The 144,179-nt window shown below is 41.4% G+C and overlaps 1 non-coding gene across 1 annotated transcript; it reads right to left on the bottom strand.

Moving 5' to 3' along the window:
* Positions 1-93,291: 93,291 nt before the first annotated feature.
* Positions 93,292-93,393, bottom strand: LOC135875329 (U6 spliceosomal RNA). Its single transcript, XR_010561208.1, has one exon. It is a non-coding gene; the product is annotated as a U6 spliceosomal RNA (small nuclear RNA).
* Positions 93,394-144,179: the final 50,786 nt, after the last annotated feature.

The following is a 144,179-nucleotide window of genomic DNA, read 5'->3' as shown; positions in this document are numbered from 1 at the left end:
AAATATATGAAAATTTGGAACTCTGAAGTGCTGTCTCAGCACTCCAGGGATTAAGATTTTTAGTAAATTTCACTTTGCTGCTTGGAGAGGACAGGTAGTAAGCTCCCAAATCCATGGGATTTATGGAAAGTCTGTGGCCACTAAATGTATTTATTGTCTCTTTCCTTGATATTGCTGTGCTCTTGACATTTCGGGGCTGAGAACTGCTATAGAGTCAGCAAATATTATTTTTTTAAATTGTTGTTGCAATAGGTTAGAATTACTTGGATCTGGCAGTGTACTGCCATCTGTTTTGTTTTAGTCCTACTTCAGTATTTTCAACACACAAATCTGGAGTCCCCAGATTTCTTTAACCCCTCTCAATCTGATTTTAGGCCTGGGTATGGTGGAGACTGCAAGCATAGGCGCTGACTCCATGGGTGCGCTGGAGCACCCACGGGGAAAATACGGTGGGTGCTGAGCACCCACCAGCAGCCCCTCAGCCCCCCCTTCCTCATTGCTTCCCGCCTGCCACGATCAGCGAGAGTGCGGTGCGGTCAGGGGAGAGAGGTATGGGGGTGGGAAGAGGCGGGGTGGGGACTTGGGGGAAGGAGTAGAGGCGGGCGGGGCCAGGAGTCGAGCACCCCCTGGTACATTGGAAAGTCGGCGCCTATGTGTGCAAATTTTGTTAGCTGAGTAATTGCTTCTAGCACTGGCCAACAATCAAGTGTTGACCATAGCAGAAAGGCTGACGTTATGTTTGATCCCGAGGGGAGAACTAACTTTAAAGGTCTTTTGTTTGCAGTATTGCAGGGCTCTATTCTGCCATCCTTCCTGCTCAATTTCATTTATTTTAATTTAAATTTGTTTTTTGGATCCATAAAGTACCTATCACTTATTCTAGGTGCTGTGCAATACAGTAAACAAAACTAAGAATAATTCCAAGCTGCCATTAAACACAAACATAGACAAATTGTGCATCTAGAATTTCCAAATAACAATTGCACAAGAAAAGAATAATAAATATAATCCCATTATCTTTCAATCAGAGCTCCAATCAAAAACCTGGGAATAAAGATAAGACAAGATGTGCTTGGAAGGTTAACACATCCAGGCTCTAATGGACGGAGGCAGGAAACAGCTTCAGAATCAAATGCCCCTCATATGGAAAAGGCTCTACCGGCACCCCTTCCACACATCAGCCATCTACTCTGAGGCTGTTCCAGCTTGATCACTTCTGCTAATTGTGATACTGGCAATATAACATGGTGTATTCTAGGGGGAATTCTTCACACAATATTTTAAAATCTTCATATTTTATTTGTCAAAATAACACTATATATAATCATGCCAGTTTCAATTATTTTAGTAATTTATTTCAAAATACCTTGTCGGCAAGTATGTCTGTAAAAATACAGACACCAAAAAAAATTCCCTCAGGAGTAGAGAGTTAAAGAAATCCCTATGACAACCCATTTCCGGTTCTCTGACCCCCTTCCTCCCCAGAGCCCAGGGATCCAGAGGGAGAAACAGCCTGATGCTGGATCCCGCGGGGGCTTGGATGGAGTTTCTTGAATGCCACCTCCTTCCTTCAGGGCATGCTGAGAACTGCCGCTGCCAAGAACCTTCTAGCTCCCTACCCTTGCTCCCTGCAGTGTCTTCTATTTGGGAGATGGACTCTGCCGGGTCCAGCGGCCCACAGTGGCAGCCAGCAGCTCTGCAGTCCTTTTCGGGGGGAGGGGAAATTAAGGAAATTCTGCACACACAACATTAATTTCTGCACAAATTCTGCATTGCGCAGTGGTGCAGAGTTTCCTCAGGAGTAATGGTGATAAGAGGTGGTCTCCTAGAGCAGTGGTCTCCAAAGTGGGGTGCACGCAAGAGGATCCTTGGGGGTGCGTGGCAGGAGCAGCGCTTTTTTTTTTCTTCGTCAGGCAGGAGTCCGAGCAGTCTTTTTTTTTTTTTTTTTTTTTTTTTGCTTTGGCAAAAATGGTAGAGCCGGCGCGGCAAGGGGTGCGTGCTCAAAATTTTTTTACTGATAGAGGTGCGCGATCAAAAAAGTTTGGCGACCCCTGTCCTAGAGAACAAGGTCCCAAGGCATGTAGAACTTTATTGATCAAAACCTACACTTTTTAACTTCCAAGTGGTGTTCAGTAGACAACCAGTATAAGTCAATGTGTATGTGAAACTGGTAGGGGTACTAGCACTGCATCTTAAATTGCCTCAACATAACTATGTTGGTGATGCAGCTGTTCAACTTTCCTGCTGCCTGGATGAGACTGGGGTTGGATTAGAGTCAGCTGGCTGAATCTCTTTCTGGATCAGATCAAAGGTGATGCTGGTTGTCTGATGGGGAATAACCCAAGGAGATGGCTGTGGTGATAGCTGTCACTGACCAGGAGGGAATGCCTATTTCTTCTTCACTGCCTATTGAAGTTTGCAATCTAGGAATCCTAGTAGTTCCTTTGCCACATCTTGATAATCTGGTGGCTGAGAATGCTTTTTTCAAATGTTGCGTGACAAGGAGGTTGCAACCTTTTTGCTTATATGCTTTTTTCCCTCTATTTCAATGCACTGGGGCTACCTGTGAAGATCCTTCATCCTTCAAACTTCAGCTAGTGCAGAATTTTCTGTCTGCTTACAGGTGTTTCATAGATGGAATATATTTGTTTTTCTTCCCAGACTCCCGTTTTTTTTCTGGGGTGCAATTAAAGATATTTTTTAAATCTGTAGAAGTCATTAGAAGCTTGGGCTCTGTGTACCTCAGACCACTTTTTTTTTTTGTACTCTAGCCTCTCATTTGGGACATGGTAGGGAAAAGAACGTTCTCCGTGCAGAAACTCCTATTCTGGAATTCTTTCTCCTCTGTTGGAGACAGCCTAAAATAGTTGACTTCCATTGCATGTTGCAAAGCCCATTTCCTGTGCAGGGAGCTTTGAGGGGTGGGAATGTGTCTGTGGTTTTGCATGGCTGGGAATGTTAGTTACATTGATTCAACTGATGTATAGATGTGTTTTTTTTGAAGTAATTTTTATGCATGTGCCTTAAGGCCACAGGAGGCACATTTTTGTACATTGAAGTAATATAGCAGTGTAAATGAATATTCTCAAATGTCTTTGATTAACTGATTATCGAATAGTGTAGTATTTTAGAAAATTTCAAATCCCAATTGGAATCCCTAAAATGAGGTATACTTTGCAGGACTGTATAACCCACTAACCCACAGCAATGTTAGACTCTAATTAATCCCACTTTTGTATACTGTTAATTTAAAGCATTACAAAAAATCCATTAACCAGACAGATGAGACAGGAACTTGCAACAGTCTTGTATTATTTCTACTTTGAGCCAGGGTATTACATATCTGTTGGGTGGGCCTGATTGAGACAGATCTATATTAGAAATGTTTCAAGTAGCTCTGCATTAATGATGGGCAAATCTGTCCTTTTATTTGAGGGCCTGTCAAACTGATCAAATAAGGACACCTACATGTATTTGTTTATTGATAGAGGCAAGTTGTTATCCCTTCCAAAACTGGGGTATCCTATACTAACTCCCACCAGTTAGAATTCAGACTTTTGTCACACTATCTGCATCAGGTTGCCTTGAATAAAGATTAGATGAGTGGTTTGATGTTCTTCCTAAACTTTCAGACTTGTATGCCAGTTCAACAGAAGGTTGGGCAATTAAAATTACTCAAATATCCCATTTCATTCCTACATCATGAGACTAAACCTTTTTTAAAGCATGAAGCAGGCAAATCACCATGCTGTCATCTTTAGTCAGGGCTGGCCCACAACATTTTGGCACCTGAGGCGGGGAGCTCAAATGACGCCCCCATGCCTGCTCGCTTGGGCCAAAACTTTGAAAGGTCTAAATTCTGTCTTCTTCCTGTTCTACTCCTCTCATGGTACTGCTCTGCTACCTACCCCAATAAAGGAGAACTAACAACTTAAAATGCCTTGTTCAAAAATTTTAAGTAACACTTAACTTTCAAACGCCTGAACAGCAAATGTAACTTTTCTTGTCTGCATCGTAAACACTGGCATTTTTATCTGTTTGAATAATCAAAGTGGTGCTTTCCGTGCCTCCTTGGTTGCAAAGATTTGAACTGCTTCCTGCTGAAGGTCCACAGTCTGGGCCAGCTATTGAGATGGTTGCAAGGCCGACCAGCCTCTCCTGTGTCATTGTGGAGCGTAGATGTGTTTTTATTAACTTCAGCTTGGAGAAGCTGCGTTCTCCATTGGCAACTGTTACAGGAAGTGTTAGAAGTATGTGCAGAGCAACCAAAGCATTTGGAAAGAGGGTGGTCATCTTATTTGTGCACATATATTCCAGAACAGCCTTTGGAGTTGATCCTGCTGAAATCCATCTTGAAAGGGCTTTCAGTTCATCACCTAAATCACTTGCATCAAGATCGCGCATGTCATCATGTGTCAACACTGTCTCTAGTGCCCTACATTGCTGGTGTAGGTTGTCTTCAGGTATAGTGAGGAGTTTTGGAATATCATACAACATCCCAGATATACTGCTGTATTCCTTGAGCTGCATGAAACGTTCTTCAACTGACTGTATTGCACAATCTAGTACCTGGTTAAAGAATTCAACTTTGAATTGTTGTTTGGGATCTCTTATGGGATTATCCCGTGCCTCATAATCAAAATATCGTCTTCTTCGGTGACTCTTGTATCTTGAATGGGTGGGAAAATAGCTTCAGTGTGAAGTTCCTATGCCAACTTCTGTGCACTCTTCAGAACATTTTGAAATCCCTCATCTGACCGGTAAGACTGTAGGTATGACTTTGTTTTGTCCAGTTGTTCCATTGCTCCAGATATATCAAGGTCAACACCTTGGAGTCTCTTGCTTACAACATTTATTTCAAACAATATGTCATGCCACAACACTAAGCCACACAGAAATTTGAAGTTATGTATGTTTCTGGTGAGTCCATTTCCCTCTGGCACTGTTTTCCCACAAACAGTTCCTGTCATAGCATTATCCTCCATAATGGCAACTATGGAATCCTCTATCTTCCCAATTTGGTGTTTGATAGGCTTTATCGCCTCCACTTGACTTTCCCATCGTGTGGCACTCAGTGATTTCAGTGTCAGAGAGGATGTTCCCAGATGTTGCTTCAAAATTTGCCATCAATGAGTTGATGCAGAGAAAAATACATACATGCTTTGAATTACATTAAAAAATTCAGCAGCCTCACTAGAAGCTGATGCTGCATCACTGACCACCAAATTCTGACAAAAAAAGCTCGAGGGTTTAACTCTTGGATACGTGTCTGCACTCCTCTGTTCTTTCCTCTCATGTTGGCACCATTATTGTAGCCCCGACCTCTCATATCAGCTATCGCAATTCCCGTATCTTCCAGTTTTTTAAGAAGCACATTTGTCATACCAGCTCCTGTAGTATCATCAATGTCAATAAATTCTAGAAAATATTTGGACAGTCACCATTGCAGGGACATTTTCACTAGGTTCTGTTGTTACAAAACGCACCATTAAAGTTATTTGTTCCGTATGGCTGATGTCAGGTGTGCAGTCCAGAATAACAGAGTAATACCTTGCTGACTTCAGATCTGCCACAATCTTCTGTTTGACTTTTGTTGCCAGTAACTGTATGATTTTATTTTGAATTGTTTTTCCAAGGTAGTGGTGTGTGTACATTTCTTGGGTGGTGACTCTTCTTAGATGCTCTTGGAGTACAGCATCAAACTCAGCCATCAGCTCCACAATGTTAAGGAAGTTTCCATTGTTTGGCACATACAGCTGATCTGAAGTGCCATGCAGTGCTAGGTTTTGGGTAGCAAGCATTCTCACAATGGCAATGAGCCTTTTCAGAACATTTTGCCAGTAAAGAGACTCTGATGCAATCTTCTCTTGATGCTGATCATCTCTGGTGGCCTTTAACCTTAGTCTCATCTCAAGCTCTTTCCACCTATGGAATGCTCTCTGGTGATTTGCTGCCTTCTCATGGCATGCCAGGTTTCTAGAAAGATTTTTCCAGTCCTCTGTTCCTGTAGAACCCAATGTGGCTGGAACATTAGACTGGAAGAGTTTGCGAGAAAAACAGTATGCAGCATTCTGGGTTTTTGAGTACATAAGCCATGGCCTCTCCACTTTGTCACCATTGGGGATTTCACGCCAATAATGTGTTGGATGGAAACTTCTATTTTCATTGTCTTTGGGGAACATGAAGTTTTTCACTTGCTGTGGCCCATGCAGTACAAGGAAGTCCCTCAGGCTACTGCTCAAGTGGGTCCACAGTCCTGGATCATCTAGACTTAAGGAACTAAACTCAGCAGCAGCTGTTTCTCGTGCCTCCACCACACTCTTCTCTGATCTACACTTTTCTTCAGGAATGTGCATGGTTACATCCATTTGAGATGGAGATATGGATGCTGCAGTAGCTGCTAGGTCACCTGCACTCTGACTAACTGGAAGATCAGGCATCTCCTCAGCACTCACATCCTCACTGGGGCCAGAAGGCTCACCGTGAACATTTGCGTCTATGTATCTCAGGAGAGCTCTTTCCTGCTTAGATAGAAAAGCTTCCTTTGCTTTCTTTCTTTTTCTGAATGCTTCCCCAGAGGGGCGTTTTCTTCTTTCACTCATGACTGCTGTTCTGTGCCAGCTATAGTGGCTCTCAACACTCAATTGAAGGGGACAAATAAGCAGGCTGGTAGCAGGGCCTGAGTGAGAGAAGATATCAGCGTCTTAAGGGCCTAACTGGCTCCTACTACTTCAGTTGACTGCCTGTTCTCCTCCAAGTGGGTTCAGGGAAGTAGCAGGAAACAGGAAGCTCCCTGAGAAGCTGATGTTAATCAGTCCAGGCTCCTGGGGGTGCTAGAGAGGTTCCTCCTCCTTTCTCTCCCAGCAGGTCCTGCTGCTTTCTGTTATTCCCTCTCACCTTTTCTCCTGTCTGCCTGTTATGTCTCTTGTGCCCTCCTTCCTCCAGCACAGCACTCCACCATCTGTATGCATCTAGAGCAGAAAGAATACATGTGCACCAGCAGCAGACACAATTTTCTACACTCTGGCTCCCCCGCCACCCCCCCACAGTCTGGCACCTGAGGCGGCTGCCTCAGTTCGCCTCATGGTAAGGCCAGCCCTGTGCTTTGTTGTTTCAGAATCAACAGACTAACATGACGAAGCAACCATTTCTTCCCACCAAAAACTGAACTGACGTACTAAATAAAATAATGTATGGAAAAACTGGATTTTCTTAAGGTGGGGGAAAAAATGAAATGAATATGCTACCAAACTAGAACTTGCTTTATTTAAACAAACAAATCAAAACCATCAATTTTGTTTGTGGTGCGCAGAACAATAGAAGAAGTGAAGTACAGAGTAATACCTTCGGATATTGCAGTAATAATCAAATTCACTAGATCAGTAGAAGAAACAATTGGCCAAAAGAGACTGCTAGCACATTTTTGTTTCTATTGTTTCATAGCATTTTGAGAAGAATAAGGTTAGGATTTGCATTTATGGACACATTTTCCTCCAGCTCAGTGGAGGCGGCAGGTGGATCAGAAATCAGAATCCCCATGCCATTTCCCCATGCCCCTCCCTCCCCCCGGCCTTCCCCAACATGAGGGAAAACAAGGGCTGAGGATTCATTCTGTGCTGCTCTGTGGCTATGGAGTAGCTCCATTCCCTTTCTGCAGTCCTAAGTGTGGGGAAGAGGGGAGGTGGAAAGTGAGGGAGGGGAAAGATTATTCTGTCCTCAATTTGCCTGACTATTTGCAGTTGGTGTGGAAGGTGAGAAAAGAAGGATTTGCTCCACTATCACTGCACTTTGTGTATATCTTCCCTGTAGGCCCATCTTTTTGTTTGAGCAGATTGAGCTTCACTAACTTCTATCAATAGTGTTTTTTTCCAAACATTAGCTTTTTCTGATGAGTAATTGATATTTTTATTTTTCTGTATATTTTTATGGCTAAGCTCTGCTCACTGAAACCAGTGGAAATCAGGCATATGTCTGACAAAGAATTCAGCTCTTGGTCTCCCATAGTAGGTTGCTAATCATAAAATAATATGCCGGGGAAACTTATACCTATAAGGCCAAATTTTCAAAAGCAGTGTCTATTCTTATGTGCTCAAATTTGCTTCATGTTCTTGTGTGAGTAGTCTTTGCTTGCCGAGAATGTGGATTTGTAGATGCAAATTGTGTAGTCACATAAGTGCCCAAAATCAAGCATTCAAATATCTGTAGGAGCAGTAACTTGGGGGTACAAATTTGGATGCACAAATCTGGGTAGCTTGAAGGCATTTTGAAAATTTGGCTCAAATATGTATCCTAAATGTCTCCATAATTTTCTCTTTCCCAAGAGATGTGTATGTGAACTTTCCCTTCCCTCCTCGCATTTCATTTTTTCAGTAACTGAAAGAAATCCAAGTTCTCATAGCTTTAAAATGGACTGAGTCCAGGGGGATCAGTGCTCTCTTCTCATTATTAATCTAAAGGGCTACATACTTTACAACATATAACTCTGCTGTTAAGAGGAAAGAGGGGGCGGGGGTGCCCACTTTAGAAAAAGAGGCCCTTTCCTGCTGAGATGCCTGTGATGCTAAGCATCTCTTTAACAATGATTTCATGGCGAATTGGGAGTGGGATAGTGTAAAGTCAGGCAAGCCCACACTGTTCTCACGGACCAAGTGACTAAATGTGGGAGGAAAAAGAGGAGGCTGGCTGCATCCCCAGTTATGATCTGGCTCTGTAGTAGAATCAGTCTGCTAAACTCATTGCATTTTTATGCAATTTAGTCTGAGAGAAAGGAGAAGATCACTGAACCCTGACCCAACTGTGAGATTGGAATAATAACTAGAGAGACTTAGAGCTACTAACATTTGAGTCATACAGCATTTAAATTAAAATAAATATTTAGTGTGTGTTTTTTCTTTAGGATCATCTCATGCAAGATTTATTAAATGCCAGTGTTTAACTCAAGCGCAAATGTAGCTTTAATTAGAAAGGATATTTTTACTTAATGCTGCACAGCATCATTAAATGGTGTTTGTAACTGAGAGTTATGAGCAGCTATGTCTAATGATCTGGATCAGACATTCCCAAACTGTGATCCATGGATCACTTGTGGTCTGTGGTGTGTTGGCTGGCCACATAGTGGTGGCTACCATTCTTGTTTCCAGCCAATAAATTGCATTAAAAGAAGCTAAAACACCATTACTTTTCTAATGTTACTCTTCCAAGTAAGCCAGTGCTATATTTGTCAGCGCTATTATGTATTTGTGAATGGGAGCAGGGAGTGATCCAGGCAATCATGTTGGGGTGGACTGGTGGTCCACACGACATTGTATTAAAGATGAGGGCCCTCACTATGAAAAGTTTAAGAACCTCTGACCCAGAAAAGTGAAATGACGACCTATTTTTTAAATTTGTATTACAAATTGACCAGTTTGAAAATATTTTATTATTTGTCCTACGCTAATACATGTATGTTAATGTAATCATTCCTACAGCAGGTCTTGTCTCTTGATTAGGTTCACATCATCTTTAGGCCCTATCCCAACAGAAGTACCTCTGTGATTTGTTTTAGAAATAATATTTATGGTGACTTTTCTAAGGGTCCAGCAGATATCTGGGATATTCTGGTTATTATTGTCTTTTAAAAAAAATCAATGTGCGGAGAGGGGAAAATGGGTGGATAGACTACTTATTTGTGGATCCAAGATGGGATGATTTTGTTTTCTTTCAGTCTCACAAGCTAATGAAATAGAAAGCAGTCCACAAAACACAAAGGTCCAGCCAACTTCTGTTTTCATGTAGGTTTCTTTAGAAATTCCAAAGACACAGCACTCACCTTTTAAAGAGCTGTGTGCATTTCATCCATATTCATTTTGTTTGGTGTTTTCTGAATTCTTTGTATTATGTTGTCAGTCTCTAAAACTGGAGGATTTTTTCTCCTGCAATAGAATCCTAGAAATGTAGGGCTCGAAGGGACCTCGAAAGGTCGTCAAGTCCAGCTACCTGCACTGTGGCAGGACCAAGTAAACCTAGGCTATCCCTGAGACGTGTTTGTCCAGCTCATTTCTAAAAGCTTCAATGATGGGGACTTCATGACCTCCTATTCCAAAGCTTAGAAATATCTAACCTAAATCTCCTTTGCTGCAGATTAAGCCCATTACTTCTTGTCCTACCTTCAGTGGACACGGAGAACAATTGATCATCAGCCTCTTTATAACAGCCTATCAGGTTTCCCTATCAGTCTTCTTTTCTCTAGACTAAACATGCCCAGTTTTTAAAAACTTTTTATCATTTTTGTTGCTCTCCTCGGACTCTTTCCAATTTGTCCACATCTTTCCTAAAGTGTGGTGCCCAGAATTGTACACCATTCTCCAGCTGGAGCCTCCCCAGTGCTGAACAGAGCAGGACCATTACCTCCCATGTCTTACATACAACACTCCTACTAATACACCCCAGAATCTTATTAGCCTTTTTTGGAGTTGCAGCACATTGACAACTCATATCCCATTTGTGGTGCCCTATAACTCCCAGATCCTTTTCAGCAGTACTACCACCTAGACAGTTATTCCCCACTTTGTAGTTGTGCATTTTATTTTTCTTTCCTTAGTGAAGTACTTGTCTTCACTGAATTTCATCTTGTTGACTTCAGACCAAGTCTCCAATTCATCAAGATCATTTTGAATTCTAATCCTGCCCTCCAAAGTGCTTGAAACTCCTCTCAACTTGGTGTCCTCTGCAAACTTTATAAGCACACTTTCTACTCTATTATCCAAGTATTAATGAAAATATTGAATAGTATTGGACTTAGGACTGACCCCTGCACAATCCCACTAGATACGCCCTCCCAATTTGACAGCAAACCATTGATAACTTATATTTTGAGTATGATCTTTCATCCAGTTGTGCACCCACTTAATAGTAAGTTCATATAGACCACATTTCCCTAGTTTGCTTATGAAAATGTGATGTGGAACTGCATCAGAAGCCTTACTAAAACCAAGGTACATCATGTCTACTGCTTCCCCTTTATCCACTAGATCACTAATCCTATCAAAGAAGGAAATTAAGTTGGTTTGGCATGATTTTTTTTCTTGATAAATCTATGCTGGCTATTCCTTATAACCCTGTTGTTTTCCAGATGCTTGCAGATTGTTTAATAAATTGCTCCAGTATCTTTCCAAAGGTATGCAAGTTATGCTGACTGGTCTATAATTCCCCAGGTCCTCTTTGTTCCCCTTTTTAGAGATAGGTACTATGTTTGCCCTTCTCCAGTCTTCTGGGACCTCTCCTGTCCTCCAGAAGTTCTCAAAGATAATTGCTAACAGCTCAGAGATTGCTTTGGCTGGTTCCTTAAGTACCCTAGGATGAATTTCATCAGGCACTGCTGACTTGAATATCTCTAATTTATCTGAATATTCTTTAACCTGTTCTTTTCCTATTTTGCCTAGTGTTTCTTCCCCCTGGTTGTTAATATTGTGTTGAGTATCTGGTTCTACTTTTTAGTGTAGACAAGCAAAATAGGAATTAAGCATCTCAGCTTTCTTGATGTCATCAATTATTAGCTCTCGTTCCTTGCTAAGTAGAGGACCTACACTAGGAGCAAGAGAAAGGAAAGTGTATTTAAAGAACATCTTCTTACTGCCTTTTGTCTCTTGCAAGGTGTAACTCGTTTTGTGCCTTCGCCTTTCTGATTTTGCCCCTACATACATGTGCTGTTTTGTACTCCTCCTTATCCATTTGACAATGTTTTTACTTTTTGTAGCATTCCCTTTTGATTTTCACGTTATTAAAGAGTTCCCGATGGAGCCATATTGGCCTCTTACTATTCTTTCTCTTTCCTTTGTATCAGAATAGTTGGCGGTTGTGCCTTTAATATTGTCTCCTTGAGGAACTGCCAGCTCCCCTGAACTCCTTTTCCCCTTGGGTTTTCTTCCAATGGGACCTTACCTACCAGTTCTGTTTGTTAAAGCCTTTTTTTCGAAGTCCATTATCCTTATTCTGCTGCTCTCACTCCTTCCTTTCCTTAGAATCATGAAATCTATCATTGCATGACTGCTATCACCCAAATTGCCTGGAGTGTGAAAGGTTAACTCGCTTCTGTTAGCTGAGAAGAATGAAGACTCTTTCAAATTGTGAAGATGCTTATTTTTATTCTGATCTACAAGGATGTTTTATGAAACAAATGTATTTTCTAGGATAACAGCTGGTTTCAGCCTTCAGGTTCTGTCTAAGTGTTTTCACTCTCATCTGCTTACAAGCAGCTGGAAGGGTGTGTAACCTGGGTGCTTATTTAAGATGCTGATGTGCCTTCTATGGAGCACACAGAACTGGCTTCACTGAAAGGAATACATTAAGATTGTCAGTGATTCTTTTCAGTAGGTTGAGCCTACACCAATTCCTTTTGTTGAGAAAATGCTTTATTCTGAAAGTCTCTCTGCTCTTCCGTACAACAGAAAATACTGTGTTCTGTCATTACCAGAATGGCTCTGTAAATGGGGGTTTGGTGTGGGTTTTTTTTTTTCCTGGACTACATTAATTCCAGGTGTATGTCCTGACAAAAAGAAAAACATTTATTGAAGAATTATTTTTGTTACACTAATTTATAAATAGAGGAATCCCTTTGAGTTGCCAAAGCCTTACTGGAGTCGTTGTCCCCCTTTAGTGATGTGCATAATATAATTTTTCCACCTGGGTAGACAGGAGCTAGCTACTGAATGCGACAATAACAGGAGAAACAAAATTCAATTTCAAGCAACACCATAAAATATTTTCAGTAACATGAGACTTTATAAGGAAAGGTGTAACATTCAGTTGACTTATTATTTAAAGGACTATATATAATTGGGTAAGACTGTCTATTTTCTCTTAGCTGCCCACACTGAGGAGGAGAGATGCAGAATTGGTGGGGCTGAGGTTAGAACTTCTAGGCCTAGGGTTTGACTTTGCACAGGCAAGCAAACCTGAGGTTCAGCTGTGAAAAATGGACCTTTTCGGCCTTCAGTTTCCCCACTACTGTGCATTTCATCAGTTTCTGGTTATAACAAGGAGAAACTCTGTCTCTAGGATAGGTATCTCTTTTAAATGTTGGCACTTTCCTTCATGGTTAAATATATTTATTCAAGATATTTCCTTTAGGAATAATTCCGAATGGAAAGAAGGCAGAGAGTGGGAAATTGTGTGTCTAACATTGGTTTTAGTGAGAGCCATTCTCAAGGTGGTAAGAACAGCAACAGAGGGGAAAAAATGGTAGCATTCACCTGATGTTTTGTGGATGCACATTACATTATGTGATACTGGAGAAAAAAATGCAAATGATAACAAATGTAGTATGCAACAATGTTTTTTGTTTATAAAAATGTATTAATTCCCTTTTTCACAAATGAGGCTAAAATGCATGGAAATATAAATATGTAAAGGTATGATTATGCTTACAATTTGTTTGCAATAATTAGCATGCCTGCAGCCATTTTGCATATTTATAATTTTAAAAATATTTTCTGAATAATCCTTGTGTGTGTGTGTGTGTGTGTGTGTGTTTTTTTTTTTTTTTTTTTTTTTAAATTCATTCCTATGGATAACTGATGTGGAGCTGCCTGCTGAGCGAAGCGTTAATTCAGAATGCAAAAATCCTTAACTGTGTATCTTGAATTTTGCCAGAGGTTTAAATGTACCCTACAGAGGTTTGCTCACATGGACAATATATATTGAAGCCTCAACGACATGATCTCTCATGTTTTATTAGAGGTCAGTTAACACCACACTATTGTGTGCTAGCCCTTTGAGGCAATGTTCTGTTAACTATCATCAGTGGGTTTTCAGGTGTGGATTGTGATGGTATTGACTGCTAGAGTCGAGATGCTGTGATACACACCCCTTATTTGCAATTTTATATATTCAGCCTATTTCATTTCAGTAATCACAGTGCAACAACCAATTTTTTGTCACTTCTGTTCTGGAATAACAGTGGTCCTGGAGCATATTTTTGTTCTTGCTTGCTAAGTGGGTTTACACACAGTACAATTCCTCCTTTTTGGCTGTATTCTGCCATTATATCTTCTAGACACTAGACATGGATCTGCTCAGGCTCCTCACAGCAACAGACACCTGCTGCTTTTAAATTTGTGTGTGAATTTATTGCAAGATGTAGTGCTGGCAAGTGGCCTTTCTCAACAGGGCTGCTATTCTTGTGACACGTAGAGGACAAACACAGCACATGCCTGTAGTATATAAAATCCTTTAATAATCTAGGACCTGGGTGCCTTAAAGGAATTTTTGCATGTGTCCCAGGAGCAGAATTTCTCATTATCTTGAGATTTAATCTGGATCCAGATGAGGGTCAGAAGAGGAGAGCCTCCTAAGAAGGCCTGAAGCTATGGTGCTCTTCACCTAAGATCATCCATCTTTTGCTATCTTGAAACTTTTAAGTCCTCCTTATTTGGGTCATTTTATCAATGATGGTTTAGCTTCCTATTTTTGTTTATATTCGTGTCACAGATTGCAGGCTACAGTTGGAACATTTGACCCTGTATATGATTACTTATTGAAGTTTCTATTTTATGTATAGTGCCAGACACTTTTAGGCACCTTACATAAATAAATAAAGTAAAAGTTGCCATCAGCTATGAGATGGTGGGTAGTTCAATTAAGATCTTGGCTTTGAGTGCAGGTCAGTGCACAACCTCCACTTTTTCCTGTTCCTAGTTTGTAGGAATTCCATGCCCTAGTCTGAGCATTATCTCAGCAGCACCATGTCTGCTCTGCAAACACTCTGATTCTTATTTTCAAGAATGCCAAATTAACTTAAAAAATTGTATTTAATAATTTAAAAACATTCTAAAAGTTTATGGCATTTTTATCATGTTAGCATGTCTTTGAATTTCTTTTATTTATTTTTAAAATTTTCTCTTAAATGCTCCCTAAAATGATTACAATAAAAACATCTTATAATAAATTATAAGTAGGGGGCAACTAAGTCTGAACACTTTTTTGAATTTCTTACAAGCTTCAAGTTGCGTTTAATAAAATACTTATTTGTCAATAAAATGGAATTAAACAGCCTTCCAACTATCAATACAAAACAAATTATATCTATGTGAGACCTTTCATCCTGAAGGATCCCAAAGTACTTTGCAAACTAGATAGTACCACTGAAACATTGTCACTGCCAGGATCGAAGATGTGTATAGTTGAAGGGGAGGATATTTTTGGTGAAGGATGAAGAAGCAAACACCTGATAAGTAAAGTACAGGTCTGTCTCATCTTATGCTGGGGTTACGTTCTGCGGTCAGCGCGTAAAGCGAAAACCGCGTATAGTCAAAATTACATTGAGTGTAATGGCGGGCGGAATCGCCTGCACTACAGGAACAGTATTTAAATTGTTATTTTTCTCTTTTTTTTGTTTTTGTTTTGTTTTTGCCGACCGCGTAAAGCTGAATTCGCGCATTGCGCGTAAGATGCGACAGACCTGTACTTTAGGGATCTCTAACATTGTTACAGGCGAAGTTTCACGCATGGCCTCACAAGAATGACCAGTTGAATTGATCATGCCAAGATTTGAATCTGTGGTTCCAGGAATTCTAGGGGCAGGTCTACACTACAGCCAGGATCGAAGCTCTGAGATCGATCCACCGGCGGTCGATTTAGTGAGTCTAGTAAAGACCCGCCAAATCGACTGCAGATCACTCTCCAGTCGACCCCTGTAATCTACCCCCGATGAGAAGAGCAAGGTAAGTCGATGGGAGATTTCCCCCCATCGACCTCCCGCAGTGTAGACCCCGCAGTAACTTGACCTAAGGTACATCGACTCCAGCTACGTTATTCACATAGCTGGAGTTGCGTAGCGTAGGTCGATTTATCGCGGTAGTGTAGACATAGCCTCAGTATTTTGCACCCTAATGCTTAGTCCATTCAGTCAGTATACCTTGGGCATAAACCTATCTCTCCCCTGTATACACCACACTGTTTGGGTTGATTTGATTATGTAATTCCTGGAAGTTGTTGGCTGGAAAGCTGCTACATCAGCCAGTAGTCACTGTCTCTTTCTAGGAAGTACTGTTTTTGGAATTGGCATCAAAAACAGGGTAATGCCTCCTGCTCTTCTGAAAAATGACGCTAACAAAATTTCTGCCTGTCTCTGAAAAGGGGTCTTCTACATGGCCCTGCAATAAATCTTGTTCTTATCCTGTTCAATCAATGAACATTACCAGACCCTTCAAAACTTATTAATGAAAATCTTAGCATACTGTTTAGATTATGGCAATGTTATATTTCACTAGACAAATATTATATAATGGTTACATTTGGACTTTTTCATCTTTCCTTTCCCTAGTAGCATCCTGGGGTGGCCTTTAAAGGTATCCTGTTAGATTCTCTGTGGGTGGTCAGAAAGCAGAAGACTTTGAGTTACAAAGGCTCTTGTTTGTTTTGGGTGAAGGCTTCAAAGGCTCACAGACTTCCTTACATGATGATGCAGTCAGGAAATACAATAGGGGGTGAGAGGGAAAGAATTTGCTGAAGCTGTTTTATATAAAATGGAACTTACAGATGCTATCCTTCTTGTGTTTGAGCTGCAAGCTAATATGGTCACGGATTTTTCTTTGGTCTAGGTGTCTTTGATGTTTGCATCAATTGCCCTCAATAAAGATTCCAGGGTTTTTGTACACATTCACTTTGGAAATGTAAAATACAATGATGCATTCATAAGTCAAACTGTAAATAGTGTATTACAGCTGAGTGATTTAATGTACATATTTGAGGTGCTTGATGCTGGGACACATTCCAGTCCATATGTTCTGCAGATTCTGATTAGTAAAACTCTCCAGCTGCAGTTTGTGACAAAAGTGTGGGTTAGGGCTTAAAGCTATACTTTTTTTTGTACATTCAAGGAATTACCTCATCAGCTCCTTCCAGTTCTCGGGATTACTCACTCATGCAGCTTGCCCAGGATGGTCTGTGTCTGTAGAGCTTGTGATTTTGGTGTACATCACCTGTTAGTCATTTTATTACATAAAGTTAAGATACATTTCATAGAAATTCAGGGTTGGAGGGGACCTCAGGAGGTCATCTAATCTAACCCCCTGCTCAAAGCAGGACCAATCCCCAGACAGTTTTTTACCTCCTCAAGGATTGAACTCGTAATGCTGGGTTTAGCAGGCCAATGCTCAAACCACTGAGCTATCCCTCCCCCCAGTTAATAATCATTTTCATTTGATACTGCACTTCTACAGACAACTTTAGGAACATAGGTGTTCATATAAAAACTATTCGGAAAGGAATAGCAAATATCATAATGCCATTATATAAATGCGTGGTGCACCCACACCTCGAATACTGTGTCTAGGTCTGATAGCCCCATCTCAACAAGAATATAGTGGAACTGGAACAGGGTCAGAGGAGGGCAACAAAGATGATCAAGTGTATGGATTGGCTTCCATACGAGAAGAGACTAAAAGGATTAGGGCTGTTCAGTTTAGAAAAGAGACTATTAAGGGGGAATATGACAGAGGTCTATAAATTCTTGAATGGTGTAGAGCAAGTGAATAGAGAAGCGTTTGTTTACTCTTTCACACAACACAAAACCGAGGGGTCACCCAATGAAAATAATAGGCAGAGGTTTAGAGCAGGTTTCACACAATTACCCTATGGAACTCATTGCCATAGGATGTTGTGATTGCCAAAAGAATAACTGGGTTCAAAAAAACTAGATACTTTCTTGGAGGACAGGACTATCACTGGATATAATCCAAGATGGCCAGGGATGTAACCCCATGCTTGGGGGTGATCCTAAACCTCTGACTGCCAGAAGCCGGGAGGGCAAGATGGGTAGATCTCTCCAAATGGCTCCATTCTGTACACTTCCCCGTGAAGCTCTGGTACTGGGCACTGTTGGAAGACAGGGTACTGGGCTAGATGGACCATTGGTCTGACCCACTATCTCATAGTTTTATATTCAAAACATGTTTTGATAAGCTAACTTATTTATTAAACAATTTAGTGAATCGAACTGATAATTTCTAGGTCACCATGTCCTTTAAATTTTTAAGAACTAATACCTCTCATCCTTTAACGCATCATTTTTATTCATAGACTGGAAGAGGTAAACAAGCTCTTTTTCAACTCCAAAGTGGTTTCTTAACTTTGAATAAACTAATCATTGAACTAAACTAGTTAAATAAACTGAAATGAATATATTTTCTCTGTATCTGCAGAAGAGGCTACGGCTATCGAAAGCTGGTTTAGCACTTCAACAAACTCTAGTTCCAGGTGCTTAGCCAGTGACTTCTACCAGTTTAGTGGTTTCACTTTCTTTAAAACTTGACAGCAAACCTGTACTGTTTACATTTTTATTTTAATTTAAATGATTTTAATAGATTATAGTAGGTTTAGGGCTTAATATAGGTTGTTACAATTTCAAATTTGATTTTTAAATAGGTTTATTTTTAAAAATAAAAAATCCAGTTTAAAGCAAAAAGCTGTTTTTTTGTTTTTGTTTTTTTTTTTTAATCTATTTTTATCCACACTGTGATCCTGAGTCTCAGTCCTGTCCTTGGCCAAAGCAGATTCTGATGGAAGCAGACCATTCTAGGAAACATATTTTAAATGTATTAGACAAAGTTGTTGTCACTTTGCTACTTAATTTCCCAAAATTTTACTGCAAGTCAGGCTAAGTTGGTTGGTTTGCGTTTGAGTACTCTAATTATATAGGAAAAATCAAGTACAGTTAATTTTTTTGGGAATAGTTACCCATTTTCCATTTCAAGAGGACCTGGGGTTCTCCTAAATGTAACTGGAGAATGTTTTACATGTCCTCACATCAGCTTCGCAAAGCTCAGCATGATGCAGAACTGACTCTTATGTCAGCTCTCCAAAAATTCTGTAACTTACTAAAAGTAACATGGTCTTTGATCAAAGAAATAATATGAAAGATCAGACAGAGGTAAATTACAGTTGCATTTGGGAAGGTCTGATTGTTATATTCTCTATGAGGGTTTTTTTAAATTTTCTTTTTTTTTTCTGGAATACTGCACTTGAAAACAGATTTGATTTTAAAGACAATAATATGTAAGCTTTCTGCTAAAGGCAGGGGAAAATACTTCACACTAGCAATTCTTTTGTTGCAGAACTTCTGCTCTGATAGCGGATGTCACGGCAGAAATAAAACCCAACTTGATTGTCCATTATGTAGAAAACAGGATCAAATCAGTGCAGGAGATCAAATGCCTTTAATTTCTGTCAGGCTTTCAGACTTGGGTCATTCTGCCAGTTATTAAATGAACTTTGTTGGTGTAACACATTCATAAATAAGAACGTTACAAATAGCTGATATCCATTATACTAGCAGAAATCAGCGACACTCTAGAATGTGGTGGTTTAAGGTGCATAATATCCTATTACTTTTTTTTTTTTTTTTTTTAAGACCCCACAATATGTCTCTAAAGAATATAAGGCATGAGTCTCATTTGCATCAAACTCACTTTATGCTGCTCTGGCAATTTAAAGGCCTTTAATGTACTGAGAATAAAAGTTCCACATCAGCTTATGGTTATATACAGTATATTGTTGCATTTCTAAAATTTTAGAAAAAGCATTCCTGAAACAAATGTATTCATGAAATACATGTTTCTGATGAACATCTAAGCTAGGCCTTTTAAAATGCAAAAATAAATTAATCATTTATCAGTAAGATGCATCCTACAAAAAACTACATTTTAGACCATAGTTAAATTCTTGTATGTAATCTTAGGCCCATATTCAAGTTTATCATGATTTTAGCATCAAATATACTTACAATTAATTACCTACAGTCTATGAATCTACTTATGTTCTTACAATTCGTCACTTGCTTTATATTAAACACACTTAAAGTGCATTTAATCTTAATGATAACATAGACTATAAAAACGGATTTTTCTAATTGAAATATTTATTTCTGTATTCTGTACTGATACTTGAAGCCTTATTTTTGTGAGTGGTAGGTCAAAAGGACACATGCATCTGTTGTTTAAAAAATTAGTATTTGACATCTTGTTTATTTTCACTTGTTTGCAGTACTTGTTTGGAAGCTTGCAAATAATATTTCTTTTCCTATCTGTTGTTTTCCATTTGTAGCTGTATCAACGTGGATTCTTTTAAAAATGATAGTAAAAATGTGAAGGTCATTCTCAATGAGGTTAATAACTCCTGTGATTTGTCATGTAGGTGGTAAGACTTGGTTGCATCTGACATTTTGTGGAATTCAGGCACATCAGGAATTGCAGTCCATGGTATTGGGACTGAAGGTCAAATTTTTGCCAATGTTCCTTTAAAAAAATATTGGCAGGATAAAATATTTAAAAGGTTTTTAGAATTTAAATAGAAGAAAGGATATAGAAGGAAATACCTACATTGTAAGTAGCCCATATCCAAGACAAATTTGTCTTAATACTAGTTGTTACAGTCATGCTGGGACAGATTCTGCTCCATGTCCATACACAACTTCTTAATTTGTGAGATGCTGGCTAGGCTTGTTTCAGGGTTAATCTCAACATAGCTTCAGTTGAGTCAGTCTCCATTGTGTTGCTGCCATTGCGGATGAAAGTCACTAGTCTATTAACACATGACCATTTGCCCTGCCTCCTAAATGCAATCCCATAGTGATTTAAACTCAAGTGTCGTAAACTTAGCCTGGCCAAAACCCACCTACCTGCACAAATAGCCCAGCATGGGTATATGGGCCTTAATTGTGAGGTGTTTTCAAAGTGATCAGCTTCTTTTGGCCACGGATCTGCTATATACACCTCTACCCCGATATAACGCTGTCCTCGGGAGCCAAAAAATCTTACCGCGTTATAGGTGAAACCACGTTATATCGAACTTGCTTTGATCAGCCGGATTGCGCAGCCCAGCCCCCCCAGAGCACTGCTTTACCGCGTTATATTTGAATTCGTGTTCTATCGGGTAGCGTTATATCGGGGTAGAGGTGTATACCATTCCTGATATGTTCCATATAAAGTCTTATCAAAAAATGTGAACACAGCCAGCATCTCAAAGCTCATGGCCTTCAATGCTGAGAGTCTGCAGGACCATGGATACCATGGGAGAAGCCAGACAACATATGATGTCATTTCCTGGCATCTTGTAGAGGGAGGTGTACATCAAAATGGGGAAAAAATGTAAAAGCCCTAAAGTAAGCTTATTAGAAGGCCAAAGACAGTAACAGCAAGTCTGGGTGACTGTTCTGTGATAAGATGGACGGGATAATGAAAAAAATGCCCAGTCACTCAGCTGGATGCTCTCGTGGACAGATACTGTGGAAGTGATTGTCTTCATGACAGCGAGGGGAAGAAGTGGAGATGACCGTTGTGACCTTTCAGAATTGGGAATACAGTGTCAGGGATCTGAAGAATTTGGTGAGGGACTTGCTCGAGTTTCAGGTCCTTTTTTGCCAAGCCAGAAATGGCTGTAGCCTTGGCTCCAGAGAAAATTTAGTAATTTTCACATTTGATCAGTTCTGCACAAAATATTTTTGTTAGATTTGTGCAGATAAAATCTGTCGTCATAAAGTGCTTTGTTCCAAAGGGTGCCACGATTGAAAATGGGCTAGTGAACTCTAACCGTCAACTCTAATGAAGTCCATTTATTTTTCCTCTTTTAAAACTGACCATTTTTTAACATGCAAAGTGCCCATCTCTAGAAAATAGCTATGGAGAAAAGGGAACATTTTACTAGTTTTATAATAGTCTTTGAAGACTAAGTACCCGTGTTGGTTTATTGTTGGGTCCCCGTTTTGGGTATTTGTTCACTCTGAGGGAATTAGGTTTGTTGGAAAAACTTCATGTAAATTTATTTTGCACAAGAGAAATATTGAAGCAGATATACTGCACAATTTGTCTTTTTCTGGTGATAATGGAGATGCATGTAAAAATGCCCATCTAATGTGTACAATACTACTTTTCTTTCAGCTTTAAAAAAAGATATTTATAAAATAGCCCTTACAAGCAACTTAGTGGTAGGGGTGAATGAAAATATCTCTGTAGCTACAGAACCCCTGTCCCTGCGCACCCTGTCCACGGCAACAAAGGAGGTATGTAACCGTTGGCCTTCTCTATGAAAACCTCCCCCTACTCATACAGCAGAATAGCAATAGGGGAACCCACAGAGACAGAACAGGATTTTCCCCACATTGCATATGGATTCCTTTTGTGTGAGGGAGTGATATTAACCAGCTGAGTTCCAGTCCAGTGCTCTATCCGCTATGCCTCTCTGCCTCTTCAGTCAGGTTTAGCTGTGACACTGACCAGAATCTCTCAAAGTTGAGTCTTTCTTTGGGAACACAGTGCTGACAGCAACTATGCAGAAATGATTATCCTCATTTAGGGCAACATGTCCTTTATAGGTATGTGGGGAGAGGGAGAGGGAGTTGGCAACAGAAGTAACCATCCCAGTCAAATTACCTCCCCCATATTCTGGTTGAGCTAAAAGGGCTCAATAAATGAGTACTGAAATGGCAGAGGGAGAATGCGTATCATTGTTATGATTGAATTAAATGTATTTTCATTTCAGAAGGATAACAATGTTAGATCTAAATAGAATTAGTTTAATTGAAATTTGTGGCATCATTTTGACACTAAAGATCATGGATTACCCAAATCCCTCTATTTTGAGACTGGTACGGATTCTACAATTTTAGTAGTGCCCTGTTCATGCTGGTACAGCTAAAGGTTTGTCAGAGTTTCCATTAGGAAACTTTTTTTCTCCAAAGGGGCTCTAATTTAGCTGTAATGTGCTCTAATGTGAAACTTACAATTGTGTAGTGAACCTCATTCCTTTTCTTAACATTTAAGTAGGTTTCAGCATTTTAAAAGTTGTTAGAAGGGCAGGAACTAGAAGTTCCATGACTTCAGAAGTTCTCTGTGCTCAAATCCCCCTCTTTTAACACACTCCCTTGAATTTTTGCATTTAATTAGGATCTGTCCTTTTGATTCTTAAGTTAGAGAAACAATGAGTTGAAAAGACACTAATGTCTGAAAAGTGGCAATGATGCTCAGTGATGAGAGAAATAGAACTACACATTTCAATATAATCTAAAAATAAGTGGGTGTACATTTATGTGGGTGTGCATTTTTATATTACTAATCAGATTGATGGGTCAAATACATACTTTATTGAAAAGCCCCTGAATACATACAGATGTGATCTGGTTAATAATGCAAGCTTTAAAAGTCTCTACATACTTTGCCAAAAGACATTAATCTGAATCATCAAGTAAATATTTATCTAAGGAGTTTTTAAGAGGCTAGCTATGTTGGAGCACTGTTTGAGGAATTTTCTTTTTTAATACTAATGAAAAATACCTATGGAAATTAATCTATAAAAATGCAAAAATAGTTTTTGAAGTCTTTGACTTAAATCCATAAAAACTAGAAGAGCCACAGTTTAGACTGAGTATCATTAGTGACTCATGCTTTAACTTGCTCTCTTATAAGTTCTTCATGTGATTCAGGCTATTGAGTGATCTTTCATACATACAGCATGTGATTCACCACTGCTTTGTTTCAGATTTACCATTTTTAAATGTACCTTTTCAGTGTACCTTTTTAAAAACAAATTGTGCAAAACTCAAGTATGGCACTTCAGTAGTCCTGATTCTCTGCTCCCTTATACCTTGTGTAGTTATTTACACATGTGAAAAGTGAGTATAAAATTCTATCACAGGTTTAAATGAATGGGGAATTCTGATTTAATAGTGAGTTACTGCTAGCGACTTTGTACTAACTTTGCAAATGTGTAAATGACTACGCAAGGTACAGGGCAGGAGAGAACTGGATTGCATTAAGCAGAAAACCCCAAATTAATTCCTATCTTAACTCCTGTCTTTAATAGGCTTATATCAGGGATGAATTTGACCCAGAGCTTGAGTCCAGATTTTCAACTTTAGCTCTGAATTCTTTGCTTTGTGGGTTTGACAGATGCGTAATAAAGTTATAATTATTTTAAATGAGCTTAATATGCCATGGAAACTTTCTTCATATAAGGCTTTGCCATTTTCTTTTCTTTTGATGAGGGCTTGGTTATATGTTTTGGTTTCATGCCATTCTACATATAAACTGGTGCGATTCAGGTGCTTTTGTAGCTCTAGCTCAGACCGTTCACCTCTAGGAAAACCTCATGCAAATAAGGTCCCAAGAGAAATATATTAGATGATTTCAAGTTGTTCCTTTTGTTATTTCATAAACTGAGCCCAGCAGCTAGATCTTGGCTTTATTTGCAATGTTTGCTTAGCAGGGGTCCAGGAATGAACTAAGAAATTCCAGGGATTTGGAGCAATCAAATTTTTGAATTGCTCCGCTACGGCTCCACTCCAGCTCCGGGCAAAAACCTACTGCTCTGCGCTCCAGCTCCGGGCTCTGCTCCAAAGCCCTGAAAATTCAGTGACTGATTTTGTCTGTTCTCTCTCCATGAGAGGTGGTCTCTTCATCTCACAGCTGATGTTGCTCTTGAGGCATACAGGAAAAATAACTTTACAGTGGTTGGCTTCTATTTTGTAAAATGAATTCTTTGAACCTGAGTCTGGAGATCTTGCTGTGTTATATTAGTGGGTCATATAGTATAGCTTTGAATCCAGACATAAGAGGGTTAAAAAAATAATCATTTGCAGGCAGTGTCCTTCATTTCATTATTACAAGCACAAGTATATATCAGAAAATCTTATGGTTTAAATAATTTCATAAAGACTCTTTCTTCACTTTGAAAATACAATCGGACTGAATAGGGACAATTCACAGCAGCTGGGTAAGACTACTTTTCCTGCAGGATGCCATCTTGTGCTCCTCAAACTAAGCTTTCATATCATCATCATTATTTTTTTAAAATTTTCTAGCATACATGGTGATGAAGTTAATCCTTGTGATGAGACTAGGAGAACTAAGTGTCTCCAGACAGCCTGAAACAATGAGGCAGATTCTCTCCCGCACCAGAACTCTGCTTAGGGCAGAGAAGATTGGGGTGGAGGGGGGGGGGGGGGGAGAAGGGACATCAGGGTGTGGGCTATAGTGGAGCTGGGCCTGAGAACCAGGGATCCATAGTGTTGCTTAGGGCTTATAGACTTTAAGGCCAGACGGGACCATCGTGATCATCTAGTCTGACCTGCACATTGCAGGCCACAGAACCTTACCCACCCACTCCTGTAATAGATCCATAACATCTGACTGAGTTACTGAAGTCCTCAAATCATAATTTAAAGAGTTCAAGTTACAGAGAATCCATCATTTACTCTAGTGTAAACCTGCAAGTGACCCATTCCTCATGATGCAGAAGGTGAAACTCTCCCAAGGTCTCTGCCAATCTGACCCATGGGAAAATTCCTTCCCAACCCCTAATATGGTGGTCAGTCAGACCCTGAGCATACTGGTAAAACTCACCAGCCAGACACCTGGGAAAGAATGCTCTATAGTAACTCAGAGCCCTCCCCATCTGGTGTTCCCATCACTGGGGATGTTTGCTACTAGTAGTTGCAGATGGGCCACATGCCATTGTAGGCAGTCTCTTCCATAAACTTATCAAGCTCAGTCTTGAAGCCAGTTAGGTTTTTTGCCCCTCACTGCACCCTTGGAAGGCTGTTCCAGAGCTACACTCCTCTGATTGTGAGAAACCTTTGTCTAATTTCAAGCCTAAACTTGTTGATGGCCAGTTTATATCCATTTGTTCTTGTGTCCTCATTGGCGCTTAACTTAAATAACTCTTCTCCCTCCCTGGTATGTATCCCTCTGATGTATTTATACAGAGCAATCCTATCTCTCATCAGTTGTCTTTTGGTTAGGCTAAACAAGCCAAGCTCCTTAAATTTCCTCTTATAAGGTAGGATTTCCATTTCTCTGATCATTCTAGTAGCCCTTCCCTGCACCTGTTCCAATTTGAATTAATCTTTCTTAAACATGGGAGACCAAAATTGGACACAGTATTCCAGATGAGATCTCACCAGTGCCTTGTATAATGATATTAGCACTTCTGACTCTACTGAAAATACCTTGCCTGATGCATCCTAGGATTGCATTAGCCTTTTTCACAGCTGCATCACATTGGCGGTTCATAGTCCTCCTGTGATCAACCAATACACCCAGGTCTTTCTCCTCCTCCTCTGTCAGTTCCAACTTGTTGTTAGTCCCTAAATGCATGAGTTTGCACTATTAAATTTCATCCTATTTCTATTAACTGCAGTTTTCAAGATAATTTAAATCTTGTATAATACTCCGATCTTCCTCTGTGGCTATACTTCCCCAACTTTGTGTCATCTGCAAATTTTATTAGCACACTCCCACTTTTTGTGCCAAGGTCATAAATGACAATGTTAAATAAGATTGGTCCCAAGGCCGATCTCTGAGGAGCTTCACTAGTAACCTACCTCCAGCCTGACAGTTCAGCTTTCAGTATTATCTGCTATAGTCTCCCCTTAACTAGTTCCTTATTCACCTTACAATTCTCATATTAATCCCCATCTTTTCCAATTTTATTAATTTCCCATGTGGAACTGTACTTACTGAAATCCAGATAGATTAGATCTACTGCATTTCCTTTGTCTAAAACATCCGTTTTCTTCTGAAAGAAAGAGACCAGGGTGGTCTGTCAAGGTCTACCTTTTGTAAAAACATGCTGTATTTTATCCCAATTATCATTTCCCTCTATGTCCTTAACTATTTTCTTTTTCAAAATTTGTTCCAAAGCCTTCCATACAATTTAAGTCAAACTAACAGGCCTGTAGTTTCCTGGGTAACTTTTTTGCCCCTTTCTTAAAAATAGTTACTATATTAGCAATTCTGCAGTCATAGGGTACGACCTCTGAGTTTAGCCAGGATTTTTAATGAATCTGTATTGGTCTTGCAATTTCATGTGCCAGTTCCTTTAATATTCTTGGATGGAGATTATTTGGCCCCCCCAGTTGGGTCCCATTAAGCTGTTTGAGTTTGACTTCCACCTTTGATGAGGTAATTTTGGTTTCCATATCCTCATTTCACTTAACTATCCTGCCACTACCTCTAAGCTCCTCATTACTCTTATTAAAAACTGAGGCAAAGTAGTTGTTTAGGTGTTGGGCCAGGCCTAGATTATCTTTAATCTCCACCCCATCCTCAGTTCTTAGCGGTTCCACTTCTTGCCTTGTTTTCATTTTGTTTATATTGCTATAGAACCTTTTACTATTGATTTTACTTTCCTTTGCAAGGTCCAACTCTGCTTGGCATTTGGCAGTTTACTTTTTCCCTACACTTTTTGACCTCCAAGAAGTAGCTTTCCTTGCTGATCCATCCCGTATTCCATTCTTGTAGATATTCTGCTTTCTCCTAATCACCTGTTGAGATGCTTGCTTATCCAGTTTGGTCTGCAACCCTTCCCTATGAATTTTTCCCCCTTGCTTGAGATGCAGGCTTCAGATTGTTTCTGCAACTTTGACTTAAAGTAACTCCAAGCCTCCTCCACATTCAGATCCTTGAGTTTTTCAGTCCAGTCCACTTCGCTAATTAATTCGCTTAATTTTCTAAGCTTGCATTTTTGAAATCAAGGACCTTAGTTGCAGACCTATTTTTGTTTATCCTTTCATTTAGCTTAAACTGAATTAGCTCACTATCACTGGAACCAAGCTTGTCCTCTACAACCAGCTCTTCTATGAGGTCCTCACTACTTACCAATACTAAATTGAAAATGGGCATCTCCTCTTGTTGGTTTCGTGACTATTTAGTGAAGAAATCTGTCAGCTATCACATCCAGGAAAATCTGGGCCCTACCATTATTAGTAACTCTTGTCCTCCAATCTATATCTGGGAAATTCAAGTCTCCCGTAATCAGAGAATTGCCAGTGTTTATTTCATTAAAAATATCCATTCTCTAACCATATCCAAATTGGATCTTGGGATCTGTAGCATACTCCAAGCACTATCCCAGAGGAGCGCTTGGTAGCTTTCTTTCCCAAAGTGATTTTGACCCAAACAAACTCTGTTTTATCCATTCCCTCACTTCTAATTTCTTTTCAGATTACCTTATTAACATATAATGCTTTACCTTTATTTGTCTTTCCTGAACAGCACACGCCTTTCAATACCTGTACTAGTCTACCCTGTTTCTGTTAGTCCTATAATATCTGGTTTCACTTCCTGAACCAGTAGTTCTAGTTCCTCCATTTTGTTACCCAAGCTCCTTGGATTGGTGTACACACATCTTAGTTGTTTCTGCTTGGCTTCGCCGAGATTCTCATCCGGTAGGTACAGTCATTCTACTGCCAGTGTCACCTACCTCTCTGTTAGCGTCACTGGTATTGGCGTCAAGTATCAGAGGGGTTTCAGGGTTGTAGATCACTGATGATGCGTGGGAGGTTTAAGCTGAGGACTGTAGGTGATGGCCAGTGGAGTTCTGTTGGTTTCTTTTTTGGGCCTGTCTTGTAGCAGGAGGCTTCTGAGTACACGTCTGGCTCTGTTGATTTGTTTCTTTATTTCCTTGTGTGTGGGTATCGTAGTTTTGAGAATGCTTGGTGAAGATCTTGTAGGTGTTGGTCTCTGTCTGAGGGGTTGGAGCAGATGCGGTTGTACCTCAGCGCTTGGCTGTAGATGATGGATCGTGTGGTGTGTCCGGGGTGGAAGCTGGAGGCATGAAGGTAGGCGTAGCGGTCGGTGGGTTTTCGGTATAGGGTGGTGTTAACGTGACCATTGCTTATTTGTACTGTGGTGTCTAGGAAGTGGACCTCCCGTGTAGATTGGTCCAGGCTGAGGTTGATGGTGGGGTGGAAGCTGTTGAAATCATGGTGGAATTCTTCCAGGGTCTCCAGGGTCCAGATGATGAAGATGTCATCAATGTAGCGTAGGTAGAGAAGGGGTGTGATCATCAGTGATCTACAACCCATCCTGGACAATGATCCCTCACTTTCACAGACCTTAGGAGGCAGGCCAGTCCTCGCCCACAGACAACCCGCCAACCTTAAGCATATTCTCACCAGCAACCACGCACCGCACCATAACAACTCTAACTCAGGAACCAACCCATGCAACAAACCTCGATGCCAACTCTGCCCACATATCTACACCAGCAACACCATCACAGGACCTAACCAGATCAGCTACAACATCACTGGCTCATTCACCTGCACGTCCACCAATGTTATATATGCCATCATGTGCCAGCAATGCCCCTCTGCTATGTACATTGGCCAAACTGGACAGTCACTACGCAAGAGGATAAATGGACACAAGTCAGATATCAGGAATGGCAATATACAAAAACCTGTAGGAGAACACTTCAACCTCCCTGGCCACACAATAGCAGATGTAAAGGTAGCCATCTTATAACAAAGAAACTTCAGGACCAGACTCCAAAGAGAAACTGCTGAGCTCCAGTTCATTTGCAAATTTGACACCATCAGATCAGGATTAAACAAAGACTGTGAATGGCTATCCAACTACAGAAGCAGTTTCTCCTCCCTTGGTGTTCACACCTCAACTGCTAGCAGAGCACCTCACCCTCCCTGATTGAACTAACCTCGTTATCTCCATACTGATTTATACCTGCCTCTGGAAATTTCCATTACTTGCGTCTGATGAAGTGGGCATTCACCCACGAAAGCTTATGCTCCAATACTTCTGTTAGTCTTAAAGGTGCCACAGGACCCTCTTTTGCTTTTCACTGGTATTGGCGTTATATTTCCTCTTGATGTCCATTCTCCTATTCACTGCTGTTCCTTTCTTCATTGCTGTATCCTCTCTTTTTTGATTTTCTTCCTGGTCAATATTAGAATCAGCAGTGGAGATTACAAGATCATCTTCTAACCGTCTTCAACTGCCTTCTCTGAATTCCTAGTTTTGAAGCTCTTTTAATCAGTGGTGCCAACCTCCATCCCAGAAGTCTGTTTTCCTCTCATCTCATGAGAACAGTCCTCTGTCCATGAATGTGACTCCCAGTTGTTGAACATCCCAAAGCTTTCCGTATAGCACCACTGCCTGAGCCATCTGTTGATAATCATCTTGTCTTGCCTTTATTCTCCTTCTCTAGGGATAGATAGAATCCCACTGAAGATCACCTGAGCCTCCGTTTCCTTAATGTCTTCCCCAGCCTGGCATAATCTCCCTTGACGCATTTCAGCCAGAATCTAGCAATATCATTTGTTCCCACGTGAAGGACAATCAGTGGATTCTTTCCTGCATCCATCAGGATTGTCTTTGGCCTCAGGTCCACATCCTGTATCTTTGCTCCCAGAAGATAGTGCACCGTTCTGTTCTCTGGATCAGCTCTGTGACAGGCCTGTCCATTTTTCTTTGTAGGGAATCAGCATTTACGTTGACTTGCCTCTTCCTGGTGTTGCAGCAAGTCCTCTTGTCTTTTGTTCTCCCTTGCAATCTTATGAGAGTCATCCTCTGTCTTGGGGCTTCAAACTCTGGCTATTTCCATTGATATCTCTTCCCTTCTTGTAGGACTAGTGACCCTCCTTGCCCTCCCACCTTCTGTTACTGGTTGCTATGCCCCTTCTTCATTTTCAAACTCAGCAAATCTGTTCCTGAGCTCTATTTCTCCTTCACAAGCTGGTCTTTTTCCTCTGTCTGGTTCTTGTAGTCACATGCCTCCACTGGCCACTTTCCTTACCCAGCAGTCTACCCTCCAATGTTCTCCAGTCCAGCTTGCATCTGTGAGACTTGAGTTTTCCTTTTAGTCTTCTCTTGCCTTCCCTCCATCTGCTTGAGTCCCCTTCGAAACTCAATCACAGAGTCTACCTGCATCTCCAAACCTTGGATCTTCTCTTCCATCAGCTCTGTCAGAGCTACTCCAGAGTACTTGTAAATTCTGCAAGTGTCAGAGCGTCCTTAATGGACCCTGCAAAAGTGGAGGATTGACTTGGCAGAGTTCTTCTCTGAAGCTTCTAAAACCAAACAAATGGGAAAAAAAATCACCCCAAAACACTCTGCCCCTTCTCCAACTCACTTCTTTTGCCCAGAGCGGGAAGCAGAGGAAGTAGCAATAGGGAGTTCCCTTCAACGGGGCATTCTCTGCTGGTCATTTGCATCTGGGTTATGGTTCTTCTATACCACCTAAGTCGTGCAAATATGCTATAAAGAAGATTGAGAAAATGGTCCTTCAGGATTTTCCTTTCTGGGATTAAGATATGTGGACGGTGATGAAAAATGTACAATCATAGTGATCTTGCAGTGAACGTTCAGCCTTGGCCTGTGTTCAGTTAACAACTACTGAGCTAAGGAGGCCTCACTTAAGTCCTTCTGGATATAGGACTGCTTGGTTAAGGTACAGTTGAGGTAAAGTCAGGAGGCAGTGCATATACTAATACTTCTTCCCCTTATTCTGAGAAAAAACAAAGCAGGAAGTTAAATGCCTAAAACTACTGTGAATGCATTGTTTGGTATGAGTAACCAAGCAGTCAAAAGATAGAAAATTCCTATAGCACAACCCTGGCTGTGGGTCAGCGCAGCTCACAGCCCGAGTTGCAGGGATGAGCAGAGCTGGGGGGGCACCCACAGCCCTGGCTGCAGCCATAGCTGAAGCCAAAGAAGTCACAGAGGTCTGGTAAAGTAACGGAGTGTGTGTGTGTGTGTGTGTGTGTGTGTGTAAATATAAATATAAACAAGCATGACCTGGAATGCAAAGGCTGAAGCCTGTAAAATTTTTACTTTAGCCAGACTAGGCCATAGGCTTTAAAATGCTTGACATGAGTGGGTGACCTAGGAATAACCCTATGGCAGTAAGGTCACAAGGTTGCCTGTTGGCACATTACTGTAAAACAATGTTATGGAAACATAACATAATAAACTGCAATTTATTGTCCAAGATCACAAGACACCTGATTGTGACACCATGGAATGTCGTTCCTGACCGCAGAGTACATGTTGTGCATAGATGCTAATGAGAACACAAGGAACTAAGAAACAACCTATGAAAAAGGGGGCAACCCAATATTCATGGACTGTGGAAGTACAAATAAGGAAAAGAGGGTTGAAACCCCTCATGCATATGTGTTAGGTGAGGTGAGAAGAACAATATAAAAGAGGTTCCCTGGTTGGGTAAAAGTCAAGACCCCACAGGAAACCCCAGCAGGAACCATCCCTCTACTGATGATCATCTGAGAGATCCATCAGAACCTAGAATATCTTCTGAGGATGTGAATGAGGCTAGGTCCACACTACCCGCCTGATTCGGCGGGTAGAGATCGATCTTCTGGGATCGATTTATCGCGTCTCATCTGGACGCGATAAATCGATCCCAGAAGCGCTCCCCCGTCGACTGCGGAACTCCTGCTCGCCGAGAGGAGGAAGCGCTGTCGACGAGGGAGCTTGCCTGCGCCGCGTGGACCCTCAGTAAGTAAACTTAGTTCGATCTAGGAAACGTCGACTTCAGCTACGCTATTCTTGTAGCTGAAGTTGCGTTTCCTACATCGATCCCCCGCCCCAGTGTGGACCAAGCCTAAGTCTACAGTATTAGTCATTGCATGGGTTTTTGTAGGATTTCTGTATGAATGGGTAATTGTAATATTACTTATTGCTTTAATAAAACTTGTAGTACAGAAAAAGAGTTTGTACTTGGGATTGTGTCTGTGGTCACTATCCTTGGACTTCATGTGTTCCTGGAGTCTCCAAGTTTGGGAAGAGCACCAGAGGTGATTTTTCACGCTGTTGAGCTTGAAACTGTAGCAAGGTAACGAGCTGCTGGCTGCCAGTGCCTGGACGAGCCGCCGGCCCCCCAAGCGCCAGGCTGGCCCCTCGAGCTGCCAGCCCCTCCTGGCCCTGAAGGCCGCCCCCGCCAAGCCGCTGCCCCCCCGCCAGGCCTGAGCCGCTAGCGCCCCAAGTGCCAGCTTCTTCCGCCCCTGAAGGTCCCCGAGGTGTTCGGCGGCGGGTTGGCAGCATATTATACCCGCTGCCCGTGATGTCTGTTAAGAATAGTTACAACTCTAAACGTTCTTGCTTTGGTCAGAGGGAGTTAAAACCTCAACCTTAAATGAAAATATTCTTAAGTGTGCTGGTATCAGAGGTGGTGTTGTAAGCTTTATAAAAGAGAGCCAAATATTTGTGAGTGGATTTCATATGTTTCATTTCTTACTAACACAGAAATAAAATTGAGAGCAATGCAGCCACATCCCTTAGATTGTACAGGGAATGATGCTTTGCTATCTCTATTTAGGGTGAGACTGACAACTAAGGTAGCTGTATCACAGTGACAGAACACTCCTCCATGTGTTACAGATTGCTAGGAAATTGGATAGGACCTCCTGTGAGAAATTGTCTCTCACCTTAGTCCACGATAATTCTGTGATATACATAAGGGGGGGAAATGTGTGATATGGGTTTTATTTAAAATAAAATGTGCACTGGTGTTCATAAAATCAGCCTCCCAAGTATATTATGCAGTAGTACCTTTTCGGTGCCCTAGAAAGCATGATTTGCCCACGAGGTTTAAGGAGACATGCTAGCAAATATGGAAGAGGTTTGCATTGCATTGAATCTGCAAGGTTAATTTAATAGCTTACTGCATGGTTACTCTCTAGTAATCAAGGAGATGTATCTAACATTAACACAGTAGAGAATCTGAGTAGTTTTACCAATTTAATACTTGGTTAGAAAAATAACTTCTGCTGTGTTGTCACTTTTCTGAGTTGCAGAAGCTTGTCTTATTTGTGTGATAATATTATATCCAGAACATAAATCTGGAGAACGTTGTGTCCAAAATTCAAAAATATTTTTTATACGAAGACAGTTTAGGAAGATAGAGCTTTCCAACTGAAATTAAAAATAGAACAAAGCTTTGGGAAAAACCATATGTTTCACATTTAGAATAAACAAGTCATTCTCTCTCTCTCTCTATAACCATTTGCAAACCATTTTCCTTTTCCTATGAGAACTGTAAAGCTGATTTTTCTGCTTTCTGTGTAAATGAACAAGAACAAGCATCTCTCTGGACACAGCATAGGCAGGGCCGGCTCTAGGATTTTTGCCGCCCAAGGCAAAAACAATTTTGGCCGCCCCACCCCCGGCCCCGCCTCAACTCCGCCCCTTCCCCAAATCCCCAGCCCTGCCTCCTCCCCCCAGGCTCTCAAGCCTAGGAGGGAGGGGGAGAAGCGGCGCCCGCGCCGCGGCCGCTCGGGATCTCCCCCTCCCTCCCAGGTTTGAGAGTCTGGGAGCAAGGGGGAGACCCCGAGCGGCCGCAGCGCGCGAAACAGCTGATTCGCGCGCCGCGGCCACTCGGAGTCTCCCCCTCCCTCCCAGGCTCTCAAACCTGGGAGGGAGGGAGCGGGAGATCCCGAGCGGCCGCGGCGTCAGAAACAGCTGATTCGCGCGCCGCTGCTCCCCCTCTCTCCCAGGCTCTCAAACCTGAGAGGGAGGGCGAGTAGCGGCGCGCGAATCAGCTGTTTCGCGCGCCGTGGCAGCAGCAGCGGAGGTGAGATAGGGCGGCCAGGGCACATTTTTAGGTGCGGCATTCTGGCGCCGGCCATGCCGCCCCTAAAAATGTGCCGCCCCAAGCACCAGCTTGTTTTGCTGGTGCCTAGAGCCGGCCCTGAGCATAGGAGACAGATCTTTAAACTTAGATGGCTTTTATTTTTATTCCATTTCATAGCAGATATATCTGGTGAATTCATTGCTGGTTTCTGCTTTAATTATTATTTATCATTATGATTTGTTTTTCATTTGTTTTGCCCTGAGCTTTCTATCCAAAATGAAGTCATCCTGATCTCATTAATACACCACAATTCTGTCTGAATTTGTGGAATAAAATACTTAATTAGCTATACAACACAGAGCCATCCCAAAAGAATAATTTCAATGGAAACATATGAACCAGTTTTGGCAAGTCTTTATTTTTCTGTATCAGTTTATTGGTGTCCTATTGAAAGTTAGTTTTGTGGTTTTGCATAGTATGACATGTCTATGTTTCTCTTTTAAATGTACAGGGAATTGGCCATATCTCTTTCTTTCGCCTGGTTGCTGAAGCATTGTCACAGGACAGCAAGGATTGATGAATATTCTTCAGGTAGGAAACTGGCAATATGCTTTTTAATGTGGTGGTTCATTAATTTTCCCCACAACTTTGCCTTCCATTTTTTTCTGGATATATTCCAATAGTAGTAGTATTTATGTTACAGCAACAAAATGCCAGTGAAAATATCAAAAAGTTCCATCTCTTGCTCTTTACATATGTCTCTATTTAAATCAGTGAGAATTTTTTTTTAAAAATGTGGTGACTCTGACAACATATGATACAGCAAATTAACAACTGAAGGATTTACCAGTTAGTCTGTTTTATCTTCTTTCTTTTGTCAGCCCACCTGCCCAAATTGAATCTAGTTGCTTCAGCCAGATCTGCTGCAGAAAGCTCTGCTTTGCCGACCCTGTCTGGGTGTGCACAGAAATGTAGTGGAATTTGTCCCTTTACTGAATATTTTCCCAGTTCTTTCATATAGGTAGTTGGGGTCATAAACACCAGTCCTTCAGTTGAAAGACCAGATAAGTGGCTGTATTTTTTGAAAATGCTAGTGCAGCTGCATGGATGAACTGACTGGGGGAACTACAGCATATTTAGTGCCTCCCTCTCTGCAGGGCCGGCTCCGGGCACCAGCGAAGGAAGCAGGTGCTTGGGGTGGCCAATGGAAAGGGGCGGCATGTCTGGGTCTTCGGCGGCAAGTCCCTCAGTCCCTCTCTTCCTCTTTGAGGTGCCACCGAAGAGGAAGAGAGGGAGCGAAGGACCCACCGCTGAATTGCCGCAGAAGAAAGAAGCGGCACGATTGAGCTGCCGCTGATGGGCTTTATCTCTCTCCCTCTTCCCCTCCCCGCCCGCTTCGCTGCTTGGGGCGGCAAAAAAGCTGGAGTCAGCCCTGCCTCTCTGGACACACAATCCTATCACCTCAGTAAGAAACTTTATGGTTTGGGTCTCTAGAAGGTATTACACTGTTGCCATGTGTGGATTTCTGAAGGTTTTGAACAATTCACTGTCATCTGAGATCTCTTATGTGTGACTAATGTTCACATACAAGAAACTTATTCTTGTAAAGACATTTATTTCTATAAAAGGTTTGCTTAAGAGTATTCCTACATATCCGTGATGTTTCTTTGTGCAGAATAGCAAAAGGCAGATATGCCTTTGAAACCCTAAAGCTGAACTGGAGAAGCAGAAACCTGGCCTTCCAAACTCAACTTTGAATATTTAGCACCATTGTAAAATCTGTCTTACTATATGGTGCTGAATTTGGAGACTTATCAAGACCAGACTATCTAAAGTTCAAGGTTTTATAAACAAATGCCTTAGACAAATTCTGAACATTAGATAGCCAGAAAAAAATCTGAAATGAATTGCTCTGGAGGAGGATGAAACAAACTGATAGGACAGGAAATTATGGGAAAAAGTGGGTGGGTAGGACGCACATGGAAGAAATAACCAAACAACCTAACAAGACACACATTGGACTGGAATCCCCAGACCAAGAGGTGACAGGATAGACCAAGGACAACTTGGAAATACACAGCAGAAGCAGAACTGAAAGCTATCAAATTGACATGGGAAGAAGCCAAGACTGCAGCAAGAGACTGCCAAAGATAGAACGCAGTGGTGAAAGCCCTATATTTTGTATGGAAGAAAGAGGCTAAATTAGCCTCTCTGCATGAATAAATTTATTTAAACCCCAATTCTGTCACATGCACAAATGCTCTTATGTTGTTAAATCATAAGATTATCAGTAATACATGTTTGTCTAGAATGCTGGACGCAAATGGAGCTTTGTGATTGGTTGTCATACCTGTGCAATAGTGCCTATTCAATGTATAAAGGGGACAATTTCCCTCCTATTTATTGCTGAACTATATTTCAGATTAGCCATGAGAAACTCGAGACCTTGAACTGCAATGTGATTTTTGGTGCTGCTTGGGTGGTTAAAGTAACTCAGCTTTTGGCCTTGTGGCTATAAATACCTCTCAAGGATATAATTGCCAAAACATGCACTGCCTGTTGGGTCTCATTGCTTATGAGCATGATCCAGCACAAACCCCAGAAGGCCACAGAAGCTGGCACCTTAGAAGGCCAACCTACTCAGCAGAAAGGATAACTTGTCACTCATATTCCAAAACAAACGTTTTAAAACCCAGCTCTGTGGTAGCAGGGAGTTGCAGAGCTACCCTAGGGCAAGGAGACTAAGCATTCAAACGAATGAGTTTCCTTGCTCCCGCACTTCATAACTCCCAGCAGTCTCACAGCCTGCCGGAATTACTTCCAGCTCAGACAAGAGTAGGGTGTTGGACAGGCATTGGGCTTGGCCTACCAGACAGGTTTAAAATAAACAAAACTTTCTAGAAGTGAAGTGGGGGTCATGGGCTTCCTTGACTCACTGACTGCTAGAATTCAGCAGAGAGGATGAGCCAGTCTAATCTTCTCCTGATTATCCCTTTCTTATTTTTTTTTCCATGTACAGGGATACTTTTGGGGCTGCATGGCCCTTTCCTATTCTGTTTAACACAGCTCCTTTCTGGAGCTCATTCAGAGAGAGCGTGATACTATTGGGCTGCAATGCAGCTCTTTTAAAATTCTTCCCTGGCTGACAGACTCCTAGTCCGAAGGGGGAAGAGCTCATCCCCAGTGAAGAGATCAGAGGACTCCCTGCACAATCCAAGGTGCAGAGGGATCCTGAAAGATGCTAAGAGTCCTCAACTCCCAGCCAGCACATTGTAGCCTAGGCCTCATTGCTGGCAAAAGGGCCTAACTATGTGTAGTACTAAAGCCCTATTTTTTCTCTTTAGCTTTATTTTTTTTTTTCTTCTAATGCATAACGTTGAGGTTCACAGAAATTTTGGGTAGGTGAAAGATTTAAAAAAAAAAAAAACTTGTTACAAATCCAATCCACTAAGTGACGTGAGTACACATGGGACATGTTGAAGGTACAGCAGGCAGTGGGAACCCTTCACATGTCTAGTATACTAGATTGGCTGCTGCATCAGAAGAGTAGACTGATTAAGGGTAAATTAATATTAATCCTAATCCTTGTGCCAGAAATAGCCAAGAGGAAAAAGGTTATTGTCATTCTTGTGGATGAGCCTCTTTAACATTGGAAGATTTGACTCAGAGAAATGAGGTGTTAACTGTTTGGAAAGATTCTCTAACTAGAATAGGGAGCCAAATTTGCCAAAAAGCAGAGCTAGCTGGTGGCAGAGGGCAGTAATTCCGTGTCGTGTTGATCCTACAAGGTTGGCAGAGACCATCTGGGCAACGGAGTTGAGATAGCTGGATAATGGAGGTGTTGGGCCTATAATCTGATCCTGAACACAGGGCCAAGTTATTGCTGTGTAGCATTTCATTTTGAGCACATCTATCCTTGTTTGCCGTTGTCCCTGCCTACACGCTGAACAGAAAACTTTAAGGCAGTTCTTATTCTTATTCAGCTCTTCAAAGCTCTGGGCCTTCTCTAGGTTAAGCTGGTGAAGTGAGTCATCATAGGTGGGTTGAGAGTGGGATGTGACATTCACGTAAGTCCTTCCTCTTTGAAAAAATGATTTGAAGTTTATTGACTGTTCTGATGGCTCATATGGGAGCTCATAGTACATTGCAGGACTCTCAATTAGAGAAGTTTTGGGTCACTTGCTCCTTAAATGTGCTGAGGCTAGGTAGAAGGCAGAGGGACAAGCTGTTTCTTTGGAAACGAGGACATTGCTGTTAAAATATGTCTGCACTAGAATGAGGGGATGGGACTAGAACTTTAGTAGCGTGCAAGAGGGTGAAAAGCCTCAATAAAAAGTCCTTGACCCTACTAGGACCGTGCATGTGTGGTTTGTTTGTGTTTTTTTTTTTTTGAGTGAGTCAGTCACTAGAGGAGGAGGAAAAGTTCTGCTGTTACATTCTGCTGTGCAGGAATGGATGATCGAGAGATGGTATATGTTGTGCAGGGGCATGCACATGAATTAAAATTTCACTGCTTTTGGAGGGGCATATTCTGTGCCCCCGCCATGACCCCAGGGCCCGAGGAGCTCGTTCTCCCCACTGCAGCCCTGGGGCTGGAGGAACTGTCAGCTCCCACCATGGCCGGAGGAGTTTTGTGCCCCTGTCGATGATTGGGGGGGTTGGGCCCGTGCCCCTGCTTGCTCCCCCTTGTGCACACCCCCGATGATGCAAATGTTTGGGAGTAGAGAAAGTGAGTTGGCCAGTTTGATTAGGCTACAGTGAAATAAGACTAATCATGTATGTATGTATATGAATGTAAGGAGCTGGGTTGTTTCTTGCCAGAGACTTCATAAAATTGAAAAACAGAACAAATTTTCTGTGGCAGGATATAACTAGGCTGTAAACTTTGGCAGGATTTTAACATTTTAATACTGTTTGAAACTCTGACAATATTTATATTCAACTGTGAATCTGAAGTTGGAATAAATGAGAAGTAAAATTTTTTATATTCTTCCCGATGCTAATGTGAGGTAACATTAAGTTTTTTGTTTGTCCAGTATAGCTTCAAAGCAAGAAATTTGAGAATCTAGAGGAGCCAAACAAAGATAAATAGTGAGCCAATTTTCCAAACTGGCAGTGACATACTAGGGTTTGGAAGAAGTACGCTTGTAAGCTTCCTTTATTATTATAACCTCTTGAACAGAATAATTCAGTCCAAATAGCTATAAATGCTTTCCAATGGAGAAGTTTATGACCCTAGTTTCTGACTGAAATGCTCACAATGTAATAAAAGTGTGTGAAGGAGCTAACTGGAGAAGACGCTGGTGGGCTAAAGCTTGGTGTAGATCAGGAACCTTGAGTTAGAAATGTTGTATGTTCGGGAGCTTCTGTCCTTTGCAAATACTTACTAGTGGATTCAAGTGGCTAAATTCACTTTGGAAACTGGTTTTCAAGTAGGACTTTAACAGAAGCCTCTCAGATCTTTAATAGAGGGCTGCTAAGGAAAAATAAAATTCTAGTAGATCCCTAACAGTTACATGATGCCTTTCTATAGAGACCATACTCTTCTGAAGCTAATAGAGCAGCACAGTAAAATACTTGTCTATAGTGTATGCTGAAGCTGTTTATAATAAGATATCTGTTCTAGGGAAAGATGAACAAGATCAGAGTATAGAAGAACTGGCCCAAATGCCTCAACTGCAGCTCATATAAAGATCCCCTTCTTCCTCAGTATGATCCTGCAGTAGGTGCCTGGTAATCTCCCATAGCGTTAGAGCAAACAGTTGTTATTCATTGGCAGCTGGGCAACACACAAGGATTTTTTTAATGAAGGGGGCAGGTATCATGTGGATCTGGCTAGGGGGCCTGTCTGAGGGCTGAGAGTTCAGAGAAATGGAGCCACCATTTTCTCTCTCTGTATGCACCTCAACTGCCTATCCACATCTCGTTTCTCAGTCCAGAGCTTCAGCCTGTGCCAATCAATGTACACCAGGTCTGGCTCCTGCTTTTGCTTTCTACTCCTGCAAGTAAAAAGTGATCTTATTTTACTATTCATGTTTCATGTGATGATGGATTTTGAATTATGTTGAGGTAAACTAAATTATAGCTAGAATATGTAACAATAGCTATAGTTAAGGTTTCTTAAGTGTTTGCATTTTAATTTTTTTCCATTTGCTTGTAACTTTTTGAAACTTTTATCATTTAAGTTTTTCAGGCCTGGCCTCTGCTGAGAGTGATTTTTTGGAAAGTATTGAGTGAATAGGGTTTAGGCTTTATTTTATTTTATTTTTTTAATAAGAGAAGAGGGGGAATATACTTCTCTAATTATTTTTTTTTGTAAAAATCTTCTGACATTTGAACCACCCAGGTGCTATATTGGCTGAGGGAATAAAGGTGAAATTTGGCAGAAGTGTCTTTTGGTGTCTTAATGAAAAATTGGGACAGAACATTCTAGTGCTATTGTCTTAATAAATCTCAACCTTAACTCTGGCCCCCTGTTCATATGTATTATGATACAGTGCATTTATCCTATCACATACTATTATTTTTCCATGATCCACGAATCATTCAGTACATGTATTGGATGGTGTGCAGTGACTGAGGCAGGGCTATTGGGGATCCATTTTTCATTGGCTGCTTCTACCATAGCAAAATTTGAACTTACAGAAATTCTGTATTGGAGCAGCTCCACTGGTGTAATATGTAATGTAAACAGAGTGCAGACATTTTTACCTGAAGCCCACAGCACAGCAGAGCCCAAAGGCAAGAAATAAGATCTACTAACAGAGATGATTGTTTTTCCTAAAATGTTTTAAATGATTTCCCCCAATTCCATTGTAAAGTCCCATCCTTCCAGCTTGAGGAGGATTGAAGGAATTTCCTTTAGAACCTGCCATAATCCTTCTTTTGATCAATTTGAAGTACTGCCCCTTCCTCCAGGGCCTGAGAGCATTGTGTCAACAGCACTCCAACCCCCGAGAGCCTGGGAGAATGAGACAGAGGCTGAGAATTGAACCCAGGCCTGTATATCAGTGCAGAATACTTGCCTCTAAGCAAATGGCACAGCATTCTTTATTTTTAATTTCCCTTTAGCCTTATTTTTGCTTTCTCCTTGTGTATCTCCTTCTTGCACATCTTTGTCATACCCTGTCATTATTTGTTTGATCCTCTTTTCTCTTTCCACCTTCAATGAGATGACCTTTGAATTACTTTGAGGATGACTCATCATGTGCCAGGAACGGAGAATTGCCATTAAAGTTAATAGTGCTTCCTGGGGACCACATTTGTAGTAATAAGACTTGCAACAAGGCATAAGCAATTTTAATTTGCAATACAATATTTTAATTGTCTGAAGAGATGACTGTTAAAATATAGTATGGCAAATTAAATTCACTTGTGAACTGTTGCAGATTTTCTTTCCCAAAAAAATGGCTCTTGGGAAGGCCTATTTTCTTTAATGCTGAATCACTGCTACTGGCTCAGTCAGTTTTGTCAGAAGAATTGTTTTTGGCAGTGCTGAAGGTGGCTCTGAGTTACATGTCTTCTAGATAGTCCAAGTAGTCCTCTGTCTGCTTTGGCAGGTTATTGTCTGAAGCACAGACAGATGAATGTGTTGAACCCTGCAGCAGTTGGTTCCTGAAATTCTTGTTTGCAGCTTATACCGAAGTACCTAAAGAAAGGGATCTTTCTGGCCTGAAAGCCTGTATTATAAATTGCTGCTTGTCCCAGTTGAAGGTATTTCATTATCTATCTTGTGTAGAGTTTCCTGGGGATTAATTATGGTACAAAGACTCTTGCAGCCCGACCTCAGATGATCGGTGATGTGGAAGGGCTGGCTGCATTGTTAAGTAGTCACAAAGAGCCTTGAGCTTCAGGAACCCATTCTAGGAGAGCAGGAAGGGGAAGGGTCCTTCATTTCGTGTCTCGCCCAGAAGACCTCACACTACCAGTGCTTAATACACAAAATGGTGGCATGTGATTCCCCCCCCCCCCCCCCGGTTTGGACGTGTGTGTGTGTGTGGGGGGGGAGACTTGCCATCTAAACCACTTCACCTGGCAAATTTATCCATGCATGTCTAATGCGCCTCAACTGAAACAGCAGGAAAAATTCACCACTGTTAAAGGCACGTAGTCGGTTTGAAAATCACACTTCTCTGAAATTTGTTACCTACTATTGTTACAAGAAACACTTAGGATCATGGGCAGCTGGTGACCCGGCCATTGCTGGAGGCTAGACCCCGGCCCCTCCCCCTTGTGCCCACAGCCCTGCCCCTTCCCATCTGCCCCCCTTCTGCACCTCCCCCCCGCAGGAGACCAGAGCACCTCCACCGCGGCCCCCGGCCCCAGCGCCGGGTGGCCAGCCATGCAGAATGCTCTGAGAACCACAGGAGGGGGCCTGGCCTGGGAGCGGAGTGTGGGCGGGACCACGCTAGGCTGTTTGGGAAGGCAAAGCCTACCCTTGCCTAAGATACCTGCCACTAGGGTGACCCGACAGCAAGTGTGAAAAATCAGGACAGGGGGTGTGTGTGTGGGGGTAATAGGAGCCTATATAAGAAAAAGACCCCAAAAATGGGACTGTCCCTATAAAATCGGGACATCTGGTCACCCTACCTGCCACCCATGTTTAGGATGCTATAACTGAAAGAGATTAGGAATTTTTTCTCTATTGTTTGTTCTGTGAATTTGATAGCACTCTGTGGGTAAAATCAATTAAACCTTGTTCCTACAAACACTTACACATGTGCTGAACTTTAAGCACATGACTAGTCCCATTGAAGCCAAAACTATAAAACAAAGTTACAGAAACTAATAGCACTGCTGTTGTGTTTAAAGTTCAAGGTGTGCATGTTTGTAGGACTGGGGCCCTAGTCATTTTCCCCTGTCCTCTGTGTGTTTTTCACTCAGCATCAGGATAGAGACACTCATTTTGAAAATAGGAAAATGTGATTGGAAATCCACAAAAATGGGTGGGGTGGGGTAGGAATAGTGATCAGGGGCAGGTTTAGTACCTGAAATTACTTTCAACTTTTTTCAGTTGTCAAGATTTCAGGTTGACTGCCCCATTAATAGGTATAGTTCTCATGAAAATATCCCGGTTAGTGGCATATAGTCACTGAACCCATTCTGGATCAGAAAAGTCACAAATATACCATTAAAATAGAGCTTTTGGTCCAAATGGTTCTAAGGTAACACTTCAGTAATTACAGTACAGGACCATAGTAGTCTTGCTGATTTGAGACTGTACAAAACTTCTGATCTCTAACCACTCCATTGGCTATACAATACAGTTTGATGCAGTTTTTTAAATCTAGGACAAAAATAATTAACAAATTATTTTTCTGAATGTTTAAATTTTTCCAGGGCTAGTGTAGATCCCGTTACCCTTGTATGGATCCCTCTAATAATACGGACTAGTGTGCTTTGAAGGCAGAGTCACATTCTACTGTGTTCCCTCTCCTTTTGGTATATGGTAGCTTGGAGAAATCAGTCAAGGAAATGCTAACTGAACTGCATTTGTAGGTATAAAAAAGAAATTACTGAAACATATTCAGGAATGCCAAACTACAATTATGTTGAACTGTAACCAATAAACATCTCTCTAACTAAAACCATAAGCTAGGTTTCTCTATGCTCTGTGTCTGTCTTGAGAATTGAACAAGTTGTTCCTTTGAAGTCTCTGCAATCAGCCTTGCAGCCTGACTTGCTACCACTCCCTTAGAGCAGTGGTCCCCAACGTGGTGCCCGCAGGTGCCATGGCGCCCGCCAGGGCATTTATGTGCACCTGCCTAGTGCCTAGCAGGGGAGAGAAGCCGCGGCACTGCGCCTGACAGGGACAGAGAACTCAGGCTGCGGGCGCGGTGTTCTCTGTCCCTGGCAGGCACGGGGCCCGCCTAGTGCCCTGCAGGGGAGAGAAGCCGCGGCCCCACGCCTGCCGGGGACAGAGAACTCTGGGGCTGCAGGCGCTGCTGTTCTCTGTCCCTGGCAGGCACGGGGCCCGCCTAGTGCCCAGCAGGGGAGAGAAGCCGGGGCCCCGCACCTGCTGGGGACAGAGTACTCCGGGGCTTCTCTCTGGCTTCTCTCTTCTCTCTGCATGCATATATTATGTAATATTAAATATGATGTTTTTCGTATTATTTAATGTACAAATACAAAATAAGCCTTGAAAAATTGTTGGCGCCCGCCACACTCTTCTGAAAACATGAATGTGCTACTGGCCACAAAAAGGTTGGGGACCACTGCCTTAGAGGAACAACTGAGCCAAGTTGTTAAGCTAAACTTGGAACCTTTCTGTGCACTCATTGGTTGAGCATCTAACTTCAGGTCTACCCCAAGCAAGCTTGCCACCCAGAATTTATTAGTTGACTCCCCTTCTCAGGGAAAATTCTAGAATCTGCATTCTGTGAGCTTCCTTGACAACTGGCATGTGAGCCACATAAAATTGCCTGGCACGGGCCTAATATACCTCAGACTTGCACCAGTATTTTTATTAGGCCTGTCAATTAATCACAGTTAACGCCTGCAATTAACAAGAGCAAAATTAATGCATTTAACATGTTAATCCCATACCTCTGGGTGGGGAGGGAGACTGAACCTGCAGCTCCACAGGCAGCCAGGAGATGGGGGGTGGGGTGGGGGGCACTGAAGCCTGGAGCCCAGAGCTCCGTGGGCGACAGGTAGGGTTGCCAACCCTCCAGGATTGGGCTGGACTCTCTAGGAATTAAAAATTAATGTTTAATTAAAGATTTTGTCACCTGAAGAAACCTCCAGGAATACATCCAACCAAAATTGGCAACCCTAGTGGCTGGAGGAGCCGGGGCGGAGGGGACTGGAGCCCTGAGCCTCCTACGGCTGAAGATAGGGGGTCACAATTTTTTTAAGTCCGAATGGGATCACCAGCACAAAAAGCTTGAGAAACACGACCACAGAGAACAGGGGCCTGGCAAGATCAGCCTCCCTGCACCAGTCTCTCCTCCCCTGCTGCATCCTCCCTTGCAAACAAAGGCTCACTCAACTGAAGGGGGTTACGTAAAAATAATAATTCTACTTTTGTAAGTTCAACTTTCATGATATAGATTGCACTACAGTACTTCTATGAGATACATTGAAAAATACTATTTCTTCTGTTTATCTTTACAGTGCAAATATTTGTTATAAAAATAATATAAAGTGAGCACTGTGTATTTTGTGGTGTAATTGAAATAAATATATTTGAAAATATAGAAAACATCCAAAATATTTAAATAAATGGTATTCTGTTTAACAGTGTGATTAAAATGACAATTAATCACAATTAATTTTTTAAAACTCTTGACAGCCTTAATTTTTATTTCTACTCTTACAGCAGGGCTTGCTTGTCCTAATACATACAAATGATTCACAATAAGATCAGCTTTTGTTAGTTCCTGTTGCAATGCTTGCTATTGTAAATGCTGTGAGAACATGAGAATCAAGGCTAGGGTTGCCAGTGCTGTATTTCAAAAATAAGGGACTGTTTTCTTAGTACCCTCTCCCCACTCCTCCTCCTGATATTTATTTATTTTATTAATAAGCGGTACTCGTCTACATTCAGCAGGGGTATTACTTCCTGCTTTTTGCAGCACTAAGCAACTCCCAATCTTGTTGTACAGAGATTAAAAAAATAAGGACATCCCTTGTAATAAGGGACTTCTGGCAACTGTACAATCAACATATTGGTAGTTTCGTGTAAATCAAAGTTGGCAGACTCTCTTTGGAGACGCCAAATTCTCCTTTTTTGTAGTATCCATCTTGAGTTTTTAGTGTGTCACTAGAGTCCGTGTTTGAACTGAGAATCATATCTCTGCCTTTCAGTATCTGAGTGCACAATTCTTAAAATATAACATAGGTCAAGATTTTCAAAGGTAGGCCCCTAAGTCCATCTTAGGCACCAAACTAGGTGGCCTGATTTTCAGAAGTGCTGAGCACCCAGCAGCTCCCACTGGAATTTTGAAAATCTTCACCTCATCGTCTAAATTTTGCTCTCGGAGCGCGTGTGCATGCATGCACTTGTGCACTCAAACAGCATTAAAGTTTAAACCTAGTCATTTTGTTAGCTGTAAAATGACCTTCCATTTATTAAGATACCTTAGCAATAGGCACTCAGAGCAAATAATCACCGTAGTTTTATTATTGTAGATACGCATAATTATTGCAGGTCTATATGTAGCAATTTTTACATTACTTGTCACAGAACTAGTCAAGCGATCCCTCTTGGCCACTCCCCAAACCAATGGATCCTATGTGGTTTAAGCCTCTGGGGTCTGAACAGAGTCCAGGCATGGCAGCACACACTCAGGGAGCAGACCCTCTGTCCAGCAGCACTCCCTCAGAGCTGAGACCATGTGGTCAAACTGCACAGCACTTGAGACCAGTGCTGGCCCCTCAAACTTCTCCCATATCTTAAACACACCCTCTCCCAGAACTCCAGCCGTGTGGGTGCTCTGGGTCCACAGGTTAATCGTTCAAGAGCATGAGATAGGTGTAGCATGTAAAATACAGGCAGACTTGGCACAGGATTCTAAATCACCGTTGTTCTTTACTCAATAGATAAAGCACAGAGTGCAGCTCAGGTAGAAAACAACCTCCCTTCTCAAGGCTGTGCCCCTCACTCTAGCTCTCTCTTCCCTTGGTAGTCCTTGGGGGGACAGTCGGAGTTCAAGTGTGGAGGATTCCCTCTGCCTCATCAGATTCCTACCACATCTACCCTCTGCTTGAGCTCGTAGAAGTGGCTGAAGATCCCAAACAGAGTAGCTCCTGCCCTTTTTATAACCTTCCAATCTCCTTTGCCAGGAGACTCTCTGTTAAACCTCCTCAAGAGATCAGACCCCTACTAGGTAACTTCATGGGGAGACGACCTCTCCCCCGACAAACCAGTTTTCCTAAGCGGGAGCTGGCATATTGTATAGGATTTTTTGTATTTGTAAAGAGGACTGTCCTGATTTAATGATATTGTTTTCAGCCCTTTATCACTACTGCTTGAAATCTCAGTCCAACATGGAGGTAAAGAGACAACAGAGAAGGCAACTAGCTCTCACATTCAAATTGGAGTTTGCAGTCTGATAAAGATACATACAGAGTTCATGATCTTAAACAGCATTCATAAGTTGTATAGAGTCTCTTTTTTTTCTTTTTTTTGTTATCCAAAACTTAACTATAAGAACAAGTATTCTGCCATTCAGAATGGACCTTTATGCTAGGACAATTCAATAAACAAAGATCTTTCTGTCTTGGTATATTTCAGAACTGGAGTCACCCTTTAGCTTTGTAGGTCAAGTTTAAATTGAGATTGCTGTTCTCCACTCGGATCCTAGTAGACTTCTCCTAGTTGTTTTTATTATTGGAAGTCTCGGATTTTAGGTTTTGTGATGATGACTGCATTAGAAATGCATAGATAGATAGATAGATTAAACCCATGAAATACACATTACAAAATCTATTTAAACTCCCTCTCCATTTTTGCATCCATCACCCCTATCTTACCTGTATGTTATATTTGTCAATAAAAGCAACACCAAACAGAAAACTGATCTAAAACCAAACTCCCACAGACTAAACTTATCGCTGACTGAAAGCCACTGCTGTTCTGTTCAGGAAAAAATTAGAATGCCACATTTTGTGTGTCCAGATAATTATGTGAACCCATCATGGAGCCAAGTGACCTTTCCCCCCTAGATAAGTAAGTATAGTCATAGTCATCCCATTTTCTCCGCAACAAAAACACATCAGCTTTTAACCCACCCAAATGTCACCTCTTACCGATGAGCATTACTAAGAAAATGGTGACCCAAAAATGGCATGTTAATTGGGTCAATTACCAAACCCTAATTATTGCTGAAAAGGCTTGGAAATTAGTTAGCATTATTGCATTATATTACTATGCCAGTAAGGGTGGCCCTTTCCTTTAGTGTTGGAATCAAGGCAGGGGAAACCAGCATTGCAGGTGCCGGTGTGATATTTCTGGACTTCAGTTACAGTTGCTGACAGATCTTTGTGGTTTATAGAATGACTCCCTACCCCAATCCAAAATTAAACATTAAAGGGTAATTATGCTGGTTTAGATCCCTATAGCTGACACAATTTCAAATCCTTTTTTGTGAATTACTATGTATTTTTTTGCAAACAGAAACATCTGCATACTGTGAAGAAGCAGAAGAAGATTAGTTTATTTGAGAAGATCCAGCAAGGCACTATTACAAAAACGAAAAAGGAAAAAATATACTGTTACATATGACTGCCCTGATATGGACTGATAAGGAAAGCAGAGGCCACAGTGCGTGCACCAGTACTGATTAGTGTTGTGCTTCACTGATATGGGGAGTGACCTGAATTGGAAAACATTTGGATTTTCCATGAAAAATAATATCCAGTTTTTTAAAACGAATAGAAAGAGTCTGTACTTTATAGACTGGAATCTAATGCAGAGGTGAGCTAGCTACAAGGCAGAACCAGGAAAATCTATAGTCACGGGCAGGCTCGTATTTGCTTTCCAAATAAAGCAAAGCCAAGTGGGAGTGTTTGTTTTGTCTCTGGGGGTTTGCACTGCCATTGTTGGATGGAAGGGATGCCTACTCACCTCACAGTGGTAGTTCTGCATAATGGCAGTCCCACATTTCCATTGCATTCAGTGCAAAGAGAACAAATGTGATAGTTCTGTCATGAGAAGGTATCCGTGAGTAAGAAATTTCAGTGTGGGATAGGATGTGGAATTCAATCTTGCTGGATGGACCACCCTGGGATAGACAGATTGCAGTCAGTTGAAACAATGTTGGTGGCAATGCTGACTCTCCGCTCTGTTTGTAAATTCAGATATGCCTGAGATTAGGCCTGTTTCAAGCTGTCTCTTTCATGGCCATACCCATTCCTCTGATCCCAATCATTAAGAGATTAGGTTTCTTGAAATATCAGCATTGTCGGCCCCCGGGCTGAAGCAAACCACTTAGCCTACAGATACAGGAATGCTTGAATAGCTTTTCAGTGCTAAAAAAATGCTGTTTCTAAGATGTACAATTTATACTGCAGAACAGCCTTTCACCTGCAGAGTGCTGGTAAATGCTTTTTTGTACTGTGGTCAAGGGCATGCACCGATAAGTTGGTAAAAAAGGAACCTTGACAGTAGGTGTCTCCCCCCCCCCCCCGTCCAGTCAGTGAATACAATACAATTAGGAATATGCATCACAGAATTATAGTGCAGATTTCTCAGGCTTTCAGTAATGAACTGGTTTGTTCGTTCTTTTGGCAGGACTGAAGATTGAGACATTTCTATTTTTTCATCTAGGCTTTTGTTGTAGTTTATGGCTTCACTTTTTGCAGTAAGAATACTGTTGTGTTTCCCATTTCTAAGGTTGCTGTCACTCACCAGGCAAGACAAGGAGCAGATAGGTGATTTTCTAGATCCTGAAGAAACCTGAATGTGATTTGAATACAAAGAACACTTGTCCAATACTTACTACGCCATGATACATTAAAAATACCTGATGCATGGGGGGGGAGGAAGAGGGAAAGGGAGATCTCTTGTAGGGTGTGATTTGATGATGTTGACACTGCACCTTTCTGAAAGGAGTACTTGTGTAAATAACACACACACTGGCACCCACGAGGTGAGATTAGTGATGTTGTAGTAAATGGGGTTGGGCCAATGGTCTGGGTAGAAATGGAAACAAGCTGGGCCATCTGCTTTTGTTTGCTGGACCCAAAGATTGCTAATTTGGATTTGCAAGCTTTGAGGCCCAATTCCTGGACCGTGGGAGAGGATTGGCATGCCAGATGTCTCTTCATGCAGCTGGTCTAGGGCTCCTTGCTAATGAAGCTTGGGTTTAGGTTCACCACCTTTTATGGCCAAAAAAGAATCTAGATCCAAACATTTTTGCATCCAAGTGACAAATATTCATAACTAATCCTTCCTGTGGGCCAACAAAATTTGTGCAACTGATTTCTGTTGCATAGAAACAACGTCTAGTAGGTTTTTTTTCAAATTGTACAGTCTATTTGCTAATGTATGTCTGGTTACACTTGTGTGTGGGGGGTTGTAATATCTTGCTGGTTTTTAATGAAGAACAGTAATATGAACAAATGCTTGTCTTTTTTGTAGATCTAGCTCATGAGCAAAATTCTAACGTACTCTGAATGTGAATACACACACATACTTGTTTTATCTTCAGGATCTATACTAATCTAAAAGAGAGCATAAGAATATTCTCTGCTCTGAGGAAATTATAACCTAAGCCAGTGTATACCTGTCTCTTTTGAATCTCGTTTGAATGCTTCTGAGGGTTCCTATGTAAATAAAGGTAGAAAGTGTATAAAGATAATTATCCTTTTTTCCCCCCCCCCGGTGTTTTTATTTTCACCTTTTTATTTTACTTTTTCTGGGACTGGTCAGTAAAAATTGTAGGCCTGAGCTCTTCTCCTTTTACACCCATTTGCATTTGAAGCAACTCTATTAGCTTCATTGTAATTACCCCAGATTTGAACAGTTTGCAACTGATGGCATGTCTACATACATGAGCACCTACTCCACTGCAAACTGGTGCGTAACTCTGCAGCGTGGACCCTGTTGCTGCAAACTAAAAGTTCGCTAGTGCACTTTAATGTACTGCGATTTCAAACAGCTGAATGTCAAAGCTTGCTGTAGAACGTTAAGTGTACATCAGCAGGATCCACACAGACAGATAGCGTGTGGCGTGCTGTAGATTTATTTACATGCCAGCTTGCTGCTCAGTAAGTGCTCATGTAAACTGCGGCCCATAGTCATGCAAAATTATGGTGAAGATTAAAGAGAAAAGGATTAGATAAATTTACCTGCTGCTAAAATATCTCAAACTTTCAATACATGAGAATTTACTGTTGAAAAAATTTCCTTTTCAGCTGTAGATTCTCCGGCATAATTTAGTTTAATAAGTTTTAAGGCAGCTGTGATTGCCTTCCTTTCCCTGCAGCTGTTCACTTTTTCTTTACAGGAGAGTTATAATTGGACTGGCTGAAGCAGTTGGTCTAGACATTGTTAGTTTAATTCAAGGGAAATCTGAACACTGATCTTTCAGTTTAACCATAGACATATGCATGTATGTATTTGATAGAAGCATTTATAAGGTGCTCTCATGTGGTATCCTGTATATAACCAAATAAGAAAACAAGATTGGTTTTGCAGAGAGATTGCTCCAAACACAATTATCTAAAATTCCAGCTCCATAAATAGTTTGCTTCCTGCTGTTCTTGGAGGCCACTCAGCAGCTGAACCAAGCACTGTATGAACCAGATCAAAGCAGTTTACATTTTTGCACTTTAAAAAACACTATTTAATTTTACAAGTAGACTGAAAGTTAAGCAGGCACTAGAACTAATTATTTCCAAACCTTATAGTCTAATCTGAATCCTTAAATCAAGGAATAATTTTTATCAGTTCTCTGAACCATCTCATAAATTAGGAGGATATGCCTTTGCACATTATTGTTAGGGGCCACTGATGTGAGTTGTCTCTGGGCTTGATTATAATAAGGATTTTGTCAGTCTTCAAATGTTTACTTTGCATGTGTGTGCATGCACATGGAAAAAAAAAAATCACAAAACAACCAAGCTAACTCAGGGGAAAAATGAGGATAAAATTTAGTAAATGTGGTTTTAACACTATTGCCATGCTTACTTAAGATTATGTATTGGTGTATGTGTATAATACAATGGCCTGAATATCATGACAATGTAAGTTAATAATCAGCAGGAGAGTTACTCCTAATTTGCAGTGCTGTAATTGAGATCTGACTCTGTGTGTGTGTGTGTGTGTGTGTGTGTGTGTGTGTGTGTGTGTGTGTATATGTGTGTTAGGGTTGCCAACTTTATAATTGTACAAAACTGAACACCCTTGCCCCGCCTCTTGTTCAAGGCCCTACTCCCTCCATCCCCCCTCCCTCTGTTGTTTGCTCTCCCCCACTCTCACTCGCTTTAACTGGGCTGGGACAGAGGGTTGGGGTGCGGGAGAGGGTGAAGGCTCTGGCTTGGGGTGCGGGCTCCAGGGTGGGGCCAGAAATGAGGGGTTCAGGGTGCGGGAGGGGGCTCTGAGCTGGAAGCGAGGGGTTTGGAGTGCGGGAGCAGAATCAGGGCTGGGGCAGGGGGTTGGGGTGTGGGCAGGGGTGCGGGCTCTGGGGTGGGGCAGATGAGGGGTTTGGAGTGTGGGAGGGGGCTGTGGGAGGGAGTTAGGGTGTGGGAGGGGGTTGCGACCTGGGACAGGGGGTTCAGGTGTGGGAGGGGATGAGGGGTGTGCGGGCTTACCTCAGCCCTGCTGCACTGCCGACCGGGAGCTGCCTAAGGCAGGCTCCCTGTGGCTCCCAGAAGCAGCCGACTTGTCCGGCTCCCAGGTGCAAGGGCGGCCAGATGGTTCTGCATGGTGGGTGCCCACAGGCGCTGCCCCCGCAGCTCCCATTGTCCGCGGTTCCTGGCCAATGAGAGCTGTGGAGCCGGCGCTCGGGGCGGGGGCAGTGCGTGCAGCTTCCCTGACTGCCCCTATGCCTACGGGCCGCAGAGACTTGCCAGCTGCTTCCAGGAGCCGGGGCAGGCCTTAACCACGCTGTACCGCTGACCGGACTTGTACCAGCCTGGTCAGCTCTGTGTGTGTGTGTGTGTGTATTGACAATATATAAAATAATGCACTTCAGAAGAATTTGTATGCCTCTGGCACTTTGCCAGTAACACCCAAATAATTTGAAACTACATTGGCCTTAAAAACTTCTCCATAGAGTATTGATTGTTCAAGTGTATAATGGATACTTTCAACTGGAACATGAAAGTATATATCATGATTAAAACACAGACCAGTAGATGAGCCAAATTTGGCAGAAGTGCCTGAGATAAATGGCTGCTATAGCTATTGGTATAAACTTAGCACTAGCCAAAATTATTTTCAAGGGCCCTAATTACATCTCTTTTAATTTAGGATGTAAAATGCAGGATACTTTTTTATATATACATTTAATTTATGGTTAATCTACTGATTGCAATATCTTTCCAGTAGGAACAATGTAGTTAGGGCAGGATAATTGGAAACTTCCTCTTAGATTTTGCAGCCATGCTGTCCACAATTATATGTTTAAATATACATGCTGCACTACAAATATACATATAAGTGTTAGTGGTTGTACATAAAAAGTCTGATTTAGAAGCTATTTTATAGAATCTACATTAACACTCTATACAGTGCAACAGAGGGTCCTGCGTCTGACGAAGTGGGCATTCACCCACGAAAGCTTATGCTCCAATACATCTGTTAGTCTTAAAGGTGCCACAGGATCCTCTGTTGCTTTTTACAGATCCAGACTAACACGGCTACCCCTCTGATACTTGACTCTGTACAATAACTCACTCATTTTAGATGTGTAAACGAGCAATCAAGGCTTAATATTTTTCCACACAAATTTTTCAATATTTTTTCTGAAACACACAGAAAATATTTAAGTAGCTTGTTACTAGAAATGCGATATAGTAGGGTCAGCAATACGTAAGGAGGGAGATTTGAGCTACTCAAATGCTTTTGAAGGTAGTCTGCAACAAGCAAAATAAGGAAAAGAAACTTTGTGAACAATGCACACCTTGGGTCTGATTCTCCATTGTCTTGCATCTTACACAGTAAGTTATACCTGTGCAAAGTGAACGCAGAGCAGGTATAAAATTCTACCAAATCAAAATGCAAGGTGCAGTAGAGGATATAGCTGTTTATAAAAAGCACACAAGAGTAGAGTTTGGAAAATTAAAGACACTATATAAATCAGCAGGTTCAAATTATATGGATCCCAGAGTTTTTAGAAAATTTAGCTAATGATTTTACCATACCACTGACCACTATATCGAAAAAGTTGTGGAATACTGGGCACTACTAAAGGATTGTGAGGGGAAAAAAGCAAATCTGGTCCTAATCTTAACAAAAATCTGACAATTTTCTGTTTCTCAATTTGAATCACTAATATTAAAAGACAAAAAATCTTGTCTGAATATAGATAACAGAATGATGAGCAATAAACAACATAGATGTTATAAGGACCACATCATGCCAGACAAACTGGTTTGCCATTTTGATGGAATTACAAAATAGCTGAATGGAATTCAGTCAATGTAATAACTTGGTTTTTGTAAAGTATTTGATATTTTGTCTCATGAAATCTTATTCATATTGATTTGTATATGAGAACTGGCACATTGATTTAAATTTGAAAACTGGCAGTGGGAGCAGCAACAAAAGTAATAGATAAGAGCAGCATATTGAGCTAGGGAAAAATGTCCAGGTGGGTACTACAAGGATTATTGTTAAGCTTGGTCTTATTTATGATTTATTCATGTAGAAAAGAGATTACCCATTTTTTGTGCCCAACTAAATATTTTCCATGTAATTATCTGTTTTCATGTGTACACTGTAGTAAATACATCAGATTGACAATATCAGAAGTTTAAATCTGCTGAGAATGAACATGAGATTTTTCATAAAAGTAGAGATTTTTTTCTCATCTTCTAGATCAAACCAGACGAGCATTGGAAAGAAATTGTTTCCACACTGAATTTCATGCATTCCAGTTGCAAAGTCTGGCAAACTATTGAAAGATTGAGCAGAGAATCTAGTCTGAGCAAAAGGAAATACATAGTCACAGTAAATTCCATTGCATCCCAGCTGGTGGCCAATGGCAGAGCTCCTAATGGAGACAAAGTTTTCAGACATGCAGTTAAAAGGGTGGATGCTGAGAGATAGCAGGGTCTGAGTGTAGACACGAACCTGATGGCTACTTTCGCTGATCAAGAGCTCAACCTGGCTATGTATCAACTGCAGCTCCGTGTTTAGATAACATGGCTATACATCAGCAAGGCTCCTGGTCTGGATAACATCCACAATGAGTTTCTCTCTCACTTCAGACACATCACCAAAAGCTGGCTGCTTTGATTTCTGAATTGTTCTATCCAGGACTGCAACATCCCAAAAGCTTGATGCAGAGAAAATGTGGTAGCTTTTGATAGACCCAAACAGCTACCAAATGATTGCTCTGCTCTATTACCAATAAGTAAGGCTGCGAGTCTGTCATGGAGGTCATGGATTCCGTGACTTTCTGGGACCTCCATGTCTTCTGCAGCGGCCGGTGTCTTGGGCCTCCACCCCCTCCTCCCCCAGCAGCAGCAGTGGTCTTGGGCTGCCGCCTCCCCCCCACCGCCTCCCCTAGCAGCATCGGGGTTCTCTGGCCGCTATGTTTCCCCCGCCCCCACCGCAGGATCGGGGGTCCTGGGTTGCACACCACTGCCTGCCACCACCACCCCCAGCAGCAGAGGGCCCGGGCCGCACGCCACCATGCCCCGCCACCCCCCGAGCACCTGTGGTGCCTCCCGGGCTGCCCCATCCCAGAGCACCCAAAATTTAGTTAGGGGTATATAGTACAAGTTATGGACAGGTCACAGGCCATGAGTTTTTGTTTACTGACCGTGACCTGTCCATGACTTTTACTAAAAATACCCATAACTAAAATGTAAACTTACCGATAAGCTATGCAAAGACTAATCCTGATGGGGATTAATGATGTTGTTGAAACCTCCGCTGCCTCATGTTCAGGCTGGATTCAGGGGACAATGCACCCAAAATCAACTACATCCTCTGACTCAGGGCATAGAAGATGCATTTGAGTCAGGAAAGAAAGTTGGTGCAGTTCTTATTGACCTGATGGCAGCCTACAACACTGCCAACATGCTGCAAGTTATTCCTTGTAGGCCGATGTTGCAGTTCATCCAAGTGGGGTCCCCCAGTGCTGTTCAACATATTCATAAATGATCTGGAAAAAGGGGTAAATAGGGAGGTGTCAAAGTTTGCAGACAATACAAAATTGTTCAAGATTGTTAAGTCCACAGCAAATTACGAAGCATTACAAAAGGATCTCACAAAATTGTGTGACTGGCCACTACAATGGCAGATGAAATTCAATGTTGATAAATGCAAGTAATGCACATTGGAAAACATAATCCCAACTGTACATACAAAATGATTAGGTAAATTCTTGGAGGATAGGTCCATCAATGGCTATTAGACCAGATGGTCAGGGACACAACACTGTGCACTGGGTGTCCCTAAACCTCTGAGTGTCAGAAGCTGGGACTGGGTGACAGGGGATGGATCACTCGATGTTGCCCTGTTCTGTTAATTCCCTCTGAAGCATCTGGCACTAGCCATTGTCGGAAGACAGGATACTGGGCTAGATGGACCGTTGGTCTGATCCAATATGGCCATTCTTATGTTCTTAAGAAATTATTAGCAACCAAAGCTTCATTCTTCAAAGATAGAAAATCAATCATTTTAAACATCTCCATAATGGCCTTCCCAAGGGTCAATGTTGCTCCCCTTTAGTTCACTATATGCGCATATGACAGTCCTGAAATGCGGGCTGGGAAGTCTGCATATGCTGATAATTTCTGTGTTGCTGACACTGAAATTGACTAACTTCCACAGGATCTAAAGGAATCTTAGACAAGACGCAGATATTTTGACACAGATACTTCCAGGAATGGAGATGAATTCTCATACCAAGACAATGGCACCTACTTTCCATCTAAACAATTGTCTTGCCATCTCGATACAGGTCCAAGGATGGCTATTGCTATTCCATCCAGCTGTCACATACTTGGGGTAAAATTCAACCATAATCTGACATAGTGGCCTCGCGTGGAACACCGGAAAATGAAAGTTTCTACCTGGACTCCCTTGATATGAAAACTGTTGGGAACCCCTGAGAGGCAGACTCTTCAGGCCTTCATACATCTGTATTGGCCCTGGTGTATTGCTTCAGCTGAATACTGCTCTCGGGGTGCAGCCATCCTACTCAGCCTGTTGATACAGAGCTGAATTTGGCCATTCGTAATATTAGTGGCGGCTTGAGCTATACTCCAACCTACGGTCTGTATGTGCTAGCGTGCGTAGCTCCGCCAGACCTTTCACGAGATGCCATTGCTGTTAAGTCTGCCTGGAGAACTGTGATAGATGAAAGCAACCTGTTACATCTCCAGTTGACTTATGCCCCCTTCTCAGACAGAGAACAATATACTGTGCCAACTTGAAGGCTTGCTTGTATTCAGGGAAGAATTAGGGTGACGGGCAGGGGGGTGGTGCCTGCAGGCGAGAGCGGTGTGTGGAGCCTCCTCTCCCTCCCCTTCCCCCCACCTAGGACCAGGACCTGCTGGTTGCTTTCGGGGTGCGCACAGCGCGGTGCCAGGACATGCAAGCAGCCTGCCTTAGCTCCGCTGCGCTGCTCACCAGGAGCCGCCCAAGGTAAGCCCATGCCCCAACCCCCTTCCCTAGCCCTGAGCCCCCCACAAATCTGGAGCAACCTTCTCCACCCCAAACCCCTCATCCTCGGCCATGCACCCCAACTCCCTGCCCCGGCCCGGAGCCCTCTCCCACACCTGAACCCCTCATTTCTGGTCCCATCCTGGAGCCCACACCCCCAGTTAGAGTCCGCACCCCTGCCCCAGCCCAGTGAAAGGGAGTGAGGGTCAGGGAGAGCGAGCCACAAAGGGAGGGGGGAATGTAGTGGACTGGGGGCGGGGCCTCGGGGGAAGAGGCGGGTCTGGGTGTTCAGTTTTGTGCGACTAGAAAGTTGGCAACCCTAGGAAGAATCCCACTCCTGTGGACTGGGGTGTGACATCATGGCTAATTCTTCAACACCCCTTTCCTATAGCAGCTGCTGCACGCTTGTATGAGAGCACTGCTGGCCCTTTACCATACATCAGTGCCACCAGTGAGCCGAAAAGCACATCCTTACAGAGTGGAAGCATTAGTGGGGAAAGAGTCTAATGCACTAAATAAATTCGGAGCCTACCCTGCACCCACCTCCTTTTTCACTTGGATCAGGCTCAACAGGCTACTCTCTGGCATGACCCGATTGTCACAGCCATGTACTGGTGTGGTCTGGTTTCCGTCTCACGCTGTGACTGGTGCAGCATTGCAGACGTTAACTCATGGAACAGTGCCCAACCCAACATTTGGAGGGCTGTCTACAGTGCCTAGTACAGAGGCCGTTCTCTGGTTATGGAACCTGGGCTTTGAGCTGAGACATCTGCATATGAGAGAGAGGCTGGGATAAATCACAGTGTTCCTCACTCTACTCTGCAGGGATTATATTCTGATGGCTAGAGTGGGGATTTGTGGAGGGGAGTGGCTGCATCAGCCATTCCACTTGTCCCACGTAAGGGGGAGTGGAGGAGGAATATAGCAGCCATGGAAACTAAAGCAGCCTCTGGGGAGGATTTCTTTTACACCCCAGATGTTGAATTAAACTCTTTAGTGCTTTGAGGCCTGATCCTGCACCGTTAAAATGAGAGCTTTAACTTGATTTCAGTAGATGCAGGATTAAGCTCTTGAGGAGAGTTTGGCCTGTTTTGTGGGTATAAATTAGTTGAAAATATTATCCTTGGTCTTTAAAGTCATCTGTTCGTTTTATTGCTAAGCCCAAGTTTTACTAATGGAAAGCCAGGACAGCATTGGAAGAGTGAACCTTATTTCATTTGTTTTCATGAATCACGAGCAAAACTACCAGCTAAATTCTGATACCAGTGATCTACTCTCAAAGATCTTTTTGTTACAGCAGAGTCTGGCAAGTGCCACTTGGAGTATTACCAACCTCAAGTATTCAAACATCCTAAAACAGGCCCCCCAAAATCATGATTGATTTAAAAACCAAGAGATTTAAAAAAATAATAAATGTGAGGTCTTTTTATTTCCCTTTTTATGTTTGAGATTTTAGGACTTACTTTTTCCAGGTTTTCTCCACAGCCATGAGAGCTAACACTTATTTTTTTTAATAAAAGCTGAGAGTCTAATGTAAACATATTACATGACCCCTAGAGTTGGGACTTTAAGAAAAACACCAAATAACATGAGACTCATAATAAAATCATGAGAGTTGGCAATATTGCTCCATGACGGATTTAATGGTAAAACATTTCTTTCTTAATGTGGCATTAAAAATGAAAGTTGACCAGATCAGATACTGAACATAGACTTTTATTTTTTTGCTGTGAATGTAGTGAAATTTTACATACACTCTGTTTTTAGTAACTCATAGAGATTCGGCGCATTGGAGGTTTGTTCCATTTTGGGAAAAGTGTTTTGGGAATATCAGGGGGCCAGTGACGATGGAGAACGGAATTAGAATCATTTGTCCAAGCGACTGCAATTCTCTTAAATCCTTGATTTAAAACCAAAGAACTCCTAAAAGCAGCCTGTCCCAGCAGCAATGAAAGGGGGGGAAGCAACAGCCACCCCAGGCTGTCACTGGCCTTTTCTTCCTCTGATACACAAATCCAGAGCAAATCCACTTCAACCAAAAGTTGTACTAGTACTAAAGCATATTAAGGCCATAAGGCTGTGAAGATTACTGCATAAGTCAATATGAGAATCCCATGAGAGCTCAGGCATCCCTGTCAATTCAGACCCTTCTTGCCCATAAGGAAGGCTGATGCCTAATTTGTGGGAAAAGTGAGCATTACCCCAACTCCTGACCTCTGCAGGAATGATATTCCCTGTTAATGCTATCCCCTCTGAGATAAATTTAATACTTGCTACTGGGACCAGCCTCCTGAAGTTGCAAGCCCGTGAATTTAACATAATTCAAGTGCATTGCAAAATGAAGATTATTGTCCAATAGGCTGAGTCCATGCAATGCAAATCTGTACAAAATTTAGATGTATCCTCACCTTGGCTGTTAAACTGTGACTCCCTGACCTGACAGCACACAACCCTATGCAGGTAGTGACAGTAAATTGACACTGTGTAGCCAATAATCCAAAGGAGAGGGGAAATTGGGATTTTGCAGTGACAGGTGGAGCTGGAAGAGACCAGCTTCTGCCCTGTGCCACCTTTTATGGGCATCTGGCCAGTCTTGGTGCCTGTCAGAAGCTCTGGGATGGACCAGAGCTGCAACTCTCCTAAGGGACCAGCAGAAGCCATGCTGCTGCTTTGGAGCTATGACCTCCCTGCAGGCTCCCACCCAACAATCCGGAGCCAGTTGTGATGGTCATCTCCCCTTAAGGTGCTAGATCTGGAGTTTGGTTAAGGACTTTGTGTGTGTTTCATGCAAAGGTTGAGAGGTTATGAATTGTGTGTGGTAGAAAATACTTGATATTTCTCCTTCCACTGAGTTAACCATACCTGCCCTGTGTATGTGTATTGTCATCTTTCTCCTGCCCACTTGTTCAGAGTGGGATGGAAGGTGCTTTTTCATAATGTTTTGCTTTCAAATAACTTAAAGCTAAGTAACCTGAAGTGTTTAGATGACATTCTGTTTGCTCTTTGCTTCAAGTGTAAATGTTGCAGAATGATTGCCTCCCTATAAAGACCATTTTAATGCCGTTTAGTCTCCTCTTCCCAATAAAAAAGTGTTCCAACCACCTACAATGCATCATCCAGTCCCACACTCCAAAGAAAATGCTCAAATGCTCCTTAGAGTTGGGATTGTGTGGTGGGGTATGTGTGTGGAGAGTGACACACTGAGTACTGGCAGGGCTATGAAGAATGATGAGCACTGTCATCCATTGCACTCTATGGTCATTTCCAGGTAAGGTTCAAATTGGAGCCATATTACTTTTAGTCATGGAGTCTCCTCATGTAGTTTTTTTCCCCTCAATCCCCTCCTATCATGGGTTTTTACCATAGAAGAGGGTGATATGGCCCAAGATCGGACATTGTTTCCAAACAAGCTGTGTTTAGCTAAATATATTTAAATACACCAATAGTAAGTTACAAAACAATCCCCCCCAAACATAATGTTATCTGTATTGCAGTAGTGTGTAGGGCAGTGGTCCCCAAACTTTTTTGCTCCCGCCCCCCATTTCTGGTCCCCCAGCCCACCCGGGAGCGGGGCTGCAGTAGGAGCTGGAGCCAGAGCTGTAGCTGGAAGCGGGGCCATTGTCGGGGCCGGGGTCAGGAGTGGAGCTGGTGGCAGAGCAGGGCTGGGTGGCACACTCTCCCTCCCCCTGTAGGGGTGGCCCAGACTGCGCTGAGTTCCCCCTCTCCCCCCGACTGTTTCTCCATGCCCCCCCAGGGTGTGTGTGCGCCCCACAGTTTGGGGACCACTCGTGTAGGCATATGGTAAAAACACAGTCCCTGACCAAAAGAGTTTCACATTCCAGTTGTCAGGTGCAGGAGTCCACTGGCTGACTTACTGAACTGTTTTTTGGTGGTATGCTATGAATTTGCTGCATGTTTCCTCATTTAAGATTATTATTGGATTTTTTTGGAACTTAAAAATTATTTGTTATTGCCTCCATGTTTCAGTGGGTCATATTTAGAAAAGATTCATACTGGTGCAGGAATACTGGAAGAAGCAGCTGTTATTGTGCTTGATCCCATTTTAGTGAAGAATCCATAAAGCGCAACCTGCTGTTACGTTGGAATATTCTGTGGGAGTTCATTTTTGTATTTTGTTATGGTTTCCTCTTGATTTATCTTGCTCTGCATCCTGTGATGTTATAACCTATTATATAGAGATACCAAACAGGGTTTTCTAGAAAAAGAGCAGATAATTGTTTTTACTTTGTTAATTTCTTTTTGGAGCTAGTCTGTAATCTAGTAAAATTCTCAATATTTTGATGTAATATTTTAATAATATTAAAATGTTTTGTGGTAAAAATGAGAACAGTTTCAAAATTCCAGATAAATAGTAGAACACTAATTGGTCAGAATATATTTTTTTTATATGTGAGAGTCTTGTGGTACTCTATCTCAAATTTCTACGGCTGGCTGTGCTGAAGACGGCTTGTTGATATTAATGATCTTCTGCAATATGGAATGTAAACAGAGTGATTAGCAATAAAAATATTCTAACTGCATAATATCAAAAATAGCCAATGTCCAATGATAGTAATATGAAAAGGTTTCTACGCAGAAACCTTTGTGGTAATGTTACTGTGTGCCGGTGTTTTACTTTGATGTTTCTATATTTTGTGTGACTTATTTAACCCATGTTGGTGCTGAGATTTTAATTTGCAGGTCTGCAGCGGTGAAAGGCTACTCCTTTAATCCACTGCTGCGGTTATACTTCATCTCTTGTTTCTGCTTAATATCACACTTTGCTGATCCTGTCCCATTTCCTCTGCATCTGATACTGCCATACACAAAACAGAGCAAGGTGGCCTCAGCTTCAGCTCTCAGTGTTGCTAGAGGGCTATGAATAATAAAAAAAGAGAGAAAGAGAGAAAGGGAAGTTCTGGATCTGAACTACGCTGTGGGTGATCAGATGTAGGTTTGGTTGGGAATTTTTCTAATTTTTTTTTCCCTCTTGAAAACAGATTTGTCAAAACTGAAATCTTTTATGGAAAATGTTTCTGTTTTGACAAACTTCTGCAAAACACAGGTAGGGTTTGATGGAACCGTGGCAAGGGTTCTCAGTGTCTCGGTTCCAGGTTCTGCAGCAGGGAGCACCAGTGAAGCCTGGCTTTCACGGCTTCTAGGTTTCCCTCTCTTTGTCTGGAGACTCCTCAGGCAACTTCTGGAGTCAGGGCAGCCAGCTGCTCTGTTTCTTTTTGGAAAATCAAACCGAAATATATCAATATTTTGGAAACAATTTTTGGGGGGAATTTCTTTTTTGCAGGAACTTCTGAAATAAAAGCTTTCATTTTGAATTGGCCAGTTTTGACCAGCACTACTCAGATATGGTGTTGATGGGGCTGGTCTAGAATTCAGATTCAGTTTTCAGGTTTTGGCCTAGCTCTAATTGCTACCTATCTTTGTTTGTCTTGGACAGAATAACTGTGTGTAACAGCATGGTTAGCCTGGTTCTTGATATCACGTTTCCTTCTGTGCATTATTAGTTTACTTCAGTGGTGCCCAACCTTATTACACAGTAGGGCCACATAAACCTAAGCACAACCTTGTGTGGGCCAAACAAATTCTACCTATTTTAATAAGATTTAAAGTCACCTGTATTGATTTATATTTTAAGTTCAGCTTCTTTCGTACATACTTCGATAGGTTGTTTCTATGTACAGCATTGTCTACTACTCGTGTAAACGAAAATGATGTAAACATGATGACAAAATGCTAATGAATCAGCCGTTAGTATATTGTGTTGAAGCAGGCTGTGGGCCTTATGAAACATTCTGGTGGGCTGTGTGCGGTCCGTCGGTGGGGCACCCCGGTCATGAGTTGAGTCATGTTGAGTCATGTTGTGTTGTTGCAATGTGACTCAGTGTCTCATTGTGAGCATGCAGTGCCTTTGGAGTTCACTAGTTGCCCTGTAAGCTTGTAGGATTTAAGAAAAATTGTTAATGGTCGTAACTGTCCTGCACATTTTGGGAATCATGAAAACGCAAGCATTCTGGTTTTAGTATTTATTTACATGGTGGTGATTATTTTTTGAAGGCTTGAGAATGGCTTTCCTGCACATGTTCTCTTCCTCCCTTTCACTGTCCTTTTGAAAATAATCTTAAATGGAACTGATATTAGGGATGAGGGAACAGCTTTGACTCAAGAAAGGTCTGAGTCAGACCTTTTCACATTCCTTGATTTGAACCTGAACAGACTTGAGGTTTTAAAAAGCTTTTTTCACTTCTCCTGTGCATTTTTTTCCATTTTCTAGTTCCTATTGGAAGTAGAAGGTACTAAATGTTTTGATCTCAGTCTGTTCTCTCAAGATTTCCAACCCAATTTTTCAGACAATTAGGTTTGTACAGTTGTACAAACTTTCGGGTGTTCATCTAAAATAAATTTTGTAAACTTTGAGTTTCCTTGCTGTTTTTCAGAACAAATACCTAAATAGGTCACAAAAACCAAACAACTTATTATACCTAAAGTACAAAGAGCATTTCATATTCACTGATAAACAAAAATATTGCTCAGTGACCTACATAAGCAAAATGGTAGAAAGTATTTACTAACCAGTCAAAATAACATCCAACAAATGAAGCATATCTGTTTACCTTATGGAATTATGCCTTTGCTCTCTCATCTTCACGTAAAACTAGAGTCTTTGGACTAATGCAGCAGGGATTTATACTTCCGGTGCAAGATTTATTACTTAGATTTTTGTTTTTTGTTTTTATATGTGCATTTTGTAAGTCCTTTCCTAAACCTATCTGACCAGTCTTCAAAGTGTGGGGTAGAACTTTGAACAAATGTTAGATTTATTATAAAATCGTCCTCTCCACTTTTCTAATCATATTCTCAATTTATCCCATTCAGAATTTCTCATACATTTGGTCTCTCTGGCATTGAATAGTATAGGTAAGACATGCTGCAGCATTTACTTGCAGCAGCTATGTCAGTTCAGCTTGCTTATTACATAGATCTGTTCATTTCTTCTGTAGAAGCTCATTAATCCATCAGCATGACACAGTCCTCCCAATGAGGTTGTGCCAAATGTTACAGTAGCACTCCAGCATAGTTTAGAAATCTGCATGCTGTTTATTTTTCCAGAGATTAAATAGGATCACTTCCCTATCATGTAGTATTTATGCCCTAGGGCAGTCAAAATTGTCTCCCACTAATATTCTTTTCTTTAAGGAAAATAAGTGCAGTAATTAAGGGACATTGAATATGTTGCTGAAACTTTATATATTGTATGAACCTCTACTCTGTAGTGCTTAAATATAAACCAGAAGAGTAATGGTGGGTAGGATGGGATGAACAGGGATGAGTGGGGGAGGAGCTCAGTGTAGGACTAAGTGACATTTAAGGCTGAGCATTGGAGCTGTTGAAGAGTTATTGCTGCTTATGACTGTTTGGCCTGGCTGCATATCAGAGCCATTAACCTCTGAATAACATAGCCCTAAAGAGAATGTACTCTTTTAAAAAACTCCTCATTAATTAAATTTATGGAAGGGAAAAAAAAGCTCAGGCCTTGGAGCATGGGGCTTCTATAGGTCCTGGAGATGCATAAAAATAGCCAGGAATGTTGTGCTTCTTGCAGAAACTAAACATCCTAGCTTTCCCTCTTGAGGGTCTCAGAGGTTTGCAACACTGGGGATGGAATTTGCTCAGTGCTGGCCTTTGCATGCAACTCTCCAATGTGGGGCTAAGTCTGAATGCCTTCAACTCCAGTAAACTGTGTCTTTCCAGCATAATGACGATTCCATTTGTCCGTAGACTTTTCTTCAATAAGTGGAAGTGTTTTAAAAAAGTGTATGCTTACCTGCAAACTTATATCTCATACATTGTACATTTTTTGCCAGCATACATTCAGAAAATGACACATGCAGAGCATTTAATTTTTTTAAAGCGAAGTCTTGATTTGAGAACATCAAGCCTCATTTAAATGGTTACACTTGGTGCTGGTGGTTTTTCAGACAGCAGGGTATGAAATATAGGGGAAAATATTATCTGTCGCTGCAACATGCAGTTCTGAAAACTACCTGCCCCATTAACCTAGGGACTTTCCCAACAGTAAGCAGCAATTTGGCTCAAGTCCCTTCAGCATCAACATTTTGCCATCACCTCCTTTCCCACATTTACAGAGCTATGGGAGACTTTGCCAGAGAAGTACAGTACAATGAAATGTACAAAGGATACATTTAAAAAATCACTAACCTTCAATATTGTGGCTCTGATTCTGCAATTAATGATTTTTGCCTGCACAAAGTCTGAAGGATTAGGCCTTGTCTGAGTTACATTTAAAAAAAATAATAATTTTCTTTGTTTTCTTCATTCTATCCTAGTTTCTTTTTTCCTCTCTCCATCCTTTTTGTCTGCTCTGTTTTCTTCTTCCTTTTTTATTTTCTCATGCTGAAGCTTTCCTGTTACCTTCATTAATATAGATTTTCATAATCAGCTTCCTGTTCTGTGTTGTATTGTATTCCAGTTTTGTCTCTTGTGATCCCTCTTTCTCCTCTGTTTTTTCTCCCTGCTTCTGTTCTCTTTAAGTTTATTCTTCGTTTCTTTCTCTCCCTCCCAGCCAGAATGTCTGAGTTAAGTACCCTCCTCGCTACCTTTCCAAAATAGGTGCTCTAATCAGAAAGTACATGGAACACTTAACTAATTAGGAACTTCAGGTTCTTGATAGGGTGGGAATGATTAAGGATATAGACTTTGTATTTTGACTTCTAACTCCAGTGAATACAATTACAGGTAACCCCCCCTTTTTAACGTATGCTACAAATGCACAAAATCCTAGGCTCCGAGGAATATCTACACACAGGAGAATCAGTATATTAGAGCAGTGTCATTTGCGCTGCTAGCTATAGTTATTATTGTGTTATTTCCAGTATAGACCCCTGCTTTTGAAGGTTTATAACTGTGCTATTAAAATTCATTGCAGACTGAAACTTGGCACACAAGGTCTGAGAGCCCAGAGCAAATTTTTAATTTTTGTTTAAAATATTTTTTAAGCTAAAGGAATGCAATAAAAACCATTACACTGGTGATTATAAATACTTTTATGTGTTACTACAATACAAAAAATACTTAATTTATTTTAAAATTCTGCATGGCATTAGTCCATGGCATTAGATGGCTTCAGGTATTCTGGAACAGAACAGTGAACATAACAGTTACTTTATTAGGGAAAAGCACTTAGGTGATCACACATTCTCAATATCTCTTAAAATCTGATTTTAGTAGGCTCTTTAGCACACTACTGTACCATAATGGAATAAAGTGAAAACAAACAAACTTGTACAACTCATTAAGCTTCACCACCACCACGTATGACCATTTAAAAGATGTTGGATGTTTTCAAAGCAAGAATGGGCCTTAAAACATTTAAAATAAAATAACCAAAATGCTCTGCATGTGTCATTTTCTGAATGTATATTCATAAAAATGTATGGTATATCAGATTTAAATTGCAGTTATTTGCAGATAAAGAAACTTTAAAAAAATGCTTCTACTTATATACTGAATATTTCCGGCCACTGGGTACGGGACATAGAACTATTCAAATCCAGCCCAGCCCAGTCCAGTAGTGACTTAATGTGGTATCATAGGATGGCAGTTGGATGATCTATATGTATAGTAGTAATATATACAATCAGTTGATTCAATTACTTATTTGAGGTTCAGACCCCTTGTCTTTATAGTTAAGAGGCAATTTCCCTGATTCGCCAGTTTGGTGACTTACATGACAGGCTGGTCAGACAAGCAAATACACATTCCTTTGTCTAGGTAAGACTGTGCTTATACATTGCTTGCTGAACACATTTTAGGAACATAATTCTACCACATACTTATAAATATTTGTAAACACCCCATACAGCCATCATGCAAGAATTTTAATGATCAGTAAGTTATTAGTTTTCCGATGAGATATTACATGCCATCTTTTGGGTATATTTCATGACAACAGTGTGTTAGGTGTAGTGAGTATGTCAGGTCTGACAAGAGTTGCTGAGTAGTGAAACACCAGTGGGTCTCTGTGTCGCAGAGGGCCATATCAAACTGGCAGACTGTGTGCCTCCTGCAAATTACTACTTCCGCAACAAAGTGGAATAAGACATTTTGACAGGGTTGTCTGTAGGTCTGCTTGAGTCAGTCAGCAGAGATAGAAAGAATGAAAAGAGAAGAATTTTCATATATTTATCAGTTGGAGCGAAGAAGGAATTTTACTCTGTAGGAGTCAGTGGAGAGTGGACAGTGTTTCCAGGTCTGCAGCACTCAGCCATCAAGCTTCGTGAAGACTTGCTCTGTCACCAAGCCCTCCTTCTCATAGGTCTCTACTACATCTGATCTGGATAGGTAGACCAGGACTTTCATTGGGAATGTATATTATCACATTCTGGTGCAAAAGTGCCAGAATTTAGGCATTGAACCTGCAGTGTAGTGGAGAGTTTCTGATTTTGTCATATTTAAGTGAGGATTTGTCACCCATTTTGTGATAGCTGCCAGTCAGGGAGTAATTATGAGTAAACAGCTGGATACATTTCCTTCCTTTACTTCTGAATTTTTATATCACAAGATGTGCTCAAATGGCATAGTTAGGATTAGAAAATCATTGAGTGGAAGGAAGAGAAGATTAATTGGTGCTTTTAAAAAGACTTTAAACAAGTTGTGTAAGAATGGGAATTAAGTCTCTCTTTCCTGTTCACTAATGGCTTTTGTTTTATAGCAGGTGTTCAAGGTATAATGCGGAACTTGTACTCTAGTATGAGCCAGGCCCTTCTTCCTCCTCTGACATAAAAATGCTAGTGAAATTCTAACCATTCTCTTTGCCGGCATGATGGTGTCTTTGGTGTCTGTGTATATATGTGTATCTGAGAGAGCAAGCTCTTGCTGACAGGAGATCCTATTTTTACATGTAACTTGAATTAAATTATTTCAGATGCAGACCATTTGGAATAAATGTTTACAGGAACTGGTTTAGATCATTATAAACAGTAAAATTGAAATCTTGCTCTAGTAGAGTGGAACATATTAAAATAAAAAATGGAACATGACTCCTCATGCTATCGTGTGTCAAAGAAGACTCCTGCCCTTCTGGCTCAGGCTTCCTGCCTTTTTTGAGAGGTTCTTCAGGAAATGACAAAGAGGACAAGAGGGATCTTTGACAATGAATTACATTCTTATTGTGAAGTTGAAATATAGCTATTTAGAGCTTCCTTGCTTGAGACCTCACATTTTATGGCATAGAAAGTTAAATGCAAGCAAAGAAACTTGCCAAGTTTTACCAGAACTACTAGGCAAATGCTGTAACATCATGTGTTAAACCAAACAACCAACCCTATAACTTTATCTTTGCCCAATTTCCAGCCATTGGATTGTGTTGTATCTTTTTCTAATTAAGATTGAGAAGAGCTGCAAGTTTTGGGAATCGAAGAAAGTGTAGTTGGGAGAAAGATGCTGAGGGGAAGAACTTGCAGAACCTGCTTAATCTTGCACTGAAACCGTCTTGGCTACTAAGGTGTGAGCTTGGCCCCCATGATGTCCAGGTATGGAGTGATGAAGAGGTTCCCATACTCTCTCCATTTTGGAAAAAGGGTATATGTTTCTTTATGGATTGATGGGGAGGAGCCCTAGTGACTTTAAAAATTTGGGCAGTATTAAAGAAGGTTATATGGTGTATAGCAGGGGTCGGCAACGTTTGGCACGCGGCTCGCCAGGGTAAGCACCTTAGCGGGCCGGGCCAGTTTATTTACCTGCTGACGCGGCAGATTCGGCCGATTGTGGCCCCCACTCGCCGCGGTTCACCGTCCTGGGACAATGGGGGCGGCGGGAAGCGGCGCGGGTGAGGGATGTGCTGGCCGCGGCTTCCCGCCATCCCCATTGGCCCGGGACGGCGAACCGCGGCCAGTGGGGGCCGCGATCGGCCAAACCTGCCGCGTCAGCAGGTAAATAAACTGGCCCGGCCCGCTAGGGTGCTTACCCTGGCGAGCTGCGTGCCAAACGTTTCCGACCCCTGGTGAATAGGCTTACAATTGGTTGTCACCAACGAAAATGATTACTTTTCAGTAAGAAGTCTGTCTTTCAGTGTTAGGCCAAGAAATGACAATTGCAATTAAGTTTAGACTGTTTTGGGGATGATAACCATTATCTACTGGATATCTTTGAATTGGTGATTTGTAACAGCTCCAACAGGTGGTGGGTGAGGAGACATAATTTAGAGGTTAAACGACAAGACTGGGAGGAGATCTGGAGTCTGATTGTGGGTCTGCATTTGGACTTGCTCATTTGGACATTTATGGACATTCTCCTTCTCTGGAAGTTGGCAAGAAGGTAGGGGAAAATACCCCCATTCTCCCCTTTTTCCCCTCTAAGGCCCAAACTTTCTCCAGTTCCATATTAGAACTGGAAATACAATTTTCTTGAAATGATGTTAATACTTAAAGATAGTGCTATGTACTCTCAGCCTTAAAGTGGTTTTCTTTTTTCTGGGTATGGACATAATTATACTTCCTACATAATAGGTACTGTGGAGCCTCATTCACTAATCTTTCAAAGACGCTATAAAAGTACAAATAATTATATATTCATGAGAAAAATAATTTTCTATTGGGTTCAGAACCTCTGCAAAGTTTAGTCCAAAGTCAGTTTTGAGTAGTATTCTGACCACTGAAAGTATTTTCTCTTTGAATTAAGATACTGGTCAATTTTTAGTCATAGTGGCCATTATTAAGTAAAATTTTGGCAGGATTTCATGAGACTTATAATGGCATTGATTGTACTAGCTGCTCTCAAATTGAAGCAATTCATCCTTTTTTGCCCCTGTGTGTTGAATTTTCCTTATACTGCTTCGGTTTCCATGTCTGTTTCTCTTCCTTTTCTTAATTTGTCTTGGTTTTGGATTTTTAGACATTCACAATGACAACACCCAGTGTAGTCACTTGATTCTGCCAACAAAACCAAAACAAGACAAAACTCAAAAAGATGTTCTCTTCAGTCTTCTAAACCAGTTTGGACTCTCTAGTTCTTCCCAACCAGCAAGTAGAGAGGCTTTTACTGGTCTTTTGCTGATGACATGCATCCATGTATAATGTAGCCATCTTTTAGCCTTAATTTAAATATGTGAAAAGTAGAGCCCAGGAAAGCAAATAGACTTGCATCATATTTCAATGAACAATTAGAATATTTCAGAAAGCATGAATTTTATCTGTTAGATAGTACACTTTTTAGGAAAGTATGCTGGACTGGTACAAAAAGCTTAGAGAAAGAAAATTAATCTTCTATGAAAAAAAATCCCTCCCTTCTTCAGTCTTCTATACCAGTCTAGACCCTTGGAATCTCCCAAAAGCAGTTTACTTTGGTAAACACTCTGGGTGGGGGCTAGCACCTGACAGCTTTCACCTTTCTAAGACTGCATATGTAAAGATATGCATATGTGTTCCATAATATTTCAGAAAGATGTTTGGTGATGCCCATGCAATAGACTTGCAAATCTTCAAGAAAGACGTTTCTTCGCTCTCTCTTCTCTCCCTCCCCTATGCCCCCTCTCCCCCAAGAAGAAATGTGTAGAGTGAGCTTTGAGGAAGTTGGAATTTCCTTTCCTGCAGAACTAGGCGTTTGTAATGAGTTATAACAGAAATGTCTGGCCTGGTATAGAAGATCTTGAAGAAAGGAAAAATAACCGGTTCCTTTTTTGGTAGTAAACTGTATCTTAAAAGTATAAAATGACACTTCTTTGGTAATGGTTTAAGCGACCTTGCTATCTAAGACATATTGTAAAGGCATGGGAGAAGACATATCTGATTATATCTAGTAAACAGCAGAAGACAGGGCACCATGCTTTAGCTCTCAGCGATACAATGCAAGTAAAATGAGCTGTTCGTGACTAAGTAATGTAGGGATTCAGTATTGGCCAATAAAACCTATGTTCACATTACACAGTCCATCTTTTTTAAGTCTGCTTTATTAGCTTTATACTTATATTGTCCTCTGCACTTTTTGAGCCACATTAATTATAAGGAGGTGCATACCATGGTCAGAATGTTTATATGTGGATTTTGCACAAGCAAGAGGACAGGAATATCTCACAAGGAACTTTGAAGCAAGGTTCTCAAAGTTTGTTGTGGCCAGGTTGGGTAACTTTATTTTTTTTCCCCTGTAAAATTTGCTAAATCTCAGAATGAGAATAGAACATTAGTTTGAGAGTTGTCAATATGGCTTAACGCCAGCATGTTGAGATCTGTCATCTTTGCTGCTGGCCAAGATCTCTACAGCATATTGTTAGTTCTATTTCATGATGCAGCATCCAGCGATCCTGCTATTACTATAACGGTTAAAGGCTGAAAAAGGAGAATATGTTTAGGCTTTTTTTGAAATACTCTTGAGAACGGGTTTGTGGGGCAGCAGAATGCTTGTGGAAATGTATCATGATGGTGTGAACCTTTTTTCTTTGCCGTCTAAAATCTTCCTTTGAAAATCTACTGCTACTAATAGTAATAACTTAAGCTGTCAGAAAAGCTCTGTAACATCCCTGCTGCAATGATTTTTTTGCTACTGCAGCAGAATGCTAAGACCACAATCTCCGTGAATAATATAAGGACAGATGGAGAAGAATATGATAATTACAGATGTGTAAGTTCCTTGACCTTTGCTCCCCACTCCTCTCAGGCCAGCTGCAAAAGCTTGGTGTCTCTGACTGGATGGCCACGACTTTTAATACTCTGATTGACCTGTTCACACTGCACCTGACTAGGATTATGTATCACGTAAGTAAGTGATAGGCCTTAAAAAGGCTTTTACCAAAAAAATCAGAGGAGAATGGTGGTGAAGGAAGCAGCTAAGTGCTTAATTTACAGACAGTTTAAAGTATCTAGATGGAAATAACAATTGTGTTCATTTGTTCAATAACAACAAAAGCCTTGACCTAGTGTTGACCTGTTGTGCTTCTCTTTCCCTTGTTTCTGTATTCCATAGCCAAGGAAGACATGATCTGAAGCTTTGTGCTGCCTACAGGTTTGCAGGAAACAGTGACATGTAGTTCCAGCCATTCTCCCCCGCTTTCCACTTATTGTTTCAGGATTTGTCAGAGAATGTGTTGAGATGAAAGGCTGCATATTTTTTTCAGGTCTGATATTGAATGGAAGCAGTCGTGTTTTTTTTTTTAAAAGAAGTAGGTAGGGAGGAAACACACATCTTAGGGTTAACACCCTCCTGGTGTTTACTCATAAATATAAAATGGTGTAAGAACACCAAACACACATGGCACTTTCTGATTGGTTGCTGATGATGTCATGCACATGTCACTCTGGCCAGTAAATTTGCGGATCTGTTTTCCTTATTCGTATGTATAAATTCCGTTTCACAATAGCACCATTTCCAGGGGATTAATGCACTTCTCAGGTGGTGGAAATCATTTAGGCCTTCACTTGAGCCTGGCAATAACCTGCTGTGTCATATATAAACGTGTGTGTGTGTGTAAAAACACTTGGATGGTAGCAATTGACCTCTCCCTGCATTAAATGCTAATATAATAGGTGGGAGTTCTGAGCCTTTCAGCCTCACAGGGCATCACCACAGGCCTTGAGAATGGGAGGCTGGGTAGAGAAGGCTAATTGAATTGGAAAAGTGCAGTTTTGTAGAAATGGTCTAGTTCCACCCCTCCTGTCGTCCTTAAATTCAGGGCAGAGCATAAGCTCTGTAATGTTTTCCACCCAGTGCAGGCACATGAGCTGTGTGGTTACAGTAACAGTCTAACAACATACACTGGTGTGCATGTCTACTCCATGCATTTGAAACCCTGCAGTATTCCTAACAGTGGGATGTGGAGCTCCCCTGAGGAAAGCTAGATTGTCCACTGACATTTGGATTAGTTTTGGATCTCCGAGTCTGGGATGGATTGGAACTTTCCCCCTTAATCCTTTCACTCTATCTAGCAAGAATGTTGTTTTATCACTGAAAATTAGGAACATTTTGTATGGAAAAAGCTATATTTTAAGTAGATAAAAATTGCCTTTATGAGCAAAGAACATTGGTAGAAGGTGGCTGGAACATTTTTCTTCAATTTCTGTTAACTGATTATAGTTTTTTTTTTGTTTATCAGTTAACTAGAGACACTTATTAAACAAGGATTCAGGAGTCCCTTTTGTTACTTTCAGGGGGGTGCATTCTCCAAGAGACTGCAAAGTCACTGCTCTGATCAGTTATGTGAATTCTTAGGAATATTTTGAATGCTGTCATTTCATCAACTTCTTATTGGGATTAGAAAAATTCCAAGAAAGCAGGTTGGATGATGTTGTTTAGAAACGTGTCTATATTTAGGTCTTATCTACTCAGGCATCTCTCAATTTCAGATAGCCAGTAGTCCATAGAATCAGCAATTTGCTGGGTCAAAAGAAAAAAGCTTCACATTCAGCATTATAAAATGGTATTGGGCTCAAAGGAGATATTTTGTGTTCCAGGTTAGATCCATGCCTCTGACAGGCTGCAATTATGTGCGAGCTGAAACCAGAACTGATCTAAACATGCATAAGAATTTCAGACACAGCTTTCTTCAGGTGGTGACTTGGACAAGGTTAGCTACCTAAATCAATATTATTACTTATTCTGTCCGTGAGGGAAGGCACTGCTCCGCTGTGCCCTCTCTGCTGCCTTTTCTCCCCCTCCTCCTCCTGCTTGATCTTGTGAAAGCTGTTTGAGACTGAGCGAGAAAGGCTATCACTCACTAACAGGATACTTAATCCCACGCAGGTGCAGTTTTGAGTAACTATACAGGGCCTCAAGGTCATGTTGGCTGCAAAGTCGGGCAGACCCAAGCTTTTGCAGATGGCCTGAGTGGGAGGAGCGAGATTCAATAATGTTTTCCATCTGTAGCTTCCATGTTCTTCTTTCCCATTCCTCCTCCTCCTCTTTCTTTACGTCCTTTCACAAAGCTTTAATACAGCACCACAGCAACTTTGGAAATAGAAGTAAATATTACTTTAAAACCAAGCACTAAGAGTTGTTTATACTTTTCATATAAAAATGTAGTTGGCTGAAAGGAAATCATAGACAGGTAGGCAAATTTTCTTTCATTTACGTTGGTGGTCTAAATTTGAAGCCAGTTCTTTTATTTGCTTCCTCCCTCTATGCTCTGATTTAAGCCTGCTTATAAAAAATAACAAAAGCAGGATGTTGCCACTAGCTGCTTCTCTGCTTCAAACAGAGCACTTCATCCTCCTAAAGTGTAGTATGCCAGACCCCTCTGTCTCATTCCAGTCCAAATAGGAGTATTCCAGTCCCTTCACTAAAAGCATAATTTTCACAATTTCAGATGTCATTTTATTTTTGTTCGTCGTTCTCTCAATAGTGATGTTGCCCTTTTGGAATTATTTTGCCAAGGAATCTACAGACTTTTAACCTGCCATGTCTCCTGTTCTCCCTTAAACAAAGTGGGGAAAAATCCTTGTAAGAATAGTGTATTTTAGAAAGAACTGCTTAAGACAAGGAGAAATTATGAAGTATTGAGCTGCGATTAGAGTGAATCTGAGCAATGGAACCTCTTTATTTAGTGGTTAATATTATTAACCAAGAAAGCTGTTTTATGTTCTGGGGGTGGGGTGGGGGGGGGCAACATTTCTATTCTCAGAATCATTACTAATAAGAGCTACTTGTGGGCTTGCTGGCTGGAAGCATGGAATTCCACAATTGTAGTCTGAACATGAGTACAGTCCTATATGTGTGATACAACACTTTGTGGTAAACAGCTATATATGGCATAACATGAGCACCCACTTATGAACTAAGAATATACATTATATATCAATTTGTCTTTGACTGAAGTCATGCTTAGGAGTGAAGTGCTTAAATATAGCTTGATTCGTCCCTTCATGGCTGCCTGCACATCAAAGTCTGAGAAGAATTCAGAAAATTTTCTTTATAGTAGTTAGGACTTTTAAAAAAAATTAACAACAAAAAACCCTCAAAAAATTACTCCACCTTTACAGATCATAGCTAGATTCTTCCTCACAGTAAAGGTAAAAATAAATTGTGAGACTGGGCACAGTGGTTGTCATTTGTGCAGTTCTGTGTGGGATTGGGAAGAATTACTCTGCTTGCCAATTTTCTTCTCTCACCATATGAAGAATATCAGAGGAGTGTAAATAAAGGCAATCATGGGTTTTTTGTGTGTGTGTGTGCTTTAAAAGGAAAATAAATCAGCATTTTCCACTTCAGCAGGGCTTTGGCCAGCAATCTTGGGAATCATGTAAAATTTAATGGAGAAATTCTAATTAGCCTAGCAGCAAGGAAAGTATTCATTTTGCTGTCTAAAATGCAAGTCTGGTATCCTTTGTGAATGAAAACATTAAAGATAAGCTGGCTGGAGAGCAGCTGCTCTCACATTCATGTGCATGTGTGCGCACAGAGCAATCCTTGAGTTTCCTGTATCAGTGCCCTGCCGTAGTACCACAGTGTGAGAGAAAGGGACCAGCCTTGTGAGATTCTGGGCACTCTGTCTTGTTTGTCTTCAGTAGCCTCACAAGGTTTGGCTCCTGGTGACCAACGTTAAGCAGGAAAAAAGTAGTCATTCATTGGACTTGTTCCAGTATTGGGCTTTGCTTTTTCGCAATCATAATTGTGACTGTCTTCAGTTAAATTAAAGAAAAAAAATGTGGTCAGGAGTGGGAAAGAGGGGAACCGTGGGCCAATGATTAGGGACCTAACCTGGGACTTGGGAGACCTAGGTTCAATTTCCTGCTCAAACACAGATTTCCTGTGTGCCCCTGGGAATGCCTTTTAGGGTATGTCTACACTACGAGAGTAGTTCGATTTCACTTAAATCGAATATGTGGAATCGATATTGCAAAGTCGAATGTGTGTGTCCACACTAAGGACAGTAATTCGACTTTGTGAGTCCACACTAACGGGCAAAGCGTCGACATTGGAAGCAGTGCACTGTGGGCAGCTATCCCACAGTTCCCGCAGTCCCCGCTGCCCATTGGAATTCTGGGTCGAGCCGCCAATGCCTTCTGGGTAAAAAAAATGTGTTGAGGGTGCTTTTGGGTAACTGTCGTCATCCGTCCGTCACTACCGCCCTCCCTCCCTCCCTCCCTGAAAGCGCCGGCGGGAAATCAGTTCGCGCACTTTTCTGGTCAGTGACAGCGCGGACGCCACAGCACTGCGAGCATGGATCCCGCTGCGACCATCGCTGCAGTTGTGGCCGTTGTCAACACCTCGCAGCTTATCATCCACCTTTCCCAGAGGCAGATGCAGATAAATCAGGCGAGGAGGCTACGGCACCACGGTGAGGGCCTGAAGTCTGAGAGTAGCACAGGCCTGTCAGAAAGCACGGGACCCAGCGCCGAGGACATCACGGTGACAATGGGTCATGTGGATGTTGTGGAACGGCGATTCTGGGCCCGGGAAACAAGCACGGACTGGTGGGACCGCATAGTGCTGCAGGTCTGGGATGAATCCCAGTGGCTGCGAAACTTTCGCATGCGGAAGGGGACTTTCCTTGAACTTTGTGAGTTGCTGTCCCCTGCCCTGAAGCGCAATGACACCCGGATGCGAGCAGCCCTGACTGTCCAGAAGCGAGTGGCCCTAGCCCTCTGGAAGCTTGCAACGCCGGACAGCTACCGGTCAGTCGCAAACTACTTTGGCGTGGGCAAATCTACCGTGGGGGTTGTTGTGATGCAAGTAGCCAACGCAATCGTTGAGGTACTGCTCTCAAAGGTAGTGACCCTGGGAAACGCGCAGGCCATCATAGATGGCTTCGCCGCGATGGGATTCCCAAACTGCGGTGGGGCTATAGATGGAACTCACATCCCTATCCTGGGACCGGAGCACCAGGCCAGCCAGTACATTAACAGAAAGGGCTACTTTTCAATGGTGCTGCAAGCACTGGTGGACCATCGGGGACGTTTTACAAACATCAACGTCGGATGGCCGGGCAAGGTTCATGACGCTCGCGTTTTCAGAAACTCTGGTCTGTTTAGACGGCTGCAGGAAGGTATTTACTTCCCGGACCACAAAATAACTGTTGGGGATGTGGAGATGCCTACAGTGATCCTCGGGGACCCAGCCTACCCGCTAATGCCCTGGCTCATGAAGCCCTATACTGGCGCCCTGGACGCTGAAAAAGAACTGTTCAACTACCGGCTGAGCAAGTGCAGAATGGTGGTGGAGTGTGCTTTTGGCCATCTGAAGGGGAGATGGAGAAGCTTACTGACTCGCTGTGATCTCAGCGAAACCAATATCCCCATTGTTATAGCAGCTTGCTGTGTGCTCCACAATCTCTGTGAGAGCAAGGGGGAGACCTTTATGGCGGGGTGGGAGGTTGAGGCAAATAGCCTGGCTTCTGATTACGCCCAGCCAGACAGCCGGGCGATTAGAAGAGCCCAGCGGGACGCGCTGTGCATCCGGGAGGCTTTGACAGCTAGGTTCCAGAGTGAGCAGGGTAACCAGTGACTTTTAAGTTTCTGTACAGAGAAGCTGAACCTGCCCCCGTTTCTTTACCCGGTTAATGTTGACTATCCTCTCCAGTTACATACCCCCTTCACCCCCTTCCAAAAAAATAAAATCAGTTCTATTTTGTTAATGAACACCGTTGTCTTTATTACTGTTTTAAACCTGGGACGCAGACTGTGGTGGGGAGCGGGTGTAGTGTACTGATGCAAATGACGCTTCTAAACTCCAGGAATGACAGGCTCCGCAGTGGTGGACTGGTTGTTTCAATGGAGCCTGCCAGCCCTCCTGATCGGGACTGATCGGGACTGCGTGTATGTGGGGGCTATGTGACTTTGTGGCAGGGGGAGGAGGGTTACAGATCCCCTGCTGCGTGGCTCTGTGATCCAGGATAAGGACCGCTGCATAAGATCTGTAACTGCCCTCCCCCGCCACAAAGTCACAGAGCAACCCCCCCCCCCCCAGAACATGAAAACCACCTCCCAGACTGACCAGGGTAACTAGTCACTGTTCTGTGTATGTGCCCTGCTGCTGGACCTGCCCCCGCCTCTGTACCCTGCTAAAGGTGACTGTCCTGTCCAATTACCAACCCCCTTCCCCCCCTTCAGGCAGACCCTCCTCCAAAAGAACATGATGGAAACAGTAATTAACAGAAACGTATATTTTATTAGCAACTACACATGAAACGGGGGGGGGGGGGTGAAACTTGGACGGGGGCTTGTGTGAGGCGGGAAGGAAAGGACTTGTCAAATTTTTGGGAATGAGAGCCTTCTAGTAGTAGAGCAGTCTGCAGGGGTGGAGTGAGAGTTTTCACGGACTCTGCCGCTCCTCCTTCTTTGGACTTTGGGTGAGGGGGGTATGGGACTTGGTGGCGGGGGAGGGCGGTTAGAGATAGACTGCAGCGGGGGTCTGTCCTCCTGCCTCCGTTCCTGCAGAACATCCACAAGGCGCCGGAGCGTGTCCGTTTGCTCCCTCATTAGTCCAAGCAGCGTTTGAGTCGCCTGCTGGTCTTCCTGCCGCCACCTCTCCTCCCGTTCCATGTGTGAACGGTGCATTTGGGACAAGTTCTCCCTCCACTGGGTCTGCTGGGCTGCCTGGGCTCGGGAGCAGCCCATGAGGTCCGAGAACCTGTCTTCCCGTGTCCTCTTCTTCCTCCGCCTAATCTGCGCTAGCCTCTGGGAGTGTGATGCCAGGCTGGGTTGGGAGACAGTCGCAGATGTGGCTGTGGGAATGGGAAAAAGGGAGTGAATTCCTCAGAAAGATAAATGTAGTTGTGAACAAAGAACATAGTCTTTCTCTGTGAACAAGACCATGCACTGCACCTATCACATGCGCACTCAGGACAAGGTCGAATTTTCGGCCCTCGCATTCAGTGCCTGGGGTCTTGCACTGCCGATCTGAGAAGCGGGGCAGGACACCGGAATTTGTGTAGCAGGCAGACATGGTAAGCCGTAGACTTGTGGCTGCTTAAAACTTTAATAGTAGTACTGGCCTCCTTTCACATTGAAAGCAATGCCAGTCTCTGCTGCCAGCAATCCGGCAAGCATGAACTCTGCCCCTGTCCCACCCCCTCGCGGCTGTCCCAGGGAAAGATCCCTGTATGCTGCCCCTCTCCCGCCTCCACTGCGTGGCTGTAAACCGGCGGTTACAGTTCTGTAAAGGAACGGGAAAGCAGTCCCAATACTAACATTCCCCTACCTAATTCAAAGCAGGTCACCACGAGCGACATCACCCTGATGAGGATCTCAGACAGTGATAAAGAAAGAATGCTTCGGGAAAGCCTGCAAAGACCAGGGCCGTATGCCGCCATGCTCTGCAGGGCAATGATCCCGGAGTACTTGATTGTCTCCTGGCGCGGAAACGTTTCCTACCACGGAGGACCCAATAAGGCCGCTCTCCCCAGGAACCTGATGCAAAGGCTTTCCAATTACCTCCAGGAGAGCTTCGTGGACATGTCCCAGGAGGATTACTGCTCTATCCCCGGACATGTAGACCGCATTTTACTGTAGCTGCACTGGCAGGGACTAAACAGTAGAGCGGCTTGGGCAGAACAATCATGCAAAACCGGACATTGTTAGATTTTTTTTGAATAGTTGCACTGCCCAGGACTGAAACGTTAAGCGCCTAGGGCAAACTAATCATGAAAAACCCATTGTTGTTATTGTTAATATTCCAGTTCTGTTAAAAATAAATGTTTAGATGTTTAAAACACTTACTGGTTGATCCTTCCCCTGATTCTGTGTCCGGGTTAACGGCTGGGGACGGTTGGTAGGGGATCTCTGTGAGGGTGATGAAGAGATCCTGGCTGTCGGGGAAATCAGCGTTGTAAGCGCTGTCGACTGCCTCGTCCTCCTCCTCTCCTTCCTCATCTTCCCCGTCCGCTAACATGTCCGAGGAACCGGCCGTCGACAATATCCCATCCTCAGAGTCCACGGTCAGTGGTGGGGTAGTGGTGGCGGCCGCACCTAGGATGGAATGCAGTGCCTCGTAGAAACGGGATGTCTGGGGCTGGGATCCGGATCGTCCGTTTGCCTCTTTGGTCTTCTGGTAGCCTTGTCTCAGCTCCTTGATTTTCACGCGGCACTGCGTTGCATCCCGGCTGTATCCTCTCTCTGCCATGGCTTTAGAGATCTTCTCGTAGATCTTTGCATTCCGTCTTTTGGAGCGCAGCTCGGAAAGCACGGACTCATCGCCCCACACAGCGAACAGATCCAAGACTTCCCGATCAGTCCATGCTGGGGCCCTCTTTCTATTAGATTGCACGGCCATCTCTGCTGGAGAGCTCTGCATCGTTGCCAGTGCTGCTGAGCTCGCCACGATGTCCAAACAGGAAATGAGATTCAAACTGCCCAGACAGGAAAAGGAATTCAAATTTTCCCAGGGCTTTTCCTGTGTGGCTGGTCAGAGCATCCGAGCTCGGACTGCTGTCCAGAGCGTCAACAGAGTGGTGCACTGTGGGATAGCTCCCGGAGCTATTAGCGTCGATTTCCATCCACACCTAGCCTAATTCGATATGGCCATTTCGAATTTAGCTCTACTCCCCTCGTTGGGGAGGAGTACAGAAGTCGAATTTAAGAGACCTCTATGTCGAACTAAATAGCTTCGTGGTGTGGACGGGTGCAGGGTTAATTCGATGTAACGGCGCTAAATTCGACATAAACGCCTAGTGTAGACCAGGCCTTAGTCTCTCTGTGCTTCAGTTCTGCATCTGTCAAATGGGGTTAATAGTACTTCCCTAACAGGAGTGTTGTGAAGTGGTCAAATATTACAATTATTGGGGGATACAGATACTTAAGAGATCTAAATAGATAGATAGAAGGAAAAGGCCAGGATATGAATTAGTCATAAAAATAATGTGTAATATTTCTCAACGATTGAAGTTACATAATGATCCCACATTACGTATACTGATTCATAATTGTAAATATGTCAATGGAAACTGCTTCCTTATTTTTCCAGCTACTATCCTGAGGGGAAGTTCCCTTCAATAACTTAGAGAACAAGCTGTATTTGCAGAATATTTATAGGATATCAATTTATTTCTTTTCCCTGCTTTAAAGCATTTGCATTTGGATTCAGCACAGTGAAATAATTGAATCTGAATTCCTTTCTATTTGAAAATGTTAGGAATAAAAAAGGAGAAAAATATTTTATTTGTTGATGTTCTTCATTCTTTCAGAGCTGCAGCCAGCAGCTTCTCTCCATCTTGATCACCCTTCAGGAGAAGGCTGTAGACTAAATAACCAAGAACTTTCCAAAATGAAGCCAGATTAAAGTGAGGATTTTTTTTTAACTCTGTACTGCAATACAACTCGCCTCTTCTTTGAATCACTTGTCCCTGTGACAAGAACATAGTTGTACAGCTTCTCTGAATTTTTATGTAAGCTCATTCCATGATCAACACTGGGGAATGGCCTTCGGTTCTGCCAGTCAATCCTGTCCCATTTATTATTTTTTTTTAAACTATCTATTAATGGATTTAGGCCAGGCATGGTTCTTACGTCCTAAGCCATTTTGGTCTGACCCAGTACGGCCATTCTTATTTTATCATTTATCTTATTTAGAAGCAGGGTTTGGGTTTTTTTTCCCCTCCAGTAGTACCAGATTTTTTTAAAATAATAAAATAAGAAAGGTTTCTTGCTGGTATACTCCAGTAGAAATTGTGGACAAGTTAGGAAAGAAACAAAATAAATAAAGAAACTATATATGTTTTTGTTTCTATGTATATAGTTTCCTTTATTCCATTTTGTTTCTTTCCTAACTTGTCCACAATTTTTATTGGTGTGTGTGTGTGTGTGTGTGTGTATATATATATATTTTATTTTATTTATTTTAAAAGAAAGCAGAAAGGAAAGAAAACATTGCAAATCTAATTGGACTGCTTTGTCTTGAATGCTCGCTTCATTATACCCCAGGCCTTTTGTGCTTTGTTCTCTTATTCAGATTCATGCTGCAACTTTACAAAAAGTTTCTCCACATTTCTTACTTCTTTAAGCACAGATTTAGCTAACAATTCAGATACTCCAGGAGACTCTTGTTTTTTGCAGTTCCCTTCTCATCAATTTACTGCAGTGCCAAGTTATTTGCAGACATCCTAGCATTTCCCAGTTTATTCATTTCTTCCACATTCAGCTGAACTCAGATTCACAGTGAGATGAAAATACCAAGCTGCAGTCAATTTTTGGCAGTGAATCTTATTATTTAAAGTACTTCCGTGTTTCCGGTAGAGAGTCCACTTGCTGATTACGTTTCTAAATTGTGGGCAACCCATTCCATAATACCTGTTTTGGAGAAACTTGCTGTAATTACACAGTTATGTAGAAAAATAAACATGTTCCAGCAGTATTAGCCTTCAGTTATGTATTAGCCTTCAGCTGCAACACAAGAAGTCTTTCCAAGGCTTTGCAATGAAATAACATCCTGAATTCAAGGGCTGCTTAGTCAGAGTCAGGATGCATTGTGGAGTGCTACAGTTATATAATTAAAATCAAAATGCCCATGGTACAGAACGGGACCAGTATGTTATCTAAAATTAATTTGTACTTAAACATTATAGTTCTTGGAAGAAAAAAAACCCCAATAATACAAATTGGGTTCCAGCAGAGCTGGCGTGGCATAGCTTTGGAAGCCTGTGATAGTCACTTATATTTTCCTGTGAATCTTTGAGAACGAAAGTTGTCCATATTGCTAGATCTTGGCTTAAAAAACAAAACAGAAAAAACAAACAAACAAAAAACCCTGTCCATCTCAAACCATTGGTTGCTATGTTTTTAGCTGCCAGAGAGCAATCCATGCTTGAACCCTTTTGTCTTTTTTTTACATGAGATGTTTCTCTTCCAAGATGAAGGAATAAATATGATAGACTATAACAGATTTTTGAATCTTCAACCATAATATTTTGGGGGATGTGATAGAATAACAGAGAGAATTAATTATGCAGGTTTTTTTCCCCTAACACCTGGAGCTCATGCTGTTGCTGCTTCTGCTGGCTAGCTGTTGTTTTTCATAAATCACCCTGTCGGGCGGTGGGGGGGAGGGGAATCCATTGAAATATGGAAAAAAGTAGTCATGGCTAGGATGGAAGGAAAGCAACATCTAAATATTTCACTACCACCCAATAAGCATAGAATCTCCAGGAATTTCCATTTTCCTTGGCTTGTTTCCTTGGCTTTCAGCTTGGAAAAGAAACTTGCCTAGATGGCTGTATTTAAAATAATAATTTCATCCTGGATATTTAAAAAAAGTAATAAAGGAACGAAACAAGAAATATGTGGCTTATGGTTCCATCTGAGGTCTTAATGAAGGCTTTTCATCCACACAAAGGACTTCCACAAATCTGGCCATTCAGACAGATCTGTGATAGGGATATTTTCTTTCAATTGTATTTTAATTATGCCAACTCTGATATGACATTTGGTTTGCACAAGTAACTTTACAAGTTTTGTAGGCCTATTGTTTCTAGCATGCTATTAAACAGTTGCAGGGGGATTGGGAAGGGAGGGAGGAGTCATAACTCCCACACAAATAGATGCCTCTTCAGCCAAATTCAGTACATGTACAATAACATTTCAGCACCATTTCATGTAATTTTTCCAAATGACACAGGTCACACAGTTTCTGAGAATATTTCAGGAACACTGTAAGCCCTCTTCTTCAGCCTTTACTTGCAAATGTTATTCAGAGTGAGTAATCTCATATATTATTCAACAGATGTAAGGGTTGCAGAATCAGACACATAGAAAGTAGAGACTGGACTTGTTACCACGTTTTTAAAATTCCCCCTTCTAAGTTTTCAGTGGTTGTTATTTTTTAACTTGTGTATTAGTGGTGGTGTTGCTAAAACATTATTTAATCAAACTTGACTGGGTGATGGTGGTTCTTGTTTTCAAATTTCTTTTAAGGAAGATAAAAGTAGACTTCAGAGGCTGCCATGGTTTCTTCAGGGGACCCTGTGTTTTTGTTACCGCAAGCCTTATTTTGAGAGAAAGTGCACTTAAAAAAACAAACAAAACCAAAAAACAAACAAACAAAAAAACCCAACCAAAACAAATAGCAACCAAAAGTTCTTTCCAAAATTTCAGTTTGGTTGGTCAACCCCCCCCCCCCCCTCCAACTCTGCTGAAACGTAGACCTAAGATATTATTTGTCATTCTTTAAAGTAAAGAACTTTAGTTGCCAGGTTCACTGAACTGTACTTGGGAGAAAATCAGCATAAATTCAGTAAATAACTTCTGTTAGTGAATCAAGATTCAATTTTGCTTGAGTATAGAAAATGGCACCTGAATTATTTTAAAAGTGGAGCATGAACCTTTGTTTTTTAATTTGTTTTGCCTGAAAGTAAGTAGAGGAATATTATGATTAGTCACTCCCTGCTGTTATAATAAACACCTGTTTTCCTCATAGCATTCATTCTAAGCAGTGGGAGTAGTTTATCTACTAAAACTGTTCTCTTGCTCATACACTATCAATGAATGATGTAGCTCCATCGTGTGTATAGGTAGCACCTTTCCTTTCCACTGCATGGGTTGAGTTAAGAAAAGAATGCCCTATGCTTCACCTCCAAATTCCTGGGTAGGGATTATGCTGTGATCACGTCTACTGAGTCAGAAAAACAGATTTCACTTGTTCCATTATGCATGGAGGACTGAGTCCCTGATGACTACACTTTGGATTGAACTGCAACCTTTTGTCAAACTGTAAAATTCTTCACATTGGTGTAAAACAGAGCTTTCCCCCGTTTCTTTGGCTTTGTTGTTTGAGGCTAGGTATTTCGTAAAGTCATCTTTGAAGAAAAGGATGACAAAGAGAGAGTTAGCTACGATAAATTCCTTTTCATGAGGTCATGGTCAGGGTTCAAGTAAATCTTGGGCTTTAGATATTATGAAACACAGTCAAAGCAATTTCACAGTTTTTTTGTTTGTTTTTTGGGTCCTGGTAAATTATGTATTGCACCAGAATTTATTTTAAAAAAAATTATACATGCGTTTCAACAATCAAACAGGCAACTTTAAACAACTTACTCCTCCTTGTTCACTACTAGGAGTAGGGCCAATGATGATTAATCAGAATTGTCCTGAGACTTGCATCAATCTTTCTACTTGCCTTCTAAGTCTTGGTCTGATGCTGTCATAGGTGGTAAATTCTCAGGTGTGATGTGTCTGAGATGGCTAGGACTATCCAGTGCTGATGCTTCAGCTGTACGTGTTCCTGCTTTTTCACACATGCAGCATCACACCGTAGAGAGAATGAAACAGTGGCAGGTACAGCAGGTTGGTATCAATCTAGCCACCAGAAGAAAATCAGTAACGGCTTCTTTGCTACATAAGTTTCGGGCATTGGGGTGGGGGGAGCAGGGGAAAGTTAGTCGGGAAACACCCAGCTGAGCACAACGTAATATGAAACAGTTTGGGTTATTTGTGGAAGGGGAAGAGAGAAAAAGTATAAGTATTTGAACAACTAGTTAGGTGAACAGTTTTCTGGCTTTTTATAAAGCTATAAATAAACTGTAGATATTAATGGTACTAGTAATCCCTACATCATGTTACTCAACAGCAATCCCTCCATATGATTACAGTGTAGTGTTGTAGTCCAAAGAGCATCAAGGTTGGCTTTTGTGGGGAAGAAGAATGGTGACTGTAAGATGATTGGTGGGGCTTATTAGCAATTAAAAATCTGACAAATACCCAAAAGACCAAGTTCAAGTTCAAGAAGAACTCATGGCACATACACCCTGAAAAATCCACTTCTGCATTCATGGGTTTCAGTCGTTTTCTTTGTTGTTGAATTAGGTTATGAGGGAGGAGAAAAGGCAAACTACCCCTCCCAAAGAGTTTCAGGGTGTGTCTATCAGGAAGGAAATGAGAATCATTGTTCTCGTGTTCATTATGGATTTGGTCCAAAGCCCTTGGAGATCAGAGGGAGACTTTCCATTGATTTCAATGGACTTTGGATCCAGCTCTACATTACGTCTAATTACTTACTTAAAAAGTAGCAAAGATGAATCATAGAATCATAGAAGATTAGGATTGAAAGAGACCTCAGGAGATCATCTAGTCCAATCCCCTGCTCAAAGAACCTCTAAGGATGGAGATTCCACCACCTCCCTAGGTAACCCATTCCAGTGCTTCACCACCCTCCTAGTGAAACAGTGTTTCCTAATATCCAGCCTAGACCTCCCTGTGACGGTACCTCCCATAAGGCTTTATGGAAATATGCTTAGAATGTGTTTTATGCTACATATGCCATGTAACATATCTCTGTAAAGGTTATGATCTACTGAACCTATTAATCCTATTTGTATGCATGTATCATTTTTGTATTCGAAGTTATGAATATTGGCTGTGTACTGGCTTGATTTCTAAATAACCTTAGTAGAGCATTTGGTCAGTTCCTGGAGAAAGGAATGTTGAAGTTAAGTACCTAATCAATAAACACTTAAATGACAATGAATCTTGGAATGCTCCAATCCACATAAGAAGTCTACTTGAGGACGTTCAAGGTAGCATGTGACCCCTGGCTGCTACCTGGTAAGAAACTGTGAGTCATGCATGGACATGTGACTTGCCCAGGTGACTCCTAAACTCCATCGTGGAGCTGGACTTTGCATAGGAGTGAGGAGGGGGTCTCCACCCACAAGAGAAAGTCTATTTAAACCCCTGGGAGACCCCTCCATTTTGTCTTCAGCTGGCTAAAGAGAGAGCCTCTCCACCCTCCAGGATACCTGAAAGAAACTGGAACAAAGGACAGTGACTGCAAGGGGTGTGAGTGATTGCTGGACCCAGGCTAAAAGGAGATTAGTCTGTAAAAGGGAGCATTCTGCAACTGGTGAGGATCTTATCTGTATTCAGTTTAATTAGACATAGATTTGCATGTTTTATTTTATTTGGCTTGGTGACTTACTTTGTTCTGTCTGTTACTACTTGGAATCACTTAAATCCTACTTTCTGTATTTAATAAAATCACTTTTTACTTATTAATTAACCCAGAGTATGTATTAATACCTGGGGGGAGGCAAACAGCTGTGCATATCTCTCTATCAGTGTTATAGAGGGCGAACAATTTATGAGTTTACTTTGTATAAGCTTTATACAGGGTAAAACGGATTTATTTGGGTTTAGCCCCATTGGGAGTTGGGCACCGGAGTGTTAAAGACAAGAACACTTCTGTTAGCTGCTCTCAGGTAAGCCTGCAGCTTTGGGGCAAGTAATTCAGACCCTGGGTCTTTGTTGGAGCAGACGGGCGTGTCTGGCTCAGCAAGACAGGGTTCTGGGGTCCCGAGCTGGCAGGGAAAGCAAGAGCAGAGGTAGTCTTGGCACATCGGGTGTCAGCTCCCAAGGGGGGTCCTGTGATCCAACCCGTCACACTCCCCCACTGCAATTTGAGACCATTGCTCCTTGTTCTGTCATCTGCCACCACTGAGAACAGCCTAGCTCCATCCTCTATGGAACCCCCCTTCAGGTAGATGAAGGCTGCTCACTCTTCTCTTTTGCAGACTAAACAAGCCCAGTTCCCTAAGCTTCTCCTCGTAAGTCATGTGCCCTAGGCCCCTGATCATTTTCATTGCCCTCCGCTGGACTCTCTCCAATTTGTCCACATCCTTTCTGTAGCGGGGGGCCCAAAACTGGACGCAGTACTCCAGATGTGGCCTCACCAATGCCGAATAGAGGGGAATAATCACTAATCACTTCCCTTGACCTGCTGGCAATGCTCCTACTAATGCAGCCCAATATGCTGTTAGCCTTCTTGGCAACAAGGGTACACTGCTGACTCATATCCAGCTTCTCATCCACTGTAATCCCCAGGTCCTTTTCTGCAGAACTGCTGCTTAGCCAGTCGGTCCCCAGCCTGTAGCGGTGCATGGGATTCTTCCGTCCTAAGTGCAGGACTCTGCACTTCTCCTTGTTGAACCTCATCAGATTTCTTTTGGCCCAATCCTCCAATTTGTCTAGCTCACTCTGGACCCTATTCCTACCCTCCAGCGTATCTATCTCTTCCCCCAGCTTAGTGTCATCCACGAACTTGCTGAGGGTGCAATCTATCCCCATCATCCAGATGATTAATAAAGATGTTGAACAAAACTGGCCTCAGGACTGACCCGTGGGGCACTCCGCTTGATACCGGCTGCCAACTAGACATCAAGCAGTTGATCACTACTCATTGAGCCCGACAATCTAGGCAGCTTTCTATCCACTCCATACTTTTTTAACTTGCTGGTAAGAATACTGTGGGAGACCATATCCAAAGCTTTGCTAAAGTCAAGATATATCGCGTCCACTGCTTTCCCCAAATCCACAGAGCCAGTTATCTCATCACAGAAGGCAATGATCAAAATAAGTTAACTTCATTGACATTTTCTGGTCAGGTTTAAAATTTTTCTTCATTCCTAGATTGGTACTGAATCACTGAAGAACCCTCTTTCTGAATACCTCTGTTTTTTTGCTAGAGAACACACAGGCACAAATGACTCAAATAGGAATAAAAAGAGAACACAAATAGAAAATGAGAAGCCTCCAAATGTTTGAATCGTACGATCATGAGAGAAACAAAATAACATCTACAGAGAATGAAAATATAAACCCCTTTTTAAATGAGATTTCATCTTTTTTTCTGGGGATTTGTTCGGAGCTGGAACCACTTACTGTAAGAGGTGGGCAGGAATTCCACTTTTTTTCCTTTAAGGGTGAAGATGGTTGTGTTTGACTCAGTCTGCCTGCATCTTTCATATGCATAAAAAAGAGCAGTCCTTTGCTGTGTTCTGAACTATGAGAGAGAAGGAACCTCTCTTACCTCTCACATGGAGTTGGTCAGACTCTTGCTACAATTATGTACACAGCAACTACGTTTGGGATTAAATTCACCCCTGTGTGCCACAAGGGCTGAACCCTTTTATGGCTCAAAATAAGGCTTAAATGGGATTTACATGGTGCATAGGTCATTTGCTAGCCTTCTGCACCAGAATTGCCAGGTGTCCGGTTTCACTGCTCTACAGCCAAAATGCTTCTGAAATAAATGTAGTCAAACTTTACTAATTCTGGGTCACTGAGAACGAAAATGATGCTTAAAATTGTTGATTGGCTCTAGTTTTCAAGATATGCTATTGGGTCAGTATATACGACCCTTGACTTGGGAATGGCGGAGGATAAGTGAGTTATAAAGGGAAGGGATCTCACTTTAAACCAGAAATGAATAAAATACATCTTTGACTGGATCTATGAATAAATCTATGACTGGGTTTGGACAGTACTTGCTTTTTAGGCAAAACAATGAATGATGCAATCTGAAGCTGGTATTGCGTCATACATGATATGAATTGCATCATGTTATTCCTAGAAGTCATGGATGATGCAATCATAACGAAGCTTACATCACTCTGCTGAACAAATTGCCCTATATCAGCTCTAGAAATCATACAATGTCGTGCTCTCTTATTTGGCAGTGTTTGATTTTGCAAAGGGACACATTTCTGTTTAGCCAAAGTGAGCAGAGATGCCTCGTACTTGTGTGAAACAGTGCAGATAACTTCTGCTATGTTTGTGGTGAAGTGACTTTTGCATCACAAAAGCGCAGTATAACCACTATGGTTAAGAAAGCCTATCACCTTTATTTTGGCTGCAAAATTGGAGATCGGGACAAGAGGTGGGCCCCACACATATGCTGCAATACTTGTGCAACAAATCTTTGCCAGTGGTTGAACAGGAAAAGGAAATCTATGCCTTTTGCAGTGCCAATGATTTGGAGAGAGCCAACAGATCATACCAGCAATTGTTACTTCTGCATGGTGCCTCCAGTTGGGAAAGGTGTGTCAAAGAAGAAAAAGTGGACTGTGCATTATCCAAACATTCCATCAGCTATACGCCCAGTACCCCACGGAGAAGGACTGCCGGTTCCTGATGCACCAGAATCATTCTCACTTGAGTCAGATGAGGAAGAGGATGAAACTTCTGGTCCTGAACCATCAATGTCACAGGACCCACATTTTCTCCCATCCTCCTCCTCTGAACCACACCTCATAACACAAGGTGAACTGAATGACCTTGTCAGGGATTTGGAACTACCCAAGAGTAAAGCAGAGCTGTTGGGCTCCAGACTACAGCAGTGGAATCTCCTGGCAGGTGATGTTAGGGTTTCCATGTTCCGTGACGTCAAAAGGATCTTGTCCCATTCTTCTTCATGGAAGGTGATCTTGTAGCCTGCAACAACATCGATGGTGTGATGGCAGCCCTCAACATCGTTCACGATCCAGATGAGTGGAGACTGTTCATTGATTCATCGAAGACGAGTCTTAAAGCTGTTTTACTGCATAATGGCAATGTTTTGCCATCAATTCCAGTTGGTCATGAAGTCCATATGAAGGAAACCTATGACAACATGAAACAACTTTTGAGGTGCATAAACTATGACCAACATCAGCGGCAGCTTTGTGGCGATTTGAAGGTTGTTGCTCTCTTGCTTGGTCTGCAGACTGGATACACAAAGTACTGCTGTTTTCTCTGTGAATGGGATAGTCGTGCAAGAGATTCCCACTACATCAAGAAAGATTGGCCACTCCGACAGTCATTGGAGCCTGGGAGGAAAAGTGTTCAGCATCCATCACTTGTTGAATCAAGGAAGATTTTGTAACCACCCTTACACATCAAGCTGGGTCTGATGAAGAACTTTGTCAAGGCCATTGACAAAACACAAGCAGCTTTCAAGTACCTCCGTGGAAAATTTCCAAGGTTAAGTGAAGCTAAGATAAAGGAAGGTGTCTTTGTTGGTCCTCAGATTCGTGAACTTCTTCGAGATGATGCATTTGACCATGCACTGCGTGGCAAGGAAAAGACGGCATGGAAAGCCTTCCAGTTAGTGGCAATAAATTTTCTCGGAAACAACATGGCAGACAACTACAGGTTGTTGGTGGAAAACCTCCTCAAGGCATACAAAAGCCTTGGTTGCAACATGTCACTAAAGGTACATTTTTTGCACTCTCATCTAGATTTTTTCCCACCGAACTGCGGAGCAGTGAGCAACAAGCACGGCGAGCGATTTCCCCAGGACATTGCAACAATGGAGAAACGCTATCAGGGCAAATGGAGCCCATCAATGCTTGCAGACTGTTGCTGGACAGTGACAAGAGATGCTCCATTTAATGAATACAAGAGACAAGCCAAGAAGCGCCAAGTAGACACTGAATAGGACTAAACTATGTACAGAATAGTTTTTTGCCTTTTGTTTCATAATCAATTTTATTTATATAACCCTTTTGCTGATTTTTAAAGTGTTACATAAACAGGACAGGTGAAATATTATCATGTAAAGCAACCATAAACACATGAAAAGACCTAGGTTTACAATTTATGATTAAAACTCTACTATCTACACAATATACATAAATATCTTAAAACAGTAGCCAATCAGTTGTTTTAATTGTCATATTTGAATTCAGCACATCAAAATACATAATAAATAGCACATTTTATCTCTGAAGCAGATGACTTCTCAAAAATTGTAGACCAGTGTTTTCAACCTTAATGTCTGGTCGAAAAGAGAATCCGTCGGTGTCTGGTCAGCACAAATGACAAGACATTAAAAGTCGCAGTAACCAGCCTCCACCATTGGGGGGTGTGTGCATGGGAAAGAGCAGCAGCTGCGGCTGGAGCCACATGGAGGAACTATCATCTGCTCAGCTGCTGATGCCTGACAGAACAGTGGCTGGCTCCTGGACTGGGCTCCAAGAGGTAGGTGCCACCTCCTGGGGGGCATCCTATCTACTCCTCCTTTTGCCCCGCCATTCCCTAATAGCCCTGGCCTCTTGTTATGGAGACCAGCCCCTTGCTCTGGGGACCAACCCCCCTCCACTCCGCTGTGCCCCAGTTGGGCAGGTGGGTATAGTGCATGTCAGCTCCTCTCAGCCTGGCTCTGCAGGAAGCAGGTGAGTCCTGGGCAGGGGTGAAAGTAAGGCGTTACGGGCCGATACAGTGTACCGGTAAAAAGTAGCCGCCAGTACCAGCCCGTACCACTGACTTTAAAGTGCTGCTGCGGCGGCAGCGCCTTAACATCACTTCCCCTTTTGCCCACCCCCCGGCCGCCAATGGGGGGGCGCAAAAGAAGTAGCTGCCCCGGGGCTGCGATTTAAAAGGGTGGCGGCAGCGGATGGAGCCTTGGCCCTTTAAATCGCTGCTGGGGCCCTGGGCGGCACGGGCCAGACAGCGCAGATGGGCTGGCTGGGGGACACTGACCCCAGCCCCGCCCCTTCCGTCCAAGGCCACGCCCCTTCCGGGAGGGGGGGAAGCGCAGAGCTGGCCCCATACCTGTAAGAGCTCAATTTTACTTTCACCCTTGGTCCTGGGAGAGGGAGGAGTGGAAAGTGAATGATGGAGGGAGGGGAGCAGGGGAAGGGTTGGGGCACGGGTGGAGCCTTGAGGGAAGAGGTGGGGCAGGGGTGTTTCGTTTTCAGCAGTTAGAAAGTTGACAACCCTACTCTGCATAATAGTGAAATTCACTCTTAATGTGTTAAATCTAAGGGTTTGTCTACACTGGCACTTTAAACACTGCAAGTTTCTCGTTCAGGGGTGTGAAAAAACACCTCCCTGAGCTCAGCAAGTTTCAGCGCTGTAAAGTGCCAGTGTAAACAGTGCACCAGCGCTGGGAGCCGCGCCCCTCGTGGAGGTGATTTTTTTAGCGCGTTGGGAGAGCTCTCTGCCATGACCACGCTTCACGAATTTGCATGTCATCCTTGCACAGGGGCCATGCTAATCTTCTCTGTATCGTTCCAATTTTAGTATATGTGCTGCTGAAGCGAGTACAAGGCCCGTTAAAGAACTGCTGTGAGAAAGTTGCAGCGCTGTAAAGTGCCAGTGTGGACAACGCCTTAGTGTTACACAAATATAGTGGGAATTTCACAGGATGTGATCCTAATGTTTTAGTCTCCCCGGTTTATAGCTGCACCTCCACTGCAGCAATAAATGGAATATTATACTAACTAGAAAAGTGAATGTTTTTAATAGATCAAATAAAAGCTAAAATTAGTGTTTGGATTAAACATAGCCCCTTACGTGAAAAAATTCAGTGAATACAATGAATTTGAGGCCCATATATTACAATAGAAACTATCATAAAAATACTTCATATGTCAAATACATGATGTGGCCAAGTTATGGCTGCAGTTGGAACCTCAGCTTCTAAATTTTCTGTATTGTTCCATCTCTGCTGCTTCATCTATTTCCTGGTTTCATCTGAACCCATATATTTTCTCACTTTTCTATACCTCTTAATTCTTCAGTCCCTCCTTTAGAGTTTATATTAAGCTTGTCAATAAGCATGTTAAGAAACATTTTGTATGCAAGGTACTGTATAAAATATGGGTGTGTTGAACAGGATCATTCCTGTCAAAAGAAAAGTGTGAGGATGAGAGACAGTTGTCAAAGGCTTTGGGACTGTGCAGGGGTTGTAAGACTTTTCTTCTTCTTCTTTATTCTACTGCTAACTGTTTCGTTCTGAAAAGTATTTAATGAGAATTTTCACAAAAAATTTGTCCCGTTTTAGATGAAAAATTTGCAAATTCAAAATGTACGTATGGACATTTAAAAGTTTTTTGTGAATATTTTCAACCAGCTCTTCTTGTGTGCAACAGTCAGAGCAGCAGGGACTTCTGCTCTGGGTGATGAAGCGGAAATAGAATTTTTTCTTTCATTTGCAGAGCATCAGAACACTACCATACTTAAAAATGAAATATACACCAATCTGATCAGTTTCATTCCTGCTTCCAATACATCGGGCAGACTTGAACATAAGAATCTTGCAAACTTCACTTTGCCCCTACTGCCGCAGTAGTGTAGGTCCCTGGTTGCCAGAGAGGCTAGGTCTTCACTAACCCCTCTCCGCCCCCACCCCCAAAAGTTTTTTTTACTGTGGGATAAATAATGTGTGTTAGCTATGCTGCTTTAAAAACATAGTGGAGACAAGGGACTTTAGTTTTATTATGAGGTAAACGAGGCAAGGTTAACCACAGGCAGGGGCTATAGTATTGATCTTGCCTAACTATCTCGCGGTAAATGCTACATGTGCCTGGTCTCCATTTAGGATTTTACAGGGAAATAACTATTGGGCATTTGTTATCTTGAGATTAGTGTGTCACCCCCCTTGTGCGCCCCCTCCTCCCCCCAAAAGAACAACACCACCTTTTGTGTCAGTGAAGACAAAGCCAGAGAATTAACTGCTTGCCACTGGAGAGAGTAAAATTTTCATGCTATGCATTCAGCTGGCGGAAACTTGGAATTTTCATTCCATGGGAAATTACTACATTTTAATATTTCCTTTTCCCCAAATTGGAATGAAAAGTTGAAATTTCCTGCATAACAAAAATTCTGAAAAAATTAATTTTGGAAATATTGAGATGACCTTTTCAAAACATTTCATTTTGATAAGGTTGAAATGCTTCATTTTGACTTACATATCGTAATTTATAGCACATATGTTGAAACATTTTGACAATGATATATAATAAATGATAGTCAAAATGAAGCACTTTGATTTTTTGTGTAAAAAAAAAAAAAAGAAATTGACGAAATCTATCATTTCTCTTAAAACATTTTGATTGAGTCAAATCAGCATTTTCTGACAGAAAACTGTTCTGCTGCAAGATATCTGACCAGCTCTATTTTGTATAATGTAGTGTTTTTGGTAGTGGAAGTGTCCCACCACTAAACAAAGATTCTTCCTTCCCTCGTTCTTAGCCAGGCCCAATGTCAACCTCTCCTTCCTATAAGCAGGGAGTCTACACTGCAGTTTATAGCCATCAATGTTCTCTATCTCTAGTGTGTGTTGAAAAGCAGTTTTAACCCCCCCCGACCCCCATCTCCTCTTTCACTTCTAGATGTCGCAAACTTAGTTCTATATAAGCAAGCATCCTAAATTACAATCCCTTGCTTGGTGCCTCAAAGTGCCTAATGAAATTTAGGTCAAAGACAGGACTTAGTATAGAAATTGGAAATTTTGGGGAAAAAATAGTTTAAAGCCTGAACTCAGTGAACGATTGTAACTCCCTGTATGATAACAGGCCCTTAAGAAGGTCCTCGTTAGAACCGGTGGATTCAAGTCCTATAAATTCAGAGGTTGGATTTTTAAAAAAAAAGTCTCCATGTCATTTCAAATGATTGTCTCTCACCATTTCAGTGCCACAGCATGGCTTTCGTTTCAGTAAAAAGGACTAATAGATTACTATATTAAGGATTCTTAACTTGTTTCACTGAGCAAAGCAATGAGAATTAGAATGTGATCTCTTAACACAATCGTGCAGAAGATGGCTCTATATGTGGAAGTGGTGTTAAATGTCAGAATAAAAGCCAGTGGTTTTTACTTTGTTTTTATCACCCATCAGCAGCTATTCAAATGCAGTCTATGTAATTATACCCAAAGGAGAGATGTCCCAATTTGTCATGAAGGTAGTTTTAGCAATATATGTGGATGCTAATGGCACATAAGGGAAGAGAGAGTACAGTGTTTCATTAAGGTTCGTTTGATCAGCTTTAAGTAATGACTTTCATAATTCACCAGCATTTTATCATGAGCTGGGATGTTTTGTCGTGTCCTTACATCGTCATTCCTTATATCAACACCCGAGGTGATGAAGTAGAAGGAGTTGCTGATTTGCAAATGTCTTGTGTATTTAAAAGACTCTTCCTAGAGTTTGCATTTCAGTGTCTGTGGGTTTTTTCTTTCTTGCTGCAAGCCAAAGCAGGAACACTAAAAGTATCTGAATAAAAAGCGGTTGTTTAATATTCATAGTTAGTAATTTGGAGTTGATGAGATGTTATTAAAGAAAAATATTGCTAGATGTCCTATGGTAACAAATTAGCAAAGTATGATAAAAATGAATAGTCCCCACTAGTTCCCGTTTTGAGAGCTGGGTTTTCTGGTGCCTCAATAATTGTAGACTCCAGTTCTCTGGTGTTCTTGTTGGATTTGATTTTACACACTCAAGTTGCTTCCATGCCGAAGGTTCATTTCCCTTACTTCACATACTACAGGTGCTTAAAGGCTGAGCCCATGTTTGACAGGTGAAGGTTTAGCAAGTTATGGGTAAAATAATAAAGAAGCCTTTGTCTAGATTTTTATCTTGGGCCAACAGATGGTGAGAAATAAAGGCTAATGCTTGGGTGGTCTTTGTCAGACTCTGCAGTGAGCTTGTGTTCACATTTAGGGGAAAGGACAACAACCTGAGGGGAGAGAAGAAATCCTAAGAGTTTAACTAAATGCCTAATCGCTCAGTCTGGCCATGTGAGAGGCCCACCAGTGTTTGAGAAGTCCCACAAGGAACTTTTTTGGTATTGTTTATCTTAGAAGCAGAGAACAGTAATGAAATCTGGAATACCTTATTCAATGTGTAGAAATCCTATGATGCATTAGTAAAGGCTTGATGGAAATCAACCCTCAGCACTCTTTACGCTGCCATATATTTATTTGTTTTTAACAATCCAGGTGTATAGTGGGATGCTGAGACACAGCATTCCAGTGATATGGAACAGTTTATAAAAAATGCATTAAATGAGCTGTGACTGAAGTGATTTCATAGCTCATTTTTAGATAAGCGCTCATTAATGGAAGGACGGGTGGTGTGCGTGGGGGGCGGGGAGGTTTGCTTGAAGTTGGGTTAAGATGAGGTTATCTGCTTTTGCTTCAAGCTTGGCAGAGTTGGCAGAAAAGCTTACTAAACCCTGTGAACCCTTACAAGCCTAGCCCTGAAAATATGCACAAGTCCTTGAAAGATCTGAGCCTTCCACTTCCAACTCCTTAACACGTGTTACCCCAGTCCTTTCCAACACAAGCTGGGAGGCCTCTAAATATCTGGCTTAATGCCTCCTCCCTATTGCTCTCCCTTCACTTTCATTCGAACCATTCCATGTGTTGCTTTGTGCTGCATGGAAATAGGAATAAGGTTTTCTCTTGTTTTTTAACCAGATGTAAGTTTATTTTAAAATCACCCTATCCTAGCCTACCACAAACCTCATAATAATTGGGCCAAATCTGGCACTTTTTACTCCAGGCAAAAGTTCTATTAAAATCTTTGGGAATTTTGCTTAAGGATTTAGTGAAGACTGCAGAATTTGGATGGGTTTCAGTCCTTCAGGTCTAACAAACAAAGTGACGTGAGAAGAGGACTAAAATAATTGCTCTTTTTTTTTCATAACTGGGCCAAGAGTCCCCTGCTACTTCTACCCTTCTGCTGTCTCATGATTGATGACACAGCCTAAAAGAAGAGGTGCATTTCTTCTCCTCTCCTTCTTTAAGACTAGCCTGGGCAGCTTCAGACAGGGCTATATAACAACAAGCTGAACCAACATCCTTTCAAAGGGAAAAGTTAAGATAGCTGGGCTATCAGGTAGAACTGATTATGTGCAAGTGATATGATGAAAGTACCAGACAGGCTGATTCTCTGTCTTTACAATGTGAATAAAATACTTCAGGAATAATAAGTGGCTTGGGAAAAAAATGTGGTGGTTAATGTGGATGGATTAGCCAATATCAATGTATTTGTATAATGTTGTTGATGTGACTTCACTGATGCATGCAAAATAGTGTGTTGCTTTAAATAAACTGATCTGCCAGTGCTGAGAGATGTTTATTGTGGGGGTGGCATTGATGTCTCAGCATGGACTTGGATTTGGGCAGGTAAGATTCTCTTGTAAATAAGCACTGTGTTCCCCGGTAAAGTAGTGTCCAAGAGAAAATCTTGTGTCCATAGAGCTCCGGGATGTTAATAGTAGAAATATAATTCCTTTAGTGTTTGAAGGAAGAGAAACATATTGCTTCTAAGAAGAGTGAGATATTGATGAATGCCAATTTAGTGCACACCTTCCTAACTATGAGGATGTAATATGCTTTAGGCAAGGCAGTAGTTTTGTATTCAAAAGAAATACATTTTACTTTTCTATCCCTGATACAAGGAAGTGAGGCCATCATTTAGGAAGAGATAGGGAAGCTCTGCCTTAGCGGATGGACAGTCATTTCAGGCCTGTGTATCACGTTACGGGCAAGTTTAATGATTGCAAGAAAGGCTACGGAAGTGCTTTATTCTTTTAACTACTGCTTTTTCTTGCTTGATAATCTGTAGTGTCCAGACATCTTTGTTACAAAAACTTCTTAAATTATGGTGGGGAGCTGCAATGCTGGCTTCTGCTATACTTTTCTTCCATATGGGACGAAGTACAGGATTCAGCATCTGTGTGGGAAGCTTATCTTAAACCAGGCTTGACTAAGGTTCTGTCTACACTTTGAGCTAGGGGTGTGATTCCCAGCTCTAGGTCACATTACCCCACTAGCTTTCATTGAGCTAGTGCTCTACAAATACAGTGTAGCCTGAGTGATGGGAGGGGCTAGCCACTGTGAGTGCATGCCTATCAGAGACACCGGGTATGTACTGGGGGCTACCCCCTCCTGCCGCTCATGCTGTTGTGACTACTTTCGATTTTTAGCGCACTAGCTCTGATTGCTAGCATAGGATGTCTCCTCAAGCGGGGAATCACTCCCAGCTTGATGTGTAGACATACCCTGAGATGTGAAAATCTGCTATGCTTGTCCGACAGTTTGGATTTATGCTGCTTGGTTGGGGGGGGGGGGGAGGAGGGAACCCTACTTGCAGCTTAACTGAAGTTTCTGCTATGAAGGGATTATCAAATTCATATACACTGCCATTTACTGTATTCTAGCCTGAGTCTTGCTTCAGAAGAGCTGAAGTGTGCAGACTGAATGATATGATGTGTACATCTTTGTACTGTAGTAGCAGTGCACTACTAAACACTTCTTGTATTGGATGTGACAACTAGCATTTTTCGATATCTGTTTGACCACAGAGTTTCCCACATTACTAGTGGCTTTGTGATTTACTACTTTTCAATTTGTTTAATTGCTTGCAGTCTACTTGGTGAATAATACTATGTGGGAAACTGAGAACCACAAAGCTTTTTCCAGTAAGAATTTTGCTTTTAAATTTTAGTTGCAAAACATAAGCTACATTTGGGTCTATCTTAAAGTTTCATGGACAAATTTTCAAAAGCTGTCTCTAAAATCATTCTTCTCAAGTTCATTAAATACAAAATGGGTATTTAATATCTACCTAAGTAATTTACATATGGAAATACAGTTTGTGTGTACAAACACATTGAGTGGAAAAAATGGACATACAAAAAATTGTGCCATCAAGTTGAGGTCCCTTCGAAAAATGTGACACTAGGTGACAGATTTTTTTATGTTAAGTGATTACTATATTTTATGCAGATTAAAGTGAGAACAACATACCATCACTTGAATATTCCAAAGCAATGTATCCAAAAAGAAATAGATTCCAAATCTTTCAAGTTCATTAGATGGAAATCACAAATCTGAGTCAATTTATTTGTGTAGGCGTTCCTGGGATACACACAAATATGATGGGCATAGAGTTTAACAATCAGGTGTGATTAATAATGATATAGGTGGATCTCCCGTGTAGGTTTTATATCAGTGTCCAAGTTTATGGCTTCTTAAAAATGATTTAGACCAAATCATTAGACGCTAATCAGTTACAGTAGTGACTAAATTAAGGAAAACATCCATCCATCAATGTGGGGAACTGTACCTTTAAGAGAGTCCTGTTATGTAACTGAGGCAGTTAGAACTGTGACACTGTATGAAGCAGATCTTTGTCAAGCACCTTGTCTCTGAGTGATTATTGAACATCACAATCCATGTGTCTTAATGTTTTACTTTTTCCTTGGTAACATATAGAAGGCAATGTTTTATACACAGATGATGAAAAAAGTTTTTCATGGTAAATTATATGATTATTCTGCTTCTGCTGAATACAGTCTAGACTAAGTGACAGACCTTTACTTGGGAAAACAAGGAAGTCTGGATGGAAGATTTTTTTTTTAAACATTTAAAGTTAAGTCAGAATAGTGAGTTCTTTTCATCAAAAGGAGTTCTTATATGCCAAACTGGACTGGAGAATTTAGACTGTCAGATAGAAATACCTCCGAAGAGAAAGTGGTACCACACACAACCACTGTGACAATACAAGGCTTACATTTACTAACTGATTTTGTGATGGGGGGAGGAGGGTAGAAGATGAAGACTGAATCCAAGAATAAAACCCGGTCAAAAGGCCACATCAGTCCAGCTTGGCAGGCTGGCATAGTGGCTTCTGTAATTATGCTGGTGCCTTGTATATATGTGTCTTTTCCACTGAGTTTAAAAAGGGCTGTCCTCTAACTATCGGGTCTTCCACCAGACAAACCACTTTTGTACTCATTGTTTTTTTTCCTGTGGAGTCCTTGATGAGTCTTTGCTCTGTGCTTGTGTTTGCTGACTCCACCAATGCTCTTGGCACTGCTGTCTTGTCTCTGTCTGCTCAGTGAGATCACAGCAGACTTCTGAGGACACACACTATCTGGAACAACTCACGCAGTAACCACACTTCTGTGTGGCTAGATTAGCATTCATGCCTACTGATTAAGTTTTTCAGCTTTAGTTCATAATGGTTCCTTGACTGAAATTACCAGAGCTCATACTGAGAGCGTATTTGATTTTAGGTAGAAACTGGTTTGAATGGTGTCTTGTTCTTTGCATCACCTCTGGCCACAACTGTATCTCCTCTCCTCTCCACTCCCAAACACCTCCTCTATAGCTTTAATTTGATAACATTCAAAAGAAAGAAAGAAATCTGGAATAACAGTGTGCCAATACAGGCAAGGCAATTAAAAAAGGATGAATAAACTATGGACAACTCAAAATGAGGCTTTAAGTTTAGTATTAAAATTCTACAAAATAAATTTTAGGTCTAGTTCTCTTTTTCTCTCTGACTAATATGAATGTACAGGTTTAATTTCCCAACTTACAGTAGAGTGACCAGATGTCCCCATAAAATCGGGACTGTCCCGATATTAAAACCTTTGTCCCGTGTCCCAATCAATGTACGATCGGGACACCATTTGTCCCGATATTCAGGTAAGGAGGCGAGCAGGAGGGAGGTGCTGACCCAGTGGATGCTCCGGGGCTGGAGTACCCACGGGGAAAAATTGCAGTCAAGCTCCCCCCTCCTTGTCTCCTTTTCCCTCCCCATGCGCCGCATCCCTGCTCCTCCCCCCCCAGCGCTTCCTGCCGCCTAACAGCTGTTTAGCAGCACTTAGCGCTTTCCAGCAGGGAGGGGGGAGGAGCGGGGATGCAGCGTGCTCAGGGGAGGTGGTGGTGGAGAAGAGGCAGGGCAGGGGTGGGGACTTGGGGGAAGGGGGTGGAGTGGGGGCGGGGCGAGGGTGGTGCAGGGGCGGGAAGAGGCAGTGGGTGGGCGAGCACCCACCCAGCAGAGGGGAAGTCGGTGCCATAGGGGTGAGAGGCGGGCGGGGGGGTGAAGAGGTGAGCGGCGGGCGGGTGAGCGAGCACGTGGGGAGGTGAGTGGTGGGTGGGGGACTGAGGAGGGACGCAGCAAGCCAGCAGCAGCCGGGGGATGTGGGGGGGGGCGAGTGGGGAGGGGGCAGGACCTGGGGCAGAGTGGGGGCGGAGCCTGGGTGGAGCGGGGGTGGATTGTGGGTGGGACTGATGGTACCCCAATGTGTCCCGATATTTTAGTTTGGTGATCTGGTCACCCTAACTTACAGAGAAAATTATAAGTTCCTCCACCAATATTTTAAACTCAGTAACAAAGGCAACATCCTCTTTGATTTGCAGTGGATAACTTGGTTGCATATCCTGCAGTTGTTTCCTGCGTGGAATGTTCATTGATGACAGCAGGAGTTCCATGCATGGAATGGGTGCAGAATATGCAGAGGAGAGTTGCACTGTAGATTGGAGAGTTTTACTCTAATAGAAGAATTGGCTGGCTAGAAAAATGGATGCCAGCAAATATTTCTTTATATCTTGCTTACAGCCTCTCCAGTGTTTCTGTTAATAGAAGTCTGTCTTTTAATCTTTAAAAGCTAGGGAACCTTTTAAACTATACATCATCTAGAAAACCAACAAGCCAACAGATTTTTCCCCCCAAGTATTTCTATGTGAGTTGGGACTCTGTGTTTTTGTGAAACAGCGATCTTTTGGAATCTAATCTGTGCCAGGATTTCAGTTTGTGGTTTAATCTAGTCATTTCATCCCACTGTACTTTTTCCCCCGCCCCCCATCCTGTTCTCTGTTTTGTTTCATACATATTCTATTTTTCCTCTTTTCCGAGCCCAAAATTAACCAGCAAACAAAAAACCCCATGTTTAATTTCTGGTTTCCAGATTTTCTCTACGTTTGGATGCAAACCTAATGTGTTGGACCTGTGGTTTAGCTTCTGCTATTCAACTCTGCTTTATGACATTGATATTTACAGTGCAAATTCTATAACAATTAACATTCCTTCAGGCTGAGAATAGCACTAATAGAGAGCCTGTCTGTGAGCTCAGAGAGCAGGAGCAATGGTGTGGGAATGGGGGTGGGAAGGCTTAACATGGGATTGAACATCTTAAATTAGAAGAAAAAGTGAGTAGAAATAAGAGAACAATAAATATAAGCCTTCAGAAGGAATTAGAACATGAACAGTGAATTTTTGCCATCAGATCTGTACTTTAGGTACAAGTAAATTCCAACTATTTTAACCTCAATTTTTGGACATTTGGATTTGTCTCTCAAATCGAAAATTTATATAGATATCTAGTTAGATTACCTGAAACCCTGACTGTTCAAAAGTTTCAGATGTTCCTAGGGATAGTTGAAGTAATACGGGGTTTAGTTGTACTTTTAGTTTTTGCTGGTTGTTTTTCTGCTTATCTTCTGACTCAGCAAAACTCTGCTTCTCCTACACAGTTACTTCAGGCCTCCAGTCATCGACAAAAAACCCCATCATAGGTGGAGCTGCTCCATAGCTCCTTCTGCAGGACAAGTGTGGTGCTGCAGGCACTCCCTGCCTTTGTCCATTGTTATGGCCACCTAGTAGGAGCAGCACGCTTTGTGCCATAAACTCTGTGTCAGTCTAATACTCCTGAGGGCCAAAAAATTAAAGAAGAATGTAATGTGTGTTAAAAATGAAAATAAAGCAAAAAGCAAAAATTGGAGCATTTTGGTTAGAATGAGGACAAAGTGTAGTGAGAAAAATATTTATAGCTATTGCTAAGTGGTGTGAGCGTGATGGGAGAAGATTAAAAGCAAAGAAGAAAAGGTTTTGGTATTTGAAAAATGATCAGTACACCTGTTCTACCTATGGTAACTTTATATTTTTCTTTTTAGAGTGTAAACAAGAAGCTCCTTTTAAAATGTAAGTTGTCATATTTTTGTCTTGTGTGTTCATGTGCAAATATTTTTCCATTTTGCACAGATACATATTTTCTTGTCTTTTTATGTGTAATGATAATGAGAAATGAGAAAACAGCTTCATAGGTGATAAAGGACATTACAAATGTCATGCTGTGAGTTAACTGTAAACTAAATTGTGTTCAAATCATCAGCCTTGGGGACTGTTCCCCTGCTGTGTTTTATCCTTACTTCTTCCTTTATCTGTTTTCTGATAGGCTTTGCAGTCTAGTCCCTGCCAAGAAAACATACAGCATTGGAAGAAAAACAGGAGTTGATTTATTATTTATTTAACAAGTTTTTAAAAAAAAAAGATGGTTTCAAAATGGATAGTTGGTGTCATTCTATATACTCAAAAATAACAGGAGTACTTGTGGCACCTTAGAGACTAACAAATTTATTAGAGCATAAGCTTTCGTGGGCTACAACCCACTTCATCCGAAGAAGTGGGTTGTAGCCCACGAAAGCTTATGCTCTAATAAATTTGTTAGTCTCTAAGGTGCCACAAGTACTCCTGTTATTTTTGAGGATACAGACTAACACGGCTGCTACTCTGAAACCATTCTATATACTCTGACTTCTAAGCTCCTTTTTAAAATATTACATAAAACCTACTTCATAAATATTAGTATGCTTAGTGAAATACCATAAATTGGTATTGTTGAAATTAATTGATGTGATCTAGTGTGACCTCCTGTATAGCACAGGGCATAGAACTTCCCCAAAATAATTCCTGTTTGAGCTAAGGCATACCTTTGAAAAATAAATCCATTCTTGATTTAAAAATTGCCCATGATTAAGGCTACGTTTTAGTCACGGGTATTTTTAGTAAAAGTCATGGCCAGGTCATGGGGAGTAAACAAAAATTCATGGCCCATGACCTGTCCATGACTTGTACTATATACCCCTAATTAAAATTTGGGCCAGGGGTACTCTGGGGGAGGGGCAGGGGTGCCACAGGTGCTGGAGGGGGCAGTGGTGGCATGCGGCCCGGGACCCAGGCTGCGGGGGAGGGTAGGGGGTGGTGGCGGCACGTGGCCTGGAACCCCCGCTGGAGCTGGGGGGGGAGGGTTGGTAGGGCTGGCAGTCTCCCTACCCGGCTCCGCGTGTCCCTGCAGCTCCTAGGGGGAGGGAAGGCCAGCGCTTACCTTGCTGCCCCCACCACGAGCTCCGGCTCCGCAGCTCACATTGGCTGGGAACTGCAGCCAGTGGGAGCTGTGGGGGGTGGCGCCTGCGAGCATGAGCGGTGTGCGAAGACTCCTAGCCCCTAGGAACTGCAGGGACATGCCGGCCGCTTCCGGGGAGCCCCCCGAGATACGTGCCACTCCGCACTCCAACCCCCCGCTGCATCTCTGAGCCCCCTCCCACACTCAAACTGCCCCAGTAGCGGCTGGTGCTGCTGGCCCAGGGGCTGCCTGGCAATCCTTGAACCAGCTGCACCGGCCACTGCAGAAGTCACGGAGGTCACAGAAAGTCACGGAATCCGTGACCTCCGTAACAGACACGCAGCCTTACCCATGATGGATTCTTGTTGATGTTCTCTGTCAAATTGGCTTCAGTGGAGCATTATAGGCAACAATGAATTTGGCCCACTCTTCTCAATCAGACTGTGTCTTCTTAAGATGGAGCTATTTTAATGATTCAAACATAATTGCATTTAGAAAAGAGGATATTTGAACCACAGGCATGGTCATGTTTAAATTGACCAATTATTTAGCCTAATTCTGAGAAGCTACTGCTAATGTTTTTTTTTCTATTCAAGACCATACCTAAAGCCACCAGAGTTTTGTAAAGAAATATTTCACATTTGAATGTTGGTACTAATGTGCCAACGTTTAGACATGCTCCCTATCCCTATCCACCCACCCCATGGATCGTTTAAGCAAAAAATTGGACTAGGTGGAAGCAATTGCCATTTAGAAAACAGTGTGAAGCCACTACTGGAGTGTGAGAAACTGATGCCATGGATTTGCCTCATTTTTAAAGTGGTTTCCTTTTTTGGTGCATATAACTGATACTCATGTAACCTTACTTGAGGAGAAAAGATGCAGAAATATAAATAGAATGGGATTTGTCTTTTCATAATTTATTTAGTCTCCTTTGTGACATTTTGTATTTAAAATGCATTTAAAAAAATAAACATGTACATTAGAAATAAAGCTGCTCTTTGACTAGCTTGAAGCAAAATTTTCTCCTACCTGCCTTAACCACAGAGTCACAGTTTAACTAGTAGGCAAAGTCAAAGAAGTGGTAATCTTGAGGCAAGTTTTCTAGTTAGATATGCAGTGGGGGATCTCGGAGTGCAGGGACACCCATGCTTGTTGTAATATTGAATTTCTCTTTGTTGATAGTGGTTCCTATATCATTTACCTTCTCCATGGCTGCTGGACACTGAAAATATAAGATGTATCTAAAAAGAGTTATGAAGGAAGACCTGCATAGTTGTTATTCACTGGCAAACAGAGAAGGGGTTGTGTAAACAAAACTGGATGCAGCTTTTAATTTGGGAGGAATAAGATTTCAATTTCAATTCTAAGACCCCTATTTGAAATATTTTATGCCCTGAACCATATGAACTTTTCACATAAAGAGGTACAAAAAAGGTTTGGTAATGCAAATCTGTTTGGTAAATTAAATGAAATATGTATTCCATGAAAATTGTTTTACAGTTAATTTTCTGAGAGTGGGGTGTGTTGGGACTGTGGTAAAAGAAACTGAAAGAATTGGTATATATCAAGAAAAGGATGAAAAAAAAAGAAAATAGGTCACCTTTTTCATTTTGAATTAATTCTACTGCAGAACTAATTAATGCAAAGTTTCTGTGTCTTAACGGGTCGGCTGTGTAAATCAGGGCTCTAACCAGCAATTAAGTGGCAGATAACCCAAGATATGCATTGTGTGTATCAGCATAATAGGTCAATTTTAAAATAATGAACTCTTCAGGAATAATTTCTTCAACATATTGGGCACACCACAGAGATTGTTTTTAACATTAAAAAAGACTGAAAATATCTCATGTGGCAGCCAAGGAAAAGCAAAAACTCATCTGGACAAATGGAAGTTAATAAATTAGGCCCTCGAACTAAGATGGGCTCCATGCCTGTGCAAGGGTTCATCTATGTGGAGATTACTATAGGACTGGAGCCTTATTCCTCACATGACTAGTTGCTGAGCTGCACTTAAAAGCCTTTGATGGATGGACTAACTAGCACATCTGGACTCCTGCCTCTGTTTCCTAAATGCCTGTGATCCACAGAAGAAATGAATGACTTAATTTGTCCACAGGGCCAGATTAGGGTATAGGCCCTAGGCACTACTGGCCCATATTAGAGCCCCAGCTTCTGGAATTGTGATTACATCTGATTATTGTTCCATTAAAACCCACCCAAAAAACCCAAGTGAGTTTGTAGTTCTACAGTTGAGAAGAAAATATTTAAAATGTGACCCAAGCTATGGGTAGCTGGCTGTATGACAGAATCATGGAAATGTAGGGTTGGAGAGGACCTCAAGAGTTCATTAAGTCCAGCCCCGTGTGCTAAGGCAGGGCCAAGTAAACCTAGACCATCCCTGGCAGGTGTTTATCCAACCTGTTCTTAATCTCCATTGATGGGGATTCTACAATCTCCCTGGGAAGCATATGCCAAAATTAACTATCCTTATAGTTAGAAAGCTTTTCCTGATATCTAACCTAAATCTCCCTTGCAGCAGGCAAGTAAGCCTTTTATTTCTTGTCCTATCTTCAGTGGACAGGGAGAACAATTGATCAGAGTAATCTATGTAATAGCCCTTAACATATTGGAAGACTGTTATCAGGTCCCTCTCGGTCTACTTTTTTCAAGACTATAAACATGGCCATTTTTTTTAACCATTCCAAGTAGATCAAATTTGCTAAACCTTTTATCATTTTTGTTGCTCACCTCTGGACTCTCTTCAATTTGTCCTCATCTTTCTTAGTGTGTGGACTCAGGACTCCAGCTGAGGCCTCACCATTGCCGAGTAGAGTGGACTAATTACCTCACATGTTTCAGATATGACACTTCTGTTAATACACAAGAAAATATTATCCTTTTTCTCAGTTGCCTCATGTTGTTAGCTCTCATTCAATTCATGATCCTCTATAACACCCAGATCTTTTTCAGCAGTACTACTGCCTAGCCAATTATTCCCTCTTCTGTATCTTCCTAAGTGAAGTAACGTATATACTCATTCATAAGCCGAATATTTTTGGTAAAAAAGTGACGCATCAAAGAGCCGGGGTCGGCTTATAAATGGGTCTACACCAAAATTTGATGATTTTAAACTCTATGGAATCATTGAATTGAATATCAAATACATTGTTGTTTTGTTTACCTGGAGCGTATGTAGGCATGGAGCCCCTCAGCTCCCTGTGGCCGTGGTTTGCCGTTCCCAGCCAACGGGAGCTGCGGGAAGTGGTGCGCCACTTCCCGCAGCTCCCATTGGCTGGGAATGGCAAACCGCGGCCACTGGGAGCTGAGGGGCTCCATGCCTACATACGCTCCAGGTAAACAAAACGTCCAGGCCCGCTAGAGGCTTACCCTAACGGGCCAGGAGCCAAAGTTTGCCAACCCCTGAAATATAGGGTCAGCTTATGAAAGAGTCATACAGTTTCTGCTATTTTTACCTAACCATCTTGGGGGGTCGGCTTATAAATGAATGGGCTAATGAATGAGTATATACGGCACTTTGCACTTATTTTTACTGAATATCATCTTGCTTACTTCAGAACAATTCTCCAATTTGTCAAGGTCATTTTGAATTCTAATCCTGTCCTCCAAAGTGCTGGCAATCCCTCCCAGCTTGCAAATTCTATAAGCATACTCTCCTCTCTATTATCTAAGTCATTAATGGAAAATATTAAATAGCACCAGAGCTAGGACAGACCTCTGCAGGACTCCATTAGATAACATCCTCTCAGTTTTGACAGCGAACCATTGATAACTACTCTTTGCTTATGGTTTTTCAACAAGTTATGCACCCATTTTAGAGTAATTTCATCTAGACCACATTTCCCTGGTTTGTTTATGGGAATGTCATATGTGACTGTGCAAAAAGCTTACTAAAATCAAGATAAATCACATCAACTGCTTCCCCTTATCCACTAAGCCAGTAACTCTGTCAAAACAGGAAATTAGATTGGTTTGGCATGATTTGTTTTTGACAAATGTATGTTGGCTATTCCTTAAAACCCTATTATCCTCTATCCAAAAAGAGAGAGCAGGATGCTTTGTAAGACAGAGATACACAACTCACCCCATCTTGCTCTAAGCTGTCTCTTTACAGACTCTCTGCTGCTAGACCAAGATCACATGCTTCCCTACAAAACAACCTTGTCTGCAAGCATGACCAGGAAAACTCCTGAAATTTAAAATGGTAGCTTACAATTTTAACACAGTTTTCAACACACCATATCCTTCAAAATACACCATAGGGTGTAGCTGCTTTTTAATAGTATTTAAGCAGACACAGAGGAAAAAGGTCATTTTTGTTTGAAGATTCTATTCTATTCTGGTTCTTAAACTGCCCTTGTTACCATAATATCTGAGCACCTTTCAGAAGTGAATGGAGTGATATGACTAGCATTTGTCAGATGTGGTTTGTTTGTTCTTTCTCCCTCTTCCTTGGGAAATAGTGCCAGTAATGTGGCACATGGTTTCACATTTGTGTATGCCATCCGTCAGTCAGTATAGCTCGGATTTTTAAGTGGAAGTTGGATCAGATAAGCAACCTGTTCACATCATGTCTTTTTTCTTTTTTCTTTTTTCTTGTGCTTCAAAAAAATGAGATCCATTTTTGTTTTTATTGTTTTTCTTTTGTTAAAGAACCACATTGGTAATCTGTGTTGTCCTTAGAAAAATGACCATGGTTTTTAATAAATAAAAATAAATATTGTGGACTGCTCTCTGGCATGTAATTAAAATATTTTTTTTAAAAATCATTGTGTTCAATTCTCTGAGACTCGTGATGTCTATTTCATGTTTGGCTTTCTTTGCCATTTTACAGTATCCCATGGTGGTGTTAGAGGACCAGATTGTCGCTCATGTCTTGTCGATTTTGCGGGGTTTCCCTTCAAGACTTCAGTGCTATAGAGCAACTGGCATTTAGTGACCTTCTGCATCAGTAGTTCCTTCTTCTGGGCATTAACATTGATTTTATGTGTCTTGGCATGTGAAGATCTAGAGCATGCCCCCTGACCCACCACCAAAGAGCATATATTGGCTCCAGCTGCCAAGGAGGCAGAGGCAGCATAATGTCAAGCATTAGAAAGTGGCAACCATGGGAGAATTCTGTAGGGGCAGTTGAATGGGTCCACAATGTGATTGGGGGGGGGGGGGGGGAGGAGGAAAAAGGGGGCATTCCATCTGCTCAGTGTATGAAATCTGTGTCCAATTATACGCTCAACCAAACTCAGCCCAGATGCTGGTGTGTACATGTTAAATGCAGTTTTCATTGAACATCTTAAAGCCAACTCACTTCTCTTACTGCAAAGGAGTGTGCACGCGCATGTGCATGTGGAAAGAGACATACACATGTTAATTATTTGGGAATAAAGAGCAATAAGATGAAAAGAGGCTTTGCCATAGGTTTGAATTGATGGGAGTGGCTTTTTATGTGTAAATGAGAATGAAGTTTATTTAAACTGTATCTTGTAATGAATTAGGGAACAAGGTAGGTTTGACTTGCTCTAAAGAAATGCATTGTGTGGTTTTATACAGGCTATCAGATTTGAGAGTTCAGCCCTGAATCTGAGTAGCTCAAGTTAAAATCCAGAAGCACATACTTGAGAAAATTAAAAGTAAACATGTTATAAGTGCTTTTAAGAAAAACATTCTGTTTCCCATAGCTGTTAATTTTCTGTTGGTGGTGGATGGAACCATGTCATAACTATATTCACCGACAAATAGTAAATCCAGACAAGTGGAGGGAAAAATGGAATTCAAATGATGGCAGTCCCACCTCTGGTGGGTTGTCTGCTTCTCTTTTGCCCACCAATCTCTGCCTTTATCTCTCCTATCAAATAATAGTATTCTTCTACAAAATAACTTCTATTGCATATTCTAGCTGAGGATTTCCAACAACTTCAAACATATTAATTAATGAGTCTTTATACTCCTGTTGGGTAAATAAACGATTACTCCCAGATTATAGATGAGGAAACTAAAGGCCAGAGAGATTAATTTTCCGCCAGTCATAATGATAGTCTATTACAGTATTGGGAATAGATCCATATTCTGGGGTTCCCTGTCTTTTGACTTAATCCCAATATAATTCTTTTCTTTATCTATCTATCCATCTATCTTATAAAGCAAGCTCTTATAAAGCACCCTTCTTTAGTTCAGTACTAAGGTTCTCTTTCACTATTGACCTCATCAGATGCTAGCCTCTTTTCCAGGCCACTTTCCCTTCTAGCATTGCCCCCCCCCCCCCGGATATGTGCCCTTTGGTTCACCCACAGGTCTCCCCATTATCTATATCTGTTATCTCCTCACCTTCCTCTCTCTTTCCTTTCCTATTTATTCCTCATTCCAGTTTCCATCTTCCCATCTCCAGTCCTGTGTTGCCAACTTCTTAGTTCTGATTAATTGATCCTGCCGGTTGTTTCCCTATTTTGCTCCCTGTTTTTGATCCCCAGATTCCTAAGCATTCCTTTCTATCATAGGGTATATCTTCACTGGAGCTGGAGGTGTAACGTTCAGCTCAATACCCACACTAGTTCTGATCGAGCTAAAATAGCTGTGGAACCACAGTAGCATGAGTGAGCCGCCTTGAGTATATACCTCAGGTTTCAGATGGGATCATGCTGGGAGAGGCTCGCCTATCCCGCCGCTCATACTGCTGTGGCTACATTCTGTTTTTAGGGTACTAGCTTGTTGAGAGTTAGCATGGATATGTCTACCCAAGCTGGAAATTACACCTCCAGTTCCAGTGTAGACATACCCTGAGAGTGAGATACTGTACCTGTCACAATGCCCATGTGATGCTAAACCAACAAGAGGGGTATGAACAGTGCACCCATCATGTCAGTATTTGAAGACTGGGCTAGAGGAAACTCACCTATGGTGTTTTTTGTTTTGTTTTGTTTTGTTTTTTAAATGGTCCTAAGATCAACAGCCAAGCAGCTGATACTTCCTATATCTCCTTTTGGTATATACTGACGATAAACAAACACATGTAATATAGGTAACTGTATTGAGCATCTCAAAAGGAGGCTTGGGCCTGGCTGACTTGTTTTCTTGTGATTTTTTTTTTTCTGTCTGCCTTGTTTTAAATAAAGTATTAAAGGCTGTTGAGTGGTTATGGCCTACTAGATGGTAAAGCTTGTGCGGAGAGAAGGAAATTCACCTTCCAAGTCAAGACTATACCTTGATTTTATTATTCCGTTAAACAGATGCCACAAGAAACTTGGGCACATTGGGTAGGTAAAAAGTTAAGTGAACAGAAGTTTACATCTCTCTCCCCTTTTTTACATTGTCACTGTCTTGGATCTTATATAAAGATGTCAGCACTGTGAATACATTCAACAAAGACTTTATAAATAATGAAATTTACTTTTCTTTTTCTCAATGATGAGCTTAAATCTTAATGCCAGCTAGTCTGCTTTGCCCAAAGGCTAGCTTAAATTACACCTCCCAAGACCAGGAAAACTTTCAGGGCTAAATTTTCAAATCGCGGCCTCTAATTATGCAGTATATTTCACTTAAATAGTGGAATTTACCTGCATGAACCCTAAAATTTGAGTCCACAAATGAAAGCATGTTAAAAAAAAATTGCATACACAGGTGATTCGCATGTTCAATTTTCATGCACACTAATGGAGGCCAGGATGATGCCCTTTAGCAAACATTGCTCTTAGAATATTTATAGACAAATCCTAAGATCTAAATTTCTGTTGATTTTAGTTGGAGCTGAGCATGCACAAGGACCTCAAGATTTGGCCCTTAGCCCAGTCACAACTCCGTTGCCCCGCTCAATTTTTATTTTTAACTCTGCTCAGTGTGGCAGATGAAGAATATGTCCCAAGTGATTCTTCCAGCACCAGCTGAGAGACTCCTGGCTTATTTTTGTTCACATCAGCCACTGACACATTTTAAGGTGTGCTTCTCTGCATACAGTATTTGAAGAATCTATCTCAGATACAGGTGGCAGCTGGGCTTTGAAATTTTCTTGGCAGTCAGCTCAAAGTGTATGGGGAGTGGGCCTTTATGATAATTTTCAGAGTGAACTCACTTCAAGTGGTAAAATCTTCTAATAGTGATCCCTTCCATCTGAGGCTTACAGAACTACAGAACATGCCCTTGGTCCACAAGCAGAGCGCCGATAATTAAATTCAAGGATCCAAGGAATACTTTTATGATTAATAAGATTAATGTTGATTGCGTCTACGTACTAGCTAGCTGCAATCTTTGTTGTGACTGCCAAAGAAGTCCAATCCCTTATGACTCTCTCATAAACTTGTGTGTGGTATTTTTCTTCTTGCAGGTTTAGTTGTTACAAATAGAAATGGTTTGTTTTGCATTTGAAGACAGGGCAGTCTGACTGGAACTTTAATGATCTTTTATTTATCCACTGCTGATTTAATGTGCAGAGCATTCCTTAGCAAGATCATTAAACACAGCATTTTATGTTCCGTCACATAAAATCAGATAAGTTTATGGTAGGAGGAAAACTTTATCTGTTAAGTGCTCTAACTGCTTCAGGTGCAAACTGAACTAAAAGAAGTATGCAACGGCAAAGCATGCAGACTCCTATACAGTTATTGTGACCATGATTTCAGTATATCAGGAGAACATTACACTGTATGCATCATTATATAAAAACTCATAGCAAGTTACCAAACCACCCCATTTACATAAACCTCAGGCTTCCAGACTGTCATGACAGTGACCTCATATGTAACCTGTACACCACTGTATCTGTGCAGGATGGGATCTTTCTCATAAACCACAGTGGTAAAAATGTTGTGGCTACCACTTTTTGCGGGTGTTGCTTAGTTTGTGTAGTCAGATTCACTCTCTATAATTTGGCGACCTTTAGTCTTTCCCTGATAGCTTTAGTATCTAGATTGTTTGAGACCCCGTATATAATACAGTCTGTTTTCATGAGGGCCCTCTTATTTGCTTAGTTCATGTGTTTTTTGTTTGTTTGTTTGTTTTAGTATGAAAGCTTGTAATTCAGTTTCTTTTAACTCCCAGCCTTTTAATTTTGGGCAGAGACCATGACAATGCTATACAGGAGGCTAAATAGACCTCTTTGACCTTAACTAATCATGACATTTTAATCATCATATATAAAAATGATATTTATGTTTCTTGTCCTTAGATAGAACTAATGAAAGATTTCTCACAGTAGAAAACATTTTTCCCCTGGCATTTTTGGCATAAGTGTTTTCAGCAAAAGTACCTTCTCTTTGACTTTACTATCATTAAGTGGGACTGGAATGTAATTCAAGGGTATGTTGCTGAGGTGTAATGTTTGAACACTTCATATCTGACAGGCTTTAGCGTCTGCAGTTTAGACTGTATTGTTCAAAGAGCTAAAAGAAATGTGCTTAACGCTCTGGTGATCTCAGAGAAGAATGTTTACTTAAGTTTATTTTCTTCCACTTCTTACTGCATGTGTTCTTTCAGGTGAAAGTGTGTGTGTGTGTGTGTCTGTGTTTGTGTCTGTGTCTGTGTGTCAATATCTGTCACATCAGGTTTTGGTGTACCCCCGCCAACTCTCTGCCTGTAACATACAATGATTTAGTCTCCTGTCTAATTTCAGTGGTTGGGTTAGTGTGTGGGTAGCTGGATGGCGTTGGTGGCCTATGTATACAGGTCAGACTAGATAATCTGGCGACCACTTCTGGCCCTAAATTCTGATATTAACTTACTGATCTTACTTGTATCATAGGTACATTAGTGTTTATAAATGTACTATTTTATTTAAATAGTCTGGGCCAAATTCTGTCCTCAAATATATATATTTGCAATTCCCGCTTGCATCCATAAGAGTTGTGCGTGAGTGTGCATCTCCAAGCAGAATTTGACTTTAAATTAAGAATGAGAAACTTAATGTTTTAAAAAAAAATGTAAAAAGGAAACAGCCAGCACAGTTCAGGAAATATGGATACACATTAACACATGTAAAAATTCATTCTGCTGGGGAAACATGGCATAGTTTTTGTTTTGTTGATTTGTTACCAAATTTGATTGTTGGCAGGCAGTTGAGATGGCAGTACTTGGTAATGGTGCAAACTCAACAACAATTACAAAAATCTTCAGGAAAGTGCCCTGTAAGTAAATAATGTTGGTTTTGCTACCGGTTTTCAAGTTAATAGTCACTAAAATGTAGTTGGAATTTCAGGTAGGGGAAGCACGATGGTATTCGGAATTACATGATTTTTTTCAGGTCTAATACTGTCTGAACTGGTTGGGCTGGAAAATATTGTTATACATCATTGGGAAGTTGGAATTCCCAGGTTTCCAACAATGTATATTAAAAAAAAAAAAAAAAAAAAAAGGCCAGAGAACTTAAAACAATCACTGATCTGGTCTCTCAGCTCAGGAAACTATATGTAGGCTACTTACCAGACAGGCCAGGATGCTTTGTGGGTCAGTTCTCTGTTGTGCTAATGTGTTCTACATTTAATTTATTTTATTTTTATTAGTGTTTACTTCGGTATAAGTCTTGCTGAACACTCCAGACTGTTAATTCTGCTATTGTTGACACAATTTGGCTTGCAAGTTTTTGTCCCCTTCACAAATAGTGAAAGTGTGCCTTCTCTTGTGGAAGAAATGCATGGAAACTGGCTAATGTTATGAGACATGTTATTCTATCTGTCTTTCGGCACATCCAAAACGATTAAAGGATGGCCACTTCTGTCTGTCTATAGCACATTGGTCCTGTTTTTATGGAGCTGGTGCAGTAAAATAAATAAATAAAAATTATTAAAAACAGACTACAAAAGGGTGCAGAAACCATGAAAAACACCCATTGTAAGGGTGTATTTGTGTTGCATAGATATATTTTGGCTTCCTTCTGCAGTGTGGAAGTAGGACATATATTTTATTTTTAACGCCCTGTCATGTTTCTGCTCTTGAAAGTTTTTGTAAGAAAGGGATCCTAACAAAGACTTTGCACTAGTTCTATTAATTGAGGCAATGTCCAGACTGCAATATGTAACAGGACATTCTATTTTAGCTGAATTTAACTTGAAATATGTAGGTTTTTTCTATAAATGTGTGGTTATCAAGGGCTGTTGAAACTTAATTACAGCAATGCACTTGACTTCAGTGTCTGCTTGAGAAAATACTGGGGACTTGGCTAATTACTTTAAAATGTATTATTTTTTAACTTTTCCATTGACATAAGGTTACTGAGAGCTTGTGTCCTGTTCTCTCTTCATTTCAGGTATGAGTCATGTCAGTACAGTGAAAGAGGAGGATTTATGTTTCTGAAGTGGAATTGTGTATGTGATCAAAGGATTTACATGCAGCTCTCTGTGCTGTAGTTCCTTCCTGCTCCAGGAGGGACACCTGGGGTGAGTAATGGGATAATTTATAATTAACTCAGACCTTTCTTCGGGAGGCCTGTCGTCAAAACAGGAAGATATAACTCTCATGGTTTCAAATGGGAATAGAAGAAACTTCAGATATTGCAGAAACACCCTTTAATTATAAGCACCAACCTTCAAAGTTTACTTTTCCTCTTTAGTAACAAGAGATTTTCTATAAAGAGTGGCATGAGGTTTTGATAAATCCCATGCATTTGAGCTTTCCAACACCCTTCAATGCAGCACTTTTTGTAATTTGGGTAGCTTTTATTTGCTAAGCAATCAAAGAAGTTGAACTGACTCAGTCCTAAGAGAAAACTAATCACAGTAGAGCTCAGGGTGAAGCCTAGGAGGTAGAGTTCAATCAAACTTTTGCATATGCTTATGAGTGTATCAGAAAGGTTAACATTGGTCAGGGATCTATCTATATTGCAGCTGGGCTACATGTGTGTGTTTTCAACTAGTTGCTGATGATATTTCCAAAAACGATCACCTTAATCTGATTTGGTCTCTTCTTCTTCCCTCCTTCCTCATAGACAAGGTTGTGGGTACTCCTCCAACAACCATATCAGCTGCACTGGTTTAAATTTAACACCGGTTATTCTCACCTCAGGCATGCACCTTGGTTAAATATATCATTAAAAATTAAACTAAACTGTTCAAAGAGGAGTAGATAAGGTGAGAGATGGAAGGATGCAGTAGTAGAGAATAGAGTGGTGGGGAAAATTTCTATTGAACTGTGATTTGACAATAAGTGACAACCATTTTTGTAAAATATGTTTTCTGATGGGCTGTAATTGAGAGTTGCAGTGAAGGTGCTTCTAGAGCTGGTGGTGGAGGGAATATAGGAGGTAGAGAAGAAGATCCAGAGAGAAAGGTTTCTGCACAGGGAAAGAGAACAGAAGGATAGAAGTGCTTAGGGTGTAGTGGGAGAGGTTTTGCACTAGGGAAGCATGTTAGGTAAAGGGAAAGCAGGGCTCTGCACCAAAGAAGGTGTGAAGAGATAGGATTCAGTGTGTCTGATTTCTGCCCACCACTATATTGTGAATGGCAGAAACCATTGGATAGTGGAGAATACAATTTGATTAATATAGTTTGTCACGTGTGCATTTAGATACCTTTCTCCAACTAGACAGTGAGAAAATCAAAATATGTTTCTATTGTACCCACATGTACAAAATATATCTTAATTTAGGTGTAGTTAAGGCAATGGGAACTACAGTACTTTCTATATTTTGTGAACGTTTTCAAGAGAGACACCATATACCACCACCCAGGTACCCAATCACAACTTATGAAGCTACATACCCAAGTTTGAGTGATTTGAGATATTATTTGAAAATTGAGATTTGCGTGGAGCCTTGTTTAATGTTTTGTACATTTGGTGACTTTCAAAAGACGTTACAAGAATACTTAAAAAATTTTTACTAACATACAGTAAATTCCTTTATTGTTCTGCTTGTTTGTGGGGGTTTTTTTTTTTTTGAGGGGAGGGGATAAGATTTGGATGATTTAAATTTAGTTTTACAGGATACATACTTCAGTTTGTTTTTTTTAAGTAAAGTTATTGTATTTGCTCTTTCTCCTGTTGTAGTCAATGGGGAAACTACCATTGAATTAAATGGGACCAAGACCGAGCCCATTGATTTATGAAAGGATTTTTGTTACATTATTTTAACTGGTTAATGAGTGCAATTATATCAGATATGCTCATATTTGGAACTTTCTGGTGCACTGCTCATTTAATAATGACCACTTTGTGGGCATTCTGTATAGGCAGAATATCTATCGGTGAGGTATGGTATTAAGGGTATCATTAGCATGAGATTGGGGTAGCCATGGTGGGCCATTCATAATGAATGCCAGTAAAATCTTTACATTACACCACTCCATCATGTGCCACACGTTTAATTGTTCTAGGAATGTTTTAGTGAGTGCTTGAAATTTTTCAGTGGAACTACTACTAGTATCCCTCCAGCTGTAAAGCCAGGTTCTTTAGGTGCTATGAATGCAAATTATACAAGGCTTAGAGGAGAACAAGAAGCAGTGGTCTCAAGTTGCAGTGGGGGAGGTCTAGGTTGGATATTAGGAAACACTATTTCACTAGGAGGGTGGTGAAGCACTGGAATGGGTTCCACCACTGGAGGTGGTGGAATCTCCATCCTTAGAGGTTTTTAAGGCTTGGCTTGACAAAGCCCTGGTTGGGTTGATTTAGTTGGTGTTGCTCCTGCTTTGAGCAGGGGATTGGACTAGATGACCTCCTGAGGTCTCTTCCAACCCTAATATTCTATGATTCTATGAGAAAAAAAAACCTGCTATTTTTTAATAACAATTACCTAAATTTTGTCATCCACAAAAATGTAATTAAAGTCAATATTTTGGAGTCTTCCAGAGCTAGAAGCAAATGGCCCTTTGGGAAGCTGGGACTCTCCCTTCTACTCTGGATGTTTCTATTTCTAGTCCTTCTACTCCATAAGGATTGGATGCCCTTGTTGTTGGGCTTTAATTGCTAACCCCATAGTTCAGTCTTTAATTTTCTGGGGTTTAATCTCTTCATAAAAAAGGTAGGTAGGTAATTCTATTGAATCTGTAAAGATGCTAACCTAGCATCAGATGGAAGAGTATGATGAGTGATCAATGGTTCAAGCCCCTGGCTCTTATCTCTGGTCTTGTTTTTTTTTTTTTAAATCCTTCTCAAACTAAAGTGATTGAAAAGCTTTCCAGATCCGATCATTGAAAAGATTTCAAGTGAAACGTTTGGCTCTTATAGCAGCATGAGATCATACAATGTGATATGAGCTGAATTGGTACCAGAGTTTGAAATGAAAACGAAGACGTGTTACTATTAGCCTCTCTCCGCTATTTTTCAGGACTGTGGGTAAAATACTGGCTTGCTGGTCAACTGCTGTACATTATGACTCCATAATTTAAAAGTGTAGAGTTTCTTTAGTATGTGTGAAGTGTGTGTATTTCTGTTTGCAATTAGTATGTTTAATTTACATCTACTCTGGTGACAAATGTTTTAGGTTTGGAAACTATTTTAAAACTTAGGGCAACTAAAGAAAATCACCGCAAGAGAGGTTTTACTGAAGCTGTGTGTATTCCTAGAGTTTCTTACAAATGCAATACAGCACTGGGGACACAATCTTTTCTTTAAACTTTCTATTAGTCTCAGGGTCTTGCTCCTTGTTACTACTCTAATTAACATTTATGCATGTGCATGAGTGTACACACGTGTGCGTATAATATGTACTAATGTATTAATTGTATACACACATACATGTGTATGTTTTATCTTTCTCATTAGAAATGTAAGTTACATAATGCCTAAATTACAGATAAGAAAATTACATTAAAGGAACTTTAATGTTGCAAAGTCAAGCACTCAAAAGTGCCAGAACTGAAATTGCCTAAGCAAACTTAATTCAGCCCCTTATACGTATGCATTATGATAGTGTTTTAATCACATGATCACAAGCTCCTATTTCATTCAGTGCACAGAATGGATAAGACTTATTGGATGGGTAGCTATTTGATATTTTGTTTTGTCATTCAGTGTGTGGCCCTATGCCTTATTTGCTGCACACTCTTCAGACCCTGCATGGAATGCAGAACTATTATTATCCTCATGGAGTTTTTATGGCGCTGATCATGTAGTATGTGAGTGCGTCACAGATAGGAATGAATTTGTCTTTACAATCCCCGCCCCCCCTTCATTCCCATGAGTTAAGGTTGTTATCCTACTTTTACAGATGGGATCTGAGCCACAGTGAGAGTAATGTCAAAAGCATCTGCTGATCTTAGTGCCCAAACTCAGATGCTTTGGGTCTGATTTTTTTTTTTTAAGTGTACTTTGTAAAGTATAGCACTTTATATATTCAGAGCAGACCTCCCATTGACTTCAGCTGACCATGAAACCACCCTTCCTCTTCCTGCAGTACATTGCCTCATTCAGTACACACCTTCTGACTTTGCAACAAATGAGGTAGGGTTCCTGCAGATAACTGCCTTATTCACTACACGTTTCTGATTTATTCTTTGGGCACTGTCCACCTGTGCAATGAATGAGGCGGGGGTCCTATGGAAAAATACTATGTTATCAGGTTATTAAAAATTATATCATCATGCATACGTACAAGGGGCTGGATTAAGTTTGCATAGGCAACCTTAATTCTGGCATTTCCTAACTTTTGAGTTGATTTGCAACCTTAATATTCTTTTTAATGTATTTTTTGTATGTAATTTCCTAGTTTTTTTAAAGTACAATGAAAAAAGTTCCCTCATATTGACCCCCAAACTGGGTCGTCATCAGGATTTGGACCTCTGCCACTTGAGGTAACAGAGTAACTGGTAGCAGTAGTAAACTGATATTACTCGAGTGGATGTGCCACTCGAGTGGAATGAGACACACACTTTGCTAGTGCATGTCACAGATCTTTGCTGATAGCAAAGGAATATTGAGACTCAGAATCGTAGATTCAGCTCCAAGTTCTAGAGGGGAGTGTGCTCTCCATTTGATCCTGTCCGTCCCACAAGTCTGATCCTTTCTAACCTTATCTTCTCCAGCCTGTGCCTGTCTTAGCCTCTCCCTGCTTCTCGCTGGCTCCTGGCTCCACATCACCAGGAACCACTTTGTACAAGGTGTGGACAGATCTAATATTGGTATAGACATTGATCGCTATGGAGAGACTGACCACCGGAGCAACTAATGCGTTTTCTGGGCTGTACTCAGACTGACAAGAAACTAGGATAACTGAGGCATTTAAGTGCTCTGAGAGTTGGACACAAACTTGTCAATAATCGATCAGGAATGAAAGATTAAATCGTGGATGATATTTGGCCACATTGTTATCAATTGATGTTTTTCTGAGGAATGGGCCTGCCACAGTTTTATTTATAGCAGCTGGGGATATTGTTCTCCCCAAGGGCAGGAAACTGACAGTTTCCACCAGCTGTGGACCCAGTTCTTCCCTGTTGGCTTTCAGAAGTAGGTAGTACAGTGGGTAGCACAGGTTGTGTCATGAGGTATCTCTAGAACTTTAGTGAGCAACACTGGCCTAAACACAACCAGGGAAGGTTTACTATTTGTATCCTCCAGAAATGGCTATGCCACCGTGGAAACATTCTGAAGTAACGGTTTAACTTTTATGAGCTAAGAACTTGAGGACACGACTTGAGGAGGATTGCTACACTGGAAGGAGTAGGGGAACTGAACCTTGTATGTTGTACCTCTTCTACCCCTTCCTCTGGTTTTTGTCTTACAGAATGTAAACTCTTCACCGGGACCATGCCTTCCCATATGTCTATGCAACATCTCAAGCACTACTTTAATATAAACAATAGTAGAGGAGGGCATAATATATCAAGCAATATAATTGAATTCACTATCTGTGACGTTAAAGACCTTGCAAGAACCAGCTCTCACAAAAACAACTGCTGAACGGTCAGTGCCATTCAGACAGAAATGAACCTTTTCAGAAAAATGCACTTTTGTGAAGCCTTTCAAATACGGCCCCATTTTGAAAACCCTTTAGATTTGTGAATTGAAAGAATTTACTATTGATTTTTTGTTATGTATTGCTATAGATGGGCCACATCCTGCAGCCTTTAATCACAGGATTGCAGCTGGACTTCTTGCATGAATAAGGATTACTTGTGTGAGGAAAGATTAAGGGACTGACTTCTGTTGTATCAAGCAACCCTTGTTTCTCCCTGAGTGGTACCAGCTTACCCTGCCTGCCAAATGAACAGAGATTGGGGCAAAGTGTGCATCTCAGTGGAAACTGTCAAGCTTTAGTATAAATGCAATGTAATCTTTAAAAGTCTACCTTGGAATTAATTCACTTACAAACAAAACAAGAAAAATATCAATTAAAATTGTTTTTCCTATTTGTGTTTCTGGTTTCCCTGCCATAAACTGAATTTTATTCTGTAAAATATCCACACAGTGTTTTCTTTTAGTAGAATCTTATATACATTTACAAAATAGGCTGCCAGTTTTGTCTGAGCAATAAGGCACTCTGGAGTTTGAAGTCTTAACCAGAGGTATTCTGTGAGCCTCATGCCTGACCAAGTACAGTACCTGAGGCATGTGTTACTACTAACCTATGCCATAATTACTGTACGCATGTAGCTACAGGTATATGCACATATGGCTTTCCTATTGTGAGCGTTCAGATGGTTTGCTAATGCAGGCCAATACTCACATCAGCCGTTGTCTTTTTTATCTTAATAGATCACCACAAACCAGGTTATAAACTGGCAGACAAGGTTCAACAGTAGGGCTCTGTAAACACTTTGCTTAGAATCCATCCCCTCCTTGAAATTAGGGTGGATTCAGATCCTCTTTTATCAGTGAACATCAGCTCCACCATTTGCAAAGTTGTGATGGTGTTATGTTTAATTGCAAAGTTGTGATGCCCGCTCCCTGCCTGTCTTTGGGGACAGAGGTGCGTGTGGCCTATACTCTTCTCACTCAGTCCTAAAACCAGGAGCCTCCTGCTGTGGTCTTTTCTGGGATGCTGGTGAAGGAGACAGAGGACTACTTGCTATCGGTCACTACCTCCCTGACTGTAAAAGGGAGTGATCTTTCCTCATAAACAGAAAAACAGACGTGAAGAAAGAGCCAGAGTGGTGCTCTAGTGAGCTCAGGGATCGATACCCATAATTCCTTGAAACTAGAATGTAAAGAAAAGAAGCCCTTTGTCTTAATCATTCCATAGCAGCCATGTTAAGGATTACAGGGTATCTGTGGTGCTGAGCCCAGTCTGGAAGGTGGCTGACAACTACAGTGCTTCCCTGCTATATAGTGGGAAGCAAGTGGGCAAGGTGTACTGACTCCAAAGACCCTTGAAAGGTTTGGGAGAGACAGAGTTCCATACTGGGCAACTCTCCTGCTGGGAATAGCAGCCATCTTGGGTACTTTGAGGACCCAAGGTACAGCAGGGAGGACCATGTGTCCCCACGATGGAACAGGTGGTCAGGCTCCCCTCCCCAAGACACACACAGGACATCAAAAGTAAAGCCTGACATAGCCAATGTCTTCAGGGCTAGGAGGGGTGATGGAATGTGGTTCTTGGATGTTACACTAGAAGTTTCCTTCCCATGGCAATTCCTGTATTGAGTTTGTGTGAAATGACCCCTGCATGCACATTTCTTACAGTCCTGTTCAATAATAGCATCTGACTGGTGGTGGAAAAGCCCACTTGCTGAAGATATGGGTGCATTAAAACACCCCAAAACTAAAATTTACTTCTTAAAAAAGCCTTTAAATTAAATTAAGTGTCTGTAATTTTATTATACTGTTTTAGTGGCCTGATTGTGACCGGTTAGGCTCTTAATAAACCTCATGATAAAAAGAATAGAAACACTAGTCAGTTTGCACCCCTTTATATTGCTGTTCGTGTTCCAATTATTTTGCTGTGATTCTTCTTTTTAAAGTAGCCAGAAAGAGTACAACAAAGTATGGTGAGCCCTAATTTAGAAGCAAGAGCCGGTTCACCCTGATAAAAGGGTCAGCCAAGCCTCACTGGCTCTTTATTAGAATCCGGTACCCACTGTGTTTTATCTTCTATTATGCTCACTATCATCTCTATGCAGATGATAGTTTAATACTTGCAAATGAGCAAAATATAATGAGCGGTGAGCTATAAAAACATTGAAAACTTACGCATATGAGGAAACAAGGGCAGTGCTGGCAAACTAATGTTAATTGTTTTTCTTAGAATAAGTGTAAATGTGTTGGATGTAAAAAGCATATTTTAGGAGCTACTTTTCCATTGCTACATGAGTGCAACCCCTGTTCCTGCTGGGACTCCGCTTTACATACTTCAGGTAGAGCAGAGACACCCGTTTCCCCCCCATTCTTGCCTATGGTGTAATCCTGTCACTTAAGGTTTGCAATTAGCATTGGCTCATTATTACTGTTGTAACTGTTGGGCATGTTAAAACATCCCAGTGATTACGCAGGGGCAGGGAGTGCGGTAGAAGTCATAAGCAAGGCATGTGGCATGAGTCCCATGTAGTTTTGCTGTAGAAGCCCAAACCTGGTCTTTCATCATTTTTGTTATGAGGTCGATCCTGTACTTATGACACTTTTTATAGTAAAAATTACTTTTTCATTAAATTGCACAAAAATATATGTAATACTATATACTCTATAGCAGAGTGACTAAAGCCTTTCTTGGAATAAGAGAGATCTGTCAGGTCGTGCTTTTTGCTACAGCTGCAGAATTTCTACTTACGTGGAAAGAAAGAGAAAGAAAGACACACTTGGTGAGGGCCTAGCATCAGCAGATAAAAGAAGCACCACCAGTAATTGAGGTCTGACTTTTTTCCTTCTTGTTCCTTTCCCCCAAAATGATGATTTTGAACTGGTTGAGCTATTAGGGTGGAAAACCTCAAAACTATTTTTTTAATAAAACTGTTTGTTTTTCAGAAATAGAGAAGTAGAAACTTGGAAAACGAATAGTTTTCTGAATGGGTCACCGTTTGGATGTCTTAAAAATGCTGGCCAAATTTTAAGCCAGTTTCATGTTATGATACACTACTGCAGGGGCCGGCAACCTTTCAGAAGTGGTGTGCCGAGTTTTCATTTATTCACTCTAATTTAAGGTTTCGCGTGCCAGTAATACATTTTAATGTTTTTAGAAAATCTCTTTCTATAAGTCTATAATATATAACTAACTATTGTTGTATGTAAAGTAAATAAGGTTTTTAAAATGTTTAAGAAGCTTCATTTAAAATTAAATTAATATGTAGAGCCCCCCGGACTGGTGGCCAGGACCTGGCCAGTGTGAGTGCCACTGAAAATCCGCTCGCATGCCGCCTTCGGCACGCGTGCCATAGGTTGCCTACCCTAGTACTACTACTGTCTGTCTCTATAAGCTGGGTGGCTGAAAACAGTTTCCTGCCTTTCAGTTGTCCATTTGATATCCTGCCCTATCCTGTTGATATGACAATATAGAGACTGCAGGGGAATATTAATTTTAATATAATCTTTGGGATTGTTAGGAATTTATAATACAGGAGCAGTCCTGAGAGTGCACTTTGGCATATAATTTTTTTTCTTCATGTAATGGCATAATTTTTTTTGAAAAGGCTATGCTGTTAAGATGCATTGTCCAGATATGCTCTTTCCACTGGGTATCTCTCAGTACTCCACACTGGGAAAAAACGGCAGTAAGTTCACGGGGTCATGCTTGTATTAAGTCTCATGCTTCCTGTCACACTGTATTTGACCTGGATTGAGCAGCTGATATGACATCATTGTGGGTGTTGCCAGCACATTCTTCTTTTTATATTAAATCTGCAAAAATGTTTTCTTTTTGAAGATCCCCTTCCAACCTCCCCCCCCCCCCCCCCCAAAAAAAAAGAGATCTTGTCTGGCTTTGTATACCCCATAGGTATGTCTGGTGATTTTTGATGAGTGAGGTATTGTCCTGCTGTTTACCTCTCTCAAAGGAAGTGTCTGTTGACATAGTCTGCATTTCAAGCATCTTTATTATACAACACTCTGGGAAGCCTTCAGGGCAAGCCAAGTAGGCCCTAAAAAGCAGCTTCTTAGTCACAAAGGGAGACAGAGCTAACCAGACACCAGCAGTTCATATTTCTTTCTTTATAGAGATCTGTGTAATGATAATGTCAGACCTCACAGAAGACTAAGGCTGCTTATTTAGAACTGTATGTGAGGTGAGGCAGGAAGGCCTCCCAGCTGCTGTTTTTACCTGCCACAGTAGGTTAGTGGCAATAGCCTTTTTAAGAGTGAGCAGTGGAGCAGAACAGCACTGCTTTAATCCTTAAGGGACTGACTCTGCCACCCTTACTCATGCCGAGCAGTGCCTTACTCCACTACCTACAGAGTATCCATTGTGAGTAGGGTTGGCAGAACCAGACCCTCAGTAAGTTGCTCTGTCTGTCTTTTTCTGGCCTTGGCTATGCTACAGATTTTCTGAAATTGCTCTACCACCAGTGCCAGGAACAGTGGGAGCACTAGATTGATGGTAAGAGAATTAAAAATAACCCTTAGGGTAGATATAGTCTCTCTCTGTACCTCCGCACTCTTAATTAAGGACTTCCATGGAATGATCACTATTCATTTTCATCATGGCTTAATTTTTTATCTACACATTTTTTATTTAATTATATGAAAGTATGTGCAAAGAGAGCCATATGGCCAAAACTTATATAAAATATACTTCTATTTGGATAACTGGTCCTCATGGTACTTTTGAGATCTGGTGGCACTATGGATCGGGCATAGACCGGTCAGCCTAACTTCAATACCTGCAAAGATACTGGAAAAATTATTACACAATCAATTTGTAAGCACTTGGAGGATCATAGGGTTATAAGGAATGGCCAGCATTGATTTGTAAAGAACAAATTATGCCAAACCAACCTAATTTCCTTCTTTGATAGGATTACTAACCTAGTGGATGGGGGGAAGCAGTAGACATGATATACCTTGATTTTTAGTAAGGCTTTTGACACAGTTCCATATTACATTCTCATAAGCAAACTAAGGATATGTGGTCTAGATGAAATTACTATTAAGGTGGGTACACAACTGGTTGAAAGGTCATACTCAGAAAGTAGTTATCAATGGTTTCCTATAAAATTGGGAGGGTGCATCTAGTGGGGTCGTGCAGGGATCAGTCCTGAATCCGATACTACTTAATATTTTCATTAATGACTTGGATAATGGAGTAGAGAGTGTGCGTATAAAGTTTGCAGATGACACCAAGTTGAGAGGAGTTCCAAGCACTTTGGAGGGCAGGATTAGAATTTAAAATGATCTTAACGAATTGGTCTGAAGTCAACAAGATGAAATTCAGTAAAGACAAGTGCAAAGTACTTCACTTAGGTAGGAAAAATCAAATGCACAACTACAAAAGGGAGAATAACTGTCTTAGGTGGTAGTACTGCTGAAAAGGATCTGGGACTTATAGTGGACCACAAATGGAGTATGAGTCGTCAATGTGCTGAAGTTGTAAAAAAGGCTAATAAGATTCTGGGGTGTAGTAATAGGGGTGTTGTATGTAAGACATGGGAGGTAATGGTCCTGCTCTGCTCAGCACTGGTGAGGCCCCAGCTGGAGAACTGTGTCCAATTCTGGGCACCACATTTTAGGAAAGATGTGGACAAATTGGAATGAGTCCAGAGGAGAGCAACAAAAATGATAAAAGATTTAGAAAACCTGACCTATGCGGAAAGGTTAAAAAAACTGGGCATGTTTAGTCGTGAGAAAAGAAGCCGGATAGTCTTCCAGTATATGAAGAGCTGTTGTAAAGAGGGAGATGATCCAATATGTGAAGGGCTAAAGGCAGGACAAGAAGTAATGGGCTTAATCTGCTGCAAGGAAGATTTAAGTTAGATATTGGGGAAAAAAACATTCTAACTATAAGGATAGTTAAACTCTGGAATAAGTTTCCAGAGGAGATTATGGAGTTCCCATGATTGGAAGCTTTTAAAAACAAGTTGGACAAACACCTGTCAAGGATGGCCTAGGTTTACTTGGTCCTGCCACAGTGCAGGGGGCTGGATTTGATGACTTCTCGAGGTCCCTTTCAGCCCTACATCTCTATGATTCTTTGTTACCAAGGCGGTCTATTAATATTTGCAAAAGAAGAGAGTTTTACTTCAGATTAAATTTGAAAGTCAGGACCAAACTTTGTCAGTAAGTAAACTCTGGAAGACATACATGATATTATGACAGTTAAATTTTTTTTTATGTACTGTTGCAAGCCTATGGAATATGCAGCCTTAGCTTTGATTTGCACACGTACCATTTTTTTTTCTTTTAGTGCTTAAAAATAAATCCTAAAATACCTATCTGGGCATATTACTTGAGAATTAATAGAAATCTTGTTATTTGAAGAACATCCTAGTCTTTGGCTTATGTGACCCATTGGTAGTACTACAAACTTGGCCAGCAGTGTTATTAAACCAAGCCTTGTTTCTCCAGTTCAGTGTATCTTCCCGACAGCTCCAAATACATTAAACTCACCCGCACTAACTGATCCTACGACTTTTCAAATCAAGAGTTGGTTTACATTGTGTTAATAGGAGGAAACCAATATAAACCTGGCCCTGCCAAGATGCCTGCAATCCCAGCACTGAGCTTTATGTTGGCTTTAGTAGTTGCTACTTTAAGGTGATTGCTTTCTTCATTAAAAACCAACAGATAGCCATGAAAACTGCAGGTCATTAAGAAAAGGCTAGGGTAAGAGTGAACCAATTCTCAAGTGTCTGTCATTCCTTGTGTTGCTTAGGCAGGTGCCTAATGGCTAATTATTTTAATTGCTATTAGATAACTGTTCAGAGTCATGCATTAATAGTGGAAGCAGCCTATGCCTTGATAGTAGGCACAGACACCAAGGGCCAAATTCAGTGTAGGTGTAAATAGTTGTGCAAGTTATATGTTGGAGCCCAGTTGTCTCCTTGTAGGATATGAGTAACTCCCTTTTAAATTACTGGAAGTTTTTTGTATCCTGTGGGGAAGAATTGAATCCCAGGTGTAGCTGACCAGAAAATGGTTGTAAATAGTAAAATAGTGTAATCTGCATAGATTTAGTATTTACTATCTGTACAAATCAACAACTGTAATTTACATAGAGAGGAGTGCTGACACCAGGCCAAGTCGCCTTTCACTTACACCAGTGACCCCAACTGAGCTGCACCATTGTAACTTAGAGCTTAGCACACCATTTGTAATTTATATTAGTGCTTGCACTACTATGGAATTTGGCCCGGTGACTTCAATATGAATTGACACTAGGCTGAATTTAGCCCTATGTCTGTAGACAAAAACAAAATGGTAAAAATAAGATGTAGATCCATAGAAGGTAGAAATTAAATCCCTTTGGTTTGCCCTCGTGCCCTGCCTCTGAAAATGTCTTTAAAATCTAGACGTTACTAGCACTCAGCACCTTTATTAGCTGATGACTTGTGAATTTGTACTCCTTCAGATTGTGTGTAACAAAACAAATAAGAAAATCAAATCCAAGCTTAAACAAACATTTATATAAACATGAGGTTTTGATTTCAATACTAGTTAGTGTTATGATTGGCAAAAGCATGCTTTTTCACAGAGCCTGTGCTGTGGCCAACTGGCATGAAATGTGGTCTTTCTCTTAAAGCCCCTGCTTCAGGAGGCAAGTGATTGCCTTCCAGCTTTCACTTAAGAAGTTTCTAGCCCTAGTGGTTGTGGAGAAAAGCATGAACCCAGTGCTAAGAAACCAGAAAGCAAATAAGATTTTTAAAATCATTTTTGGTACTTTTTATTTTTAAGTCAATCTCAAGTTTTTTAGGGTCTGACTCATGGTTTTGAATGCTTGGGATTGGCAATACTGAGCCTGACAAGGCTACCGCTACTCACGTTTAATAGTCCCTTACTCAACAAAGAGTCCCATTGATATAATGCAAAGTCACGGTAGAACTGATTTCAGTGGGACTATTTACAGAGTAAAGTGCTGCTCATTGTAAGGATAGCAAAATTTGGCTGTTCGGTAGAGGCACCCTGATTTGGCTAGACTGGGGAAACACTAAACCAAACTCCTCCTTTCCCCACACTTACCAGTCTTCAGATAGCTTCCCTCTTCCCTTCCTCAGAGAAGAGTGGGGCTGGGTCGGGGAATAAAGCAGCATTTTCTTGCCCTGTTGCTTGTGGGCAGTGGGGCTAAATAGGACATTCTCTCCCTTCCTGGCAGGTGACACTGGCAGCTGTCACCTTATTAGGTCTGTTTGCTCAGTTCCTAGTCCTCCTGATTCAGTTGGGAGCACTCCTGAGGAAGCAGATCGAGTGGAGCACATCTCGGCATTCAGGCAGTGGCCTTACTTCACCTACTGGTGTGAGTGCTGTTCTGCAATGCTGTGTTGACCGGCTGTAAAGAACACAGTGATACTACCAAAAACTCTAGAGAAAATCCTTTGAAATATCTCTCTAATCAGACATTTTGATGATTCTTTTTGCTTTATATGCTGACTAATAATGTCCGTCTGCTTCGGTGCATCTCAGGCTAACCTCCCTTCTGTAAACATGTATGTTCCTTCACTGTCTGTTTCAGTCTATAGCCTAAGATGAACTTGTGCGAAAGAATCATGTAGCTATAAATTGTCCTATATTGACTAATTTTATTTTGTTTTTCCTTTTGGCAAAATTAAAAGGAACAAGATAAACTATACATGCATTACATCGCAAAAGTGTACCTCCTATCCATTTAACGGTGAACTAGTCCACCATGTGTTCCCTCACATTTTTGTTAAAGGTTAACAAAACTGTTTAGACAACTCTAATGGCCGTACATCAATCTGCTGTATCTAGCTGATTAATGTGACTGATTTCTGTAGTGAATTCCTTTAACCACTTCTTATTTACAAAGTGAGAGGACCTTGTTTAAAGCAGCCACATGGAACGTTCATCCATTTTGGAAGCTCATTTCTTGACTGAAATAAATGTCGGAAACATAAATCTAGTAAACTTCTGAAAAACAATATTCAGCCAAGGGTTCGTGTGCAATTGTAATTATGGATTTTGCTATAGTAGAGTTCACCTCTCCCTTTTCCCCCAAAACCAAACCCAAATTAAAAAAAAATCTTATTTCTGCTGAGAAGTTTGTTATAACCTCAGACAAAATGTGAAAGACCAAATGCCCTTTAGCCTAAGAGGAGGTGCATTGAGCTGGCAGCAAGTTCTCATCTCATCTCTGTTACTGAGCAGTTTACATACAAATGTTATTTCTTACCTACCCCTCATAAGCCTACCCTAAGGGTAAATATAATTGACCCCCTTGTAGAAATAAGGTAAATGAAAAATTATACTAGGTCACTTCAGGCAGAGTTGGGTACAGAACCCTCTCCAGTTTATCAAAACCCTCAAAAATTGTATTGTGGGCACCAGAACTGGACACAGTATTCCAGAAGTGGTTACACCAGTGCCAAATACAGAGCTAAAATGATAAATTATCACTTATGTCCTGAGACATCCAGTCCCCCAATACCTAATGACTACAAAGCCTTTCACCTCTATGCCACCAGTTTTAATCCAGCCAGCTCAGTAGGGACTGAAAGTTGTTCTCAATATAATGAATATTTGGAAGTCCCCGAAAGAAATGAGTTTGGTGCATACCAGTACAAATTCATTCCTGTGGGTTGCATTAATTGGCAGACTCAGCAGAGAAGCCAAGATACTACCCATAGAAAGGGTGTAAAATGAGAAGAGCAGAGTGTCAAGGACAGAGGCTTTAAAAACTCCCAAAGTAACTGGGGGCTGTATCTAGCTGATTAATGTGACTGATTTCTGTAATCACTACTCCTCGAGCAATGTAGTTAAGCCGACTTGGGAAGTCCTCTTGTAGACAGTGCTAGGTTGATGGAAAAGTTCTTCTGTTGACCTAGCTACTGCCTCTCAGGAAGGTGGATTTACTACAGTGATGGGAGAATCACTCCCATTGCTATAGTGAGTGTCTATACTGAAGTGATACAGTGGCACAGCGGCAGTGCTTTAAGCGTAGACGGAGAGCACTCCACCCAACAGAGATAATAAAAGAATGGGCAGAGAGGTAGGAGGAGAACTAGCCATGTGTCTCGAAAGCCCAGTGAGGATTAGGAAGAGAGGGTGATCAAGAGTATTAAAAGCAGCAGAGAGGCCAAGAAATGTTGAAGATTGAGTAGAATTCCTGACTTGGCCAGGAAGAGGTCATGAGAGACCCTAGTGAGAGTGGTTTCAGTAGAGTAGAAAAAATGGAAGTCAGATTGGAAGGGATCCAAGACAGTGATTGTTGGAGGAGAGAAAGTGAATGCATGGGCTGTAGACTGCACATACAATGAGATTACAGATAAAAAGGGGGAATGAGATGAGCAATAGCTGGAGTAGCAGGTGAAGTTGAGGTTTTTGAGGATAGTGGACGGGGAAGGAGCCAGAAGACAATGAGGGGTAGAGATTTGGGGGGAGAGGGGCTGGTAATTACATAGGAAGAGATGGGATCACTAGGGAAAGTAGAAGGGTTAGAGTTGGAAAGAAAGCAGGAGACATATCTCCTTCATATTTAACAGGTTACCACATAATGATGCTTTCGTTAGAGTACGTAGGAACAGCATGATAACATAAATTTTCTTTATGGAAAATATCATATAGTGAGCAAAGAAAAGAGACATTTATTTGCCTAAAAGAGCAAATGTTGCTTGTGTGTTTTGTGATTTTGATGATGCAAAAATAAATACATAAATCAGCCAAATCAGCCTATTTCAATAATTTTTTAACTGAACTGGAAAAGCAGCACATTGCTGTGGTCCCCCTCCACCTCTCTGGGGACATAAGCCCTCCCTTTGCTTTCCTCCGCCCACTCACACCACTGCTACCACAGGAGACAGCTGGGCAGCAGGCTGATCTGTGTTGGTTACTGTGGGCCCGGTGGAGTTCACTTAGCATTGGAAAGAGACTGACACATCCAGACTTCAGGAGCAGAACTACCTAATTGTCTGGCTCCAATCCAGCTGCAGATTGACCCAATAAACTCTAATGAATCTGGATTCCTGCAGTCTGATTTGCTTCCTCTTTCTGTTATGTGCTCCTTTCAGTCCACGAAGAGTTGAAACCTGAGTGCTGGTTTTGACAAAGGGGGGCGGTTAGGGAGAAAGGAGGGGAAGAAAGGGCAGATAACAGCCGAATGTAATCAGCATTTTATTACCATCCTTAGGAAGTGGGAATAGTTTAAAAAAAAAAAGTAGGTTTGAGCGCGGAAAGTTAATTATGGTGAGGTTATTTGACAGGAAATTACAAAATACAAACAGACAGAAGAAACACGTTTTAAAACAGGGTAGGAAATCTCAAGTTACTTTACTGTGTATATTCAAAAACCCTAAAGCAAAGGCTGAAAATAACAGTTTAAACAAAAGCTATCTTATCTGATAAAGACATTTCAAGTACAAAGGGAAATTTATATATTGGGTTGACAGTCTTGAAATAAGCTGATTTTCTTGATAACACTGTAGATTTAATTGTGGGGGAAAATTGGGTTCATTTGGATGACCTACCGACACAGTAAGTTTCCATGTATAAATGAACTGCATTTTATCTATCCTTTTACATTTCTAGTCTTCTAAACCATGTTTATCAATGTTTTCCAGAAATTGGAAAGGTATATTTATGAATGTAGGACAAGACTGATAAATATGTGCATATTTTAAAGGCGACTACACAGAGCAGATGCAGTTCATTTCCCATACAACTGTATGTAGACCTAGTAGTGTTTCCCATATTGGGAAAGAAATGAACAGAAAATAAGTGCTTTGGGGCTGAGTGTAGAATTTCTAGTACTAGTGGTGTTCTTCAGGTTTATTATTAAATTCCTTTCATTATTAGCATGATTTTGTCGACCGCTTGGATTTTTGGCATGTTTTGTTCACTTTCCTTTGGTTATCTTTCCTGAAACAGTAACGCAAGGACAGCAGAACTTGCTCCTTACTATTTCGTGGTTCTTTATAGCCCTGCCATAGGTACCAAAGCTGCAAAGGACATCAACAAGGACCTTTTCTGATACCTGGTCTCTCCTAGCTTTTCCATCAAAGACAACATTCTCCTCAAAGAAAGGTGCTGATTTTCTTTGAAGGGTTAAGATTGTTCGCTTTGAAGGACACTTCTTATTATACTTCCTTAAAGATTATTTGCTAAGATACTGAATAAGCATTGAATTCCATGTAGTTATGTGTCCACACATTACTATATAGGGTATATACAATAGCTATATTGTATTGGGCAGCGGGAGGGTTCCCTGTGTTGCCCAAATTATGTATTAGTTTAGCTTCTGTTAAATCAGAATACATTTGATAATAGATTTTATAATACCAAGTGGTGGAACAAAATCTTGCTTGCTTTGATGAAACTGAAATAATAGTAATGAAGTAGAAGCATTAGGAGGTTTGTAGGTAGAAGTTATGTAACTGTTACTGGCACCGACATGGTTTCATTGCCAAACTGTTTTTTCCTCCTCTCTAAAGGCTGCATGTTTGTGTGTTGTTTATCATCCTCACTGACAACTGTTCAACACATACAGATCAGGGGAAATAATACCCAGGCTAAAAGCTCATGCAAAGAATCCTGCTCACACAGCAGAAGTGGTACAGGCATGTGACAAGTTGCTGGCTTTGAGACTGTGGGATTAAGGCACAGAGTGAGTGCTACTACGCTAATATTATAAATGCACCAAACATATCCATGATTCAGCAGTGCATCATCGTGCTGCCATGGTCCCCTGAGAAATGTAAGATGATATTTTCTGATAAGTGGTCTGCTTTGCCTGTAATCTGCCCTCCTCCCCATATTGTGGAGCTTTCATAATTAATAGATACAACAGAGACAGGAGATCTGTAAGGAAGTGTTGGATGCCCATTTATATCCTATAAAAAGTTAGTGGTACGATGTGTTTTGTGTACTGGGCTGAGATGCAAGCTAGCAGCCATATGAATAAATTGGCAAAGTGACCTTTTTCCCTTGTATAAATGGGTAGGATGTTGACTAAATGTTGGAAATCTTTTGCAGTGGGTGACGTGAATGTATAATTCTCTGGGAATGTCTAAGTAAGCTCTAGAAGTATTACTTAAATATGGGAATGATGAGTACACATCTGCTTGCATTCATAAACACAACACTAGGAGGCCCGGTTTTAAATTACCATCCTACTATTGCAAAACCTCCCTAGTAATCCTATAAAGCTGTCAGACACCGATGAGTCCATGAGGGTTATGGCAATATTCAACACCCAAGTATCAAATGTCAAAAGACCGTGAGGATTGGGTTGCAACATAAATATTCTGAACTTGATTTTATCGTTTTTTCTCACCGAGGGGAGCAAATGGCACCTGCATAAGAAAGATCTTTAGCTGCCACACTTCCCATTTATGTCTTATTTAAATCTTCTACTTGATTTTATTGTTTTTTTCCCTTGCTTATTTTTTTTTTTAAACCAAATGGCACCTTCACAAGAAAGGACCTGGCCTGACACACTTTTCATTTATATCTCATTTAAATGTCCTACTATTTAAAAAGAGTTTTGTAACTTCCACCTGGGGGAAAAAGTTCATATAGTTGTAGGGAAAAATAACTTCCTCCTTGAAATAGGAGAGTATTGATGTCAATGTGGATTGTTATTACTAAGCTCCCACTGTTTTGAAGAGCATCATTAATATTTATACAGTGTATAAATTTCAAATATCTTAACAGACACAAGCTAATACATTAAACTTAACTACAGCCCTGTCCTGTCCAGTAGGTAAATGCATCTCCACTTTACAGATAGGTAAAATGAGGCATAGCGTTTATTTGCCAGAGTTCACACAGTCAGTCAAATAGAATAGAATCAAGTCATCCTAACTTCCGGTTTCCTGCTCAAACCCTCTAAAATTCTTCCCTGCTGTCCCTGTAAAAGAAAGTCAGGTGCTGGCGTAGCAGAAGGAAAAAAGGCGTTGATACAACTTGTCATGTAGTCAACACTCAGGTTACCATGATAGCAATGGGGATGTTTTGCTTTTCCCTTCCTTTTGTCATAAGAACAGTCTGTCTATATGTTCTTCACAGTTATAACTCAGGTTTAGGAATTTCCTTCTCATGGGTTAGGGCCCGTTTCAAAATTAGTATCTTCCAGAGATTGCAGGAGTTTATTGGAAATTAGATAAATGTTATCCAATATCTCTTATCTGTTTTTTTTTTTTTTGTTTCCCTCCCCCCCCCCCCCTTTCAGGGAGAACCTAGTATGAAGGGCATTTAGGCAGATGTTCTAACCTGGAGTCAAATAATATGGTTAATGAAAGATTAAAATGCAATAAACTATTTTACTGCTACATTGTAGTTGATATTTAAAGTACAGTTAAATCAGGAAATTCAGTTATGGTTCTCATTGGAACTGTTAACTCAGACCCCACTCTGTGAACATGTATTGCTTTATGTTTACTCAATATGGATTAGGACATCTTTAATTCCTTAGCTGTAGTTGGGAGAAATATTAACCATGAAAGTGTTTTTTAGTGAAATTTGCCAGTTTTCAGGTTTACTGCAATTTGAATAATATGAAATGCTGGCATTTTTTGAAGTGTCATGTGAAATAATCTTTGTAAAAATTAGAGAAAAAAAACATTTTTATTAGAAAATTTACACTTGTGAATTTTGAAAAGTCTAGAGTTTGAGCTGAAAATCCACATGACCTAGGGGATTAGCTACAGTGCTAGATTCAGGAAGTCCAGAGTTACAATTCTGCCTCCTGATAATGACCAGCCTCAGTAACGTGTTGCCGTTATATTGCACTTCACAAACACTGTTTAGTTAAATAAGTAAATACTATTATTCACATTTTACAGATGGGAAAACTGAGGCCTAGTGAGTGTAAGTGACTTAACTGAAGTAAATCTTGCTGAGAACCTGTATTAAATACCAAGTCTCTTGACTACTATGCACAGGCCTAGTCCATTACACTGTAAAGGTGTTGCTTAATGGCAGCATTAGTGAGGTCAAAGAGAACCATCAGTTGAATTTTATGATTTTAGTCCATTACTCCATTCAGCTTTTAAAAACATGGCTCATTTATTTAACTTTTATCTTTGCATCTTCAAAACTCCATTGTGGGTAAAGTTTAAACAAATTAACCATTAACAGATGTAAACCTCATTCATATCCAAACCACATGTTATCCTGGTAGTTTATCTGTTCTTGCTTCCTTTGAAAACAGCAGAGTCTCAATGTATACTTTGTACGTATACATGGTATGAGTTTTGCAACATTTTTTTTTATTATTCCCAAATACAGACAATAGTGCAGTTTGTTTCAAGGTGTTTTGAATAGAATCTTTGGCACACTTACAAAGTTTTTATCAGTCACTAGGTAACCCCCTGCTTCTCATGTTGTCACGTGAAGTGATTATTTGTGTTGCGGAAGTACCTAGTGAGGTTCCATTCCGGAATTGACTCCATCTCATGCTGGGTACTGTATCACTGTGTTGCCAACTCTTGTGATGTTTTGTTTTACTTAAAGACTCAGCTCCTGGAAAAAAAGTGATTTATGCGAGAATCTCAGCTGTCATGTATCATTCTGGGATGTCCTTTTCCAACTTTTTGTTCCCTCCTCTTTTCCCTTTGTTCCCACTCCTCTGATGGCCCTACAGTTGTCACCGATTTCTCTCAAGGCAAAGAGTGTATCATCAGATTAGGTAGGTTCTTCCACAGCTTCTCTGTGCTGCTCGTGGAGCCAGCTGAGGGAGTCATTAGAGAGATTAGACAGGTGTAATGGCTGAGGGAAAGTCTACACTTAAAAGGCTGCATCAGTGAAGCTGTGCCACTGTATCACTCAAATGAAAACGCTCTAAGCCAATGGGAGAGAGCTCTCCCATGGGCATAGTTAATCCACTATCTATGGTGGCGGGAGATGCTCTCCCACTGACATAGCACTGTCTGTACGGGGGATGGGAGGTTAAGTCAGTATAACTCTTTTGCTCAGGGGTGTGAATTTTTCCCACCTCTGAGCAACGTAGTTATACCAGTACAGGTGCGTAGTGTAGACCAGACCTGTGCTGGAAAGGGAGAGTTAAGTTTCCTCAGCTCTCTAAGCCCTGGTCCACAGTACAAACTTATGTCGATATAACTACACTCAGGGGTGTAGGTAATCCACCGCTGCCTTTTGGGGAGGCAGAATACCTATGCGGAGAGGTAGGTTTTCTAACACTTCTTATTTCTGCTTGAGATAAACGCTCCTATCAGGACAAATGGACATTAAGTAGCTGATTTTCTAACACTGAATACTAGTGCACAGTAGAACAATGAGCTATCTTCAATATTTACAGAGCTTTGCCCATCCGCGTTGGTAGAGTCTTTATTAAGCACTATAGAGTTGTAAGTGTAGACAGACCCTAAGGCTTTGTCTACACTAGCACTTCTGTCGGTCGGGGGTGTGAAAAAACATACCCCCGACCGATAAAAGTGCCGGTGTAGACAGTGCTGTGTCGGTGGGAGACGCTCTCCCACCAACATAGCTACCGCCACTTGGTAGAGGTGGTTTAATTTTACTGGTGGGAGAGCTCTATGCCGCCGGCATAGAGTGGCTACACGGGAGACCTTATAGTGGTGCAGCTGCAGTGGTACAGCTTTGCTGCTGTAAGGTCTGTAGTGTAGACAAAGCCTAAATCTTTGGCAAACTGCAGACTTTCAGACTGAGGTTATATTCATTATGGGGTAGCATGGTGTCTCAGGCTTGTTGCCTTTAAAGTTATTCAAGTTGATCAAAATTTGAGATTAAATATTTGACGTTAATCTGGAGTTTTGACAATATATTTCTTTCCTATTAGTAGCCCAGTATGTAGATTGGGTCAAACAATTATTTTTACAAATTATATAAAATGTTATAAAATATATGGTGAATTTCTCTTTTTCCAATTATGCACCAAACTATAGTAATTACAAAGAACATCCTGCTCATCTTCCAGTGTTTGCTGTTATAATTATCCCACTAAATCTGTGCGATACCTCATTATATGGTGATATTCGACTAAACATAACCTACATAAGAGGAATGTAAAGCTTGGATTAAAACTGCTTTTTTTTTTTTTTACATGAGATAAACACTCCTATCAGGATGAATGGACATTAAGTAATTGATTTTCTAACACTGAATACTAGTGCACAGTAGAACAATGAGGTATCTTCAATATTTACAGAGCAGTGAATTATCACAGCATACCTGATTTTTTTTATTTCTTTTAAACTATCTCTCCTTTTATGCACAATTGTTCCAAAGTAGTAGGCATAAAATAATGGCAAATACAGAATTTAGCATTCATATATACAGATCTTACGTGACTGATAGCCGTTTAATGCCTGTGCTTCAAATTTTATGGATGAATATGCTAAAACAAAAATACTAAAAGCTTTAGTGTTCATACACAACTACAGTTGGTACTGGTATTTACTAACATTCTTTTTGTCGTGCCATGATTTGTTCCAGTTAAAACTAGTTTTAGCAGCCCCTGTTTTATCAGCTGGCCTTCTCCATCAAGAGCTGCTTTACCTCACCCCTCCTCTCCCAAACCCTGGCAGGGCCTCAGGCTTCATGATTTTAATGCTTTTGTTCAGACTTGCCATATCTTTTTCTCACTTTGCTACCTTAGTTACTACACTGCTCCTCCAGATGGTAAATCCTCAGATTTGGGTTTCTCCACTTTGATTGCTTGCAGATGCCAGCCATGTCAGTTTCATTATATTTGCGGTATTTCAGAATGAAAAGAACAAATAGCTTTGTGAGACCTCTCTGCTGTCTACTTTAAAAGCTTTAGGGGTCAAATTTACAAAATATGCTAAAATCTTAACGCTGAATTATGAGTTATACGAATTTCCCAAGATATATGTGTATTTGACCATTGTGCTAGCAAAGCCAAAAATGTTAGCTTTCCCAGTGTTCTGTGTATGAGGAGAAACAAGATAGGACAGTCTTGTATAAAAGTAAATATGAGAGCAGAGCTACTTTGATCTGTGAGTGACTTAGGAGATATTAAAATTGAATCGAAGACATGAGCAGAAAGGAACATGCATGAGGTTGTTTGCCTCAGGAAAGCGATTCTTCAGTAATTTTATTGAATAAAAAATGCTGGCCTGCAAGCACAGATGCGGTTGTTCTATTATAGGGATATAGCCTCTTAGAATGATCCTCCCAGCCTGGGTCAACAGATTAACACTTGGTCTTGAGATAGCACGCTAAAAATAGTAGTCTTGGGCTCTCAAGATTAGGGGGTTGGGTGGTCCAGCCCAAGTCACAACACCCACACTGCTATTTTTAGCCCCACTAGCACAAGTCTGTAGTTCTGGGCTGGGAGGCTTGCTCCTAGTTGCAGTGTAGACATACCCTTTGAGACCAGGGATTTTTGGGAGGAGTTGTCTTCAGATGGAACACATGTCGAAGAGCGGTCAGATGACTGTCTCTTGTGATTGTCTTCTGGAGGCTATATAAAGAATGCTCTTGACACAATCTGGTGGAAGGATCAGGGCTGAGGCAAGACCTGGAGGGGAGGCTCTTCATAGAAACCGGGCAGAAGACCTGGGAAAACAACCTGTGAAGTCAATTAGGAAATAGCTGTGGGGACTGGTGAACAGGCATGGAAAAAGTAGTAGTTGGTTGTTTCACTTACTAGGGTTTGGGAGTCCAGGGAAAAGAGGGAGGGACCAAGCTTCCCAGTACCATTTCTGCAGAGGATTAACTGCAGTCTTTAGAAGAAGGGCTAGAGAGAATCCTGTGCCATGGCTGACAGAACAGCTAGACCTAGGGATAGGACAAATGCAGAGAGGTTTCTTCTGCCGCCTCTAGGAAGAGGACTGCGGAGACCCTTGTTGCAGCGCTGTATGTGTAGACAAACACTGGGAGGGGCAAAGTGAAACTCTGTAGCCCAAGGTGGCAGGGCCGGCTCTGGCTTTTTTGCCGCCCCAAGCAAAAAAAAAAAAAAAAAAAAAAATCGGGGCGGCCAGAACGGCAAAGCAAAAAAAAACACCTGCGGGGTGGCTGGAGCCAGGGTGCAGGGGGACTCCCTGCGCTGCAGACGTGCCCCGGCTAGCAGGGAGAGGGGGAGGGAGCGGGGGGAGAGAGAGAAGAGGGGCGGCCAGGGCTTCAGCGGGGCGCTCGCCACGCTGCCCCGCCCGCCGCGCCACCTGCCGGGAGGGCTTTGCGCTGCTCCGGTCGGCGGGGAGGGAAGGACGCAGGCTGCCCTGCCGGGCTTGCTACAGACCTGGCACTGGCTGGGGCAGACGGAGGGCGCAGCCCGCTCCCAGCAGGGCGCTCCCCTCCTCCGCGCCGCCGCCCCCTACAGGGCGGCCAGATCGGCGAACGAAACAAAAACAAACAAACAAAAAAGCGGCCGTGCTGCACTAGGATTGGGCGGAATGCCGCCCCGTAGAATCTGCTGCCCCAAGCACGAGCTTGCTTGGCTGGTGCCTGGAGCTGGCCCTGCAAGGTGGGCAGAGGAACTGCTGCAGTTTAGATCTTTTGCCTAAATTGTATGTTTGAAGAATAAAACTGTGCCCAGAAAGAGATTTGGGAAGGTTGGGAGATCAACCCTGAGCGAGGAAAAAATGAGGCAGGGGCTAGCCTGAAGACAGACCAGTAAGGCAGTGCCACTGCACTGTATGGCTTTAGAATGGCAGATGGTGTCTTGTTATTAACTGGTCTAAATGGAAGCCAAAGGAAGTGGGAGGTTAAACATCTTTCCTACTGCACCAGCTTTGAAGAAAGAAGTTTTTGGTAATCTCTGGAATTGGAGCAGCTTGTTCCTAAAGTCAACTGTGTGACTTTCTTTTAGATGATGGCTCTGAATGTTTAGATTTTGTGAATGAAAAAGAAACCATGGAAAGATATTTGAAGCCACAACACACAAAAATGTGTCAATAATTTAGCCTGACTGATAACTCCACTTGTAACCAAAGTCACCAGCAATTTTTTATAGTCCTGTAGCATAAGCCATCCTGAACATATAATCAATTCCACTGCACAGATGGAGTTGCTGCTTTTCACCACACTCTCTCCCTACCTCCCTGAGCAGAATCTTTAAAAATCAATTCAATCAATCTAAAATACTGGAGACCATTACACCACAATTCTTGCATTTCAGTTCACTGCTAGGAAAAAAAGAGCTATTTACAGTACTATATTAAAGGTCTGTCAGTATTTCCATTAAAGCATTTATTTTCTGAAGTTTATCATTGGGCTGTAAAAATGTCCTCCTGTCTGAGACTTTTTACCATTTTTATTTATTTTTGAAGATATTTGGTTCAGTTATTTTCAAACTCTAGGTTTTGGAGGTTTTTTGAGTTTCTGTGCTTTGTATTTTAAAATGTAGGGCTTGATTGAGGAACTTTTCCGTTGGTTTCAACAAGAGTGGGCTTAGGGACTTTAGTTTGCATGTCATTCATCTGTAGTATGAAATAATGCATCCGATGTATAAAACCACGCAAGATGCCAGGTGGTTTTATAATTTAGAGAAAGCGGCTATTGTGTATATCTGCTCTTGTCCCAATAAAAAATGTTGCTAAAGGTTTTGAATACACAGATTTAACAAGTACTGAATGCTCATTAGATACATTCACTCATTACAACTGTAACAGCTCCAACACATGAGTGAATGGTCCTATTGTATGGTCCAAAGAGTGGAGAACATAGATATACTTCCCAGCAGGAGATGATACTCCACCACAACTGTGAAAGAGTGATTAAGGTCTAGCTTTTCAGAAATAGTCAGGTCCCTTAGCATGTAGCGATCATGCAATAATGTCGATGTGGGTCACACAAATATCCCGATATAACGAGCCTCTCATTGTCAGGAGGTCTTTCACATGCTTACATTGAGACCAGAGGTGAAACTCCCATTGCTACCCCTAAAGAAAATGTCCTTTTCACACTTTCACTCAGATTTTTATTTATTTTAATTTGTGTGTTTTTAATCTGCTTTCTTATCATTGTTAGATAAATATAATCTAAACCAGGGTTTCTCACAACAAATTTTTTGGTGGCCTCAGAGTGTGGCCACCAACTCTTGCTCTGACAATTTTTCCTAAAATACTTAATTTTAGGAAAAACACATAAATATGCACATATACATGTCCAAATCATTGTAATTTATTTATGTAGGGTTTTTTTTTGAAGACTCCGTAATAAAAGTAATGTACAGTTGTCTCTATTCTTTACTGGACCTAAAAAGAATAAAAACACAAATAAGGTGCTTTGCACGTTTTGCTTTTTTTGGTTGATTTTGTTTTTTAGATCTGCTACTGTGAAAAGTGATATTTGTATATTTGTTAATATCACTTTTCACAGCAGACTTACTCGGCCCCAGCAAGCTTGGGGACAAATTAACCCCTAGGTGGGGAGGGAGGCGCGGAGGGCCAGGGGCCATGTGGGGGGGTGAGCCAAGGGCTGGAGCCTGAAGCCCTGTGGCTGGAGAATGGAGTCCACTGCCACACGGCCAAAGCCTGCTACCCACCACCCCAGGGCCGAAGTCCAAGCCCCACCACCCCCAGGAAGGTGGGGAACTCACATTGGTCACCTGCCCCCTTCTGGAACCACAAACTGTAGGAGCAAGGACCACCTGCTGGTGGCCCTGGGGCTGGGCTGGCTGCTTTGCCCCTCCCCCCATCACCACCCAGGAGGCTGTGGTCATAAGAAAAGCCCCTGGTGGCCACATTTGAGAAACATTGATCTAAACCATATGCACATTAGGCATAAATAGCAATGGCAGTGCACCAATCTGCATGTAAACATCATTTAAGAACATTATTATTTAATATTTGTGTTAGAGTACAACCTACTGGCCTCCCCATTGTGCTAACCATGTACAAACACACACAAAAGATATGGCCTTTGTCCTGAAGAACTTACAATCTATGTGTAAGACAAGAGGCAACACTTACAATCTTAGTGTAAATCAGTTCAACAGGTATATGTAACAGATGGGCAGAGCACAAGATAACAATGGGACAATACTAAACAGCACACCAGTACCCAAATCCAAAACAAATAATTTTTAAAATGCAGATGATTCTCATTGGCTCTCCTGGAACAAATCCACAAAATCTGAGGGCTTCCAAATTTAAGGACATGTTCAGGTGAGAAACCCTGCAGAACAACTGAATGATTAGACGCAGAAAAATCTTAATGCAATGGGATAGCAGGGGAATATAAACCTTGCATACAATAACAAGATGAGCATTTTAATGAAAGAAAATACTTTC

The sequence above is a fragment of the Emys orbicularis genome, chromosome 2, assembly GCF_028017835.1.
Source record: "Emys orbicularis isolate rEmyOrb1 chromosome 2, rEmyOrb1.hap1, whole genome shotgun sequence".
NCBI lineage: Eukaryota > Metazoa > Chordata > Testudines > Emydidae > Emys > Emys orbicularis.
This window is presented reverse-complemented; position numbering and strand designations above follow the sequence as displayed.